The sequence below is a fragment of the Periplaneta americana genome, chromosome 2 (genome assembly GCF_040183065.1).
Source record: "Periplaneta americana isolate PAMFEO1 chromosome 2, P.americana_PAMFEO1_priV1, whole genome shotgun sequence".
In the NCBI taxonomy this organism is placed as follows: Eukaryota; Metazoa; Arthropoda; class Insecta; order Blattodea; family Blattidae; genus Periplaneta; species Periplaneta americana.
The window spans coordinates 174,819,332-174,958,644 of NC_091118.1; the positions used below are offsets into that span (position 1 = coordinate 174,819,332).

General features: G+C 35.6%; 5 protein-coding genes and 1 long non-coding RNA gene across 9 annotated transcripts; 4 read left to right on the forward strand and 2 right to left on the reverse strand.

The window, feature by feature from the left end:
- Window positions 1-347: 347 nt before the first annotated feature.
- Window positions 348-5,907, reverse strand: Sf3b6 (splicing factor 3b subunit 6). Its single transcript, XM_069818966.1, has 4 exons — window positions 5,758-5,907; window positions 3,283-3,401; window positions 3,036-3,165; window positions 348-2,903 (listed from the first exon to the last, which is right to left on the reverse strand). The coding sequence occupies exons 1-4, from the start codon at window positions 5,782-5,784 to the stop codon at window positions 2,805-2,807; spliced, it is 375 nt and encodes a 124-aa protein (XP_069675067.1). The 5' UTR covers window positions 5,785-5,907; the 3' UTR covers window positions 348-2,804.
- Window positions 5,908-5,939: 32 nt separating this feature from the next.
- Ku80 lies at window positions 5,940-40,587 on the forward strand. Of its 3 annotated transcripts, none has more exons than XM_069818965.1 (15): window positions 5,940-6,245; window positions 15,448-15,564; window positions 19,348-19,568; window positions 20,365-20,487; window positions 21,028-21,178; window positions 22,624-22,764; window positions 26,360-26,528; window positions 28,003-28,142; window positions 30,278-30,415; window positions 31,077-31,222; window positions 34,658-34,921; window positions 35,003-35,160; window positions 36,473-36,679; window positions 39,246-39,385; window positions 40,426-40,587. In XM_069818965.1, the coding sequence occupies exons 1-15, from the start codon at window positions 6,228-6,230 to the stop codon at window positions 40,438-40,440; spliced, it is 2,148 nt and encodes a 715-aa protein (XP_069675066.1). In that variant the 5' UTR covers window positions 5,940-6,227; the 3' UTR covers window positions 40,441-40,587. The 3 variants fall into 3 exon arrangements, with proteins under 3 accessions (XP_069675066.1, XP_069675064.1, XP_069675065.1); XM_069818963.1 differs by lacking the exon at window positions 5,940-6,245 and adding an exon at window positions 7,336-7,572; XM_069818964.1 differs by lacking the exon at window positions 5,940-6,245 and adding an exon at window positions 7,557-7,694.
- An 8,016-nt stretch (window positions 40,588-48,603) lies between these two features.
- Window positions 48,604-82,769, forward strand: LOC138694846 (probable elongation factor 1-delta). Its single transcript, XM_069818968.1, has 10 exons — window positions 48,604-48,760; window positions 49,239-49,346; window positions 50,171-50,566; window positions 67,102-67,185; window positions 69,573-69,666; window positions 72,353-72,573; window positions 73,427-73,496; window positions 73,719-73,844; window positions 75,887-76,002; window positions 82,354-82,769. Exons 2-10 carry the CDS (start codon window positions 49,257-49,259, stop codon window positions 82,390-82,392), a joined length of 1,236 nt encoding a protein of 411 aa, XP_069675069.1. The 5' UTR covers window positions 48,604-48,760; window positions 49,239-49,256; the 3' UTR covers window positions 82,393-82,769.
- LOC138694847 (uncharacterized) lies at window positions 50,578-64,895 on the forward strand. Its single transcript, XR_011331019.1, has 2 exons — window positions 50,578-50,902; window positions 62,614-64,895. It is a non-coding gene; the product is annotated as an uncharacterized lncRNA (long non-coding RNA).
- Window positions 82,770-86,522: 3,753 nt separating the features above from the next.
- Tektin-A (Tektin A) lies at window positions 86,523-112,978 on the forward strand. Of its 2 annotated transcripts, XM_069818969.1 has the most exons (11): window positions 86,523-86,903; window positions 88,232-89,485; window positions 91,855-92,031; window positions 96,503-96,634; window positions 100,733-100,998; window positions 102,898-103,204; window positions 105,274-105,488; window positions 108,239-108,461; window positions 109,335-109,489; window positions 110,748-110,966; window positions 112,396-112,978. In XM_069818969.1, exons 1-10 carry the CDS (start codon window positions 86,832-86,834, stop codon window positions 110,959-110,961), a joined length of 3,015 nt encoding a protein of 1,004 aa, XP_069675070.1. In that variant the 5' UTR covers window positions 86,523-86,831; the 3' UTR covers window positions 110,962-110,966; window positions 112,396-112,978. The 2 variants fall into 2 exon arrangements, with proteins under 2 accessions (XP_069675070.1, XP_069675071.1); XM_069818970.1 differs by lacking the exon at window positions 88,232-89,485 and having other exon boundaries at window positions 86,533-86,903.
- A 4,224-nt stretch (window positions 112,979-117,202) lies between these two features.
- LOC138694849 (leucine-rich repeat-containing protein 15-like) lies at window positions 117,203-137,391 on the reverse strand. Its single transcript, XM_069818971.1, has 7 exons — window positions 137,272-137,391; window positions 132,817-133,186; window positions 131,469-131,692; window positions 128,715-128,853; window positions 124,049-124,296; window positions 120,325-120,503; window positions 117,203-117,751 (listed from the first exon to the last, which is right to left on the reverse strand). The coding sequence occupies exons 1-7, from the start codon at window positions 137,275-137,277 to the stop codon at window positions 117,463-117,465; spliced, it is 1,455 nt and encodes a 484-aa protein (XP_069675072.1). The 5' UTR covers window positions 137,278-137,391; the 3' UTR covers window positions 117,203-117,462.
- Window positions 137,392-139,313: the final 1,922 nt, after the last annotated feature.

Below are 139,313 nucleotides of genomic sequence, written 5' to 3' on the forward strand. Positions count from 1 at the left end.
AACTGTTTTGCAGCTCTTTCTCAGTCATGTCAACATAACTTAGGTGACATGATGAAAATTTCATCTTTGACCACACGTTTTCTTTTGGTAACGCTATTGTAAAGATTTATCAAAAAAGTCCGCAGACCATGTGATCGAAGTCTTCAAGTTAAGACTATTATTATTATTATTATTATTATTATTATTATTTAGGTTAGATTAGCTTAGAAGACGTCAAAGTCCTCTATCTACGTACCCTACGGGAAGCTGAAGGTGACAGCAATTGAGTGCAGGATTTTCAAGTGCTGTGCAAAGGCTGGTGATTTTTTGTTGGTGCCGATGTCAGTATTAGTCAATGAGGAACTACCATAATGGCGGATGTACCAACAAACTTGCATTACGAAATAGTGTTTTTTTTCCATTATTCGTTCTGTTTATCTATTTTTTAATGCTTATTTCATTAATTTAAGTTATGCGTTCTTCACATTACATTGTATTGTGTATTTCATATCCCTATGTTTCCTTCTTTCACTAGAAATCACAACATATTCATCCACATTACAATGCACCTCTCATTTAAAAGTAGGCCTAATTTGCTATATTTTCCAAGTATATCACTATCAAATCCTTACATTTTCAACTCAATAAAAAAACCTCATAAATTCAACAATTTTCACTTCCAAAATCATCAGAATTACCTTTTCGCTAATTTTGGCTTTCCTATAGCATGCGACACTGACACTTCCAATTTGCATTTTTCCAAGTTCTATGGTGCGAAAATTTGACAGGTTAGGTTAGTTTAGACTTTTCATGTGCCTTGGATATATGACTCTATGACAGGTTAGTTTAGGCTTCTGGTATGACTTGTACTGGGTGGACGAGACGAAACGCCACTGCTTAACCGAAATCTAGCAACCCCTGCACGCTATAGGAGTGGTCTTCCTACCGTCAAAGCGCGACAGTAATATGCGGTACGATAAAAACATAAAAGCTTATCTCATTCTTGTAAATGCTGGAAATGGTGGCCTTCTGCATTCAAACAAGCTTCACATCTTTTGAGCTCATTTCCTAACACTTTTTGAAGTTCATTTTTACTAATGTTCCGCATTTCTTGTTGGATATTTTCCTTAAGTTCATTCAAGGTGCAAGGGTTTTTCTTTATGCTACACTCTTTAATGTCCCCCAAAAATAAAAATCACAAGGATTTAGGTCGGGGGACCTGAGGGGCTACAAACCATGACTCACAATGCGATCGCCGAAAACATTAGATTGCTTGCATTGAAACATTTGCAGTATGCACCATCACATTGGCCTGAACAAGGTATGTGTATTCTTCTTCCTCATCTGTGAGCTCCGCGAAGAAAGGCTGCAGAATCAGTTACATATAATGTTATAGTGTCCTCAAAAAAGAAAGGGCCTATTATTTTCCTCCCTGATATGGCACATCATCATGAAGCAGCAATTCTAAGCTGTTATGGGGATTTTCAGTGCTCCAACATCTACTGTTCTGATCATTTACATAACCACTGAGGCGGAACCATACCTCATCACTGAAAAAAAAACCAACGTGGGGTCTACTAAGCCATATGGATGATTGAAAGTACAAATTACAAAAATGAATCCTAGCTGCGTCATCAGGGATCAAATGCTGGTGCACTACACGGGTTTTGTATGGTTTTAACTTTAATAGTTTAGTGGCGAGTTGAACAGAGTCTTAGACAGCCTTACTTGCTGTGCTAAACGGCGTAAAAATTTCTGGGGGCTTTGCTCTAACCTAAAACCTATTTCGTCCAATTTTTCCTCTGTTAATACACGTTTATTCACACGAGGCTTCTTATTTTGTACAGATCCTGTTGCTTTGAAATTCTTTACTAGCCGGTATATCGTTGTTTTATCTGGCACAGGGAAACTGACGACAGAACTTACGGCGATATCTTATCCACGAAGACTTTTTTTTACAAAAGTAATACGAAAGTATTAAGCTTACAAATAAAAGTGCATTGTTCTGTACTGTACCTCATTACACAACTTACACACTCGGCACAAAACTGAAAACTGCTTTCTGCAATATTTTCTTGCGCGGGATCTGGTAGTTCGAGAATATTCTCTCGATTATTGCACACGTCTGAGTAAATTGGCGAACTCATTATTACTGGGCACAAGAACGGTAAATAAAATTATGAATTATTGCTAGATTTCTGTTAATCATTCAATCAGACCTTGCGAGCTATTCATATGTACTTTGTGCGGGATCTAGTCCGAGAATAACGGAGCCATAAACCAGGTGGCAGGTAGTGGCACTCTGGCGACTAATTTTCTGCAGCTTTGGTGGCGTTTCGTCTCAACCCGGTAAGTATATACGAATCTGTGACAGGTTAAGTTAGTTTAGGTTTTTCAATTCTTTCCAATTTTTAGCTCCCTTCTAGTATATTTTCAAGTCAACTGTTGTCCTATATACATTTTTCACATTCCAAACTATCCCTTTTCTCGAAAATTAAACCATTGTTCCATTTTTTTTTATCAAAGAAAACCTTCAGTATCGCGTGCTATAAAAAATTCCTAATTTCTTCCAATATTACGTTGCTAAGTTGTTGGTGAATTTATAAAATGGCTACATATTTTGTATCGATTGTAACACCAATATATATTCAGTTCATTTCACGATCAGAAGGGTAGGCCCTATAATACATCTGTTAATATTTCGTAAAAACTGACATTCTCTTGCTATAAATACAAAATATAATATTAGTCGGAAACTGTAACATAATACAATGCCAGCCACTGGTCCCAGGTTACTTCACATAACACATTAGCACTAGATCACTTCACTTCTTGTCTTCTGCGTTGAGTCCATACTTCGTTTTCATCTTGTCTATTTCTTCCTTCTTTTTATCGATATCAATTCTCTTGAATGCCTTGTTAGACTGTAAAAACGAAATGAAATTCATCAGATAAAAAAAAAAAAATTCACCATTATGCTTCAGTCAGATGTCATGAAATCTTAAAAACTAGCCCCCACGTTCTACATCCAAACTGATGTTGTACTGAATTCTTACCTGATAGTACAAAACAACAAGGTACCGATTGCAAACATTGAAACCTGACAAGTGATCACATGCATTCTTCGCATCAAAAATATCTTCGTACACAACAAACGCTGTCCCTCGTGTTTCTGGAGTGTTGCCTCTGAAAGAACATAAACACATTGACATGTTTAAGACATTGTATGGTAATTTTGTGTTATGATTAGTAGCTGCAGAATGTGAAAATGTAACCATGTAGGACCTATACGGGCATACTCACACTCTTATCTGCCTTATTGCTCCATATTTTCCAAATATATCATACATTTCTTCTGCAGTGATCTTATAAGGTAGATTTCGAATGTATAAAATTCTGTTTACTTCAGGAGGAAGTCTTACCTGAAACAAAAGGAAATATATTTAAAATAAACATTCATAAAACTCAATATAATGCACAAAATATTGTTAGGTTATAACCAGGGAAAGGATTTATATGTAAATACATATTTACTTATAAAGCTAATATAATTTATATTTTGCATTATCTTTATGTTTCACAATGTGTAGGGTTGAAAAATCCTACTTTTATTTTCCATATTTTTCCATATTTTAGAGTTTAGTACATATTTTCGTTAATTTCCATATATTTTCCATATTTCATATAAAACAGTCCATATTATATTAGGTTTAACAATAAAACAAAACAAAATTCCATTAACTTTTAAAAATACATTTCAACAATAGAGATTTAAACACATGTTCAGTAATCCCTTTAACATCAGAGTTATTTGAAAATTAGCAGTCCTATCAACAATGGGAAAGTAAGTTACAAAACTGTATTAATTTAATTTAAAATTTTTAACAGACTTCAGTTGTGCAGCTCAACAGTTAAATGCCAGTCAGAGTACACATAGGTTCAGTTTTGTAAATCATACTATAAAGACGGTAAATATGCCAAAAGTACGTCATTCAGTCAATTTAAAATCAAAACTAACAAGTTACATTTCAGAATTTAAAGAAGATGGTTTATCAACTGACAATAAAATATTATTTTGTAATTTGTGTCAGTGTGCAGTATCATCTACACAAAAGTTCCTGGTGCAACAACACATTACAACTAGTAAACATCAGGCCAACAAACAACTAAATTCAAAGCAGAGACAATTGTTTTTAACACAACCAACAACATCGAATGTAAGATCTGAGTTTAACATCGACCTGTGCCGTTCTCTCATCTCTGCTGATATTCCTCTCTACAAACTAAAGAATAAGGTCTTCAGGGAATTCCTTGAAAAATATACTCAACATACAATCCCGGATGAGTCAACACTTAGGAAGACGTATGCTCCATCCATCTACGATGAGATAATACAGAAGATAAGAGATGAAATTAAAGATAGTTCAATTTGGGTTTCCATTGATGAGACTCCCGACAAAGAAGGTAGACTTGTTGGTAATGTAGTTATCGGTTTGTTAAGTGAACAATATTCTGAACGAATTCTTTTACATTGTGATGTTCTAGAAAAGTGCAATAACAAAACTATAGTTAAACTGTTCAACGAAGCTATGGGTATCCTGTGGCCAAAGGGTATTATGTACGATAATGTGTTATTCTTTATTAGCGATGCTGCCCCTTATATGGTCAAAGCTGGACAAGCATTATCTGTTGTATATCCTAAATTGACTCATTTTACTTGTGTGGCGCATGCATTTCATCGTGTGGCAGAAGTGGTCAGAGACAATTTCCCTAAAGTAGATTTGTTGATTTCATCAGTGAAAAAAGTATTTCTCAAAGCTCCCAGTAGAGTTAACGTGTTGAAAGAAATGTACCCTGAAATTCCATTGCCACCAAAGCCAATTTTAACTAGATGGGGTACATGGCTAGAAGCAGTTGAATATTATGCCGAACATATAGACTCTATTAACAATGTTCTCCTTGCATTGGACTCTGAAGATGCAGTCTCAATTGATACTGCGAAAACAGTTACCTGTGACATAAGTGTGAAGAATGACTTAGCTCACATTCAGCATACATTTTCATGCATCATAAAAACGCTCAAAAGTCTCCAAAATAGGCACCTTTCACTATCTGAAAGTTTTGAAATTATAAATAGTACTGTGGAACAACTGAATCGTGGTAGAGGTAAAGTTGCAGATGCAGTAAGAGCTAAGGTGGACACTGTACTTTCAAAAAACCCTGGATATGAAGAACTACAAAAGGTTGTTGCTGTGATGAGTGGTGAATCAACAGTGAAGATTAACTTGGACTTATCCCCAGCAGACATTGTGAAATTGAATTATGTACCAGTTACTTCTTGTGACGTCGAACGCTCTTTTAGTCAGTATAAATCTATCCTCAGAGACAATAGAAGAAGATTCACTTTTCAGCACTTGAAAGAAATGTTTGTAACCTATTGTTATGGTAACAGACAATAAAAATTGTGTTTTGTTGAAACTACATTGGAAGATAAGGTACGTCCATTATATTTTTTGTTTAGTTTGATTAAAATGTACCAATATTTAACGTACATAGTCATTTTTTTTATAATTTTAAGTCCATATTTAATTCCATATTTTGGTAAAAATCCATATTTAATTCCATATTTTGGTAAAAATAACTACATATATATTTACATATTTCATATATTTTTAGTCCATATAAATCCGTTCCCTGGTTATAACACTCATAACTAATTTAATCGATTAAAAATTGTATGAAAGTATTTGTATCAAGAATATTTCACTTAAAACTTACATTTGTTCTACGTTGCATCATTGCCATTTTGAAGAAAAATTAGTTTCTTGCAGTAATTTAAATTTATAAGAAATAATGTGTTCCTCACACAACGACGAAATTGTCAATACTCTAACGACGCACCCTGGTGATAGTTTTCTGAAGCGTTTCTCAGTACTACCAACCAATTGATACAAGTGACGTTCTGTCGTGTCTAAGAGCGTGGGAAGGTGTCGGTGGTACATTGTTCCTTTGATGTAGTGATGATTTGAGTACATTTCTGCCATGTGTGTGTGCTGATAAATTGGATTGTACCGTTTTGTTATACAGTACAATAACTAACACCTGTCATAAACCAGATGTGAAAAAACGAAAGAATTCTACATAATAGTGGCAGAGGCAGTGGCAGTTTGTAACTCTGTAAGGTTGCATCTACTTCAGAATTACACTACTTTGAATACTTCTCGAAGAAATTGTGGCATTGTGCGAAAATGGCAAGGACTCCCAAGGTTTGTATTTTTCTTTATATTGTCATATTGTAGCTACATTGTGAAAATACGCAGTTAATTTTTGTTCAAGACATGGAAACGCTTGTTTGTGCAGCAGTCTTGTTGTAACAAGTTCATATGACGTAATGCACTAATGTACTATATGCTTGTAAGGGCGCACTTTTACAAACTGGATACTTTAAAGATAGAATAAATCAGGAGGAGGAGGACTGAATATAACTTTAGCACTAATGTACCTCTCTATTAAAGCGCTTTCAAGCAATCGTATTCGAGTGCCGTGACTTTTAATGTGAAACGTTTTATGTGCTTGACATTCGAGAAATCGCAAAATTTCAGCAGTCCTAGTGATTTTTGGGGTGAACTTATTGAGTATATACAAACTCCTTCAAAGTATTGCAGAGTTCGCGCTATCAGTCCAAGGACGCCCACAGAGAGTTGCCAGTGGTTGCTACTGTACCACTGAGATTTTTTTTCTACGCGTATTCTTTTATTTTTTTTCTCTTGCTATTACCATTTCTGTCAACGTTAAATAGCCCAGTAGTTGTGTAGCGTTGATAAATAACAAAGTAAAAAAATAGTTATTATTATCCATCCCAAAACCGCTAAACTAATGCACTAGTTTAGCGGTTTTGGGATGGATAATAACTATTTTTTTACGTTGTTATTTATCAACGCTATACAACTACTGGGCTATTTAAAGTCGATAGAAATGGTAATAGCAAGATGAGACCGAGGTTTCGCCATAGATTACCTGACATTCGCCTTACTGTTGGAGAAAAATCTCAGAAAAACCCAACCAGGTAATCAGCCCAAGCGGGGTTAGAACCCATGCCCTAGTCTAGTGCAACCTCGAATCCACAGACACGCGCTACCGCCTAAGCTTCTCTGTGGTCTTTAATAATTATTCTACGATGATATCTTAACTGTGCATTACTTAACAATAAGGTAAAAAAAATTAATAGCTATAGAAACGAAAATCTAGTGAGTTTATCCCAGACCTAAGGTTTTATGCTATATTTGACGTGTTTTTTTTAAGCCTATAGTGGGGTTTTGCAAATTGGAGTTGACAACACTGATTGCAGAACATGATCAATTGTGTTTTAAAATGGAGGCTGTCAAGTCTAAGAAAGAACGTTGGCGTGACTACATGCGTGCTTACATGAAAAGAAAGAGACTATTATGTAGTGAAAATAAACCTAAAAAGCAACGTAAATCTGTGAACCAACGAAAGGCTGAGAGCCGTCAGCGTCAGAAGGAACGTCGAGCTCTGCAGAATATGGAATGCAACGCTGGGTCGTCTTCTGTGTCTCTTACAACCAATAATAATGTAAGCATTGTGTTACGAGTACAACAACGACCTTGTTAACAAGAGAACCTCAGGGAAACATTTCGAATGCGCTACAGTGGAATCTTTCGAAGTCCGATGAAATGACAGTGCACATGCACAAGGTGAGGCATGTAGAGAAATGTTTAGTGATGCAGTGCAGCCAACCGGTTGAAAAGAAGTCCATAGCCTGTGTTGCCAACTATTTCATGAACACCCGATACATCTGTGCTGCAGATGTGTAAAAGTACATTTTGAGAACAAGTAAGTTTGTTTAGTCAACTATCCGAAGACAAGTTTGGGGTTGCACCTCATAAGTGACACCAATAAGACATCACTCGTGAGGTTACTAAGTCAGAAGATAATGGGATAGGTTGGCCAGGTCTTTCACCAAATAAGTATGAGAAAAGTTATTTATAATATTTCGGTTCATGTTCCATTGTAATATTATGTGCTCGACGTGTAAACTGTTTTTTTTTTTCTATCCTGTTATAGCGTACATTTCATTCTGTAAAGCTAAGGAAATAAGTTGTGATTTTAATCTTTAGGAACAGCTGCAGTCAACTATGGTAATGTGGACTTGAACCATTTCATCACAAATTTTTTCCACGGAAAAATACCAATTTTTATTCCATTTGTATTGTAATTTTGGTCCAGGGTAAATAATTATATTTTACGGAAACACTACGTAGCCTTTTATTCACTGAGTTGTAATGGGTAGAATACTATTACTACCATGTAATAAGACGACCGCACATACCCGGAGTTTTGTTGCAGAAGAAAGAACGCGAAATAGACTCATTTTGTGTGTAGAGGCTAGTGACAATATTGGATTTTCTAGAACACTGTTGGCTGCATTGCATCATGTAATATGTCTACCGTATATTTTTAAAAATTTACAGAATATTAGAGGAGTTGTAATTTGGTTTGCAATGGCCTATAATGTATTTTTGGTAGTTAATTGTGCAATGTATGATATTGTGACTATTTCTCTTTTTTATTTACAACAACACCCGACAACAATGATTAATACACTCCACACACAGCAACAATGACTATTTACGACGTGTATAACTAAGTAGAACAACAATGTAATTCTAACTACAATTAATGTCCACAATGCACTATGTACAGAATGAATCTGTCAGTTCACAGTTCGCTTGTCTTGGCTAGGTCTTCTAGCCCACCGTTTAAATTCACTGCGCGTCGAACCCAGGTCTCCGAACTGCGGTTCACTGCACGTCGAACCCAGGTCTCCCAACTGCGGTTCACTGCACGTCGAACCCAAGTCTCCCGAACTGCGGTTCACTGCATGTCGAACCCAGGTCTCCCAACTGCGGTTCACTGCACATCGAACCCAGGTCTTCCAGCTGTGGTTCACTGCACGTCGAACCTAGGTCTCCCAGCTGCGGTTTACTGCACGTCGATCCCAAGTCTTCTGGCTACTGCTGCTCCTTGCTCGCTCGCAATCGAAGACTCACTCAAATTTACAGCACTCCAAACTGCGGTTCACTGCACGTCGAACCCAGGTCTCCCGAGCTGCGGTTCACTGCACGTCGAACCCAGGTCTCCCGAACTGCGTCGCACTCTGCTGCTGCTCGCTCGCTTGCTCTCTCCGGAAGACTGCATGACTCACAGTTCATGGCGTTATTTATATATCACACATTCCAGAGAATTCCATGTCGCTCGGGTTCTAGAAGTTTCGGGACAGTCCGCTTCTAGGTGTTTCCTTGCTTCACCCTCCCAAGTCACTGTAACCTTCTCCCCCTCACTTCATATTCCGCTACAGCTCCTACCGAAGCTCGCATTCCTTTTTCTCCGCGTTTCTCTTTAGCTAGATGAGCGCGCACACTCCCCGACGCAATCCAGAACGATCCAGGAGGTGCCATTCTTCACAATATAATATAGAGTGGCCCAAAAGTCCCACACCATAAGTGGTTTACGATAACCGTGAAATGTTTGGATTTGTCATAGGGGATACGTAGAATGGACTCCCTGATCCCCAGATTTGATTTGAATCGAATATATATTGTAGTGTTGGGCTACCTCAAAGCAAAACTGTACCTACACTGTGGAAATCAGGGACAAACAGCTTCTGCGTGAATTTATTGCTTCTGAGTGCTGTGCATCAGACTTGGTGACTCGCATCCTGCTAGACATGGATGAATGCCTGCAGTTGTGTTTTGATACTCGCAGCCTATGGTGTGGGACTTTTGGACTACCCTGTAGTTGAGAAAACTGGATCGCCATAACACGTTGGAAAGAAGAGTCAAGTTGCAATTATTTTAATAAACGTTTAGCTGAAAATAAGTTTGAAGTTACTTGCAATGTGGATTGTGGTATAGACAAGATTTAAAAGCAGCTCAAAGTTAATATTAGTAGGCCTACTACATTATTGAAAAAGTGAATTTACAAACGAAAATGTTAGCAGTTTTAAATTGTATATTACATGCTGAAATTCCTAAAGATTCCAACACTTTTCAGAAACTACAGTTTTGTGTAGGTCTATCCAAAATATCTTGGTCATCGTTCCCCATTGGATATAATATCTGCATGGCTTGTGTCGCCTCGAATATCGTTTATGCAGAGAGGAAGATTGAGACAATATAGGCAGTTTTGGTATTGTTGGTCAAGTTATTAATGTACCAGTTTGTGTCAACTACAGCTATCGCTGGTCGACAGCTATGCTTTCAACATACGGTACACAGTAAGAAATATCTTATATACATAAATCAGCTGTTCTCAAGTCCTGTGAAGAAGTGTTGGCCTACAGTGAAATCTTGGTTGCAGTTCTTAATCAACACTCCACTCTACAAGAAGTACAGATACGGAATTAAAACATGGGCCGAGTCTTAATAGTAGTTCTCCTCTATGTAGGCAACAAGCTTCACAAGACTGTCTACAAGTAGCATACATTTATGCGCTCTTGATTACTGTATATGCGCAATGCGTTGTACAGACCAGCAGTTCAGTTAAAGCCGGAGCCATACGTCGGCAACACTGTAATTAACTGTCAGAGGCCTACTATCCAGGACACGTGTTTGTGCTAATGCCGATTTTCAATGTAAATTAATGTTACGATATGTGTGTGTCGATGGAATTATGTTCGCGGTCGTACCAAACGTTAATTGTTTATGTATTATAAACCAAGTGCGTGTTGGCGATAAAAACAAGACAGTAAATGAAAATATGGCTGCAATCTTTGAAAATTTTTACGGTTATTGTTAATGACAAAATGATTGAACAATTCTTCTAAATATTATATTGTATAAACTACATTTTTATAGTCTTACTTGTGGTTTGTGGTGTATCAGAATTCTAGCCAAATTGTTGGGTCTCGCTATATCAATAAAGTTACGCCTCCATTCAGCGTTGCCAAACCTACCCATGCTCCGGCTTGTAACTGAAGATGGCCCTGGTACAGACAGTGTTGCCAACACACAAATTGTATTCCCGTCAGTCTAACACATGGAAATCGGTCAGAATCCGTCAAAACTAAAAAATAAAGAAAATAAGACTCACTCAATATATCTATATACAAATAAAAGTAAACCTTAATTAAAATAATAATAATTCATCTACATCATCTGCCTCTAGTTCTGCAGTTGATGTGCTTTGTTGGTCTACGCCCCCCCCCCCCAAAAAAAATTAAACAATTAAAAATGACAGCAGCTAAAAAGTAAAAAGACTATGTAAATCGTAATTCCCGCCAGAAAATCTGTCACCTGTCAAAGCCATTCTTTTCCCTTCAATCCGTCCAGTTGGCAACACTGGGTACAGACCGTTCGCCTACGGGTGGGGCCAGGAAAGCGGCATGTGCTGATACGCCGCTTTGTGCGCGCAGTTGCTGAGACACGCTCGACGATCAAGGTCGACAAGTTATCAGTTGTGAGCCAGCTGTTGCAGTGTTTTTACGTACAGTGCAGTTCCTTGACACAGTTGCTTAAATATTCAGCGTGTGTGTAAAATTTGTGAACAATGCAAAACGCAAAATTCACGCTTGAACAGAGAGTTTTTATGTATGATGCATATCTGAAAACAGAGTCATGTAGAGAGGTGCGTAGGCAATTTGAAATGAAATATCCGGGTAGAGAAACTGTTAGACGTCTTGTTAACAAATTAAGGACAACAGGGTCGCTAAATGCTACAATTCCTAAGCGAAAACGAAGAGTATTGACGGAAGAAAAAATTGATGAAATCAGTGCATCATTTACACGCTCTCCTAATAAATCTCTAAGACTTGTTTCACAGGAAGTTAGTGTTTCAAAAACATCAGTGTTTACTGCTGCTAAACTTTTAAAATTAAAACCTTACAGAGTGAGTATCACGCATGAATTACCGCCTAGAGACTATGAAAAACGAGTTCAGTTTTGTAATTGGATTTTACAAAGTATTGTGGACGGTATTGTGGATCTTCATTTAATAATTTTTTCTGATGCGTGATTTCATTTACGAGGTCATGTTACCTCACAGAACAATAGTTATTGGAGTACAGAGAATCCCCATTTAATTCAGGAGGTTCCTTTGCATGACGAAAAGATTGGCGTTTGCTGAGCTGTTACAGCGAAGCGAATTATTGGGCCCATTTTCTTTCAGGATACAGTAAATGCACAAAGATATCACACTCTAATACTCGCGCCATTTTTCCAAATGTTATCAGATGATGAGACACTCAATGGGTATTTCCAACAAGATTCAGCAACAGCCCTTGAATCCATGAACGATATAAGTGATGTTTTTGGAGAAATGATTATTTCTCAGGACTTATGCCCGACCTTACAGTGTGCGATTTTTATTTGTGGGGAACTCTAAAAAATAATGTCTATAGGAATAATCTTCACAGCATAGATGAATTGAAGGCGAATATAACAAGAGAAATTAGGAAAATTACCGAAGACGAACTTATTCATGTGAATGATAATTTAATTAAAAGATGCCAGAAATGTATAGATTCAGATGGACATCACTTCCAACATCGCCTATAACAAGGTACTATGTAGAAAAATTCTCGTATGCTATTAGTATAGAAAGCGGAAACTTACGGATAGACGATTCCTGCAAATGACGCTGCAGGCAGACTGCTTTCCTGGTCCCACCCATAGGCGATCACTCTGTATCTGGAACTTAGTCAATTATGTGGCCCAAATTTTGATTCTGGGGCTGCACAAAATAACTGTCAACAAAGACTTCGTTCAAAATATCACTCATGAAGAAATCGACAAGAATCAAATAACTCTTGATTTTTTTAATAATGTGCTCGACAGAGAGTTACTATTGAGCCAACAGCAAACTGTTGTGGGATGGACCTACTTGATTATCATTCATCATTCATTCAGTGTTCTGCCTAAGGTCTTTCACTGCAAACCCAGTTTTCTCCAGTCTTTCCTATTTTCTGCCTTTCTCTTTGTTTTCTCATTATATGATCCATATGTCTTAATATCGTCTGTCATCTGATATCTTCTACTCTGAACTCTTCTCCCGTTCACCATTCCTTCCAGTGCATCCTTCAGTACGCAGTTTCTTCTCAACCAGTAACCCAACTAATTCCTTTTCCTCTTCCTGATCAGTTTCAGCATCATTCTTTCTTCATCCATTCTTTCCAACACAGCTTCATTTCTTATTTGTCTGTCCATTTCACACGTTCCATTCTTCTCCATATCCACATTTCAAATGCTTCTATTCGCTTCTCTTCACTTCGTCGTAACGTCCATGTTTCTGCCCCATATATTGTCACACTCCATACAAAGCACTTCACTAGTATCTTCCTTAGTTCTTTTTCGAGAGATCCGCAGAAGATGCTCCTTTTTCTATTAAAAGCTTCCTTTGCCATTGCTATCCTCCTTTTGACTTCATGTTACTGCTTATAGGACACCCCAAGTATTTGACAACATTAATAAAAATAGTACACAAAAATAGTGAAATTGCAGTTTATATGAGACAGCCTTTCTTATTATTCATGAATGGTGTCATTGTTACAATCGATATATACAGCCAGTTATGTTTCATATTGTATTAACAAAAAATATGTATCAATTTTATTATAAATATAAATATAAAATTTTATTATAAATACAGATACAGAACTGAAAATTGAAACATTTAACTGCACATTTCTCCTTTGCTTGAAAAAAAAACTCTTTAGAAAATTCAGACCAGTTCAGATGTGTTTGTATAATTATTCTTGTACTAAATGAAGTCCTCTTAACATGATAATATTTCAAATTGATAACGACTTTGACTCCGCATTTCTTTTGCAGCCCATTGTACTGTACATGATGGAATTTTTACATCCAGAAATCGTGTTTCAAACTGCCTTCATATTTGGCTGGCAGACTGGGTTAACACATGAATAATAAATATATACACGTTGTTCAGTATTCAACATTTGATTAGCCATTGTACAGTTTACACTTATTCACATATTCACTTTAAATGCACAAGAAAACATTGTATAATACACCGTAGTATGCGTCTTGTCACTTGGAAACTGATTCATCAACTTTGACATGAGCCAGGACGAACACGTGCCTGCTTGCATCATCGCTTCTGCCAACCCACTGTTCCCTGCTGTGAGTGCGTCAGCAGCACACAGTGGAAACCCCATCGCTCTTGTCCACACTTCATGTGATCATTCTGTATAATACATACAGTGGTCCGAAGCAAGCCTAAATACAAGGGCCTAACCTGGGTCCAGTAATGAGTGGTAATCAGTATACCACATAACCTCAATGTTTTATATATATTTTTATAATTGAAAATTTTCACCAGAATGTAGTTGTAAGTAAACTTTGCCAAAACAGTAATTAAGTATGGCTATTGCAAGTATTTTCCTCAAAGAAGAGTTATTTTTCCCAGATCAAAAATAAAATACTAAAATAGCCATAATTATTTACCACTTCGTGAAGACGCCTAGATGTATTTGCTTAATGAAAGTCACATGAAGTTCATTACCTTAAAAAGTCTGATTTTATGAGCAAAGTGTAAAGAAGGAGACTTCAGGCATTAGGCTTATAGGTCAGTTGGACAAAATTTTCATCATAGTCTGTTACAGATTCGAAAAGAGGTACTAAATACATTTTCTCATAGTACATAGTTACTTTTTGTTTCTTTTCTTCTAGGTAGTAGGTAAATTATTAATGAATTTAAATACTATTATAGTCACAATCATGCCATGGTATGAAAGAAAAATTACATAACCTCGAGCGGGAATCGAACCTGCGACTTCCTGTTCTCCGGTCAGGCGCTCTACCACTGAGCTATCGAGTTCGTCTCACGCCAAAGGCTTGGAATTATCCTTTCATACTGGCGACTCTGTTAATAGAGTACTGTCCATAGCGTCTGATCTAGTCAGTACTGCTTATGGGTTGAAAGAAACTTTACAAATGTAATCTTCATCTTACAATGTTTGGTGACGTATACACGTCCGTTGATGTGACATATTAATGAATTTAAATACTATTACAGTCACAATCATGCCATGGTATGAAAGAAAAATTACACAACCTCGAGCGCTGACCAGATCAGACGCTATGGACAGTACTCTATAACAGAGTCGCCAGTATGAAAGGCCTTTGGCGTGAGACGAACTCGATAACTCAGTGGTAGAGCGCCTGACCGGAGAACAGGAAGTCGCAGGTTCGATTCCCGCTCGAGGTTGTGTAATTTTTCTTTCATACCATGGCATGATTGTGACTATAATAGTATTTAAATTAATTAATATGTCACATCAACGGACGTGTATACGTCACCAAACATCGTAAGATGAAGATTACATTTGTAAATTATTAATTATTACTATGTCGTCATATCACAGGCATTATCTTGAACTTGACAGTAATAATTATTAAAGATTTACTTGTGTTTGTTTTCATGTTTCAGGAAGCTATTGGCATCGTAATTGATATTGGTCATTCAGTCTCACAGCATACAGAAGATAACAAACCGGGTTTTCTTGAAAATGCCAAAAATTGTGTGTCCATGATACTGAAAAGAAAGGTAATACATTTTAAATCTGAACAATACGATAATTGAAAAAGACTGTATTACGGAATATTATAAAACTACTTTGTTAATGGTTATATGCAATCATATATGGCCTAACTTAAATGTGCATGTAACACTGTGGTGATGTCATGTTGAAAATTGCAATGAATACAACTTTACTGGATGGCTACTTTGATTGTCTCATTTCAATAACTTCAGGAACAGTATTAATATATTAATTGTGTGCTCTAGCATACGAGGGTCCTTGATGCTGAAGAAGTCGTTCTGAAATTGTTTATCCACAATAAAATTGTGTTACAGCAGGGAACCCACATTGAAATGTTGTCGGAACCTATGCTGCATAAGAACTGCTGAATCGTTTGTTTTGAGAAACATCTCCATGGCAAACGCCCAATATGATGCGTTCCATGGGTCCATTGCAATTGAAATGGCATCAATATTGGTGTTCATTCCCTCTCCTCCCACTGCTGCATGACTGTCTTGTCCACAGTTACTGCCAACTTAAAAAAGTCAGATCTTTTTGTCGGATCCTGTATGTAAATTATTTTGTGCTTTTATTCTACTTCGTACAAAACTAAACTTGTCATTTATCATAAGATAGTAACAGATGACATAAGCTGTCCTGCAAAGAAAAGTTTTGTGCACTTATCTTTATGAAGAAAAGCACTTTGAGGGTGTAGAGGTGTACATCTTATTACAAGTTTTAAACTATTTGTGTCAACAAATCATCAGATGTTTGCCTAATTTTTTAAGTTACAGTTCTTATTATTAATACCGTAGATTAGAATACAAAGACATACTCGCACCCATAAGAATAGGTAGAGATTTCAGCGTGAAATTTTTGTCCAAATAGAATTAGAATTAGAATTAAATTCTTATAATCTCTATATTACCTCTGATTGAGGTTCTGGCTGATATGTACATCTATTATCAGCCAGTATATCTCACTTAATGAATTGTTAGAGGAAGAACAATTGTTTGTTTATATCTGAAGTCTGATTAGTATAATATGTTACTATAGTCCCGTCGCTCTAATTTCCGGCAGCTAATCGCACTGCAATTCGGCTACATTTAAAAGTGTGCGTCTTGTGATTCGCTGATTCATTTCTTAAGGCTCGATAAATACTTAATATAACCGCCCGCCATTTTAGCTCTTTCGTTGGCGTTCGCAGAAAGCACACGAAGACGTAATTTGCCACTCAATTATTTGCTGAATTACATTGCGTTTGATTTATTATCATAGGAGCTATGACATGATAATGTTTAAGGGTGTGGCAAATAGATTCCTCGTATGGTAGCTCGGCAACTTAAGAACAAAAATGGCGAACGATAATACGTACCTAGACTTCATAGAGCCTTCACTTTCTAAGACATAAGCAAAGAGGCGGAGTCACGCTGGAAATAACAGCATCAGGACTATAGTCAGCGATGTATGCAATGGAGAGGGAAAGGACCTGGCCACCCAATTCCATTATCTCGTGAGTGATGTCTTATTGGTGTCACTTATGAGGTTCAAGCCTATCTTCGAACAGTTGACTAAACAACAATCTCTTTACATCAGTTGATTCACCAATACGAATTACAATATTTTCCCAAACATGTTACGATCAAATAATTATGAATGTCATAACAGTTTTCTAAACTAAAATAGAAATACGAGCTTTTCAGTTTTTTTTATTTTTGCACATAGAAATAATTCATGTTTGATGTAACATGGTCTGATAATGGATGAAACAAGTACCTAAAGAAATGCAAATAAAAAAGAATAAACTTTACTCAATTAATATTTTATTTGAAGATAAGTACAAAGCATTTAAAAGACGATATTTCAACAAAAATGGAAATGTTATATTTTATTAGTCACTTGGGCTTACCTCAAGGTGCAGTATTAAGCACAACACTATTCAACATATATATTAACGACCTACCACAAGAGCTGGAAAAACATGACACTAAAACAGCACTCGTTGATGATGATTTGGTTATTTGGACGTCACATAAAACCAACGCAGTAGAGAAACTTCAAAATTCCATCCAGTCATCGTTAGTGGCACTTGAAACCTGGTGTTCAAATAATATGATGTCAGTGAACACAGAAAAAACAAACTTTCAACTCTTCTCATTAAGAAAGAAACCAGTGAAAATAAATCTAAACTATAGAGATGATAAGTTACAAAGAACTGAAAATGCAAAATATCTGGGTATACATTTCGACAATAAGCTCACATGGAGAAATCACATTGAACAGATCAGCACAAAGACAACAAATCGTTTTAAATTACTAAAAAGACTGGCAGGAACGAAATGGGGTAGCTCAAGGAGTACACTCAACACAACCTGCAACACATACATGAAGCCTATCTTAACGTACTATGGTGAAGCACTAATAACCTCATCAACCACAAATAAACAGATATTAGAACGCACTCAAAACCAAGCTTTGCATCTCATCACTGGTGCAATCAAAACTACTCCAATTGAAGCCATGCAAATAATCACATCTAATAAACCAGTTGTAACAGATCTTGAAACAAAAGCCCTTTTAACCTATGAAAAATTAAGAAGGCTTCCAAATTGGGATAAATGGAGTAAATACAAAGATTCTAAATTTACATTGAGGACTCCAAATGGATACATACAAGAGGTAGAAAAGCTTAAGCAAATTCTAGAAATACCAAGTGAAAAGGAAAACTTGATGTCTCGATATAATCCACTTAATAACTTCAAAGTAGATTGCTGCCTTGATCTTGATGAAGTCTTCAACAAAAAAGATATAAATCCAGAAATAGCAAAAGCCATTGCCCTACAAACAATTAATAGAAAATATCCACAAAAGGACTGGTTGTACATTTACACTGATGGATCTCTCATGGATCAAAATGAAGGAGCTGGAGCAGGAGCTACTTGCCAATACTTTTCTCTTTATAAAAATGTTGGCAAGTACACAACAAATTTTGATGGTGAAGTTGAAGCCATTTATACATCACTTCAAAATGTATTTGTTTGGCTAAACCAGTGCAAAAACATAGTCATCCTGTCTGACTCCAAAGCTGCAATCCAGTCCATCAGCTCAACTACATCTCCTAAAATGGAAAAAGTAAAAGAAATTCATTGCATGGTAAAACAAATTCAAATGCTAAATAAAAAAGTGGTCTTCCAATGGATCCCGGCCCACTGCGGACTGAACGGTAATGAGAAAGCAGATATGTTAGCAAAGAAAGGAACTTATATCAACTTAAAAACAAATTTCAAGTTCCCATATGAATCAATAAAGCGAGTCATAAAAAGAATAAGTTACAGCGAACAGGCAAAACATCAAAATTCAAAATGGAAAGAATCATTCAAAGATCCAAAACTAATTCCTGATCTAGTCTACCTCGAAAATCTGCCGTGGCCGTGTTTAGATTGATTACTGGTCATGATTGCCTCAGTAAACACCTCCATCGTATTGGAGTACTGAATTCACCTAAATGCTTACTGTGCACCAGAAAAGAGAACATGGAGATGGAGCACCTGGCTAATTGTGAAACTCTTAGGACATTTGTGGACCTTCCATCAAAATATTGAGAAGCAAGAAGGATGATGACTTCATTGTTAAATCCAGAGCATTAGATACACACACATATATTTTATTAGTCCATTAGACTTATATGGACTGTTTAAATGTATTTTTTGTTTTGAAGAATAAGAATTACATTGTTATTTATTGTGTCGTAGATTATGTATTTATCATATGAAAACCATTGATATAAAATATTATATATATTATTTCAGATATTTGTCAATGCCAAGGACGAAATTGCATTGTTTCTGTTGGGCTCAAAAGAAACGGACAATAGCCTAGACTACAAGAACATAAAAACCGTTCATGAAAATCTAGTCATACCTGACTGGGACATGGTGGCCTTTGTAGAGAAGTTAGAAGGAACCAATGTCAATGCTGATTGGCTTAATGGTGTTATTGTAGCCATGGATTATTTGAGATCAGAGACTCAGTAAGTTTAATAGAAATAAATTGTATTTATTGTTAAGGTAGGAATATTCTAATTCTAACTAGAAAGATTATGATGCACAATTTTAGTAAGTGATGTATTGTCATGTTTGCTAATGTATTTATTTTGTATACTACCAGAATCACTGAGGAAAAAAACATTTCGATAACTTTTCTACTTTCATGTCTGAAATGTCTTATGATGAACAACTTTGTACAAAATATTTGTGCTGGTATGGTATAAGGGCTTATATTTTTCTACAGTAGCTATAATCATACTTCGGCAAAATTTACTTTCCAAATACATCAGCAAAACGCAACAAGCTCAGCATTCAAATGGACGGGCTGAAAGGGGGTGGGTACTCTTCTCCAAACCACATTATTCAATGTACAGTGCCGGACTGTAATCTTAGAAGTATTATTGATATGTTTTCATTTATTTTCTGCGTCACTTTTCACAGATTTCGTTTAACAATGACTAATAAAGTATAACAGAACAAAATGTGGTGGCGGTGGCGGAGATGTCGTCGTTATCGTGGTTGTTGTTTCTAATGGCAAACACTAAAGATTTGCCTAATTTGTCTTCTAGCATTCCATTAAAGTTCCACTAAGTTGTTAGTAGACTACTATAATTTTTCAGTTTTTCACATTCCTGTAGGTGATCTATGTTAATTACTGTATTTGATAGGTTACATATTACACGGTGGTTACTCTGATATAGTTTTTCTCTTACTATATTGTACATTTACACTGTATATTGTAAAGAGGTTAAACATAATTTTACAACTATACATTTACAGGGGAAAGAAGTTCTCGGAAAGGAAATTGGTACTGCTGTCAGACTTGAATTCTGTTGTATCAGAAGATCAAGTTGAAACTATTATTAAAGCCTTGAAAAGTGAAGAAATCACTCTTATTGCAATGTAAGTATTCTTTTCACTATCATCACAGCAAGCTAGCATGTTCATTTATCTAGGCAGTGTTGCATTAATCTCAGTTACTGTCACCATAGGACGACCACATAAATTCCCACCCTATGTCCATAGTTGATTTTCTCCTTCATCCCTTGTCAACGACCTCTTAGTCTCTAAGATGACATAGCTAGACATTGGTTATATGTTTATAAACATTTTCCTCTCTGCACACATGCTCCTTGTGAGATATCCATACTTACAGGCGCAGTGAAAACTGCTAAATGCTGAATCTTTTTTAGTTAAAAAAAAACACAAAATTTTAAAATTACACACTGAATAAATAAATAAATGATTTAGTTTGCAGTAATGAATGAATATTAATTTATTTTTCTTATTCTTTCTTTGCCCCCAAGTAGAGACCACCATTACTAGATTTATTTTTGAGATGTTTGGTTTCCATATTAACATGGCTTTCAATTTATCCATTAAATTGTAAGCACATATAAAACACTTCCTGTGATATATTATTTCTTTATTTCACATCTGCAGTGGCCCAGATGTAAACTTGGACGTTAAGGATGAACCAATGGATGACGATGATGATGAAATAAATGGTAAAAAGAATGGAGCCGTCGAAGGGAAGTTGAAAAATGTTCAACAGAAGGCAGGAGAAGCTCTTTTGAAACATATACTCGACAAGGTAATACTCCAAATTATGTTAAATAAAGTTACAGATTTGTTTAATCTTTTCTGTAATACTATTATATGCTGAAAGTGTAGTAGATATAACCATGTTGTTATTTGAATCTGTTCTCTACCCTGTTTGAATGTCTGGTTACATTTTTACGTTAATTTTTTTAATTTTAATGTTAACATTTGAAATTTTATTACAAACATTTTACAATAAAACTTTTTTATACGTTTTTCATACTTACTCCTTTTTGTCTGAGGTCCCAGCAAAATTCCTATACTACTTTCCATGTTAATTTATTTCGGATATACGTCTTTCGTTTATTGGTTTTTTAGACTTATACGATCGTATTTTAGACTCTAAAAGATACAAAATGTCATTTACATGCTCTAAATCAATTTATCATTAGGTTTCGTGAAAATTTAAGAAAGTGAACAGTTATCACAATTTCAGGACATGGTTTATTCCTTAGTGCCGCCCTCACATAAGCCCGCCATTGGTCCCTATCCTGAGCAAGATTAATCCAGTCTCTACCATCATATCCTACCGCCCTCAAATCCATTTTAATATTATCTTCCCAAAATAATAGCATTATTAAATTAAAATCATAGAGGAAGAACAAGGTATGTGCTGTTCATTAAATCAATTTCGTAAAACTTTATGGATTATATTTGAATTGTAATGTATCAGGAAGCTTTGACTCTAAGCTGCAAAGATTTCCTACAAATAATCTTACATTCTTCAAGAGAGAATAATGTGTTATAAATTTGAGTAGTATATTATAGACTCAAAGATGGGTCAGCTATGAAGTTCTTGTGAAAATTTTAGAAAGTTGACTCGTAGTTTTTCCCATATAATCTTCAAATGCTATTTCAGATGTTATTACATGCCATTTCAATTACACTTTTTTTTTTCACTTATGCGTTTTTTTTTCTTCAGACCCCCATAAAAACATATAAATGAAGTTTTACTGTACAATTTTTTACATTACAGTCTTACAAAAATACTTAATCCTATTAGATATATTTCTTTACTGTCATATTGTTTTTCCAGTAAAATTTGTGTAAATAATTCACATTCATTTGTTTATTTTACTATCTTATTTGACTCAAATTGGCTTGTGTTGCAAGGTATTTGAGATAACATTCAAAAGTACGCTAGCATAATGTATCTCAATACAATTTGTTTTAATATTTTAATTCTCATTCAAATTACTTCAAAATTGTGAAAGGTGTATCAGAGCTTATTACATCAAAATACATTTTTGCATTAGAAACTATCTTAAATCTTAAGAAATTCAAATTAATAAGTGTCCCAAAGTAGAACAGTTCCTCTTAACAATTTTGTCAGGAAATACCTGTAACGAGAGTAAAAGAATGACAATTCTAATCTCTTTATTTTCTCTCTAAACCTTCTTACCAAACAATTAAGTTTCTTATGAATATGTATTTTAGACTGGAGGAACTGTGTGCAACTTTGCTGATGCAATACCACAATTAATGTACTTTCAAAAGAAGAATGTCCGGCCCACACCATGGAATGTTGTGATGGATATTGGACCAGACATCAAAATAGCTGTATCAGGGTATCGAAAGGTAGGTAATCAATATTTGACCTTGGAATTATTTTCTTCTTCATTAAAGGAAATATAAATCTGATACTATGTAGAAAGAGAGGGGGAGAGAGATTTTGTTTCAAAAGTTGTACGAAAATGAGTATTTTCAGCATCATTGATTTACTTGCTGGTTGCTTAGAAGATAGAGTTAAGCAATGTGGATTAATAAACTTACAGTTAATAGTTGAAATAATAGAAATGTCAGATGCTGAGGTTGGCACTCTTTGTTGTTATTGTGTGTTGTAGATCTCTGGAGTATGAGTTAGAGCAGATAGAGGACAGACAGGCAAAAGGAATTTCATGACTGCAAATAAAAGAGAATTGTAAGAATATGATCGTGGATAATTAATTCGAATAACATTTTTTTAAATAGTATTATTTCAATTGCTATGTAACATGTACAATGAGAAGTATATATTTTCCAATGACACCTCCCCCCCCCCCCAATATCAAACCCTGCTTATATATTTTATGCATTAGTGTTTAATTTGTTAGTTCTGTGTATATTGACGTTAGAATTCACTATTGTTCAAACTTGATTGTTTTGTTTCAACTATCTGGCAATTCAGTGTTAGATGATCAGGATAAGACTGCAGTACTTTGTTTATCAGAGACTATCCAGAGTAGTGATGGGTCCAACCACCTCTTAGGCGCGGGCTAGCTCGTCAGCTCGCGCTCCCAAGAGAGAGTCATTCGAAAGAGTCAGTTCGTTCACGAGTTGGTTGACAGCTCCGTCGTTCACGAGCTGGTTGCCAGCTCCTTCGTTCACAAGCTGGCTGCCAGCTCGTTCGTTCACGACAGGCTAGACAGCTCGCGAACGACATCGTTCAAGAGCTGGTTGCGTAACATATCGAAACTGTCTATAATAGTCTAATCTATGACATTAGGAATCAGAAGGATAAAAGGGACAATCGTATTATGTTAAAATAGATGAAAAAACAAAGCCTGCAACATAAACGTTATAATGTAATATGTATATTTTTCTACACACACACATCAGCCGCGTAATATTAGTTCCACATCCGTTCGCTACTGGCATATGGCGCAGTCTCACCTTCTCTGTCTTTCTCAAAGTAACTACAGATCACAGTCATGTGATCATGCAGTGAATGCCATTGGTTATTCGAGAGCGGGAGTCGTGAAACGAGCTGTGAGCTGGTTGAGAGTCGTGAGCTGAAGGAGCTGGAAGTGCCTCGCGAACGACCAGCTCTCAACGGGCGAGCTAGCTCGAAAGAGAGAGTCGTTCAAAAGAGTCAGTTCGTTCGCAAACGACCTATCACTAATCCAGAGTGAACCACAGGCCATGGATCCACATTACATTCATATGAATGATGATGATCATGATGGAGAATTGTTGGGATGTCACAGGGGAACAGGAGTACTCAGAGAAAACCCTTGTATTGCCTGGATTACGGGCTTGCTCAGTAAAAGTTATCAATTCAGGGTTAATCATCCAGGATTTGAACTGGGCCCCTTGGCTTATGAACTCAGTGCACTAGCAGCATTGAACCATCATGGCAATTAGAATATGGGTGAAAGTTTACACAAATATTTTCAAGTAGAGAATGAATAATTTGTGCAGCCTCAGTTTCTCGCTGAAAGGTATTAAATTTAAGATATTTCCTGGAAGGTGTGCAATACCTGATTCTTGATGATTCATCAGCTGATTGCATTCCTGCTGTTGTTTAAGTAATTTGAAATGATTTAATTTATTAATGTGTATCCATTGATACAATATTCGTAAAAGCAGATTGCAACATTACAGCTTATGTTTTACATATGGTCTGAGATCAGGAAGATTAACAGAGTAACTGTTTGCAGTGACAATCCCCTGAGAGTGTACAGAAGTTGTAGTGGAATATCATGAAATCCCTGACTTAGGAGATAGTTAATAGCGAAAAGACAATTAAATTTGCTGGCATATTAAGTTAAAGTACAGGAAGTGTTATATGTTGATGTTATCTCTAATTCAGTGCCCATTTGTAAGAAATTGAGGATTTACTGATTACTTATTTCTTATCGCTGAATATCTTTTAAGTTACAGTTTATTTGTTAAAAGGATAGATATGAAAATTTTACTTGCGAAATTTACTCTTCATCAGCTGTGAGATATAAATCTCATGTCTTGTTCTGATGTCATGAGGTATTCGTAAGCAACCTAAAAACTGATCTTTCCATCATTCGTTTTATTTGCAAATATTGCATTTTTACTAATCTAAATATGTTGAGATTATTTGAACTTGAAAATAAGTTTTTTTTTAATAAGTCCTCTGCTGTCACTTGTTTTTCCTACTCCTTTCTACAGTTTTTTCTAATCTCATGATGAAATTATGTAATAACAGAAATTACGCAATATTGCTGATTTCTCAATTGTTTTATTTTATTTTCCAGGTATTTAGCAATTTCTACTGAAATTTTCTTTTGATGTTGATCATTATGTGATTGCATGGATGCAAAATATTAGGAAACGTAATGGGTGCGGCAAAACATCCTCCCTAATTTAAAGTTTAAATAAAAAACAGATGGATCAAAATAAGGAAACTTTATTAATATAAATGAATTCTTAACATTGGGAATTTAACATTAATGCAGTGAAGCGTTCATTTCAGCAGTCTCCAAAGAGATCTGCTCGAAAACACACTGGAGCTCTTCAGTTATCGGAGTGTGCATCGAATTTTGCACCACAACTTGCAGTTTCATCCCTACAAGATGGTCGTTGTTCAAGAATTGTTTGAACGTGATTATGAAAATCGTGTGAGGTCCTGTGCAAACATTCTTCAAAATGTGCATGAAGATGCTGTGGTTCTTTTTAGTGATGAAGCACATCTTCACTTATCAGGATGCGTGAATCATCAAAATTTCCGATATTGGAGTCAACAGAAGCCTCGTGAACTTCATCAAAAACCTCTACATAACGATCGTGTTACTGTATGGTGCGCAGTTGCAAGAGTCGAGATACTTGGTCATTTTTTTTAAGAGGATGGTGCTACTGTGACAGTAAACTCTCAGCGGTACACCTTTATGATCAACAATTTTTTGGCACCAAGACTCAATGCACTGCAGATTGACGAGGTATGGTTTCAGTAGGACGGAGCCACCTCTCACACAGCTCAGATTTCTCTCCAAGTCCTTAGACAGATGTTTCCCGGACACTTCATTTCTTCACGTGGCGACGTCCCCTGGCCAGCACGATCACCAGACCTTGCAATCTGTGATTTTTTTTCTATGGGGGCACCTTAAGGCTGAGGTGTTCAAACATAGGCCGAGGGCATTGCCAGACCTAAGAAATGCAATACAGGAAGAAATTGGTCTTATTCCTCAAGAAATGCTAGTTAGAGTGATGGAAAATTTCCGAAATCGCATTCAACAATGCATTGATAGTGAAGGACACCACTTGAGAGACACGTTATTCAAAAAATGAAAAATTCCCACTGTTAAGATACCATTCACATTAATAAAGTTTCCTTATTGTGATCCATCTGTTTTTTATTTAAACTTTAAATTAGGGAGGATGTTTTGCCGCACCCTTTACAATAATATTAAGTAGAATTATATTTCATTTTTTGCTTTGACAGATAAGTCCAGCTACCCTGCCTTCATGGAAAACATCGTCAGCCTTAGAGAGTTTTGCTCGTGTTGATTTTGAAAAGACTTACACTAGACAAGATGAAAATATGACTGTAGTTGAGAGGGATGATGTTATAGAAGGATATGCATTTGGAACCACGTTGGTTCCCTTTACAGGTTTGTAGAATTTCCTTGATGTAAATATAAATATATATCATTCATTCATAGTGCTGTCGACCTAGTTGGCAAGTTGGTATAGCACTGGCCTTCTATGCCCAAGGTTGTGGGTTCGATCCCGGGCCAGGTCGATGGCATGTAAAAGAACTCCTGCGGGACAAAATTCCGGCACATCCGGCGACACTGATATAACCTCTGCAGTTGCGAGCGTCGTTAAATGAAACATAACATTTAACATTTCATAGTGCTTTATCCAAGGGCATTACAATACAAACCCAGCATTCTTCAGTCTTTTCTATTTTCTACCGTTCTCTTTGTCTCATATGATCTATATATATTTATATTGCAGTTCTTTGCGTGTTAGTAATAACATTCAATAATTTAGTTATACAGTGAAGCTTCGATTATCGTCATTTCACAAGTATTAGGCTGTGAAGCTTATTACGAGCTTTCTAAAATGTTCACACCAATGCATTGCAGGTCGACTAAAAATTTTCGACCTCTAGATGTATGGCTATAAATGACTTTGGGGATCTCGGATAAGCTATCTTTGAAGATGACATTTACAGTTTGATTTATACTGGTCGATGTATTTTAGAACTGACTTAATTTTGAGTTCTTTTAAGATGTCGTGTTCCTTTTTAGATCCATTTGGTTTATCCCCCTGCTCTGCATTCGAATCACATTAGACAAGCTGTTATTCAGCTCTCATATTCTTTATTGCCCGTGCTTTCCTGCCATAGATTAGTATAGGTCATTCTAAAGTATTATGTAGACATTATATGGTATGCTTCTATACTAGGAATGGTTTCATGACTGTTAGTAATTCCTGTAGCTCTGATCTATCTGTTAATGCTTTCTGGTACTGTATGTCTATTTCTTGAAGAATAATAAATCTATAACCAAGGTAAGGGAAGTGGTTAGTTCTCCTCGAGTGTCTTATTATTAAGGCAAATTTTACTTTGTATTGGATTATTTCCATAAAACACCATGTAATTTTTGTTCACCATGTTGTTTGGTAATGGATGTAAATTTTATTATACTATGCATTAATTTGATCTAGTAATAGATATCAATAAAACTTGTTCGAATAACTGTTTATCTAAAATGATTATTGAAAAAATCGAGCTTCTATTGAGAGATTGGAAGTGGATATGTTGCAACAGTGCAATGCTTTGTTTACAGCTGCGGAAGTACAAAGCCTAATACTGTAGTAATAAGCAAAGGGTTCGCTTTCGCTTGCATCAGAAAGAGGGGCCTTCCAGTGAGGAGGTGATTGATAACACCTGATTTTTAGATTAGTGTGTTTTCTAAAGACGAAAATTCATACATACGCTGTTATTCTTATGAATAAATTAAACAGAACGGAATACTTAAAGATAACCTTGCAATTCGTGTTGTGTGTACGTGCGTGTTTTTGTGTGTGTGTGTGTGTTTTTTTTTTTTTTTCGTGATTGGCATTTCATTTTTTCAGATGTGGACAAGTCCATGCTGAGCTACAAGTCTGGAGACAAATGTCTTAGTGTCCTGGGTTTCACGAAGTCGACAAATGTGCCGAGACATCTTTTTATGGGGAAAGGTGTCCTTTATATAGTTCCTCAGAGAGATGATGAAGTGAGTGAGCAGATTTATTTGTAGACGTGAGAGAATGTTGATAAAAAAAATTAGGTGACACTCATGTGGGTACCTAGGTCAAAAAACTAAAACTCCTATAAACATCTTTGATTGTCAGATTTTTATTAGACTGTCTTTAGTAATGACACCACAAACATTGCAGTGATATTCACTTTCTTATCGCTTATTCTCAAGTATGACATTTGTAGCAGATATTTCAGCTCTCACAATTCTGTCTGTTAGCTCCTTGATATTTTGCACTTTATCTTTGTAAATAATTTCCTTAATGAATTCTCACCCCTGCCACTCAAAGGAATCCAAACCGATAAGGAATCTGAGTGTTAAGAATGTGCATACTTGACAGGAGAAACTAGGTGGCACACAATCTACCTGGGAAAAGTGTCCTGCTAAATTTGTATTCGTTTATTTTTTTAGTTTGTTATTTAGTGATGCTGCATCAACTGCTTTGTTACTTAGCATCGATGAAATTGTTGATAGCGAGATGGTATTTCGCGAGATGAGGCCGAGGATTCGCCATAGATTATCTGACATTCGCCTTACAGTTTGAGAAACCTCGGAAAAACCCAACCGGGTAATCAGGTCAAGGCGGAATCAAACCCACACCTAAGCGCAACTCTGGATTGGCAGGCAAGTGGCTTAGCGGACTAAGCTACGCCATTGGCCTGCTAGATTCTCATGCACTGCATATGTCTCGATCATTGTCAGAAATTTTCTCCAAAGAAATGGACAGGCGACTCTATCTTTGATGTTAAATGAAACAATAAATTAAATATAGTTTTATTTTAATGAATAATTTCAACGACGAAAAACAATTTCAGAGCTTTATACTTTGAATAATTCCAAACTTTAGCACATTGATATCAGAGCTTAAACCTACAGTTGCAATGTAGGTTATTTATAAATGGTTAGACTTACTTATATTTCATTAGTTAATATTGAAACTTTTTTTCTTAGAGATTGTCAGAAACAATGGCTTGCAAGTTTTATATTAATTGCATGTAAATCAAATACTGATATGATGTTACTAAACTTAGGACACATTTTTCTAAAGACAGGAAAGCTAAAATTTGAAAGCTGAGATATTTCGTATAGATTAAAGGGGCTTAAATGTTAAGAAACAACAAAGAAATATAACTCTATTAAATCATTATACAATATTAAGATTTTATTTACCATATTGTATAATATATTATATGCATATAATTTCAGTTTTTAATATTAACATTTTCTCACCATTTCTTTCTTTATTAATAACATTACTGTAATTTAAATTAATTTATTTTTAATTGATTGATTTATCATTGTGAAAAATTTCAAAGCATTAGCTTTTATAGCTTCTGAGAAATATTTACTGGGTACCCAAAGTTTTAAGAATGTAATTATCTTGGGGGGGAAAAAACCTTTAAAATGGTGGAATGTGCAATATATCAATAGATTCTGGAGTTGCATAAAAGCTTTAAAAGAAATTTTAATCATTTTAACATCCTGGTTTCCTAAAATAAAAGACTGACATTTTTGAAGTGCTGAATGAAGTAATTGTGAAAGGAACTTCGCTTAATATGTTTAAAAAATTTGTTTTGTTCTTAGGGGATCAATATATATATAAAATATCCTGATAAAAATTGACATGAAGGCTGCAGAATTGGGCCTTAGCTAAGTAGAAGGCATACATATCTTATTAATAATTGTGACTATTTAAAAATGATGCAAAAATATCATTCGTTCTTTCAGTAGATTATATTAATCTTTTTTAACAGATACTGTTAGGTTGCAAATACCGGCATTTAAGTCATTTGGACCTAAATACTCAGTGTATGGAATTCCCCCCCCCCTCCCCTAGGGATTAGTGAAAGAATGGCCAAGACATTAAGGAAGTCATGAACTCATTTTGGGAATTCTGGCTTAATATAACGGTCTTTGTTGTAGTTTACTACCTTATGTAAGGCTTTTCACCAGTAATTAGCCTTGGCCTTTGGTGATTAATTTCCTTATAAAGAGCTAACCATTCACTCACTGGCAAAAGACTTACATGTGATCACAGGAGAGTTACTTTGTTAATGAAACATTCCTTATTTGTTCTTTATTACCTCTGCAATTGTATATGATTTTTACAGTGTGCAGCAGTTGCACTTTCATCTCTCATACAAGCCATGCAAGATCTGGGACAGGTTGCTATAGCACGGAAGGTTTACCGAGCCAATACTGGCCCAGTCCTGGGTGCTCTCTTTCCAAGAATAACAAATCATTACCAGGTATGACATGTCAAAGAAATGTGTTTAAAAATTTAAGTTAAAATGAGATTCTGCAGAAAGGAAGCAATCTATACACTATTATTACTGAGAAAAACCTGTTTAATAAATAATCAGCTTAAATAAAAAATAATACATTGTTCTAATAATTTAGAAATCTTCTCACCATTCGTGAGCTGCCACGAGGGACAAAGAGTACTTAACCATATAAATGTTTACAAGTTCATTAAACCATTGATTTTGTTTTGACAATGAAACTCCTACAAGTACATAGCTGCAAATACATTTTACAGCCCTTTTACAAATTAATGTAGAGGAGAAGAGTTATGGTTAGTGTAAAAGTTTTAATGATTGAGTAAGCATCATTTTCATGACACACATTTTAATCTTTGTAGATTAATTTCTCTATTCTGAATGTCATCCAGTTAAATATATGAAAGGATCTGAGTGTATGTTGGTGTTGGTGTAATGATACTTCCAAGAATTAAAAGAATTTATGCATGTGCATGTGTGTGTTTATGTTTATTTTCTTTCATATGTTATTAAGAAATACTAATTCTATTGCAAGAAGGCTAGAATAGCTAGCCCTCTTGTTCTATTCTCAGAAATATTTTATGCATTATGTTAACACGTCTTCTTCTTTTCCTTCTTTCTTCTGTTGCAGTGTTTAGTATTTATTGAACTTCCTTATTCTGAGGATATGAGAGAATTTATATTTCCACCTGTGGCTACAGAGAAGAGCAAACCAGCAAAAGAGCAGCTCGATGCAATAGATGCTCTTATTGATAACATGGATCTTACTTCTGTGACGTTCGTATTTTATTTTCATTTCCTCTTTTAACAGTGTCATAAAGTTATATATATGTTCTGCACTGAATGAATAAGCTTACACTTGCATGATTTTAGCATTTCTGTCTTTGTGAAATAATAATAATGCCTAGAGTATTTCTGACCGGAATACTGATATGCCACATACGAAATATTCTTTACTTTACAACAAATAGTGTTTCTGTATGATACAGTTCTTAAAACTTAGTCAGTTGTTAGGGCAGTAAGATTGTTTCGAGGTGAATTTCCTGACACTAATGTTCTGACTAGAGAAACTGTTCAAAGACTCTTGAAAAATTTGAGAGAGTCGGGAACATTACTTGAAAATAAGCAAAATGTGAAATGATGGATTTTAACAGAGGAGAAACTAGCCGAGATATGTGAACAATTAGAAGACATGCCAGCAAAATCACTTAAAAATCTTGTCTTAGAGACTGGAGTGTCTAAATCGTCAGCACAAAATGCTACAAAATTGCTTAAAGCCATAGCTTATTGCTAGAAATAAAAGCAGTAGATATACCTGGTTTAAATTCCAAATCTCTCTGCAGTGCATATGTCACTGTTGATCAAGCCCCTACAGCCAAGGTAGTGCAGAAGTTTAGAATCGGTACAAACTGAAGCTTACTCCTACCACCATGTTTTGGGAAGAGCACCGGCTAGCAGGGTCTATACTATGGAGTGTTGAAGGCTTAATATCAAGCTCTTGCTTAATTTGGTGTATCTTACAAATCAATATAAATAGATAAATGAAAAAACAACCCTGTTAATATTTAAAATGACCACATTATGAACATTTGATTTATGCAGAGTGTTTTAGAATAACTATTACTAATTTTAAATATGATAGAGGACATGTAATAAAACATTTTCCGTAAAATAAGTAGTGTCCAGGAATGCTTCCATATTGAGATGTAACAGTATGAAAGAAATGAGAATTTTAAAGAACCTCTCAGCTTGAAAAGTAGGGGGCCCCCTTCAGACTAGGCCACTTAGCAGTGCCACTGTGAACACGAGTTAGTGGCACTGCAAACGCGTGTTTGAAACACTGCTTAACACACTAAATTTTTGTAGAGAACTTTTCAGTCTTCCAGTGAACATGGATATAGAGGGAGATTGCAACATTGCTCATACAGAGAAAGAATAGATGTAAAAATAGAAGAGTCTGGGTCCATCCATTGGTTTTGGAAAGACAGAATCAAGGACTATTTCACACTTTATTTGTTGATTTACATCAGGACTGTAATTTTTTTTTTTTCGCATGTTTAAGAAATCATTTCAAGAGCTTCTAGCAGGAATTACCAATGAAATTCGAAAAAAAGACGCTGTGGTACAATAGGCTGTATACTGCCGTGGTGGTGTAAGGAATTGGTGACCCAATAATAGTCCATTAGTAGCACCACTCAAGTGTCCCTAAAATAGTGGCATGGCTGTGGTCCTGTCTGAAATATACAATTTAATTCCATTTATAATATGATGGGAAGTGCCTCTTTCAATGGCCACCACCAGCGGCAAAGCCAACCACTCAGACCGTCTGCAGCACCTCTATTCTGTGGCTGTGGCTACATCTGAAGGCCCTCATTTATATCCATTATTCACAAGCAGCAGCACTTCTAAAAGGGACCTCGTCTGAAGGGACTCTAACTGGCCACTACTGAAGATGTTTCTCTAGCCTTGAAAATATTATACAGTGTAACAGGGAATATGACACTGAGGATGTTCTCCACATAAATTCATTATTCCTCATTATTTCCATAAGTTGCTCCATAAGCATGTCTGTTAATTCAATATTCTTTGTAAATGATTCATTTTTGATTGAAAATTTACAATTAGATCTAATAGAGGTTATTTTGTGATATACAAAAACTTATCAGATTACCAGGAAACAATTGGCATTCATACAGTCCTCTCTGTAGTTTGAAAACTCAAAAAAGTTTCATATTCATGGTTCAAGAATTAAAACAGAAAATCAATATCCCGAATTTAAAAGAAAACTTACAAATTAAACCAAACCCTTTAACTCTATTAAATATAGAATATAATCTAAATGTAACAGAAAAAATACTGAAATCAGAAGTAAACACTGAAATAATAAAACAATTGTCTTTAGAGACAATTAATATTAGGTACCCTCCACAAAACTGGCTTCATTTATACACCGACGGATCCTTGATCTCCAGAGAACAAGGTGCCGGTACAGGTTTTACGTGCTGTCTCTTCTCACTTATAGATCTCTTGGATATGGAACAACAAGTTTTGATGGTGAAATCATTGCAATAAGGGAAAGTCTCAGGAATCTTCTATGCCACATCAATAAATTTAGGAATGCAGTTATATTGTCAGACTCCAAAGCAGCTATTCTATCAATCGTCTCTAAACACACACCTTCATCTCAAACAGCAGAAATAACTAAAATCCTCTCTCAATTAATATCACTCAATAAAAGAATTATATTCCAATGGATACCATCCCACTGTGGAATCCTGGGAAACGAGAATGCGGATGCTTTAGCAAAGAAGGGCAGCACTGCTACTTACAGACCTGTTACTAAATCTACATATTACTCTGTGAAAAGATTTATTAAATCTACATACTTAGACTTCAACAAACAAAATTTGATAACACAATCCCAAGGGAAAAAATTGAACTCTCTGCATCATAATCCACAGTTAATTCCCGATTTACCACGAAAATCGTCTGTAGCTGCATTTAGATTGGCAACAGGCCATGATTGTTTGGCCAAACACCTGCATAGAATTGGAATATATCAGTCCCCTAACTGCCCATTGTGCAACTCAAACCAAGAAATGGATTCGGAACACCTCAAAATCTGTGCTTCAGTGGCTGACCATGATAATATCTTTGAAAAATATTGGAGTGCAAGAGGTCAAATGACTTTGTTGTCAAACGCCTGGCATTAGAAAACAACAACAATGAAAACGTCAACTTAAATTGTTTCCATGGTAACTAGATTGGTTGAAACACTAAGACAGCTATGGACGATAATAAGGTCAATGAAGAGTTTTTACTTTTACCATATTACTTCTATATGGAAGCATTTCTGGACACTACTTTATTTTTAAAAAATGTTAACTACTTGCCGTTCATCACATCTTAAAATTAGGTTTAGTAAGTTGTTCTGAAATACCTTGTATATGTGACCTTAATGTCATTCACAACATGAAAAATAACTTAAATTTCGTAAAATGTGTATACTCTATTCTGCAGAACTTAACAGCTTTCAGTTCCATATATACATGGGGGGAAAAAATATATATATATATATATATATATATATAATTTTTTTTTTCTTTTCTTTCCAATAAAATGAATAAGAATTATTAATGAACCTGCAATTACATCATCTCATTGCTGTTCTAATCTTGACCTATGAAAGTCATTTTAATGTGTCTGTTGCAGAAATGAATACGAAGAGGACACTGAGGCATTCAACCCAAAGAAGATGCTTAATCCTTATCATCAACATGTGTACTACAGCCTTGCACATAGAGCAATGAACCCAGATTCAGAATTACCACCTGTGAATGACAGAGTACTGGATATTTTGAAATCACCATGTGAAAATAGTCCATCATATAAGCTGGCACTAGAAGAAATCAAGAAGCAATTTCAGTTGGTTGAAGTTAAACCCAAGAAAAAAGAAGTAGCTGATGCTATTAAGAGGTAAATTATGAATTAAAATGTATATATATATTTTTAGATCCGACTCAGCTTCGTTTTTGATTACCACTTTCTCTTTTTCAGTGAAGTTAAAAAAGAACCAGAAGATGCGTCTAATAATGTAAATATAGAAGACGTGAAATTGGAGGATCTTGGTCTGGCTTCTATAGTTGAGGTTGGGTCTTTGACACCAGAACAGGACTTCAAAGCACTGCTAGATCAAGGTCAACAGTTTGATAAAGGTAAACTTATATATGGAACTTGAATCTGATTCTGTTTAAAATAATAGGGAAAGCCTATGCATTCCTCTGTATAATATTTACTTTGTTTATGTTACACATCGCCTGAATTTATTCCAAAAAGAACATTAAATATTCATAAACTCGAGAATATGGCAACACTAAATATTTTTTACTGATGTCTCAATGGTATAATACCCACTGGTATCCATGTTGTTGTTACTTTATGGTATCATTAATAAACCAAAAGAATTGCAATAAATGTTCAGTTCAGAATGTTTTTTACTTTTATGTTATTTGTAGGAATACCATAAAACAATGTATAAAATATATCAAAGTCGGTGAATAGAACTAGGCCTAGTGTAATTCATGAAAAAGTCGTTATTTGAGTATGTAAATCATGAAAAAATATTCGGTATTTAAACATGTAAGTCGTAAAGATAGGCTTGAATTTAAACGTGGAAATCACTTTTAAAAATAATTGATAATAAAACAGTCATTCTCCTACAGACTTCCTCGGTATTAATAAGGCTGGTTACACACTAGATGGAGGAAAATGTCGCGTGAATATAAAAAAAACCTTAGGCCTATGTTCATTTGCACACTGTGACAGGCCTCTTTACTGTCAAATTATCAAAATGCATTATTATTTTATTCCTTAGTCTACGTTGTGTACTCTTGCTGAAATCATTTATCTTCAATATTATCGTAACACACTGCTCTCTTAAATTGACAGAACATATTGAGAATTAAATCAATGGCTTTCCCACACTATGAAATGTTTCACATAAAACCATTTTTATCTCTTAAAGGAAGCAAAAACGAGCAAAATTGTATTAAACATTTTTGTTTGAAATATCTCAAAGAATAACCCCCTGAAATTAATGACATTACTTTCGGTTCAGCTTTTATATTGACCCAAACATAGTAGTCAACTAGTGGCTATTCTTTGAAGAGCTCTGGGTTCAATACTAACAATAAGAAATCTCGTTAGATTTGTGATTGCAGTACAGTTGTAGAAGGAATTTTCTCTGATTAGCTCAGTTTCCTCTGTCATTCTCAATCCATCATTGGTCCATCATTTTTTCAATTCTGAATAATCTCAACTCCTGTAACCTAAAATGATCGTTCAAACCAAAAGTACTCTTTGATATAAACATATCTTATAGAACAGCTTCCCTCTCCCTTTTCCTTTCCTTTACATTTATTTTTAAATCTGAATTGGCCACGTGAGTGTTTATAAGTACTTGATTTATTTACAGAAGTATTGCAATTTTGTCTTTCCAAAATTAAATTGGCTTTTTTCTGTGTGCAGTGTGTGATCAAATGCAGAAGGTGATTCTTAATCTTGTACTGCGATCTTTCGGTACCGACAACTTTGTCAAAGCAGAGACAGCGCTCAGAACGCTGAGGATTTCCTGTACAGAAAAGGATCCATCTGTGTATAATGATTGGATTGTACAATTTAAAGAGAGCCTTTTCCAAAGGGGCAAGGATGCTTTTTGGGACATAGTGATCAAAGGTAAGTGTCAAGTCCACCGTTGATTTTTTTTATTCTGTTATTTTACGATGTTTTATCAACTGCTATGATTATCTATGCATCTGAGTGAGATGAAGGTGATAATGCCAGTAAAATGAGTCCAGGGTCTAGTGCCGAAAGTTACACAGCATTTGCTGTCAGTGGGTTGAGAGAAAACCCCCTCAAAAAAAAACTCAACCAGGTAACTTGTCCCAACCAGGATTTGAACCCGGGCCCACTCAGACATGCTATTACTCCACATCAGCGGAATCCACTATTTATAAAGAATGTGGTGTGTCTAATATGTTTTTATTTCATGGTTAAGTTGACCAATATTGGGTGTGAGAAAGTTTTCTAAAAGAACATAGATGTCAAATTAGTTATAATTTACAAATAAAATACTAATCAAGATATACAAGGAAAACGAACTTCAATTTGCATACGATCATATCTCACATTTGTATTTGTCACTTCTAGACATAGTCTGCAACAAGATATTTAATTTTACATGCTTTTGAAAATATTTATGTGACTTAGAAAAATTGATTTAAATCAACATCTCTGCTATTGTTATATTGATCCATTTCAAAGTCCACACCTGTGGAGTAACGGTCAGCACGTCTGGCCGCGAAACCAGGTGGCCCGGGTTCGAATCCTGGTCGGGGCAAGTTACCTGGTTGAGGTTTTTCCGAGGTTTTCCCTCAATCCAATACGAGCAAATGCTGGGTAACTTTCGGTGCTGGACCCCAGACTCATTTCACCGTCATTATCACCTTCATCTCATTCAGATGCTAAATAACCTGAGATGTTGATACAGCGTCGTAAAATAACCTAATAAATAAAAAAATCCATTTCAAAGTAATTTGAGAAGTCACTCTTTCTAATATGCATTAGATATAGGACTATTTATGCCCACGAACATTCCTCGAACTAACCCACTGCTCTGCATGATGTCAGTTGGTTGCCATAGAAACACACTACTGACACCCTCCTGAGAAAAGTGCACGCATAGTAATATCAGATGACTAATATAAGTGCATCTGAAACAGATTTGCTTAAACAAGAATTGCTTTTTCAGCAAGACTTGGCACTTTATTGCCCATATCGTTAAATATTGTCACCCATTTGCTATCATTATCCAGAATCTTTGACAGTACAACATTCGTTGCAGAGCTCATTTATGTAGGCTAATATAAGACTTAAATTATTTTAATGGCAATACCGAACTACTTACATTATCAAAAGTAGGATGCTATTTATGTGCTACATGTAATATTATTTTAGAAATAGATCTAAATTAGATTCATTGAACCAAATGTAAAGGTACTTCATAGAAGTTAACAAGAAATTTGTTAAAATGTTCAATAAAACTGGTGTTTACCTTAACTGACATTTCTGAAAGTGTGCAAGTTTCAAAATACGAGACAATCAGTCTGTGAATAAATTATAAGGGACATGGAGTTTTTCTCTGAAATACAGGATAGTTACTTAAAATATTTGGGATGTCTAGTGTCTCTGCCTGCACACTAGTAAATTGTAGACAAGATTTTTCATTCAGCAAATTATTGCTAAAACAGTTGTAATGTAGAAGAGAAATGTGACTTAGTTTAGAATTCCTGTGAATTATTGAAGATGACACTCTTTCTTGTAATTGTGTGTTGAAAATTCCTAGGTTTGTGTCTAAAAATGAGTAGAATGTTGTGAGTTTTTGCAGAAGAAAGACTTTTTGCAGGATATCACTGTGGATAAATTGACTTCTTTTGCTTATAGTGGTATTTTAAGTTGCTAGAGTCGACGGCAATTCGGAAGGCAGTAGTCTGCTAGCGTTTGCATCGAGAGAGACAGATAGAGAGAACAAGGTAGCATACAACATTGCCACATCGTACTTCACGAGCACGTGCAATACAAATAGCGCAGGAGAAAATTTAAATTATCAAAAGACAATAATGATCTTAGCCATTGATTACTGTAAGCATGACACCAAACAAACCCTCTTTCCTTCACTAACAATATTCTTTGCACGGTTCTCAATCCCACACCACATGCTTCTGCAGTCATTTCTTGCACGTTGGCAACATTGCAGCAAGCATCAAGATGGCCAGCAGCATTCTGCTCGTCAACGTTTTTAAAATAATTATACACCTTAAACACTATTTTCTGCGCTTGCCTGTGCAATACTTGTCTTTTTACAGTCTCTTCTTTCATTTATTTATCTTACACACACACAGTAAATGTTAGTTTTACTTATTCAGTGTATTGAAACAGTCACACGTGAACAAACAAACTTAGGAAGTACTTGTTACAGACTGATTTCGATTGGTTCTACTGTACAAGCTTGTGACATCACATACCAGAAATGCTACAGCGCATATAGCAGCCGACCGCCTTCCAAACTGCCGTCTAGTCTACATATGTACAGTATCTATAAGGAGAAAGTGCCATTTAATGATTACGTTTATTTTCTCAATTTTTTTAATTCTAAAATTAAATTTTGTAAAACATAATTCCTCAATACTGTTCGGTGTAAATGTTGGTTCTTTAATGGATATTTTATCATCTTGCTTTACAGAACAACTTGGTTTGATTACTTCCCACGAGAGTACAAAGAGCTCTGTTACTGAAGAAGATGCTAAAACGTTTGTTGAACATGTAGAATCCACAAACAAGGAGGATGAAAACAATGATGAAGATATGGATGTAGACGATTTGGTATAAATATATTTACTCTTCTCTTTTATTATTTTTCAAGAGGCAAGACCTGGCATGTGAGCTGCACGAAAGGAAAAAGAATAGGAGATCAGAAAGAAAGTTTGTTTCGATTTGGTTAATATTAGACAAACTATCGATAAGGAAATTCAATTCCTTCTCCATCCCCAGTGATAATATAGCCACGGCACGTGATAAGGTCACAGGACATGTCTTGCCTCATCTACTGTAATGGTGGGCTTATACCAATACTGATACTATTTACAGACACTTGTCCATAAACCTCTTTTCTCAAACAAGATTTCACTGCTTCATATTTTTTGTTCATTTGATATAAGTTGTGGAATATGCAGTATGTGACATATCAGAAATTATGTGCCCATCTTTAAATGATTTCCACCACTTGGAGACTATCAAACAAAGTGAACAATTTTTCTGAAACTGTGCTGAAAGTGTTTTATGAATTTCAGCATCACTGAGAAACTTAATGGTAATTTGCTGTGCAAAGCATTTAAAAGACAGATATCTTCCATGTTTGTTTTCTTTTGCGAATTTATGACGGAAAGAAAAGATAGGTAATGGGAAAATAAAAGCTTGTATAATAAATTAAACCTAACTAGAATTATTATGAGTAAATATTATTCTAATCCAAGAAAAAAATTAAGTACAAATCAAATTTGAACCACCCAGAAGTTTATCAAAGGATTTTCGTAACCTTGTCGAAGTTTATTCTTGTTCCATTTATTGACATAACATTGGAGGGACTCATTATGGGACTTATGTAACTTGGAGAGAGAACGAGATGTCAGGCCTCTTTTAAGACAACACACAGGACATTGCATTCACAACAGACAAACATTCATCCCATAGGAAATATTTAAACACATGCTGTGTCTAGCATGCAGTGCCGGTACTGATTTGTGCACCTTCGGTATAGCATGCAGTGCAATGAGTAGAGTTTACACACTCACTCTCACACACGCATACAGATATAATTATATGTACTGCAACAGTGTGACTTTGATTTTGTTTCTTTGTTTCAGCTGAATCAAATGTGAAACCAACAAATCAAGAAAGCAGCAAGTTTATTTTCTGGAAAAATATGCAGCACGTCTTAAGTATTACTTCTTCATAGTGTAATGAATAATTTTGTGTAATTATTGCGCATATTTATATGAAAATAAAATTATGTTTGTTATATATAACATCTTAAATACATTTATTTTGAGTTTTCAATACTTTATAATGAATATAAAAACATCTTCCCTTGTTCCCTTGCTTTTCTTTATAGTGATTGACATTATATTACGACTTTGAATTTATAATAATAAGAAAGAATATATATATATATTTTTTTTTTTAATTTAGCAAACGACTAACATATTATCCCTCTGTAAAACAAGATGGCGATTATGAAATTTGTATTCATTTATGTCTAACAATTGCTGGTATATTATGAGGGTGCAGGGTTACACATTTTTTGTTTTTTCGAAGAATATTTTTACTTCCAATTTCACAGGCAAAAAGAGCAAAAAATTTAATAAAAAGCCTGATTATAAGTATAGTGCTGGCAGCTTAAAAGTCTCAAAATGTTGGTCAGCCTATCGATTGCCTGAGTCTCATGCAATTGCTGGCATTTCCCTCCATTAAAGCATGGTGCTCTTACTTCCTACAGTCAGTCATCAGTGAAATTTCATAGGAGTAGGGCAGTTTTGTTGTGCAGTCGTGAAAGAAATTTCATTAGAGACTACACTAATATTGTGCAATGGTAAGATATTCACTGTGCCATTGTATATTCATCTTGAAGCTGTACATTGCAGAAAGATGTGTGACAGAACAAGATAAGCATTTCGACGTAAATTTCCTTACAGCCCACTTCCAACACTGAAAACAATATTCAAGTTAGTGCATAAGTTTAATGAAACAGGTTCTGTGACTCACTGGAAAAGAAAACTAAGACGTCACGTGCTTACAGAAGAAAACTTTATGAAATAGAAACTGCCTTTAAACGTAGATGAAAATACGATGCAATGAATATCTCACCATCGCACAATACTACTGTATGTATGATTTGAGGCTTTCTCGGCGTTGGTTCGCTAATATGTTTTCGCGGGATATCAGCCGAGTTAAGATTTTGGAATGCTCCAAGCTTTCGACTGCTATCTCTGCAGCCATCTTCAGGGAAGTGATGTCCGAACAGAAAGTCGAAAGGTTATATAGATGTGGCTGTCTCAGATGAAACGGGATTGGTTGGCGGATCGGCCAATCCGGGGCCGGGAATTGTCATCGCTCGTAAGCTCCGCCCCTCCCGGGATTACTGCGTGAAGTTTGGCGGGCGGCGAGCCCTGTTCCGCCGGTTGGAATCGGTTGCCGTCCTTGGTCCGTGATCTTCATGACCTTGATTGTAAGAGGGCCTGAGTTGGTCTAAGGCCGGTGTCCATGCCTGACTGAGCTGGAGTCCACTGTCTCTGTTAAAGTTGTTTTTCTCCAGCTTGATCTCTATGGCCTCCTTGATTGTACGATCCCAGTAGTGGCTTGATTTGTTAATGACCTTGGTGTGGTCAAACAGTATTTTATGCTACTAGTGAGCTTCGATGTAATTTCACTCTTCACAAAGGTTCCGATAAAAGAGGCTCTTGAACTGGTAGCGGAACAATTCCCGGATGATATTCTACAACTCTTCCGACTGGCCTTGACTACTACTTACTTCACGTACAACAGTGAGTTCTACGAACAAACCGACGGCGTGGCAATGGGCTCCCCGCTGTCACCTGCTATTGCTAACTTTTACATGCAGCACTTCGAACACCAGGCCCTAGACTCAGCCACACACAAGCCGAGCCACTTCTTCCGCTACGTAGACGACACCTTCGTGGTCTGGCCGCACGGACAAGACAAGCTACAAGAGTTCCTACAACATCTCAACAGCATCCACGCGAATATCCAGTTCACCATGGAGGTGGAGTCAGAGGGCTCACTGCCGTTCCTGGATATCCACATACACAGGAAAGCAGATGGTACTCTCGGACATGGCGTGTATAGAAAGCCGACGCACACAGATCTGTACCTGAATGCACTCAGCCTCCACCACCCTTCGCAGAAGAAGTCCGTCCTGACTAGTCTACTACATCGCGCCATAGTCATTTCCGATATCAACAACTTGCCTGCAGAAATGGACCATCTTCGTAGAACACTACAACAAAACAACTACAGCCGGAGAGACATCAGCAAAGCCCTCAAACAAGTTACCACGAGATGTAACACAATAGACTTAGACAGCAAGCAAGAACCGACAAAGAAAGCTTTCATTCCATTCTGCGGGAGCGTGTCACACAAAATAAGCAGAATCCTCCAGAAGGTTAATATCAAAACCATCCATAAACCACAGAGCAAAATCCGGAGTCATCTACGTCAGGTTAAAGACAGTCAGGGCTTAAGGACTCCAGGGATTTACAAGATTCCATGCGAGTGTGGCGAAGTATACATAGGGCAGACTGGCCGCACAGTAGAAGACAGAATCAAAGAACATAAGAGGAACCTGAGGCTGTATTACCCGGAAAAATCTGCAGTGGCGCAACACAGCATAGAAAAGGAGCATAAAATACTGTTTGACCACACCAAGGTCATTAACAAATCAAGCCACTACTGGGATCGTACAATCAAGGAGGCCATAGAGATCAAGCTGGAGAAAAACAACTTTAACAGAGACAGTGGACTCCAGCTCAGTCAGGCATGGACACCGGCCTTAGACCAACTCAGGCCCTCTTACAATCAAGGTCATGAAGATCACGGACCGAGGACGGCAACCGATTCCAACCGGCGGAACAGGGCTCGCCGCCCGCCAAACTTCACGCAGTAATCCCGGGAGGGGCGGAGCTTACGAGCGATGACAATTCCCGGCCCCGGATTGGCCGATCCGCCAACCAATCCCGTTTCACCTGAGACAGCCACATCTATATAACCTTTCGACTTTCTGTTCGGACATCACTTCCCTGAAGATGGCTGCAGAGATAGCAGTCGAAAGCTTGGAGCATTCCAAAATCTTAACTCGGCTGATATCCCGCGAAAACATATTAGCGAATACTACTGTACTCTCTAAAGAAATTTCACTCATGACTGACTGCAGACAGGAGGTGCGATTATATGGGGCTCGGGCCACTAACCAGCCGAGCATTGTTTTGGAATATACATATTCGTATATGAGGTCTCGCCATCCTCATTGAATAATCATGACTATATGTAGTCAACATGTAGATACCTATTATTGGAGGAAAATTCGTTTCGGCACCGGGAATCGAACCCAGGACCTCTCAGCTATGCATGCTGAGTGCTCTTTCCATCTGAGCTATGCCGAGACCCATTCAAAATATATTTTTAAAATGTTAATGTGCATAAAAACTGCTGTTGCAATATGCAACCTTAACAGGCAGTCTCTAGAAAAGAAAGCATTATCTTCCCTTTTCCCTCTATGAATTGAATTTTGGTCTGTGTGACTGTCAGCTACGTCATCTGCTACTGAACAACTATTTACAACTAATTTCAGTTACTTGTGTGTTAAATTGTGTGTACGAAATTTTATTTGAAGCATTTTCTACATTTCTCTATTTTGTTTAGATTGGTACTGGCACCAGTATGTTTTTAAAGGAAACTGCAACAATCTAACATCGCATCTTTGTAACAATATGTTCGAACTTATGCTTTGACCATATTATTCTTTAAGGCAAATAATATTAACGAATATTAATCACGAAACAATTACGATTTCAACAAGTACAGTACATATTTGTCTGAATGCATTTTGCTTTTTTTCGTAATTGTATGCATTGCATTATGTCGTTGCATGATGAAATCTGCAGCCTAACCAGTTGATTGTTGTTGGCAAGGTTAACGTTCTCATTCATCCTCCTCCATTTGCTTGACATCACACTCCTTGTTTGTCTTCATTCATCTCTTCTAAGAGCAAACCACAGAAACCCAACACGTCAAATTTCCGCAAGTTACTATAACTTTATTGACAAGTATGATGTTAATCAATACTTCTATTTATGCAACGTTGTTGATTAATTTATAGGCCTACTGTATTTCGAAGATATTATAAGATGGCGGTAAGGTTTATTTATTTTTATTATTGCAAGTAATAATTTTTAAATATAATATTTGGCTTGCATTAAAAAGGTATTGATTATTCAGTCTATCTTAAATAAGAAGCAATTATTTAATTTTACTACATTGAAAATATGCTTTCAAAACTTTAATTCATTAAGTGAAAGGAATGAATGTACAAGGTGGTCCATATTGTGTCTATCAATTTCAGTTGGCAATTCTGGCAGACTAAACGTGCACATGCATGGTATGAATACATGCAGAGACAGCTGAAAGACTCGGAATTAATCTATCATTGGCCAATGCAGTCACAGATCGTGGCGGTGGAAGCATTTATCCTGACAGGCTCTGTTACATAGACCAGTGGACACTGCGGTGTAATAATGAAGATCACCATGCTCCTATGCCAGAGCAACACAGTATTCTGAAGTGGGTCCGACAATGGAGAGCTATAGGTAACGTTATGAACCAGAAGTCACCAGGTTGGAAGAGAAGTGTTCGAACTCCAGAGAATGCAGAGCATGTTCTTACAGCACTGTAACTCTTGAACCATCTGGAGTTTGTAGGTATGGAACTTCAAATCCTTCAGCAACCCGCCCAATGAGCCTCGCAATATGTTCAAGATTCTTGAATGACGCTGTGCTCAGTGGCGGGGACTCTGTTCCAGTGCTGCATGGAATGAGTTACACGACCCTGGGTATCTGCAATATAGGCCTACCAGGGCCGCTGACAGGATTTATGGGCCCCTGTGCAATATTGTGTTCGGGCCCTGTTGAAAAAAAAAGTTAAAAATGACAAGTTACCAATTATTCTGACCATAATAATTATTTGCAAAATAAATAAAAGATAACCCCATACACAGATCTAAAAATATACACTTTCATTACATTGAAAACTTTTAGCAAAACTTCACATTAGCACAATATATTATATTCATCACGCTTCTTTTTCAGTAGGGCCTACATAGTATGTTTCGTGACTAAACGTGATCCTGCGGCTTGGATTTGGGAGTCCACTAGCATATTTCGGTGGGCCTGTAGGGGTTGGTAGTTAAGAGGACAAGCCAATTGAACGTGTTCGGTACAAGCAACGGGAACATATTTCAGGCAAATCCCGGAGCCCTCAAGTGTCGTGTCGATGATTGTTAACATGGGAAACCGATATTCTATTATTTAAAAGTTAAACATTTACATAATGAAGTGATAATTTGTATTAATTCTACTATTGTTGGTTAATATGTCAGATTCATGTAACAAATGTTCTTACAAAATTTTATAGTATCGGTATGTATCTGTGAATAATTATTCGTGGTAATAAAAAGTAATCAGACTCACTTAATCTGACGGGCCCTTATTGCTCACGGGCCCATATGCATTTGCCCCCTTTGCCCCCCCTTCTCGGCGGCCCTGAGGCCTACTATGTATTGTTTACACCAACTTAGTCAAATCATTTCCTTTGTATGTACTGTGCACAGGAACCATGCTGTCAAGGCATCAAATAACGTTCTGTTTATTAGAATGAACCACTGTGATACTTTTTGGTCAAGTTTTTTTTTCTTTTTACTAGGTCATTCAACGACGCTGTATCAACTACGAGGTTATTTAGTGTCGAGTTTGGTGTTAGTGAGATGAGGCCGAGGATTCGCCATAGATTACCTGACATTTGCCGTATGGTTGGGGAAAACCTCGGAAAAAACCCAACCAGTAATCTGCCTAAGCGAGAATCGAACCCGCGCCTGAGTGAAACTCCGGATCCATAGGCAAGCACCTTAGCCAATAGAGCTACACCAGTGGCAGTCAGGTCTTGATAAGCTTAATTGAAATACTGAATAATAAATACATAGTGTCATTTGAAGAAACAATGTTAGTACTCGTATCTCACTAATAAATAACGCTACAAGGTGGCTTCTCCATCACTATTATTTCCCCCTTTCTGTTGTACACCTTTTGTATGAAACAATTTTTCATTTGGTGCTTGCGTACAAAGTTATTTTGGGTGGTCAAGATAAATGAGGTACTCTGTATTGTGACAGAACAACTACCCAATAGACGGGAAAATCTGTGTAATGAAGATGACTTAAGACAGCATACTGTTATTTATATTCCCATAATTGAAAGGGCATTTCAGAACCGAACAGAAGATTTACCTAAATAGCTCCAACCTTAGTGGAATAAGTGCTTTACATCCAGAAACTCCACCTTTCTTAGGATATGAAGTTCTAAAGCTTTTTGTCGAACGTTACCACTATGAAACAGATAGTGTTCAAGTGAACTGAAACTTCTTCTTAAGACAATAAGTCGCTATGAATCTAAAAGTGAGTGAAAATATTTTTTAAAATAATAATAAATGAAATATACAAACTAGCTGTATTACATTGACAATTCCATCTTCTAGTGCTTCGTGTGAACGTTTATTTTAGTATATGCGGAATATGAGAACATACCTCTGTAACCGAATGGTAGAGCCCTTAGGCAGCCAAGTAATTCTTCATAAGGGAATTAACCAAGAACCTCGACAAGGACACCAACTTGGACAAATTTGATGCTCTCTACAATAGAAGCATTAATATAACTTACACCAGCACTTCTACTGAGGCAAGTTATAATTTTTTCATTGCTGACATAAAATTAATAAATGTGGTAAACTGTAATCCCTCTATATAATATTAGGGTTACCATGAGAAGAAATTCTATAGGAGGACATGGAATCTAAAATAAGAGGACATTGCTGAAAAAGGAGGACTTTTTAAAAATTGGTATGAACAAAATTAAAGATAAAAACAATGGCTCACCTTAGTTAATTTTCTCACTAGTTGCTGGATCAGTATTACATCTGTACCCTACTTATAAGTGGAGCCCACTTTGTTCACAAGAGCCTGAAGAGACAAACTTATATCTTGTAACAAATAACTATGGAACTGTTCACAGGACATGTCCTTGAAATTATATTTCGCCATGATGATACCTCTGACTGTCTCCGTTAGTACGCGATTTCATTCTTTTGTCCATCGAGTAGATATTAGGGAAAATACTCTCTCAACACTTCAATTGTGACTTGGGATAAATAAATAGAATTGACTTATTTTTAAGAGTTCTAAGAAGTTTTCAGTGCTTGCAGAACTATTGGAATTGAAGAATTTGCACCATTGTTTGTCCAAATTAGCTTGATTGGCATATCTTTGTACACTGCAGAATAAAATTGACAAAATAGCTTAGCATCATGAATAGTGACATTTTTAAAGTGTAAGAATTCAATGCATGTCAATAGGTCATCATATTTTATGTTTTTATGTGCTCCAGTAAGCCGACCTGGGTGGCGCAAGCCATAGAGGCATGCAATGACTCTACGGCTTGGTCCGAAGGGTTGTGGGTTCGAGTCCCGCCTCGGGCATGGGTGTTGTGTTTGTGTTAGTTTAGTAAACAGAAATCAGAAAAACTGAAAACCTGAAAAAAAAAAAAAAAAAAGTTTCAACCATTGAAACCAGATAAATTCTTTCATAGGTTTTCACCATTTATTTAAGTATTCTATGCATAACATCGCACATTATTCAATATTCATATTAATTTCTAGTTGAAATGAAAAATGACAGACATTTCAAATTTTTTTTAAATGCCTGCCTGACAGGATAAAATGATTAAAAAAGAGGACCTGTCCTCCTTTTGTGCGGACGGATGGTAACCCAAAATATGTGTTTATTTATAAAAAAAAATATTAAATACGTATGTAAATGCATGGACATTTTCCAAGCAAGAATAGTTGCCTTATTACAACTTTAAAATACTTCACAATGACATTGTAACGTAGCTCCCCACCTCCCAAGCAAATGTCTCGCCCCACCTCTATCCCCCTCCCCCAGATTAAAAATCCTGGTTTGATGAGACGTGCTTATTATCTAACACTACTATGCAGGCCCAGTAATCGCAGTAGTTAAGATTAATGAAATAAAGTTTTACATTGATCACGTTGCCGATTTTTAAATTACCGCCATAACCCGCCTTGAATCCATAGAGGTCATACACAAGTTCAAGTTATGTTTATTTTTGTATTTACATTGGATAACAGCGAAATTTAAGCTTACAACGGTTAAGAATCTGTATATTTTATTAATGTAGTTCTATTAATTCAATATTTTTCAATATAATATAATTCACTTTTCTGTTTGAAGTTCATTGACTTGAATTATAACCACCTATAACCTTCCTTCTCTTCTTCCACATCGATCTCTTTCCGTCTAGCAAGGATATTGAACGGCAAGTTATTTCATATCCGTGAAAGGTATATATGATTTTCTTGTGATGTAAAGGAATTAAATATATATTATTTAAATCAGGGTATAAAATAAACATAGTTAATACGATTAGGAATAATTTGTAGTACTCATGAATAGTCCTTACAGTTAGAATATGTACACTAAATCATGTTGCCGAATTCTCAACAACAACGTGTATTCTGATTTCTGATCTTGTTAACGTGACAGGTAAATTGGAAGATGTGTACAGTATCCTGTTACGATATTATTGTATAGAGTTACGATATTACCGAAGCAGGAAGCAAAGTAGCGATATAATATCCAGAAAAACTTGAGATGCATGTTCCTTAAAAATCTACATTCACATCTTGTATGACAGAATGTGGAATAATGTTCACGTAGTAGAATCGTGGTTACTTCTGTAACTTCCATCATTAGACGAGACTTTCGGTGATCTTATTATTAAGGTAATTGTGTAATGTTTGGTGTACCTAATGTTTACAGCCTACAACCGGTGCCATAATGACATCCCCACTAGTTCATGAAAAAATCTGGTTCGAGAAAGCTAAATATGAAGAAGCAGAACGACAATATTTTGAAAATTTAGCAAAGGTAAGTATTAAATTTTAATTCATTTTATGGAAAGCAATTTTAAACTTTTCTAACATTTTCATTACAAAGTGTTTAACCTCAATTTTGTTACAAAATACAAAATAATAGTGGCTGGATTTCACATTCACTTCTTTTTTTATTATTTTTTTTTAAGTTATTGTAATATGGTGTAGGCAATTATAGACTAGGCCTGTAACTTTTTATTTACATCAGTTAAACCTATTGGTCATTCATAATAATTGGGATATTGACGGTTATGTAGGCTATTTCAAATTTTTCTAAAATCATTTTATGAAAAATAGCTTGCAACACTGACAGCTAGTATATATTTAGCAGGGAGTTTGACGATACCACAATACTGTATTTCCGTTAAATAAAATTACGACATTGTTTTTATTTTTATGAGTAAAAATATAGGCTAATTTTTTATTTATTTTCTGCTATATTTTTCATTTGTGGTAGGCCTATATAAAAATTATTAACAAGGTTACATGCAGAATTACCGAAAGTTGTATCAATTAATCAGTGAGGTGAGTTTTTCCTAAAATTAGTCATTAAAGAATTTGTAAATTTTGATGTCATTTTATAATTTCACTGTTAATTCTCGAAAAAAAAAATGAATTCGTATGGCATTGTTTGTATGCCTTAAGTTATATTTATTTTCGAGTTATGATTTGTTATTAATGACAGTGTTGGTAATTCAGTGACAGAAAACGAATTGTACGTAGTGTTGTCGCTCTCTAGTGTTTTGTTAAAATTTTTCACATAGTAACTATATCTCAATAAAATTATATTTCATAAATTTTGTTGTTACTTTTTGCAAGCTGCTTGGAATAAAGAACGATATTACGAGTAATCGAAAGTCGTCACAGCCTCTTTCTGTAGTTAATTCCCAAACAAAACCTGTTCCTAAACCTGTCAGAATTGTTTCTCCGCCACAGAAACGTTCACAATCACCAATGCTTGATGACGACATTCCACCTCCACCTCCTCCTCCTGCAGTCAACAGAAAAGACTTACCTGACCTGCCTCCTCTGCATCCTTGTTCACCTTCCTGTATTGTAAAAGAAATCATCCTCACGGGCTCAACCAATCCTCAGCCTCCTCAGTCACAATCCAAGGATGACAAACGATTTAAGCCAAAAGAGGCTAAGGAGAAACGTAATAAAGCTGATAAGAAAGGCCGCGAAAGGAGAAATGCTAGTAAAGATGAAAATAAGGTAAAAGAAAATTCAGCTTCTGTTTTACTATATTTTTATTGTGTATATGGAATGTTAGATATAGTAGTAGATTGTTGCTTTAGTTGTAAGATAACGGACATAAATTTATCTGCTGTTGCTGTGTTTGAAGTAAGCTTCCTTTTTTCTGATGTAACATTGTTAAAGGATAATTCCTGATATAAAGAAATGGGTGAAGAAGTTGTTTGTAAATACGTCATTATTGGTTGCAGGGCTGGACAAATTGGCCAAAATTTAGGAGCCAGGCAGAAAATAATTTTACAATTCACTTGCTTCCCTTTCCAGTGAAATCTGGTTGAATCTTGCTGCATTCAGCAGGTTACTAGTAGCCTATAGTTTCCTTCCTATTGGTTTCTTTTAATGTATTCCTTTGTTAGTTGTACTAATCGTATTGGATCAAAATATTCAAGCCTAAGACCATTTATATGTTAATCATTAACAAATTATTCATGCTATCTGTAATAAAGTTCTTAATTTATTTTTCAGTAGATTCATAACACTGAAACAATGTTGATGAGTTTCTTAGCAATGAAAACTTTCCACACACACACACACACACACACACACACACACACACACACACACACACACACACACACACACACACACACACACAGACAATTCATCAAGGAGATTATGAAGTGATCATATGCACAGTTACTCTAAATTCATACCATTCATCCACTGTGGCTTTCAACATTTCTTCCACTTCTTCAGAAAGTTATTTTTTCTTGAAGCATATAACCAATTTTTTTTGTGCTTTTATCACAGATATCCGAAGAAAATCAGCAAATTAATTTTTTTATTTATTTATTTGCTGTAAGTTTTTTTCAGTCCATTGAATTCTATATAGGTGATTCCGTAAGAGTTTTACCGACTCTTTAATTACGAGGAGGGCCAATTCATTTAGAAAAGATTTTGCAGCCCTACGGTCTTACAGAATTGTTACAATTGATTGCCATGGTTTTTGTTTGTTCGTTTACTTGTTTGTCAATTTTCCTGCTCTGTTCAGTTTTCATTATTTGTTAGTTTGTTTGTTTATTTGTTTGTTAATTTTCTTACTCTTTTATCTTCCATTGTCTGTTTGTTTGTTCCTTTTTTACTTTTGTATGCTTTGTCAGATGACATCCTCTGATTTGAGGAACCTCTGGTAAATAAATAAAACAAATTGTACATTTTATGTGGTAGATTCAATTTTTTTTTTCACCAGGATGACCTGGTGCCTGAGAATTGTCCAGCCCTGATTGGTTGAAAATATTATGCACTGTTGATGTATGGAACCATAGTAACAGTTGTAGTGTAGTGTAATAGAGAGGGACTTGTTTTGTGAAACGGTAGTGCTGTCTTTAATTACGAATATATTCAAGCTAGTTTCACAGTCACTAGGTATAATCAATTTATAATGTTTTCTTATTGTGAAAGGTAAGGTATTTATTTGGACAGTCATAATAAACCAATTAAACATGTTTTTTAATCTCTCTCCCTTCTCGAAGTACGGTATATTTGATGTACTCAGTGGCCTGTTAATCTATATTCTATGGCAATCTTTTTAAACATCTTTCCAGACTCTGTAGCTTTTCGGATGTGTGATAGATCAGATTTTTGCCCATTATTTAAATGCAATTGGTGAATGTTACTTATGTCCCGTCCACTATAGGAGACATAGGCCAGTTTTACACTAATCCTAAACATCTTGACGGGATAATAAAAGCCTAAACTAACCTAACCTAAGTGCGTCTGTGTCTATTCCAAAATTGGCAGAAGTCGCTCAATGCTTGTTTAACCAATATTCGTCCAGTGGGCGGTGGATATTCTACATTGACCATGCAATTTTTCATGTATAAGTACTTTTATAGTGAACAACAGGTTCTATTTTCAGTTTTTGTATGTCCTCAGTCCTTTTGGTGCTCTCAACTGCTTTCATCCAACACTTCTCATAAATTTAATATCACCTACTGTTAATAGACTGTCCCCTACTTTTTATATTGTCCATGTTTCACTACTAAAATCCAAACTGGACAAGCAAGGATTTTGTATTATGTGCTTTTGAAATTGTTTAAACATCATCGAAGTAAGATTTACTCAAACATAATATCATTTTGTTCAGAAAAAATTAGGGTTTATTTATGCATAAAATGCTTAATATAAAATTCAAATATGACTGCCATTGTATTCTATAATAGCTTTCGAAATGACAATCTCACATCTCAAACCATATAAGTTCTAAGAGCAAGACCGTCTTCAATACTCAGACCATAATACAGAAACAAAGATGACTGCAACTGCAGTACAACCATTTAAATATATTATAGACAGTCAAAAGAATTATATTTTTCTTATTATTAAGTTGAAGTACTAAATTATGTGCCCAGCATTAAATTAGAACAGTGTTAGGTTCAATTTCATAGGTGAGACAACAAGATAAGTACGAGTAGAAACACATTACTATAATATTATGAACTTAACCGTGCAAACGCAGCCTGAAAATAGTTTTCAATAAGTTGAAAATCATAACCTGAACTCTGTATAAGTTACTGCAGTAAATGCAGATGTTCACTAATATTTGTTTGGCATACAAAAGAATAACACACAACCAAAATCAATAACACAATTAAACAAGGTCAACCAATACAACTACTACTGCTGTTATTACTATTACTACAGTACCACTGCTACTACTACTGGTAGGCCTACTACTACTAATACTAAATCAGCTTATATTTTATCCTTTTAATAGTGTAGAGCCTGCTGCCCTGCCACTTGTATAGGTCTCTTGCAGATCTTTTGGTAATGTCCTCTCGAATTGTCTCATTAATAGATGAGGATAAAACATATAACCCGTCTGAAGAATCATTGCAGATGGCAGGTAGAGTAAGCTTGGACATAAACATGTGATCGATACTGCATTACGTCACCCTGTTCTGACGTACTATGCACAGCGCTGCAGTAAAGAAATGCCTCTGTTCGGTTCGTTCAGTCGGAAGTGTGTGTTGTACACAAGAGCAAATGGAAACTCCACCGAGACACTCGTCACGTGAAGTCTTACACTGGCAAAGCAGGAATATTATATACAGTGTGCTAAAATTTTGTAAAGAAGAGAAAAAGAAAGGTCTTACCATTCCATTAACGAACGCTGTGAAAAGAAGAGCAATGGCGGTGGGGTAGAGTGAAAGAAAAATACATATTATAGCTAAGGATGGTGAGGAAGCAAAGTGCATTGGAGGACAATTTTCAACTCCTGGTGAAAGCCGCCCACATCCAAAGAAAATTGTACTTGATGATTTTTAAAAAATGTGTCATCCGCAGAACTATTTTGGAGTTTTATGAGAAGAGAAAAGAAATTCCGACCCTACTCAAGCTTCTGAATGCTATTAAGAAAAAAGACACAGTTTAATGACGGAAAAGATACATTCTGGAGGCTGTCAGTTTTGAAACAAATGACCGCACAATCAATAAGCAAAATCAGCAAAGAAGTCTGGATAAAATGCTGCCAATCTGTTAAACATATCGAGGACGAATATTGGCGTCGTGACGCGTTAATGGAAGAGGAAGTAGAAAGGGTAGTAATAAACATAGGCATTGTGAGTAGTGATGAAGATGAGATGGATTATGATAGGCCAGGTAGCAGCACAGATACAGCAGACGAAGGCAGTTCAACTGATAGTGCAGATGAAATTGAGACCTCTGCCACGGGCATACATGTACTTCTGGAATAAAGTACGTTTATATACCGTACATGACAGAAAAAGTAAATTCAACTATGGTAGGCTTATTGGTAATTGTATTTGACTATGTTCATAACAGCTGTTGATGTTATTGTCAGACTGTACCAACATTTCTCCAGCTGACTCGCCACGCATCGAGACTGAGCGGATTGCATTCGCGACATACGAGCGCCCTCATCTGAAAACTGCAATGTTTCGTCAGCCGGATTATAACACTATTCACCATAAACAGAAAATTTAATTAACAATAATCAAATAAATAACACTTTATAAAACAATATTACAATACAACATAATATCTATTGGCCTCGACTAACTCTCTCTATCACACACATCATCCAGATTATGAAATACTCGATTATAAATATTACAGTTGGGCCTAGTGTTAATACTCTGATTAAGATCCATACTCTGCCTCTCCAAAGAGGAACACGCCAGCAACGTGCACTATACAACAGTTCCATACTGCTATGAAAAAGATAACCATTAATCTGCGTCATCACGCCCTGTCCTGAAATAACAGTCACCATTACGTTTTCCGATACACGGAGAAAATGACAGTAGAAGTCAGCAATGTTTCTAATATGGCTGATGGCAGGTTCACAAACCTAGTTGGCACATCACGGCACCATAAGAAGTAGAAAATCACTAGGTGTTACTCTCTTCCTAAACAACATAAGCATCATACAATACGACACAGGATGATCACGAAATGGCAGACCATAATCAGCTGTCTGGGACACAGCAGTCAACAACCTTTCTCGGTGGACGCGAGGCTGCCTGTGGTCTCGCAGCTAGCATAACATTGTAGCCCGTTAAGGTCTTCCTAGTGTTCTCTTTCCTCTTGGGCAGAAGGTAGGAATCTGCCATGGAATGCGAGTCCTTTCCATGCTGTAAACTTGTTGCTGCCAGTTAGTTCTGTAACTATAGATGTAATCCAAAATGGAAGATATTTCAAGCTCTTGAACAATATCTTCGTTCCTCTTGCAGTCTAATCTAGTATAGCCAGCTGTTCTTCGCAGGAATTTCATCTCGGCTACTATTAGGATTATGTCCCTTTCTCTCAAAGGCCAGCCTCACAATCATAAGTTAGTACTGGTCTTGCTTGCCGTTGTTTCATAAGCTTTAATCCTCGTATGTTTTTGTACTAAACATTTTGTTGATGACTGCCATTGCTTGGTTATAATTTAAAATTTTAGAAGATATGTCTATTTCATTTTCATAACTGACGTGAAATCGTAAATGAAGAAACTTGTTCAATAGGTTACCTCTGCGGTGGTTGACCTGTTACGCAGGCGGCCTAGGTTCGAGTCCCAGTCAGGTCTGGGATTTTTTATTGAAAAATTCATAGTGACACTTGTGGTGGTCAAGATCGCAGTTGGGTTTTTTTTTTCTCGGGTTCCTCCTGTTTTTCGCCATATTAGGCATTTACATCATTCCATCACCTTTTCTCCATTTCGTCATCATTCCATAGCATTCCCCGATTTCCGGCTGGCGACACACGGAGGGGACTGGCCTAGGGACGAGGGGAGTTGCCTGCTCGACACCTGGGTACGCAGCGAACCTTAGAGTAGTCAACCGATGTGGGTTTGGGAATGCGCCTAGCTTGAGGATTAGTGCAATAGACCGTAACAGGTCGCAGTGCTGGGCCATAGTGCCCCCTCCCGTAAATTCAATTCAATTGTTCAATAGGTTTATTATAAACACATATCTTGATACAAACAAGAATTCGTCCCTTAAACATTATAACTTTCGTTTTTTATGTTGAAATTATCATATTATATTTTTCAGTAAGGAGCTGAAGTTTGATTAATACAATTTTATTAAATTTGCTAAATGTTTATGGAACTTTTAACAGAAAAATTCAATAAACTTCCATTTACGTGTTTTCATGATGAATGCACAGTTTGAACCATAATGTTACTATGAGTTCTTACTTGAATTGTTTCAGGGCTCTTCATTTTGATCATTTTTTTTTTTTTAATGATTGTTCGAATCCTTGTGTGGAATTTTGTATGCACGTATTATATCCACAATTCGCTTACTACCTGCATCAAAATCGCTAATAATACTCGTATTTAATTTAACTTGTACATCTCTCTATTGTTTTCACACTTATAGCTCCTTTTGGAGCCATTTTGCATAAAGCAAGATCACTGTAACTGCAACAGTCTACGAACTTCACTTAGGCCTACTATGATTTAACTCCTCAATTATCAATAAAACTGTGAGGACTGTGAATCTCTGCAGTCCAAATCTGGCCGCATGACGAAATACTTAAGTGTGTGACTGGATTATTTAGAAATGTGTCAGTACATGATCCAGCATAAGTAAAAATTTTATTTTTAGAATTTTATTGTAATCGTATTTGATGGTAGCAGTAATGGTGTGTAGAAACAACTAAGACAATAATCGAAGCTGTATTCTATTGAGTTCTCTTTCACTATTTATAACAAAATTAAAGTTCGAAATATTGGGTTGTTGAGGAGTCAAGATGCTTTGGAAATGTTGAAATGTTGTTAAAAATAGGTTTATGTAAAAATAAACTACAAAAGGATGGAGCTGAATACTGTTTCTTATGCTTGTTTTCATTTGTTTCATTAATTTATTTAAATAATAGTTTTGTCTCAGTAGATGCGAATTGATTGTAATCAGTATTATGAATGCAATAGAGAATTTGTCCTCACCCTGAGAAAATTTAAAACTCTTGAGCCTTATGATCTGTCATTGTTTTAGAAGCATGTTTGAAAAATGAAAAAATTATGACTGAAAATCACTTTGTGCAGGATGTCACATCTAAGATATCAATCGGTAAAAGAATCACATAATCATTTGCAGTTTTCCTGTCATCTGTTAAACCCTGTAGAGTTGTTGTTGTGGGATTATTTAAAAGAAATAATTGTGTTTGTCATCCTTATAATACTGGAGAATCAAAGCAACCAATTACTCAGAAAATGTATTAATTTCTTCTCAATGTTGTGCAATGCTTGGAAAATGTAATGACTGAAGAACAACATGACAGTCATACTTGAATTTTGTAAATAACCTATTCTTTTGTAAATGAAATAGGCTAGTAATTTTTATCTTTAAGGCTATATGTACGTGGATGACCACAAATAATATCAGAAAATGCAGGCTCTAAATTTCTAAAATTTTACAAGAAAATGAACTCACAAGTGAACCAGAATTACATTGTACTACAACAAGACTTATTAGAACTTAAATAGCTGATAAAAGTATGAAAAAGTTACTAATAATAATTTTTAAAAGCCAGTTTTATGAGAGTATGGAAACAAATTATACAGTTATACCATTTGGTAACCATGACATTGCTAGGATTTCTCTGACAACTTTAATTTTTTTACTGCATGTAATAAACACTTACTTCTAAAAGCTGGACTACTCTCAGACATGTAGAGTTGCTAATATTAATACAATTAATTTTTTGTGTCCTATATAAAATATATTAAAATTTACATCATGTTTTGTGACCTAATTTTTTTATTCTCAAAGATATAGGCATTATTGTAGTCTTTCTGCATAAATGGATGTGAAATCAATGTACAAAATTTCAGAATTCTATGTAATTGTTCTGGAGTTATGAAATATTATGTGTGGAAAAATTGTAACTTTTGGGGAATTTAATTTAAAGTAAAAAGTTTATATCTTAGCTGGCCTGTATTGTGTTAAAACATGTCCATTTAAATAGCGCAAATAAATAAATAAACTATATATTATCACTGAATTTAGAAAAATCTTCATAATTTTTAATACAAAGGAAAGGCTTTTTCAAAAATATTCACTTACATATACTCTTAAGTAAACCTTATTTTTAAGAAAATTGAGCAACTGCAGAGTGTCCTAACTTTTTATTAACCTCGTATGTACATTCATACACTCATTTACACAAACACACAAACATAGCATTATATACTGGATCACATTACACATACCTGCGTAGAAGAGAGGTGCATGGTCGTGGGTAAAATTTAATAAAAACAAGGAACTGTTATGGGACCACTGCATTGTTAAACTGTGTTGCATTGTCTTGTGATGACATCTCGTTTTTTATGTGCATGTGAATGGTTTTTAACTAATACTGCCTGTTAATATTTTGTGTGTCAATGCATGGAAATTTGTTGTATGTGGTCACGTAATTGATAATTATATTTATATGTGTAATAATTATAGAGAAGACAGTGTAGTAGGACTAGTCAGAAGTAATATTCCCACAATCTTTTGCTTCCATTCATCACTTCTGCATAAAATCAAAACTATTTTCCCCATCTCTCCAATTTCCGCTCAGTACAGGTACGAGGCAAAGGGTCATGGGTTACTTTTCAGAAATCTTCTGTAGAGTTGTTATACTAAAAGCCAGGTTATGAACCGACTAAACAGGAAGTAGTTGGCAGTGCGAGAGGGAAGTGCGGCTTAGAGGTATAGCCTGTGCAGCGATGACACGTTGAGTATGGTGGGGCGGAGGGGGGAAGGATGAGCTGTGCCCACCACCACGGCCGTTCACCTAGTACGTCACTTCATCTGTCAGAGCGCTCTCAGACGTCACAGTATAGATAGCGCAATTAATCCCTTCATTTGTTCTTTCCAAATAACCCTATTGGCCGGTTCATTACGTCTCACGAGGATAGAGGGGGAGAGAGTTTACCTGTTTTAATGGAGATACACGGAGCGTCACTCAGGTTCCGGTACGCGGCAGGTACACCTAACAAGACTTAGGACGCGGGTGACATACGGAAACTGTTGGTTCAGATTCAAGCTCTCGTCCGCGGCAGAAACATTAACAAGACTTAGGATTTTGGTACGCGGCAGATATAGACAATGTGACTCGGGCTTTGTATGTGTTGGAGATAGATCAGTGGAGTAGTTATATTGCGTCGTGTGTGTTTGGGATTTTAATGGATCGTAGTTTGAAACATCGCTTGCTAGTGATACGTCTTGGGGGCAAGTTTTAGTATTTGCTTTGTGTAACATATTTGTGAGATATATATATATGTGTTTGAGGTAAATTGCTTTGGGGATTATGTAATGAGATTGGATTTGAAACGTGAGTTCATGTTCCGAGACGGTTAGAGTGATAGAGCAGTGGTTACGGTCTCACATATTGTTTTAGTGTAATCCCTGCTCCATTTGATTATTGGTTTCCTTCGCCGGTACTCTGTTATCATATGCGTCGAGTTTGTTGCTATTTAAATGATCGTTGAGATTGGAATTATCGTCCGTTTACTTATTACGTGTATCTGTCTCCATCCCTCTCTCTCTCCGTTGGGTGTTCATTTTGTAAAGTGCAGAGATTTGTGTTAGTGCAATTTGCACAGTTTATGTGATCAATATGTGCAATGGGTAATGTATAGTGCTCAGTCATGTAATGCCTTATGCTGGGTAGAGTTTCTCTCTTATTGAGTGTACATGTATTTATAGTTTGGTTACTCAGATTGAGTGGTATCTATGGTCATGTGGATCATGTATTAAGTTAAAGTGCTGGCTGGGTGTTGTGTTCAGATTCGTACTCAGATAGTTAATATATATATATATATATATATATATATATATATATATATATATATATATTTATTTATTTAGAGAGTGGTTCATGAACATATGCTTAATAGGTTAGTCACTGATTGTCGAGAGACGGCCATATTAGATTGTTTCATCACTTATAAGTGTGTTGGTCTCAGCCTTGTGATACTTACATGATTTACATATCCTGGGGAGATCATTTCAGATTAGTTTGTCCTATTTTCACTCACCTATTTCATATTTATTGTTATTTCATTTTCCATTTATGTACATTGTTACTTATTATCGTTAATTATATTTGTTTTACAAATTCACGCTATTCATTTCTAAAAGTCTTCCACTGCGCACATCCAATCTTTCCAATGTGCCGTCCACCTGGCGAAAGCAGCCAATATAAGAAAGATAAAGAGGAGGAGTGGATGATCGTACCGCCGCCTCCACAAGGAGAACGGAGCTTTTCATTGGACCTCACGTGAAAATGTCTGCTAACGAAAATCTGGCAACAGAATCACGGAGACAGTGTAGCCAAACTTCCCAATTCATTTGCAGTACCACATGTATTACGAGTCGCATTTCGTACCAGCGTCATTAGCTCTCGCTTTCTTAAAAACAGTAACTTTAATTGGTGTGTGGATAAGCTTCAGGGCTTCTACCGCGTTGTCTTGGTGTTATTGGCTGACGTTTCGACCGCTGTGTTGTGGTCATCTTCAGAGCAGTTGTTGGATAAGGAAATAGTCTGCCAGCTCTTATATATATATAGTAGTCTCGATGGGGGGAGTACTTGCTGTGATAGGTCGTAGGTTCTCCTTCTGGCATCTGATTGGTCCTACGTTGTCCAATCCGGTTGAGGTCTGTATGAAGGGGAGTATTCATATTAAATACTGGCCCTCATAAGGTCCGAAAGAGTGACCTTGATACCGTGCCCGATGTCCGGATGAAAGGGGGGGGGGGGGCGCCGCATACATGTGGAGACCTGGTTTCTCGTTCCTAAGTATAGGTCGTAGGTTCTCCTTCTGGCATCTGCTTGGTCCTACGTGGTCCAATCCGGTTGGAGTCTGTGTGAAGGGGAGTATTCATATTAAATACTGGCCCTCATAAGGTCCGAAAGAGTGACCTTGATACCGTGCCCGATGTCCGGATGAAGGGGGGCGCCGCATACATGTGGAGACCTGGCTTCTCATTCCTAAGTATGATCTTGGAATAGACTTCCCCATGAGTTGCTGAGTTGTAACCCCTCGTCCTTGTTGATGTTGTTGGGATGTTGTTTGATGTGGAAGGCTTTAACTTTAAGGAGTAATTTTAATTACTAATATTGTTGATAGTGTTATCAAGAACTATAGACAGTAGTTATTTTAAACATATCAGTGACAAATGCTGAACATGCTTTGAATCTCGCGCCACCATGTGGCAATAGAGCTCAGAAAGAGAGCAACAGAATGTTGCCTCTGGTTTAGTCTGTTCATAACCTGGCTTTTAGTATACCAGTGTCTATAAGGTCTGTAGGGCCCATTCCGACCACAAACAACTTTCCTGTTTGGCTATCATGTGAGAAATACGACATTCGTGTGCAGAGAATCATAAAAAATATGTAACAAACATTAGTGTACACTTCTTTTTTTCTCTCAGCCTGCTACTTCTGGTTAGTCCTGAAATAGATGGTAACATAGTTTTATTCTACTATTTCTAATTTATAATCAAGCATGCTTGGAGCCAAGTGTTTGCATGTTCAGGAATAGGTTTTCAGTTAGTAAGATCTTTTTGTGTAGAAAGATAAATTATTTATTTCCATTTATAGGTATGATATAGGATGTACAAATATTCATTATGCCTATATTTTAACAGTTTCAAGTTCTATGATAGAGAAATATATAGAAATACAATTTTGATGGAGATTTAATGTACAGAATTTTACCAAAGATTTGGTATAAATTGCAAGAATGTAATATAGGAGACTATACATGAAATATAAATAGGCATACACATATATTGATGCCAATTTGCGACTAGAATAATTCATAAGTTTGCAATTCAAACATGTCGATAAGGCGGCATTACTTACAAGCTTACATGTACATACAATGTTCCAGTAAAAATAATGCTTTAATAATCATGTTGTACTGAATAACACAAAGTTTTTGTACAAGTCTGAATAAAAAATGAGCCACAAAGATGGCACATACACAAGTTGTCCATATTGCGAGTAATATTAGTGTTCATAATTAATTTTTAGACAGCCATTCCTAAAAGTAGATCTTTTAACACTAGACAGTCGTGTTAAAAATTGATTATTATAATGTAGTATGTGAAAAGTATTCTTAATGCTAGTCCAAAAAGTTTTTTAACACTGACTTTCAACTGTTTGCTCCGATTGTTAATTGTTTCTCTCCATATGTTACATGGTAGCAGTCGTAACCGATCAGTAAAGCAGTTGAAACAATGCCAGGTCTCCATTTAAAATTGACTGCTGTTGGTTAAGAAATGTACACAAATTAAATACATTTCTTCTAGAATTAATTTATTGATAACTATATGAAACAATTAAGAATGTAGGTTTTAACCTGGTACCTCTCAGTCTGGAGTTCAATGCTCTACCACTATTCTATGCCATCTGCTATTTTTAATGCATTAAAGTTTGCCTATTGTAATGAGGGGAGATTATACCAGTGGACAAGTTGGTGCAATTATCTCTATACCAGCACAGACGAATGGCTGTCTAAAAAGTAGGGTATGACACACATGTTAAAAATAATTTTATTTTGTTTGTAGGTTTGCTCCACTTGGACATTCTTTATCATTCCGAAAGTAAGGTATTTTGTAAGCATTAAAGCAGTATCATCGGATATGTGATTAAGAATAGGACTGCACAAGAGTGTGTGAGTTTGTTAAAGGTTGCATCATTGAGTTTTGTATCACATGATCAATTCAAATAAGTAAAATGTTTAATATTGGGGGTGATATGATCTCTTTATTAAAAATTATTTTAATTGTAATCCTCTATAAGCTTCAGAATTTTTGACAATCTTTCGAGCCCTCATATAGGAATTGTATTTAGTTGGGTAAGTAGTTTGTTAGTATGAAACGTCATGTCTGTGACATTTTGTCGTGTTGCATACCAATATTTCTTTACGATATCCTCCGTAGTTACATTCACATAATAAATTATGTTCTGCATTCATTTCCCTGGTACATAGCCTATAATTATGATATATAATTCCGGAATGTTGAAGTTGTCAATCTATTGTGAAAATCTCTTATTTCCAAATAACATATTCGAATTATCTATTAGTTCAGAGTTTGACTTGGGTTTTTATATGCTTTTATGTTCAATTTGAAATCAGTTAATTTGTTCATTGTTGTTCCGCATTTAGTGCGGTGTTTTGTGTATTTTCACTTAATCTTATATGGTTCATTTATTTTTTTCACATTCAGTGTTTTTATTTTTTACTATTCTTTCAATGTTAGTTGGGAGGCCAGAGGGAAAAAGACCTTTGGAGAGGCCGAGATGCAGATGGGAAGATAATATTGAAATTGATTTGAGGGAGGTGGGATATGATTGTAGAGACTGGGTTAATCTTGCACAGGATAGGGACTGATGATGGGCTTATGTGAGGACAGTAATGAACCTCCGGGTTCCTTAAAAGCCATAAGTAAGTATTCTTATAGTCTATAATGTCTGAGAAGTAACGTAATATTTCACGGACAGTGAGTGAATCTGAAAGTGTTAAATGATTCCGAAAAGTTCTTTATTTCTTTATCTGCATTGCCTAATTACTTGAGAAATTGCGATGTCACAGAAACACACATCATACAAGGAGCAGAAGTGAAAGAAAAAAAGAAAGTGCATCAAGGATGCCAGACAGTGATCATGAAAACGATTTTGCAGATATGAATTGAAACAAAAATCAGTTGACTTCTTTTTTCAGTAGTAAACCTGCATCAAAAACTGAAAGCGTTTTTGGACTTTTTTTTTTTACTGTAAACTTTACTGCAAATTAAATTTGAACAGTGGCATTATTAATGTAATTTGGTACTGTTATAGAGCTCCTGTTGTTTATTAACACTTCTTTTTTATTATTTTTACCATCATCATACAGTTTGCTGATGTATAAGGTACCGAAATTTTGTTCTGGTTCCTTGACTTGACTTTCCCTTATTTTGATAGTGTGTTTGTAACTTAATTTCTATACATTCCATAATGTGCTAGTGCCCATCGCAAAATAGTTATCATAAAATATAACTAAATTGTTAAATATAATAGATCTCTAGAGAGACTTTATAGTGATGTGTAACATTAATTTCTTCATCAAAATTTGTGGTAAAAATAGCTGTACTTCCAAGATGTTTATTGCAGCATCCTTGAATAAATGGATATAATGTTGAAACTTCAGTCATAGACGTAATTTGAGAAAAAAAATTGTATGGGAATCGATTTGCATTGTGTACAATACTATAGTGCTTCAAAAACCACAAAATATGTACAATATGCTTGTTGTATTATAAATATTTTATAATATCTACCTCTGATAAATTCTGTGTACAATAGTGGCAAAAAAATCGGACTGACCCTTGTAGCTGATTTCAGAGCCTTGTTCACTCCAGAGCACAATAGACTAGTAACTAAGACTTTTCGTGGTTCGAATCCTGCCTGGGAAGGAAACTTTTTTTGTTCCTTATTCAAATTTATTCCCAATACTTTTCGATTGCTGGTAAAATTCATGGTCTGGGAATAATAAGTTAATTAAGTAGTAAAATATCGCTACAATCGAAAAGTATTGGGAATAAATTTGAATAAGGAACAAAAAAACGTTTCCTTCCCAGGCAGGATTCGGACCACGAAAGTCTTAGTTACCAGTCTATCGAGCTGTCACTGTGAACAAGGCTCTGAAATCAGCTACAAGGGCCGGTCCGGTTTTTTTTTTGCCACTACTGTACCTAGTGAAGCTGTACCACAGCAATAATACTGAAATTATGCAAATTGGACCATTACAACAGTGAAATGAAGCTAAATTTATAGTATAGTATTTTAATGTAATTTTTTTTTTTTTATTGACACACATTTTACTTTTCCCTCATTCATTATTACTTTCACCACTTTTATCATGGTCCACTTTCCCTACAGACGGAACTTTTTGTTGATTTTTACAAAATTATCATCCAAGGGATTCATATTTCATTTTAACATCGTTGTCTTACTTTTTGCTATTAGAAAACTTATACAAAAACGTCTTAACAAATAACACAAATTGAAAGGGGAAAAAGTCAGAGAAGGAAAGGAAAAACTGTGAAACAAAACATGTATATTACATTAAAAACCAGCCAGTGATGTTATTCAGCTGGTTCTCCCAAACTGCTTGCTAAATTTGTTGGAATTCGTAAAACTGGTGGTTAAATGTTTTGTATTAAGAAAATTAGCTTTTATTGCAGTAACATGATGCAAAAATAAATGACAATACAGTTGCCTGTTTAAGTGTGCAGACTGTCAGTACATGGGTATGATATGCTTGCAACCAGTGGCGTGGCCAGACTAATTATTTTAGGTGGGCTATATATACAGTGTTTAGAAAGTATCTGACCCATCTCTTGACAACACCACTGCCGTCAATTCTCTTGATACTCATTCTCGGAAGTCTTGTTTAATAACATGCAAAATTATGATAGGTCCTTCAACAAATCCCAACTTTTCTTTCTCTCTATGGATAAAATTGCTAGATTATAAAGCCTTGTGCTTGACATGGATGTCCTGGTGTAATTTTTCATTTGTCCTTTTAGATTATGCATTGTTGATAGTCATATATGGAAACTTTCATCTTGTAATCATAATATAACCAGAAAGAAATTTTTCCTACTATCATAATAGCTTTATAATAATAAGTCCACACCTGTGGAGTAATGGCTGCAAAACCAGGTGGCCCGTGTTCGAATCCTGGTTGGGGCAAGTTACCTGGTTGAGGTTTTTTCCGGGGTTTTCCCTCAACCCAATACGAGCAAATGCTGGGTAACTTTCGGTGCCGGACCCCGGACTCATTTCACCGGCATTATCACCTTCATTTCATTCAGACACTAAATAACCTAGATGTTGATACAGCGTCGTAAAATAACCCAATAAAATAAATAAAAAATATAATAATAAATTAATATTATCCATACCCAAATGGATCAGACTGTATTTATTGTATTTCCCCATAACTAAAAAAATAAAATGTGGTATTGCTACGGAGTGGCGGTGATGTGCTGAACATTCAATATTAATTTAACTTGGTACAGAGGACATAAATGCATGTGCAGATGCATCTTCAGACGTTTCAAACAATATGTTGGTGTGGTCCGGTAGTCAAAGTTGGTTAGTTGGTGTTACGAATATTCTGTATTCACCTTCTTTGTGATGCTAGTCAGCATTTGCGAGTTTTTAAATTACTTATTAAAAATTAGAATGATGCGACTGGTATTAGGCAAACACCAATGATATCAGTTTTGCATATCGCGTGGTAATTATTGTTATTGTCGACCAAAGTTGGTTATGTATTTCAAACAGCTGTGGATAGTTTACACTAAAATACGAATATATAGTGTAGATTTTGCAACACTGTCTGTATATGGTAATGCATTCCTCTAATACTTTTCTGAAATCTACATACTGTCTTAGAAATGATTTTCAAGAATATTGGTGCATGCGATTGTAGAAAATATAGTCTACATATTTATAATTAAAAAAGATATATTAAAATATTTACCACACAACCTTTTTTCATATTAAAATTAATTCACTCAGCAATACGTCCAGTAACTCATAGCGCAAAGACAAAAAGGAGGGGGGAGGGGAATAACTTCTGTCACTGCTCCCCTCACAAATTATGCCAATGACTCCAAAAACATTATATTCATATACCATTAAAATTTGAACGAAAGCTTTGAAATTTTCTGTAATGAGTAGTGTTATGTTTAAATATAATCCTAATATTTTATTATTCTACTTGACTTCTCCCCTCATTTTATGTATTATTATTGTTGGGAAAATGAAGCTGTCTCTTTTATAGATTCTTATAATAAGTTTAGTATAATGTGTACATATAATTTTTTTTTATTTTACTGTATGCTGTACATCCTATTTTCTCTCCATCTATTTTTTTTTGTAAGGTAGAAGATTCAATTTAATATAAAATTTAAATCTCGATCTCTTCTGATATGTTATGATATTAAAATGAAACGAATGCTGTACAACTTCTGTAACTGTTTTCTATGTTTCTTTTGGTGTAGGGATCTCCTAACACTCCCAACAAACATTCTTTGGCTGGAGAGGTTGCCAAGGCACGGCAGCATATTAAAAATTCCTTAGAATGTGTGAGTAATCATAGTCTTTATTATTCTCTGACCAGGAGTGTAGTCCTTCCGAAACTAGTTTCATGGAAATTATTACCAATTCACATACCTCTTTTACGTTTCTTAAATATATTTCACTTCATTATATGCATTTAATTTTAGGATGCTTTGATTTCAATGATTTCTAATTGTGTCTGAACCTTTTGAAGGTAAGATTGAAATGAAAAATCGTAAGTTTTTTCATAGCCACAGTATTGTTTTCTTTGCTTATTTAATTTGTACGTTTTTCTGTTATCTGTGTGGCAACATTGTCATAATTTCAATTTTTTAAATATAATTGTCCTTAATTATGTCATAATATATAAGAAATTATTTCATAATAATTTTTAAGAAAATGATAAGAAAACTATATGGACATTGTCCTGATGTGAATAAAAATTCCCAAAACTTTTTTGGCTTGACTATACTCCTATATGAGATAAAATGAGAAGATACAATAAAGCCAAGAGATACTGTATTTCACAATTAACGGGGAAATGCATGCTGTATAAGCTTATTTATTTATTTTTTGTTTGCATTCACATATTACCAAAACATTTTAATAATAAATTAGTGGTAAAACAACAAATAGTTACGATCTTTCTTATAATGTATTGGATATAAGGTATTTCTGAAAGTGGCAATATTTAATTAATATTCTAATGCAGAATAAACGGAACTTTAAATCAACATTATACCACAATCTACTATATACAGTCACGAAGCTTGAGTTTTGAAGGTGCTAGATACAATAGACTGTGACGGTACTATTTTGCATTGCCTGTAATGAGGCAATATTAGCGATCCTAGTGGTGAGCAACTACCTAATGTTTGCATATTTACTGCGTATTGAGCTTTGCGACTGTATATGCTAGACTGTGATTATACGTCTATGAATGCAGTTTTTATTCTTCTATTGATATTATCTAAACTTCGATAAATATAAATACAATGAAACTGAGGTATTGAAATTGAAAGTGTTAATAAAATATATTGAGAAAACCCTAAAATGTTTTTAAAATACTAAGAATACAGCTTTTTTTTTTTATTAAATCGTGTGTACATAGCATACAGGGATGTACAGCAAGGTCAGTCAGATTTGATCCCAGATGAAAGAAATCGCAATTGCAAAATATTGCAGTTAGTTTTTTTTTTTTTTTTTTCACCAGAAATCTCCGTTTTTTGGAAGCGGAAGGTTTAGACGCAGCTATTGCTCCACCACTGCTGCCACTTGCTTGTACACACATAAACTTAGTAATAGTACCAAGGGAGGGAGGTATGTTCTGCAGGTATGTTCTGCAGACAATATATCTACACTGCTTGAAGGTCAGGAATCACAGGGATTCACGAATCCTTCTTTGCCCAGCGATGGTGTAGTGGAATAAAAGTGTATTGACAGATGGAATAGTTTGACATAATAGAACTGATACTACAGTTGTCCACAAAATTAACAAGAAAGATGTTCTAACAATAAATTTCTAACATGGTAAATATAGTAGTCTACTGATTAGCAGTTGAAACTACAAGTCTGTGAAAAGTCACGAAAACCAATTAATAATAATAATAATAATAATAATAATAATCTTCTTCGTATTAACACCCATGTGGATGAACAATGTATAAAATTGTTTTGGTGTTCTAAAAATGAAAGAAACATTGACAGCAGTTTTGATGTGTTGTTTTCCTAAATATTAATTGAATAATAAACGAAGAATGTACAGATAATATGCGTCAAAATGTTGTGTAGAACAACGTAAATAATTTATTATGGCATAGACAAGCTCACACTGGAATGTAGAAAAGCAAAATCATCTGATATTGTTAAGAAATCAGAGGATGAAATTAAATTTTGTAGCAGGTTAGGGTTGCTGTTGAAATGCAAATACTGTAAAACAGTAGAAAATTGACAAAAGACAAAATTTTATTTATTGCTACACATACTTTACAGTAGCCTACAGAGATCAAATCTGACTGACCCAAGTTTAGTATGCTGACATTGGTCATTTCATTCATAATGTGACTTTCATTCTGCAATTACTGATAAAGTAATTTATCATGCAAAACTTTTTTTATATTTATTTAAATTAAATAGTAAGTTTGTGTTCATTTGATATATTTGTTTAAAGATTTATTGAATAAAGATTTTGGTTGTGTTAATATTACAAATGGTATTAGAGTGTCTATAATAAAAAAAAAAAAGTTTTAAAATTTGCTATGGTGATCTTACTGCAAGGAAGATTTAACTATGTAGTTTTTATCTTTGCACATTTGACCTCATAAGTTATGTTGGTTGTGGGTTTGAAAATTCAAATGTGACATTAAAATTATGTCTGTTATTCCAAACTGGCAATAATACTTCATTATTTTAGATGGATGGAATTGCTGCCCTTGCAACAACTGCAAATGTAGAAGTTGTTAACAGAATCAACACATTAGAAAAGGAAAACCTGGAATTGAAGAAACGTAAGTGTTGCCTTTTTTTTTTTTTTTTATTTATTTATTTTTTTATTTATCTGCATATTTCCATAGTGGATTCTAGAATGAAATCACTAATAATTCTTATAAAGAAGCTTCTTTTTCGATTTCGCATGAACAACCTGTTTTGAATTCATAGCAAATCTTTTCATCTCTTTTTGGTATCCTTATATCTCTCTCTATTGTCCTTGGTGATCTAGTGATCATATTTTTCTGCCATTGGCTCCAAGGTTTACAGTTCAAATCCAGCTGACAACAATGGATTTTTAAGGGCAATAAAATCCTTAATATAGCTCCCTTTAGAAGTAAATTGAAACTGGCAGGCTTTATGTAGATTTTCGTCACGTAATAGAACTGTCCCTGAATGAGGGGGCTCTAGTTTATATCCTGATCACATATATATCAGATTGACCATTTCCATGTTATCAAATGCCAACATAAGAAGAGAACAGTGACCAGTCGAAAATGAATTTTTTGGTAGTGACCGCTAGATGGAAGTACTGCTGCATGAAATTCCATAAGGCTTATAACGTGACTTCTTTTGCAGTTACCAGATGGCAGCATAGGGAAATTGATAAAAATTGTGTTGAAAGTCCATTGGGCTGGTCTATCTGTTATATATTATGATCAGGGGTTATATCTACTGGTCATTTTTCGCCCACATCATAATTCAGTGAGGAGGTAGCTCATACGGATGGCTTAATCTGTTAATTTGTGTTATGTGCTAGTTTCTAAAAATTATGGTACATAGACCATATGTGGTCTTTTAGATGTATTTTGATGGTCTGCGTTGTAAGACAATCCATTATTGTATAGTTTTGTTTTTACCTCGTCCAGTGATCTTTTCTAAGGTCTTCCTTTTTCCCTGTAACTTTTTTATTCATATTAAATTATGTTTTATTTAACAATGCTCGCAACTGAGATCTACTGACATGAGCCTGTCACATTTAAACATATTTAAATGCCATCGACTTGGGCCAGGATCGAACTCGAAACCTCGAACACAGGAGGACAGCACTCTACTGACTGCCACCCAGGCCGACTTTGATTCATATTCCTGTTATTTTAGACATTCTGTTTTTATTCACTATAAAACATATTTTTTATCGCTCGTTTTACTTTCTGAAATTGAAAGCATCAAAGAATTTTTCTGATAAATGCTACATAAGTATGATCATGGTTATAAACGTAGAATTGTAGTTACTTATTACAGTTCAGGTTTTGTACATAGATTCAATACTCTTTGCAAAGGATTTAGCTCTTTTGGCACTCAGAAGATGACCTTCAAAGATCCATTTATAATTTGCAACATAGTAAATAAGTGTAATATGGAAATATCAACAGAAAAACAAACATTATGGAATTTTGTGAAAAAGAATTAGTGCAAAGTAAAAATTTGTGTTTATACTTGAGAGAATAATTTTTCTTACCTCAGATATAATTTCTCTATTCTGGAAGAAAAAAGGACATGTGGAGAACCAGACCCTTTACATCCAGAAATTACTTGTTGATCTAGAGATTTGTTTCTGCTGGTATTTGCTTTATAATTTGCTAATTTTTATGATTTCTAACGAATTAGCTTGTTATTAATTGCATTTGTGTACATAGTGGTGATGGCAGTGGTGGCTGTTACATGTTTTAGGATTCTTTTTCCGTCATTTTGTATTTGTATTCCATAAATACGATATTACAAAGACATCTGAGCTCTTACAGGGAACAAATACCACAGTTCAATACAGAATTGCAAGAATTTTGTCTCTGCCATCTCTTTCCTGACATCATGATTAGTTTTCATTATTATTACTTTTTTGTAAACTAAGTTTGAAACAAACCCAAAATAATGTGATAAATGAATCTGTAAAGATGCTGGGTATGTATTTGGATCCTAAACTAAGATGGAATAGCCATGTCAGTTATGTATGTAACAGAATTTCTAGAGTAATTTATCTCTTGAGAAGTATCATGTACAAGATTTCCAAACATTATTTAAAACAAGTTTACTATGCACTATTTGAAAGTGTTATTAGATATGGATTACTTTTATATGGAAATAGTTCTGACCTTCCAAACATTCTGTTACTGCAGAAAAGGCAGTTCGTATTATAACAATGTCACCACCCAGACTATCATGTAGATCTCTTTTCAAAAATGAAAAGATTATGACAGTCTACAATCTATATATTTTTGAACTTTTAATGTATGTAAACAAGAAATAATGATCAATTAAATGTACCACATGTCAGGTTGCAAAAAACACAATCAAGCTGTGTAATTACTGCAATAAAAGTATATAATAAGATACCTACAAATATAAAGGCACTTAATGAAACACAATTTAAGTTTCAGATTAAGAGATGGCTACAAAATAATCCCTTTTATAATATGAATGAATTTTTTGAAAATGATGTAGTATTTTAGTTAAATTTTATTATTTTTTATTATTTTAATATTTTAAATATTGACACATTGTTTTTTATATTATCACATTGACGAGGCCTCTTGTATTCTTGTACCTTCAGGCAAATAAAGAATATGAATATATGAATATGAATATATGAATATGAGGTCAGAATGAAAAAAAGAATATACGACTCTTAATTGAAATTAGACTGTCATAAGAATTTTGTTTCGTTAACAGTGTTATTAATCAATAAAACTTGTTTCTTTTGTGCAGATGTTGATGACTTGAAAACAGTAATTAGCAAAATAGAATCGAGAGTTGGTAAACTAGAATCACATATTAAGACATTGGAAAATAAATCTGGGGCCAGTCCTGCTGTGCCCTCTAGTGCGCCTGTAGCAAAGACTGCTCCTGTTGCTGCTGCACCCACAGCAGACAAAGCCAAGGAGGAAGTAGATGATGATGGCGTGGATTTATTTGGCTCCGATTCTGAGGTACTGTACTTATATGTGAATTTGTTACAGTTTAAATTATTGTTTAACATTAGTACTATTGGAATACCAATTTTCATTTTAAAATCAATATACTGTTATTTTCTTTGCTGTAAGGACATTCTTTTTATTCTCTGTTGTTTCTCTAAATCTGTCTTAAAAATATGTTAATTGTTACTGACAATAATCCAGATGGTTTATGGTAAATGTTACAGTTACATGTAATGTTAGAGATGAGTAGAATCGTTACAATGATATTTTATCTCTTATGGCAAGCCGTAAATAATGTATTCGTTTTATCGATGGAAACAACTCAGAATGTAAGTTTTGAGGAACCTGAATTTTAAAGCTTCATGTTGCTGTGAAAAATCCATTTAACACATTCTAATTTGAAACTTGTAGTATATATAAAACATCATTAACAGAATTTGGAGTAATGTCAACAATTCTTTGATTTTTCACAGCAACATAAAGGTTTAAAATGAAGGTTTCACAGAACTTTAAATTTTGAGTTGTTTCCCTTTTTTAAATAGGCCTTTAATATGACCGTTACCATATATACTCACTTGTTTTTCGCATTTTTAGGGAGGAAAATCGTCTTGAAAATGGGGGTGCGTGAATTATGCTAGAAATAGAAAATACACGGTACACTGTATATTAAAGTAATCCATTTATCTTTGGTCCAGAGACAAGCACAATAGCCACTACACCACCAAGGAAGACTTGAATCAGACTTAATGTACTCGTATTTAAGTGAAGCAGAATTCTACTGCTATTGTTTTATTCTCTGACATTCTAATAGAGTTGTAATCATTTTTATGTGATTAGTACTCATATTATGGTGCTTTTTTTATAGGAAGAAAGTGAGGATGCCAAGAAGTTGAGAGAAGCTCGGTTAGCAGCTTATTCAGCCAAAAAATCAAAGAGTATGTAATTGAAAATGTTGCACGTTATTTATATGACTAAAGTGACACTTCAGAATCTCTGTACATTAAGACAGGAAAGAAATCAATCTAGATGAAAGGCAATCAATATTTTAACAGAATTCAATAAAATAAAGTAAATAAAATAATTTTACGACATATTTGGTACTTTAAGCGCCTACTTGCTGATTTTATTACATTACTATAATTAATTTCTTGTTACAGAACCTGCACTTATTGCCAAATCTAATATAATATTAGATGTTAAACCTTGGGACGATGAAACGGATATGAAACTTATGGAGGTAGCAGTACGAGCTGTCTCTACAGATGGACTTCTGTGGGGAGCTTGTAAGTGTGAGATGTTTTTGTTACAAAAATGACTTAATGCCATTGCTAATGTCATGTAAAAAATAGAGCATGTGCAGAAAATGTAATTCAAATCTTTCGCTCCATATTCTTCTCTAAGAAGGTTTAATGAAGATGGTGATGATAATTTTTTTTGCTATTTTAAGAAAAAATTACTGAAGGCAGTTTTATGTCTCAAGTGACTGTTTGACTTTGTTTCCTCGTGCTTTTTCACTTTCCTTGTTTAAACTTGTATGTTTCAATGAAGGTTGCCTATGTCTTTATTTTTTTAACGGATATTAAAGTTCAGTATAATATGTTAACCATTAACTGAAAGGCTAAATTATTTGTTTTATTTGGTGGATATTCAGTTTCAAGTCCCAGTGAGCCCAAATTGAATTTATCGTGCATAAATACAGGATGTCCCAAAAGTTTCCATACATAGGGAGTATCAGTTCAAAATAGAAATGTAACATAATGTGCTCAATATAGTGGCTTTCGATAGTCAAGCATAGGTTGGTGAATGTGTTCCAACCTGTTCCAATGCAAAAGCTATTATATGTCCCTCGTCACATGACAGGCATCGACTATAAGGGCTTGCAGATGAAGGGTGTTGAGGGAAATCAAGAAATGTCAATTTTTAACGATTTTATGGTATACAGCGCATTCTGTAGGTGGCAACTAGGACTACAGAACTACCCAATCTCAGAAAAAAATTGAAAGTGGAAATGTTTGTGTAAGGTAACATTGGACATTTGGTATACTGATTAAAAACCAGAAATGTTCAGATCTTAAACTTGTTTTTCTCGATAATGATGTTTCGTAACATTTCCTGTCTTCTCCTGACACTTTTCAGATGTTGAGAATCCCAGATTTTCTCCTGGTAGATCTATGACTTAAGATGACCCCAGAAGTAAAAATCAAGGGGTGTGAGAGCTGGGGAGCTGGTTGGTCACATTGGGCACACTATGTGACATTTTTAATTTGAACATACATTTCCTCTGTATGGAGATTTTGGGTCACCCTGTATAGTACTTAGTTAAGTTTTTACGAATATTGATAGTCCCCTGTTATTACCCCATTAATCATTAACTTTAGTGTACTATAGATCCTCCCTACCCCTCCGCCCAATACTGCAAAGTTATCTACAACTTTGGCATATTACTCTAGATATGATGTAGTAATGTGCTCAACTGTCCAATCTTATGTAAATTTTTAATTATTTCCTTTGAGACATTAAAAGCTCTTCTATCAGTATCTCTATTGTTTAATGTTTTCTTGCTTTTCTTTATTTTTTTTCTGATTAGAGACAATTGGCAATGGTGCAAAGAATTGATTTAAAGCTTTTCACGGAAATACGTATTTTCAGCATCCCTGATGCACTACTGCACCCAGTGTTATCTTTTACAAATAATTATAACTAATTATATTCTCATCCCTCCTGTGTCATTTTCCATTACACATGCCATGAAATTAGTTCATACCTGCATCTACTACAGACAAAACCATTTTTACCATCTTTTGTGAAATTGGTGTATGTAGCATATTGCATCCATTTTTAAACACACTGTATATATTTATATTATCTTTCTTCTAGTAAATTTTGTTCTTCCTTTGGACAGTTTTGGATAGTGTGGAATCCAGCATAAAAATTGTTCTTTCTTTAATATTTCTGAAGTCCTTGTAATTTTTTAACTTTCAGAAATAGATTGTTTGTTGTGTTATTAGATATGAAAGCTTTATTTCTTCTATAATACCATTGAAAATATTAATTATTTGGAAAGATCTGAAGATCTTTTCTAATAATAATAATAATTGTTATTATTATTATTATTATTATTATTATTATTATTATTATTCCTACAATGAAAACTCTTTTGCTTTTATTATCGAGACTGCAATCAGTAATTTTCTGCAGAGAACATCGGCTTCAGTACTATGGAAAACTAATTTTTTTGTGCTCCTTTTTTATTATTATTATTATTATTATTATTATTATTATTATTATTATTATTATTATTATTATTATTATTATTATTTTACAGCGAAGCTTGTTCCATTGGCATATGGAATACATAAACTTCAAATATCCTGTGTTGTCGAGGATGATAAAGTTTCAGTGGACTGGTTACAGGAACAACTAGAGCAAATTGAAGATTATGTAAGTACAGTTAATGATTAATGCTTATGTTGTTGCACCACTGCACTCAGTCTGCATGTTTCCACACTAGACAAAATCCACACAATGTGAATGTCGTCACCAGACTTCACAAAGTGCTGTCATTGTGCAGTGCCATTATCCTACTTCTGTTATGATATTTACTTTCCTCCCCCATCAGTTTGGGTCAGACTCGGTGGTCTTGTGGTTACTATGCTGCAATGGATTTTTAAGGGTTGTTAAACCCTTAGCATGACTTCCTCCTGGGGAGATGTAAAGCTGCGTGTCCCATGTTATACATTTATGGCACTTATAGTAAAAGGACCTGTCCCTGATAGAGGACTCCTGTTTCTCACCCACGATTAATTTCGAGCTACAGTAAAACCCCGATAAGACGCTGTTCAAGGGACCGCGTGTAAACCACGTATTAACCGGAACCGCGTATTAGGCAGGTATACTAATTTTGACTTATATACAGTATCTATTAGCATTTTTCTTCATTGAAATTCATGATTCATGAAAGGTAATGCAGTATTACTCCATTATGTAATTACTGTACTGTACGTCAAAGACATTTACAATATGTACTGTATTTAATTCTTTGGAAAAAGTCATTTATAGTTGTTTGCCGTGTGCGTGTTCTCCAAGTGCTCATGTTTACCACACTTCAGTTTCCTGCGATTACATCCTCCTGACATCGCAGCTATAGTGATTGAGTCGCGATTTTTTATTATCATTCTTAATGCCGATGATGGAATTCCTAATGAATCAGAGAGTTGTTTCTGAGTAAGAGTACTGTTCTCATCGTACTTTTGTAAGATTTCCAATTTTTCCGACACAGAAAGCGCTTTTCATTTAACACTCATTGTAATCACATTCACAGACACTTCAATACACTAAAGGACAACAAACTGCCCAGCAAAAATTTCCAGAACTTTATTACGGCCGAGTGAGGAATGCTGTTTGAGAGAGAGGGTTAGCAAGAGGGTGAGGTATTGTAACTGTATGTAGGCTTTAACCGCGCAGGTAAGGAATCTAATAAGAGAGCATAACAAGAGGGTGAGATATGAAGTACGAAGGTTTAAATGCGCAGGTAAAGGGTCGAATACTAATACTTTTCAGGTCAATGGCACCAGTGAGTTCAATGACCAAGATGTTTCATTGCTGTTACAGTACATTGCTGAAAATTACATCGAAAATATTCCACAAAAACAGCATATTATGCGGGACTTGAGCATAACAGACGTATTTTATAAAGGCGTATTACACGGAATAGCATAAGCAGTCTTATCGAGGTTTGACTGTATATAATGTTTGTAGTTAAAAGCATTATTAAATAAAATAAAAGGTCTCCAATAAGTGTGTCACTTTTAAAATGAAATAAATTGTATAAACGAAAAAGGTTTATTTATTTAATTACTATTATTTTGAAGCACACTTAATGCCATTACATATGGAAGAGAATGTTAAATGGCTGCCGTGGCTTTGTTGGGTTGTGCGTATACGGGTCTTCCAATTTTCAGTAACAGACAAACATAAACCAGGCTCAATTTCACGAATAACGCACGTGATATTGTTCCTTAGGTCATTAACTGTTTCTGGCTTGTTGGCATAAACACGTTATTTAACATAACACCATAAGAAGTAATCCAGCGGTGTTAAATCACGTGATCTCGGGTGCCAATTAAATCATCACCATGCGAAATGATGAAGGCTTTGAACTGTTTCCTCAAAAGATCGACTGTTTTGTGAACAGTATGACACGTGGTGCCATCTTGCAGAAACAATATGTTTCTGAGATCCATACCTTCCAATTGATGCTAAAAATAATCCCTTATCATAGCCCAGTATCTTACACACACCATACACTTCACATAATGCAAAGAATGCTTGGCGAACAGGTGACTTTTTTTTTTAATAATAAATGTTAATGATTTCTACACACTGGAATGGTGTAACATTCCATGATTGTCAACAACAACTGTAACCATGGGAAAAGAATGACTCCTATAGCTTCATAAACACGGCAGCTGTTATATGTTAAAAGTAAGACACTCTTATTGGAAGATCCTTTACTATTCCTGCTGCATCATTTCGGTAAAAAGTATGTCCATGTTCAGGTAATATATCTTTATTTTATTTAGAATACTATTCAGAATGCTGAATATAAACAGAATCTTGAATATAAATCTAATACATTTAATTGATGATAAAGAAACTAATAAATTTATAACATTCATTCACCTGAATAAGAGAAAAAAAATTTTTGTAGACTATGTTTCTCATAAAAACTTTACAATCTTCTAAAAAAATGATCTGTTCCTCACTCTGTGTTCCATACACAGTATTTTTATAGTATCTTGTGATCGTATTCTTGATAGAGCCATATAGAATTGTCCATATATAAATCTGGTTTTGGAAAACAATTACAATTTTATTATGTATTACTAGAAAAAGTAGATCTTCATTAGTGTTCAACCATTTTAATCAGTGTGATTTATTCAGGAATCTTGAAAATGATAAGTTACATAATGTTAGTCACATTGAATGCTGTTACCATCAAAGCACCACTCCTTTCTCTCTATGGAGAAGTGCTTTGTGGATTCGTCGTACTTAATCTCAAAACTGCTGAGAGCACATGTAGCTAGTATGCCACCTCGAGAAAAGGATAGTTTTTTTTTTTTACTGTTAAGAGTCATGTGATGCCATAACCATGACATTTGTATCACCCAGCCAAATTTGACGTTTGCCTTATATAAAGTCAATATTCTTGTGAAAACTGATTTCTAGTATACTCTGATTTAAACATCTCGGAACTTCTTATACAGAATTGTCTGGAACATTTACTCCAACAAAATCACTTGAACGTTTTTATAAATAAAACTTGTTGACTACTTCATTTTCATTAATTTGGTCTTCAGAACATTTCTCAAGTCTGTCTAATAATGGCAGCACTGTAGTTAGTAAAGGTGAGATGCCAGCAAAGGGAGAAGAACCTCATGCAGGAACACATTTTTTCTGAGTTGTATTGTAAATAACTTACTGTATTTTAGAGATACCAGAACATGTTCTTATTCAGAGTTGAGCATAAGTCAGAGCCTTATTTCATTTGCGTAGTACGATGATGCTGTCTGATCATGTGCAGGTTTCGATTGTTACCTGGCTTTAGGAAGAATTGTCATTAGTAACCATGGTGTTATGGCGAACAGAACTTCGTCAATTTGCCGTTGAGACTTTTCTTTAAGAATGAGTCGCCCATCTCTGTGCAAAGGATATTTCGTCGCCACTTCGAGGTAGAATGTAATGACAAAGCCCCCGACCATCGGACGATTGTGAGGTGTGTGTAAAGGTACGGTCACACATCGCTACTTTTGCAGCGCAACTTTGTACTGCAGCTGCAAAAGTTGCATGTCGTGTTCACACGTAAGCCAAAAGTAGCGTGCTGCATGCTACTTTTCGTGCTGTGCAACCCGAGTGCTGCAAAAGTTGCAACTGGAGGTTGCGAGTCTGTTCACACACAAGGTGCTACTTTTGCAGCCGCAGTCATGCTGCAGGTTTCCATCTCTGTGTTGACTTCTCAATATACATTTTTGTGGTTATGTTCACATTATTAAGAAACTCATGCGAAAGCTTCCTTATCTATTATTTGCTTTTCTGTCGTATCTAGTATTCAGAAATTGACATTATTTTTACTATAAAGCTTTTAAAAACGCCTATATACTTAAATGATAACCAACAATATATTCACGTAATCAATGTTGGCAACCCTCCTGTTTGGAATTATGCTACGGAAAATTGAAAAAATTAATTATATCGTCAGCAGTTATGCTCAGACTGTGTTGTGTATTTAATAACTGTTACAAATAATTTATTTTCATCACATTTAACATTAAAATATATCCAAACAATAAAAGTATCATTGGAACATTTGGGTGGTAACACTGGTTGCAACTGCAGCAAAAGTTTCAACAAAAGCAATATCAAAAATGCTGCGGCTGCAACCCTGAGAACCCTGTTCACACGTCGCTACTTTTAAGCTGCGTGCAGCATGGAAAAGTAGCGGGAGGCAGGTTCGGCAGCCGCTACTTTTCGGGTTGCACCGTTGTTCACACGTCGCAGTACAAGAGTTGCGCAGTTTTTTGTACTGCAGCGCTGCAAAAGTAGCGACGTCTGACCGTACCTTAACAGTTAACAGTTTCGTACCACTGCATCATGCCATGACAAAAACCGCTCTGACTGCTCAAAGACAACAGACACTTGAGCATGTGCAAGAGGTCCAGAATGCACTACTCCGAAGTCTTCAGCGATCTGTTGTTAGACACACCTTGGCACTGGGAATGTCGGCACGTGAAGAGCATAGTGCTGCCTGTGTCTCACTTCCTGAGCTGCTGCTTTGCGATGCGAGACAGAGAGGAAGAGTAGAAGGTTCTATAATGCGTAACATATGTGCAGTTCCTGCATTCAATACATCGGTCTTTTCAGTATTCCTTTTGTTAGCTGTGGAACAAGCAGCCATTGACAAGTGAATGTATAGGCTATCCACTCACAAAACCAATTGTGTTCTCCTTATCAATTCCTGTAACTATACCTGGTAAGGTTTATCTTGTCTCAGTAGCAATAAAACCAAGTCCCTTCAAATGAGCGTGGAGATTATAGGAGGGTTGTAAATTTTCAGGATTCCTTTCAAAACCTTGTTATTGTACAGGCTACCGGAACTCAATTTCTTGAAAGACAAGCTCAGTGACAGAACTACACAGTACGAAGAGAGATATTTTGTAATTTTATTTTGCGCTACAGAATGTATCAACTAGTCCCTTCCGCCACTGGATGGATGGACAGCATCGCTCCACTCCCCCATCGCCATAACAATACAGACGAAGTAAGACATATCTCCTTTCTCTCTCTTTTCACAGTGAGACAAGATACATCACACAGACTTTAAACACTGATACCAGTGGTAGACTGCAATCTCTACTCGAGATTATCGACCTAATCATGATCACAGTTGTCGTTTGTACACATCCATAAACTCTTTCCTCTATGGCAGTGTTTCTCAAACTTTTCCCACCGTAAAACCCCTTTTAACCTAAAGTGTAACCGCGGAACACTTGTAATATTTTATTAGTAACTAATAATTAACAGACAAGTGAAAGCTAATATGTCAATAATTCTGTTCAGTGGATGAATGTGTTTGCTTTTTAAGCCTGCAATCTGGTTTTAAGACGGAAAGTTATACTCTCATTTCTACTTCTGCATTTTGTCTATTTCGGTATTTTGTTTTAATGGACACATTGGCAGAAAATCCAGTGATGAAAGTGATAAGTATTATTTTCCGTTTTATATGTTTAATAATAATAATATCGGTGATGTTTCATGTTATTATTGATTCATATTTTCGTAACTTATATATATTTATAACATTTAAAATCATATAGGGCTCACAGAACCCTGTCAACATACTTCCAGAAATGCTGCTTTATGATAATTCAGCAGTTTTCCAGACTGAATGAAGAGTGACCTAGTGTGTAGCCTATATACATTTTCGGAAATCGTCATCAGAGATAACAGCGATTACTGTCCACACCTGTGGAGTAACGGTCAGCGCTTCTGGCCGCGAAACCAGGTGGCCTGGGTTCGAATCCCGGTCGGGACAAGTTACCTGGTTGAGGTTTTTTCCGGGGTTTTCCCTCAACCCAGTACGAGCAAATGCTGGGTAACTTTCGGTGCTGGACCTCGGTCTCATTTTACCGGCATTATCACCTTCATATCATTCAGACACTAAATAACCTAGATGTTGATACAGCGTCGTAAAATAACCCAATAAAATAAAAAATAAAAATAGCGATTAGAGTCTTCAGTATATTATTAACAGTAAAGACCCCTGGAATGGCATAGAATAATGTTTTCAGCACATGTAATATGCTGTCACATGCTGCAGCCAGAACTAAGAGGTGTGGCTATAAGCACTAGGGAGTTCTCGGCTCAGGAAGTGACACACACACGGTATTCGTCGCATGTCCTCAAACATAGAGTGACCTCAAGGACTGGATAAGAAAGGCCGTGTAAACATTCCCATGAACATGTTGCATCGTGTGATGCATGCTTTTTTCGACGGTTGGAAGAATGTGTTGCCCTATCAGACATCATATTCAAAAAGTGAGATTTGTTGCCTGGCATAACAAAAAAGCCTATCTCTGTCTGTGTTATGTAATAATTTTTTAATATATTCTTCCATAACTTATGCCATACTGCATTTTTAATATCCTACTATGACTTATGCCCAACCCTGTACAAACTGTAGACTGTAATGGAGAATCATTTTAATACTAACGAACATCTCGTTTGTGATTTCAGGTACAAAGTGTGGACATTGCTGCTTTCAATAAAGTTTAACTGATCCATCTGATAAGACGTGGGCTGCGTATTTGTGTTACTTCATTCCATTACCTGCACTCTTGTGATAAGAACAGTCACCTGTCGTTTATTCAATTTCTCAATGGAACCTGCCAAACACCTGGTTGATTACCAGAATAGTCCTTATAGAGGTATAACATTGAGTACTGTAGTATAACAAATCATATGTGCAAATAACAAGACTCCCAGGAAATCACACCATTTCAATACAAATTTCGAAGTAGTTGAATCACATTTGCAGAAGTAATGATAACCATTTCAGAGACCTTCAATATTTTAATGCAGCTGTTAAATTGATGTGAATTGATGTTAATGTTGTTACAAACATGTTGTAATAAAGTGAAATACTCATTGCAGTGTACTTTATTTATTTGAAGGAACAGGTTACTGAATACACATTATTGCATTCTAATTTTGACAGCATTGATTTTTCAATGTGTTCAGGCATGTGGTTTCAAACTATTTTCCTTCCTGCATCTCACTATAAAAATTTGATTTTTTCGCATCTCTGGTTAAATTTTCACGTGTTCTTAGTTACGTTGGTTTTCTTACACTGTGTGCATTGATGTAGTGTGCAACAAGCAAATTTGTACATTCTTAAGGAATACAACACATAATCACAGCTGCTCAAAATTTGTACAGGCGACACTGAAAAACAAAAAAAAAACATTAACCCAATTGCCTCGTTTCACGAGCTGTGATCACACGAGATTTACCACACTGAAATATTTTAGTAAAACATCTTAATTAGTAAGACAGTACATACTTTCGACATGGCTTCTGATAAATTCTGCATTAAAATTCTTGTGTAGTTATTTTTATCAACTTTTTACAGCTCACTGCACATTCATCTGCAGATTGGACATTAAATCCGAATGCAGGGAATTTAAATAATTTAAATACGAGTTCATTGGGTTAACAATCTACTATTGTGTACTTGTATAGTTGTATGCTACTTGCGGACTACATGTGGTTCATCTAACATTTTCTAACAAACGACTCTTTGTTGTATCTTCGAGGCCTTTTCTTCTCTGGAAGAATCAAGAGAATCTTTCATTGCAAACTCAGCATTCTTCAATCTTTCCTATGTTTGCCTTCATCTTCGTTGCCACGTATGATCCATATATCTTATTGTGGATATGGAGAAGAATGGAACATATGAAGTGGACAGATAGAATAAGAACTGAAGCTGCGTTGGAAAGAGTGGGTGAAGAAAGAATGATGCTGAAACTGACCAGGAAGAGGAAAAGGAATTGGTTGGGTCACTGGCTGAGAAGAAACAGCCTACTGGAAGGAATGGTGAACAGGAGAAGAGTTCGGGATAGAAGAAGATATCAGATGATAAATGACATTAAGATATATGGATCATTTGAGGAAACAAAGAAGGCAGAAAATAGGAAAGATTGGAGGAAGCTGGGTTTGCAGTGAAAGACCTGCTCTTGGGTAGAACACTAAATGAATAGATTTTTCTTATATAATTCTTGTGTAATGCAATAACTGAAAGTAAAACCCAATGAAATATACATACTTCAGTTTCTCTGCTTCTTTCCTTTCTCTTTTCTCAACATAGCTTACCCAGATCCTACCAACTTTCCCACACTAAGGAATTGTAGATTTCATCTGTGACTGTTGATATGTATGTTCCATAGTAAATAGGTAAGTTTGGTAAGTCACCCAAGTATACAGTATATTTTGTATAAGTAGGTTTGTTAACCCAGCAGGTAAGTGAATGTCACTTCTCTCTCTCTCTCTCTCTCTCTCTCTCTCTATCTCTATTTATCTTTTGTCTGCTAAACACCAGTGCTGAACTCAAAATGACTACTGTCGATCTATATTATTATCATGGACCATTTCTCCTCTCGCCACCTGAGCTTTATCTTGTCTTACATTTCCTTATTTGTATTTCCCCCCCCCCTTTATTCTGCTGACTTTGCAGTTACATTATTTTGAAATCTTACCTGGGATAAGAGCTGCTGGAAGTACATGATTTTTATATCTGTCATGCTTATAGTGTGCCATCTACAACATAGAATAAAGTGGTAAGTTCATTTAATTTGGACAAATGTATAAATAAAACCAAAGCCATGGGTTTCATGTTAGGAGAAAATCTGCAAACTATTTGGGGGGGAAACACGGGAATTTTACTTGAAGCAAGTAATGAGATAGTTTAAAAATTTAAAACATATATAAAATTTTTTAACAATTTAGAAGAAAACACTGTTGGAACACGACTAGATTTAAACATGTCCAATGTAATGAGATAGGTTTGGAAGTAAATGCCGAAAAAACAAAATATATGAATATGTATCGTGACCAGAACATAGTAGGTATAAAAAAAAATTGGAAATTTATCCTTTGAAAAGGTGAAAAAAATTCAAATATCTTGGAGCAACAGTAACGAATGTGAATGACACTTGGAAGGAACAGAATAAATTACTAGTTGTGAAACTTGAACTTTCACTTTGAGGGAGGAACAGAGGCTAAGAGTATTTGAGAATAAGGTGCTCAAGAAAATATTTGGGGCTAAGAAGGACGAAGTTACAGGAGAATGAAGAAAGTTACACAATGCAGAACTGCACTCATTGTATTCTTCACCTAACATAGTTAGAAACATTAAATCCAGACATTTGAGATAAGACAGGACATGTAGCACATATGGAATCCAGAAATGCATATAGAATGTTAGTTGGAAGGTCTGAGAGAGAAAGACCTTTGGGGAGGTCGAGACATAGATGGGTAATATTTGAAGTGGATTTGAGGGAGGTAAGATGTGATGCTAGGGACTGAATTAATCTTGCTCAGCATAGGGACTGATGGGCTTATGTGAGGGAGACAATGAACCTCCGGGTTCTGTAAAATCCATTTGTAAGTTATGGCTTTCTCCAGAAACGACGAGAAGTAAAATTTGTGTGAAAAATTCAATTAAGTTAATTTTTTTTTTTTTTTTTCAATTATCTAGGCTGTGAAATGTTATACATGAAGAAAAATACATGTATGAAAATATACCAATTTGTAAATATTACAGAAATCAATTCAGTGTTTAAACCCTCTAGTGCAAAGGTACACTTGGCTCAAAATTTGTAAAACTTTGGCAAGACCATTACTGGTACCGGTATGTATATGGAAGTGAGGGTTGGGCCACAAAGAAATCTGATCAGCATCGATTTACAATGGCAGAGCAGGATGTTCACTTTTGGATCATAAAAGGATCTTGTGCAAGTTGAACGAATTACATATACAGCCAATTATGGAATTTATTCAGATGTAAAGAGGATAGATAATGGCAGGATACCAAAGAACTGCACTACCAACTTATAGGGAAGAGAAGTTTGGGAAGACCAAATAACTGACGAGCCACCAGATTTAAAACTGGATGATGATGATGATGATGATGAGGACGACGACGACGATACTGCTTACAATTTATACTATTTTTCTGAAATGTGTTTGGTGTTGAATGGCAGCTTTGGAATTTGTAGAAAAATACAGTGTTATTGATGAGATTTTAACAGCATCAGAAATCAATTCAGTAGTTTTATTTTGTTTTTATTCACGTATTTATTTATTCTGTTTATGTTAAGAACTTTATTGATGAAAATTATGTTTCTTTACAATTTATTCCTTCTGAAACCACATACACATTAGGCATTGCTCAGAGGTAGGGGTACTTGGCTTATGTTCCAAGACTATGATCAAATGTGGGTTCGAATCTACCTGGTAGAATTTTCTTTTCGAGAAACTTGTTACAATGGAATGCGTGAGCTGACTAACAAAGATTCAGTCTTAATGTATCAAAAGATAGGTACGAGAACGATTAAATTACCTATGAAAAGATGTTGCAATGAAAGCAAGTGGTAGGTATAGTTAGGTTAGAATTGCAGAGCTTCATTACCTATCATTTTCTTCCGAAGTGTACAGGATACTTTTTTTTTGTATGACCATCAGTATTCGGTAATTATGCACACATTCTATGCAAAAAAGATTATGAACTAATTAATGGACAAACCAGAGCCATCTAAACACAAAGTGATACATGTTTTAAATTGATAATGTTTTTCTTTTATTTTTTTTAATAGATTTAACTTTTTAAAAATAGATTCGATAAATTCATTGCCATATTACCACTTACTACAACCCTAGATCTAGGCTACAACTCATCGCATCAATAGCAATAAATTGTTAGTAAATTTAGTAACCACTAGAGGTAAATGTCAATTATTTGCAAATTTATTCATTAAGAGAGTCTAATTAGGTTGTATCTATGGTGATGTAATAACAGCGTCATTTGTTTTGTTGTCATAGCAACAGATGAAGAGCAAGCTTGTTTATAATAAATTGAGTTCGTATTGTTATGTATCTTTAAGATGATTTAATATTTTGAAATAATATTTAATACAGGTTAATAGATTGATTAAGCCATGGCAGATTGTGTACGCTCACCAGTGCAGCAAGTGCAGTCTCAGATGCCCACTTACGGAGGTTACATGGAGGTAATATAATTAAACTAATATTACAGAGAATTTTGTTTTGAGTATATAAATCCATGGGCGTGCACAGACCATTTGGTGCCTTCAAGGCAATTAATAAAGCATTAGTTTTAATCTTGAGTTCCAAACTAGCTTTTACTTGGTCAAGTTCACAAATATTTTTCAATAAAATCGTCATAAAGCTACTCTTTCCAATATATAGGCCTACTTACCCAAAACAGCAATAGATGAAACTATAGAAATAGATCTAATAGTATTTTATTACTTTCGCTGTTGACATTTTGTGTATACTTGCTTAAATCTACCATTCTGGGAATTGCAGAGAGATCAGATGAGGTGTGGACAGGAGCAACAGGGTTTTCACTGTGTGGTGCTGATGCACTCATGGCAGGGAACGGACAGTGTAGAATCGTGATGATACAACTATGCAAGTTTTCATAACTGTTTTAAAAAGTGTCTTACTTACAAACTCTATTGATGGAGGTGCTGAAACTAGCTGCCTTTGTTGTCACATATTTTTGGCACTTCTTTATGAAATGTTCCATACCGCAATCAGTGCTGTTAATTTCGTGACGGATATTATGTTATCCAGTTGTTCCAATAATGTTTTATGTGATTAATTACAGATTCTAGTTGTAATTCTTCCATTACATCTTTATTGTGTTTGTGATCCCATTTCGTATATCCCGCTGTATATCTCATAAATTTCATTTCATTAGCCATTATTCTGCTTTCGTCTTTCTTCCTCACTGTCCATGCCTCACTGCCGTAACAAAGGACAGGTCTCGCCAAGATCTTTTATAGGCAAATTCTAGTATGCTTTTTTACTAGGGAAGGTTTCATAATGTTAATTATTCCCATTGTTTTGGTGTATTTAGAAATTTTCTGCGAAATGTCTACTTCATCGAAAAAAGATATTGTGTATCCGAGATATGTAAAATAATTTGCTCTTTCTAATATTTTTTAATCTAAACAAATTTTGCTAGGCACAGGGTATTTTCCGCAGAAGGCCATAATTTTAGTTTTCTTCTTTATTGATTTTCATATCATATTTAAGGTAATTCCAATTTTGTTAAAACTAAAAATTGAATGTTGTAATTCATCTTCTGAGGCTGCCACCAGAGTTAAATCGTCTGCAAAAAGTAATGAATCTAGTTGTAAAGTTTCTATAACTAGTACTTAATCAAAAAGAGACGTACAGTATAATATGTTTAAGAAACATCTTCTGTTCTTAGACTTTCCTAGTTTTGACGTGTTGTTCTTGTAACTCACAATGTAAAATTTATCAGAATGGATTATATAAATCTAAAATTATTTCAAATTCCTCACAGGTTCCTCAGTTACCGCACCCTCCTGAGCGACCGTGCCTTTCCTCTCCACAAGGACCTCCTTTCTGTCCACCTTCAGCTCCACCCTGTTGTGGACCTTCCAAACTGAAGAAGTGTCCTCCAGAGATGCAATTACGAAATGAAATTCAGAACCGAAGTATGATGAGGAGTACATGCACTGATGAAGCAAAACTTGAAATTCCAAACTATTATCACTGTTCACCAATACTTCAAACAACTCCACAAACTGGAACAAATTTTCAGGTGACAATACCAAGGAAAGATGTTAACGATTATGTCCCATCAACATGTGTCTGTCCAGAGAGCATGTTACCAAAACCTCCTGATGTAGCAAAAGAGCCTGAAACCTACAAAGGCATGCCAAAATACTGTAGTTATCTAGAAAAAGAGGCTATTAAGACAAGTGATGTGCTTCCTGTCAAGGAACGAGAGCTTCTCCATACCAGCCGTTTGAACATGGAGAAGTACTGCAAGAAGCAGCCTTGTTCTTGTATTCCTCCATTACCAGGAAGACACTCTGAACTCTCCACTCTAGCAGACAAAACAGAACAGACACATCAAAATATAGTGGCTTCTAACCTAAAACATAGAATTCAAACAGAAGCCAAGAACAGTGACGTGGTTCCTTCAACAGATAGAATTCAGACTGAACAATGTGTTCCAGAATGCCAAGTGCTATGTAACAATCTCAAGAAAATTGCGACATGTGATCCTTATTTTGGCTCAGAAGAATGGGGAGTACAGAATCAAAATAGACCACAAGTTGTAAATTTAGATAAAGTACATGGTAATTATAGAACTGTGTCGTGGCAAACATCTCCAGTGCATTGTCCTGGCTATGATAAATCAGAAATGAAGTCACAAAACAATAGGTCCTCCCCTCAGTCCTGGATATGTCGGAAAGATTGTCCTGGCTATATGAAAGATCAAGCTAAGGTTCCAGATATTACACCAAAACAGTTAACTTCAAGATACAAGGATGCACCTACACATCAGCATTGTAGAATAATCAGTCGTGATCTCCCAGATAACTACCCTGCAGCCCTTTGCTATTGTCCAATAGACAAGAATAAGAAATCAGAATCTAAATCAGAGAGACTGTGTTCTCATGACAATCCTAATTGCAAATGTCGAACCTTCATACCAGGTTATGATCCTATTGAAGATAAAGATAAATCAAAACTGTGTCCAAAAGGAATACTGAAGTATAACTGTCCAACTTCTGAATTGTTAAAGGTTAGACATAGTTTAGACTAACAGCATCCCAATCTCAGATAAACAGGACTCGAATTAAATTTTGTAGGACTTGTATAATATGATCAATAACTTTGAAAATACTGGTACCGGTACTGTATATTTCTGCAGATAAAATGATACTATAGTGGAATCGTAAAAGATACCCACAATACTGTGGGTCGTCTTATATGACAGATACAAAAAGAAAAAAAAATGAGAGAGACCTTGTAAAATTCTACACTAAAACCACTATAAAATATAATGAATCACATTTGTACTTGTCAAGTACATTCTGACTGTCACTGTTGACAGTGTCTTTATATAGGTCCCATTCTGAATGTGGCGAGTCGTTTCTACTTTGTCAACAGTATTCTTTGTAACAAATCGCCATCTGTGCCATCCATAGCATAAGAAATTCCGTTTTTTTTAAGGATTTTATGACTGTTTCCACTTTCACTTTTTCTCACGACAGTTGATAATTTGGGGGTCATCTGAAAGGACAGATATAAGCTAAAACCATAATATCGTGATCGAAATTCATACTGTATCTCGTCTTATCTGAAAGTCATCTTATCTGCTGAAATATATGGCAATTACTGTCAGTAATGGAACATGTCAATATCAAATTATTTATTTAGTTATTTTATTTATTTATTTTATTTATTTATTTATTTCATTTTATTATTTTTATTTAATTTAATTAACTTATTTATTACTTTAAATTATTTTTTATTTATTGAATTAATTTATTCATTTATTCGTTCATTTATTTATTTATTTATTTATTTATTTATTTATTTATTCTGACAGGATTAAGGCTTTCTCTTCCATCCTACCAGATAGTGATACAAATACAAACAGTGATAGTAGCCTAAATAACGAAAATTACATTAAATTCGAGTAGAGGATCAACAGGATCACAAGGAAACACAGATTGATGTTGATGATGAACTCTTTTAAGCACTAGATGTTGTTAATGCAGGCAATCACTAAATTAAACAAAGAAATTTTCAATCTTAAACTCGTCTTATTTTTCACATGATTAATTTTTTTTAATGAGTAATGCATTCTCAAGTTAACTTCTTATTAAACTTTTGAATAAAAACAGTAAGTATAACAGCATAAAGAATATGTTTTTTTTAGTAGGTTATTTTACGACACTTTATCAACATCTTAGGTTATTTAGCGTCTGAATGAGATGAAGGTGATAATGCCGGCGAAATGACTCTGGGATCCAGCACTGAAAGTTACCCAGCATTTGCTAATATTGAGGTTGAGGGAAAACCCCGGAACAAACCTCAACCAGGTAACTTGCCCCGACCGGGAATCGAACCTGGGCCACCTGGTTTCGCGGCCGGATGTGCTAACCAATTACTCCACAGGTGTGGACCATAAAGAATATGTTTTATTATACTAATGATGGGTACTTGACTGTTCGTCATTCACCCATATGAAGTCATTTGCTGTGAGTATGCAGTAATCATGTTTTGTAATGTTGGCAGCATATTTATGTACATATATAAGAAATATTCACGATTTCATAATGGTATTGCTTCTGATTTAAGTCTATAAGCTTTCTTTATGTGTGAAAGTAAGAGGAGTAATAAGCTTTTACTGTGTATTGGGCAAGTAAAAGTGATTATTTTAAGGGAAGGCAGAGGTGCAATTTTCGAACAAAACTGAAGAAAAAATGAAATTTTTTTTTTTTTTTTTTTTCCATTTTTATTATCTTTATTTTCATATTCCGATGTTAGTTTTTGATTCTGGCCCTTTAAAAGTATGAAATTAAAACCAAGGTAACTGTATTACTAAATTATTCCCATAATAAACTAATGCTTATCATTATTTATATACCTTCTCTGAACATATATATAAAAAGAAATATTGAAAATTTCTTACAATATGGTGCATGGAGCATTTTATATCAAACGATATAAAGTTTTATAAAATTATTAACATTTACAGAACTATTGTACTTAGAAAATTGAAACTTAGTATGTCCATTACTAATAACATACTTAGTATCCATGATCAATTTCAAACAAATCGGATAAATTTTGTGGATTTTGAAATATTCACCTCTGCCTCCCCTTAATGGAAAATTGCAAAGAACACTTTCTACCGGTAATAGTTTTGTCCCAGCCTCGTTATTCTTCCATGAGTGAGTCAGTTCTTATTTCATCTCAGAACCGCTACTGATTCTAAGACTATCTTCAACCTGAGTAATTCACATCATATTCCATGACTCTTTGTAAGTATGCACGTTTATTCATTCATTCATTCATTCATGCATATATTGCCATTTTTACTGGAACCTATAATGCTGACAAACTTTAAAACATGTCTATATTTTTGTACTCCTTTTCTAGGAAGTTGATCCCTGTACTGGAGATGTGAAACAAGGGGAAAGAGAGAAGCCAAGATCACCTGCACTTGCTGTCAAAGACCCTTCCTGTTTTTTACCTGAAAGTGATCCTGATCCTCAGAAGAGATTTGCAAATGTTCAGACGCAAGGGCCTAATGGAGTTTCATGTTATTGCCCGGGGGTGAGTTCTAGAAGTAAAAAGGTTTTATTGACTGCAGACAATTAGCCTATATCTTCACAATTTTTGTTTCTCGGTTGTTTAATTTTATTTACTTTTGGAAATACTTCTGCTCCTTCATTGTTAATTTTGACCACCACCACTGCTGAAACAGCATTACAATAAAATTACACATATATTATCATCATTATATCATTGTACATAGAAAATAATTCTGGAGTTCTAATGATTATTACTACATAGAATATTAAATGTAAGTATAAAATGTTTTTCGATGTAATTAACAGCAGAAAATAAACTCAGACATTTAATTTTCAATATAGATTTGCTTTTTTTGAATTAAAAGTACTATATTATAATCAGTGGCGTAGCATGAAATTTTGAGCAGGGAGAGCTAATTCAAATTGTCTTTCATGGAATATGAGAAAACGTATTACAAAAATATAGTCTTAAAATAAATAGTAGTCAATGTCAAGTGAGCAGTCGAAGATTGGTTGGAACCTCGTAAGTAACACCAATAAGGCATGACCTCAATGGTACGTAGTAAAATATTATTTCACGGTTTACACATCAAATAGACACGTATAGTATAACACTAGTTCACTCCCTGTCATAGTTAGAGGAATCACAATATTAACGGTCAATAGATACAGTACGTAAGGATGCGTCTGTCTTTTGATTGTGTCCTTCATTGACAGCAAGGGAGTCGGCCATTTGTTTTTTAGATCGCACTTTTGCTCGTAAGTCAATCTTCATAATAGAATTGTCCTAAAAAATTCAAGTAAATTGGTGTCAGGAACTGTTATTTCACTCATTATTTATTATATCAGCCACAATGCACACTAACACTTCAACTGAATACAACTGACGAAAAGGGATAACTCGGAAACTACTTATTTTAAATGTTAAAGCTAGCTTCTTGCTAGCCTTGCGACCAGGGTAGTTTAGTTAGAAAGGGATGGAAAATCTGCGGGGCGGTTACACAGAAGAATGAGTGTAAGAAAGCAGTCTGCTTGGAAGCTGGTGTGTGCAGGCTTCTTGTTTACTGCTGCATCACAAATCATCCTGAGCTGCCGCATCACAATATTTAACGTGTAAATATAAGTTCTATTAAAATTAATAAATAATTTTGTCCATAGATTGCAGGTTTATTATGAAATTATTATTAGCTGGGGAAGCTGAGCTTTTAGCTTACATTGACGCTACGCCACTGATTATAATTAAAGATATTGCCCTTATGCAATGTCGGTTTTGAAGAAAAATTTTTGTTGGAATGTTTTGTGACAAGAAATCAATATAATCTTCAAAGTAAAGGTCATTAAATTCTCTGATCTTGAGTTACATTTCAGCGAGGTTTGTCATTCCACAATGGTTCCAGTTTCTGGTTTTCAATGCTAAGAATTTTGTGATACCCATTTCAACAGCTTCCAAGTTTTGGAAATTTCTACGCTGGAAGTGGACCATGGATCGAAACAGATGGTAATCTGAACATGCAAAATCAGAGCTATATGCCGAGTGTGGTAACACTCTTGTTCCTCCCAATTTCCAATTATTTCCATGGTTGTTCGAGCAGTATGGGGTCTCCATTGTCTTGTTGCAAGATAATTCTATTTAGATTAACTAATCCTAGATACCGTACCTCTCTTTAAAAATTCATGAACTCGTTCTAGCTGTTGAGAATAAAGATCTGCATCGACTTCACGTCCGTTTGGAACAAACTCCCAGTGATTCATATCTTCAAAATTCCACCATACATACCGGTACAGGGCTTTCATTTAAAAACTTCCCAGTCTAAATAACTAATTATTTAAATTGAATTTAATTTAAACAAAAAACACATCAGTTTAGATATTGAGGGGGAAGTATGAAACCAGGCTTATTTGCATTTTAGATTTCACCCCCCCACCCCTCAGCCACCACCATTTTGAAATTTCAAATGGCACCCCTATATTTTTATACTTAAATATGAACGAGCATTCAATTATTTATACACTTCATTTTTTTTCGCATCTTTTGTTTTCTATCGTCGCCTGGCAACCTGGATTGTTGTTATGGTTGATTAGAGCTGAAGAGAATAAAGCTACAAAAACTTATTGGGCATTTCATGTAATAGTTGTGTTTGTGTATTAAATTATTTTAAAATGGTGTGTACCTTTCAAGAGAGAATAGAAATCATTCTTATTCATTAAATTGTGGATATTACACAAAAAAAGCTGTGTTTTCATCCTACAATCAACTGATAATAACAAAAATACAAAATACAGGTTGTCAAGTGACAATAGAAAACAAAAGATGCGAAAACAAATATGAATGAGGTGTATAAACATTTGAATGCTCTTTCATATTTAAGTATAAAAGTATAGGGGTGCCATTTGAAATTTCAAAGTGGGGAGACTGGGGGTGGAGGGTGAAATCTAAAATACAATTAAGCCTGGTTTCAGACTCCGCCCTCAATATCTAAATTGACGTGTTTTTTGTTTAAATTGAATTCAATTTAAATAATTAGTTATTTAGACTGGGAAGTTTTGAAATGAAAGCCCTGGATAACATTTCGTTGGGGCCAAACTTTGGCAGACTGACGGGTATCAAGTCACTGTTTTGAGATGTCAGGATTGCAGTAATCAGTAGCGGCCGGTGATCGAAATCCTTGGTGAGGCCAGATGCATCTAGTTTAAGTGCCTCCGATAGGAAATGTTTGTTTATGATATTAATTATTATTGTTATTATATTATTAATATCATTATTACTGTATTATTATTATTATTATTATTATTATTATTATTATTATTATTATTATTATTATTATTATTAGTCTATTATTATTACTATTAATGAAAAATAATAATTTCACTCACCAAATAAGCTGTTATGCTCTGAATTTCAGTGATTGTTTCAGTGTGATGAAGCAACCCATATGTGTTGAAATTCCCCTTTCTTTCTTTTCTTTTTATTTTTTTCCTTTGACAGCAACAAACAAGGCCAAGAGAAGTTTATTTTGCATCACATTACCACTTAACCATTTATGTGGCCCATACCAGGATGCAATAGAAACTCGCGTTTTAAGATTATCTGTCAGAAAAATTGTCAGCAATGTCGTAGGTATTTAGGTAGTCTCTCTCTTTATTTAAAACTTCCTTTATTTCAGTATTATTTCTTCTCGAAAAAGGATACTTTAACAATGAATTAACTGCACCAGCATTATTTCTCTCATTTGTTTCTGTTTATATTTTCCCGAAATATATAACATTGGCCCAGATTCACTACTGTACTACGAAGTACAATAGTAGAACACCCTCGCTTATGTCATAAACTAAGACATAAGGGGAGAGAATAGAGTGGTCTCTGCCTGCCAAAGAGCTGGGATTTTGTTATTTATGGCCTATTTAGGAAGACAAGTCACCACTGCTATTCCCACCCCACTCTACCCTTGAGGCCGGCCCATGGATAGGAGAAGTGAAACCTGACCAGGCCAGACGAATCGTGCCTCAGCTACAACGTTTTAAGCGCAAACTCAAAGCCCGCGGAAGGACATGAACTGCATAAGCCAGACCCGGCACGAGCGATCCTGGCCTCAGGAACAAATTTTACAGCAAAACAGGTCTATATACATCACAAGCCAGATCCAGCACAAGCGATCCTGGCCTCAGGAACAAATTTTACTGCAAAACAGATCTATATACATCACAAAGTTTTCAAATGCTTCTACAGCGATATATGCTTCATTCAAATAACTAATACTTTATATAGAAACACAAAATTTGATTTCAGTTAAGCCAAGTGACTGAGGCCCGGCCTCACTTGCCTCAGTCAATCAGCCGCCACTGGCAGTAATATACCCATTTTTCATCACATGTAACAATTCTCCTTATAAATCTACCATCCATAGGATTAGTGATAAGCTGACAACAGATATCTACTCTGCGTTGAGCCTGTTCAGGTATCAATTCATGAGGTATAGATCTACATCTTCTGTACGATTTTCTAAGTGTCTTGATGTGGCGATGTATTGTATCTTTTGAGACACCAAGTTTTTCTGATGACCTACGAGTACTTTTTTGTAGATTTCCTTCCAAAACTCTCAGTATTCCATAACTTAGGTCTTCTAGGATGTTGTATATCTTTAATGTCTCCTTCTCCATTATTGAAATTCTAGAACCAACGTTGTGCTATACACTCATTAACGACATCTTCACCCTCGACTTCACATATTCTTCGAGCCCAGCAGCAGCTTTATAATCTTGTTTCCACTAGTGTTTTAGAAGGACTCTAATCTCAAACTTTATCACCTCCATTTTATATCCTTTGTATTAACAATTGACGACTGTCACATGCTCACAATATGCAATAATAACCATAGAATCCTGTAAATTGCATTGTCCAACTAAAGAAAATAATTTAAATCTTACAGAACACCAATCTTAAAGAACCGACATTGCTTATGGGACGACCTAATAATTATATTACTCTATTACAGTTGTCACCACATGCACATGCACAGGACCTAGATTACATTCCTCAGCCTGAAAACAGACCAGTTGAAGCTCTGGCAGCATGCCAACCAGCACCTTGTGTGTGCGATGCACCTCCCTGTCAGGAACAGCCACAGGTAATTGACATTTATACAGAATAATGTACAGTACTGGTACTTTAGTCACTGAATTTATAATGTGATACATTTCTCAAATCTTTATAGTTCTTATCTAATGCCATTATTGTGTTCCATCAAGTACTGGATTTTCTTATCACATAAATATTTTTAGCAAATGGAGTGTAGAATTTATTGTGCAGTTTTTATTTTTGGCATTATACGAGATGTTTCATAAGTAAATATAGAACACACTGCTGACGTCAAAATAAGAATAAAATCGATGGTGTTTGTGTAAAGGGAGATAAGTCTTAAAATGAGTTCTGACATAAATGAAAATTAAACTTCAGATCCTTGCTGCAAATAATTTTATACTTACGGCTTTTTTAGAGAACCCGGAGGTTCATTGCCGCCTTCACATGAGCCCACCATCGGTCCCTATCCTGAGCAAGATTAATCCGGTCCCTACCATCATATCCCACCTCCCTCAAATCCATTTTAATATAATCCTCCCATCTACGTTTCGGCCTCCCCAAAGGTCTTTTCTCCTCAGGTATCCTAACTAACACTCTATATGCATTTCTGGATTCACCCATATTTCTGCCCATCTCAAACATCTGGATTTAATGTCCCTAATTATGTCAGGTGAAGAATACAATGTGTGCAATTCTGCATTGTATAACTTTCTCCATTCTCCTGTAACTTCATCCCTCTTAGCCCCAAATAATTTTATACATGAATAAAATACATCAAATGCTAGTATTCTTTTATTTTTTTCTACACCAATCTCTAGAATTTAACGTGCGTTATCACCTGGGAACAAAACTCCACTTGCACAAAAAAATAACTTAACCTCCTTTACCCGAATACCATCGAAATGTCATAATTATGTTACTTTGCCTGAGAATGCTCATGTAATTAATTTTTTAAGTTCTAGCACAAAGAAACAGAAACAGTAACTGGTAACACTAATAAAATCTGAAAACCATTTTTTCTAAATAGATTCCTTACAATAATAATTCATACAGTTTTTATAATAAAATTTTCAAGTAATCAATGTGCCTGGACAATTATACTTACATACTCATACTCGTTGCCTCAGTTAGCTTCCAATGCTACTAAAACCATTCAACTCAGTTCACGTTCAATTTGTACTACTACAGACTTACTTCTTTTACTGTACAGTAGCTTTTTTGTTTCAATATTCACCATGTTCCTCCACAGATTGGTTGGAATGTATTTAATTTTATACTGATCTTTTAGAACGATATTCGATCATTTTAGGCAGTACGGTATAATTTGATTTATTTGATTTGATCTATTTGTATTGTCATCAACATTTATACTAGTTATGGTGTGCCACCACATTTCTGTATACGGTTTTCACCATAACTCTCTATTACATTTACCTAAAATTAGTATACAATCCTGACTAATAACTCTTTCTACTCCCGCTAATTAACTTAACTCCAAACAGTCATTTTCTCCTTATTGATCTTAAAAAATCTATCATCTATTAGTTTCACATTTCACTTACAATCCTCCAGCATTCTATTCTTACTACCGGTAACATAAATTTATATATAATTACGGTCTTTCTATATTCCTTCTTATTCATCCTACTTTACGATAATATTGTGACGCCCACGTGAGATTCGATCTCACGACCGACGGAGGAGAGGCTAAGTCGGCCTTGTGTTGGGCGGGGTGCGCGCGCATCTGCCTCCTGGGGCATGGCTACGCGCGGTGAAGGAGGGGAGTAGCAGCGTGCGAGATGATTCGAGAATGGAGACACGCGTCGAAATATCGCGATCTATCCAGAACTCGTACTTTCTCGCAACGATAGTTTAGCTATAAAAGAAGAAACGCGAACGAACTTGGGCAGTTTTCAGTTGATTAGTCAGCCAGTCAGTGAGTAAGCCAGAGCAAGCAAGCCAGTCTTGTGTACCGGAGTTCGGCTCGAGTGTGCATCCGCAACTGTGACAGCATCCGAAGGCCTGAGTTCGAATGCAGTGGACCGCAGTTGGAGGGACCTGAGTTCGAGTGCAGTGGACCGCAGTTGGAGGGACCTGAGTTCGAGTACAGTGAACTGTCTCTGAAGGTCTGTGGTTCGAGATACTGTGAACTCGAGTGACTGAGCTAGAAGAACTGTGAACTGAGAACTGATAGTTCTGATTTGTAAATAGTGCTTTGTAAATATTAGTTAAGATTAACAGTTCATTGTTGTTCGTAATAGTCCAAGTAAATTGACATTGCCGTCAGTGGAGTGCTATAACGAATACTGTGTTGAGTGAAAATCCTATTGTTGACGAGAGCTTTTAAGGTGAATTGTAGAAAGGAATTATTGTTGGAAGAATAAAATTCCATTGTTGAGTTGAAATAAATTTACAATATATTGTGTTGATCATTATTACTCTTTCAAAATATCGTTTTTAAATTTTAATTGCCTATCCTATTTAAAATCACTATACTAACATTTCCTATTTAACACTTTACACGGTTTTACTCATAGAAATCCTCTTCATTCTAATCCACATCATTGTAATAATCTTGCTAAATCTTGAAATGAGTGTGGTAGGTATAATATTAAAAGACAGGTTATTAGAATTTGATACTTTTATCTTTCTTTTTTCTTCTGTTTAACTCTTGGTATAGTACTTATCCTATAATAATATTAGTTAAAAGCTATTTTCTCTAAATGTTTTCCTTTTTAAGACGGTGAAATTTTAACACTAAGATTGTATACTTACTTACTTACTTACTTACTTACTTACTTACTGGCTTTTAAGGAGGTTCATTGCCGCCCTCACATAAGCCCGCCATTGGTCCCTATCCTGAGCAAGATTAATCCATTCTCTATCACCATATCCCACCTCCCTCAAATCCATTTTAATATTAACTTCCCATCTACGTCTCGGCCTCCCCAAAGCTCTTTTTCCCGCCGGCCTCCCAACTAACACTCTATATGCATTTCTGGATTCGCCCATACGTGCTACATGCCCTGCCCATCTCAAACGTCTGGATTTAATGTTCCTAATTATGTCAGGTGAAGAATACAATGCGTGAAGTTCTGTGTTGTGTAACTTTCTCTATTCTCCTGTAACTTCATCCCTCTTAGCCCCAAATATTTTCCTAAGCACCTATTCTCAAACACCCTTAACCTATGTTCCTCTCTCAAAGTGAGAGTCCAAGTTTCACAACCATAAAGAACAACCGGTAATATAACTGTTTTATAAATTCTAACTTTCAGATTTTTTGACAGCAGACTAGATGATAAAAGCTTCTCAACCGAATAATAACAGGCATTTCCCATATTTATTCTGTGTTTAATTTCCTCCCGAGTATCATTTATATTTGTTACTGTTGCTCCCAGATATTTGAACTTCTCCACCTCTTCAAAAGATAAATTTTCAATTTTTATATTTCCATTTCGTACAATATTCTCGTCACGAGACATAATCATGTACTTTGTCTTTTCGGGATTTACTTCCAAACCTATCTCTTTACTTGCTTCCAGTAAAATTCCCGTGTTTTCCCTAATCGTTGTGGATTTCCTCCTAACATATTCACGTCATCCGCATACACAAGCAGCTGATGTAACCCATTCAATTCCAAGCCCTCTCTGTTATCCTGGACTTTCCTAATGGCATACTCTAGAGCAAAGTTAAAAAGTAAAGGTGATAGTGCATCTCCTTGCTTTAGCCCACAGTGAATTGGAAACGCATCTGATTGTATACTACATTTATAAATATAATTTTATTTTTAGGAGATAATTTATATATACGGATATTCTACAGCTAGTGCTGTCTTCCTGTGCCAATCATCCAACGTCTTCTACCCTGTGTATCTTGTTCTCTTTGGTCTACCTCTCCTGCTGTTGTTAATGATAAATTTGCTTTGGCCATCTGTCTTCTCCCATTGCAGATAATTATTACTTACTTTAATTTGAGTTTATACTCTACTTCCGCGGGTTTATGTGCTTTTGTGTAAGCTATTTAGTGAGTGATTGTGTATTTATTACTTGTTTGTGCTTTTATTTATATGTGTAGTATACGTGCTTTGTGTGTGTGTGTGTGTTTTCATGTGTTATACCACAATGGATTGCTTTCGTTTTTACAGAAAGAGGTTCCATGCTATTTGCCAGAATTAAGAGACAAGTTCCCTCCACCTGAAGCTACCACAGCAGAAGGTCAAGAGTCACAGAAGATGGGAGTTATTGGACCATGGGCAACGGGACGCGTTGATTGGGGACCACTTGCAGGGCTGACTGGGACTAGACCGGTGGTGGATCGGTATTCAATAACTCGATACAGTGAGGGAGAGTGGCGCAAGCATAATGCAGATATGCTCATGAGTGCAGATAAAGAGAACCACCACGCCAAAATGTAAGAGTTTTTACTATTAGTTTAATATTTAGATGTATATGCAGTGTTCTAAAAGAGGGTTACTGACTTCGTAGGCAGATGATATCATCATCATCATCATCATCATCATCATCATCGTAATCATCATCTTCTTCTTCTTCTTCTTCTTCTTCTTCTTCACCATTACCATGTGGCTGTTATACAGGATGATTCATGAGGATTTATCGCCACTTACGGAGCTTATTTCCGAAGACATTCTGAGCAAGAATTGTCATATAAACAATTATATATTTATTCTTAGAATGTAGGCTTTCACGGCCGGTGTTGATAGAATGCGTATTTTCCGGACTAGAGGGCCGTGGTCTGTCGGTGTTACAACCAAACGTTTCGTCCACTACTCCGGTGGACATCTTCAGTGGCGTGGTACACGTGTGCGACGAGATCTATCGACATGCTACCAGTCTCAATGCCAGTTCCTGATACACACAGCAGATCTCTCTGCACACGTGTACCACGCCACTGAAGATGTCCACTGGAGTAGTGGACGAAACTTTTGGTTGTAACACCAACAGACCACGGCCCTCTAGCCTGGAAAATACGCATCCTATTAATATTTATTAATCTCAATATTATCAGAGTTACACTAATTTGAAGTTGTTAGTAAAATACCTTTTTTCTTTAGTTTTAAGGGTAAAAGAATAGACAATGAACTATTCAGAAGTATCATTTCTTTAATTAGCTGGTGTCCTGAAGCTAAAAATGTGTTGTTAATTGCTTTTTGTTTTCCAATTTTTAACTAAAAATTCTTACGTCCTTATTACAAAAATTGTTATAAATCATACGACTTTAGAAACTTGATTCTTTACAGTTTAATTATGCATCGTAATGTACATTCTTAAAGAATTTATAAGAGTGGCGTGATTTGTAACAATTGTTGTGATAAATGCGTAAGAAAAATATAATTTTTTAGTAAAAAATCTAAAAAAAAAAGATCTGTACGAAACAACTATGGAATTCATAACACATTTTTAGCTTCAGAATACTATCTAATTAAAGAGATTATAGGCTACACCTGAATAGTTCATTCTTTATCTGTAATATTTTTTACCCTTAAAACTAAAGAATGAGTATTTTACAAAAAACTTCAACTCTGAAAATTTTGAGATTAGGACACATGTTTATATGACATTTTTTGCTCAGAATGTCTTCGGAAATAAGCTCCGTAAGTGGCGGTAAATCCTCGTGAATCACCTTGTATTGTATTTTATTATCTCACTTGACGATATGTGTCAGGGAAGAACAATTGTTTGTATACATCTGAAGTCTGATTAGTGTACTATTTACGTAGCTAGTCGGCAATATATGTAATAGAGAGGGAAAGGAACTAGCCACCCTATCCCATTATCTTCTGGCTTAATTAGTACCTCATCAGTGATGCCTTATTGGTGTCACGAGGTTCCAACCAGTCTTCGAACTGTTGACTAAACATACAAGGTGCAATCAACATATTTCCGAACTGCAGTTGTATTTATTGTACCATTAGACATACATGTACATTACACTGAATATCATTGCTTCCATGCCTGTTGAGTTAGTCTGTCAAATAGCGCCAGATTGTCTTGAAGAACTGAGCTTCTACACGTGATTTTGTGCAAACATGTCAAGAACCTATTGCGATTTTTGCTGGAATCTCTCTATTTACGCCTTATGGCTAGTCATCTTCTCGCCTTTCAAGTGATGCATTTAGTATACCTATAGATTCCAGGAGTTTTCTTGGTTTTAGATAACTTTTCCGTTTCCTTTGCCCTGTGTGTTGCCTACATTCAGGATAATCCGGAAACTTATTGATTGGCCCTTGTACATATAAAATGTGTCAATTTTCATGAAATATATGTAAATCAGATGCTTTATATCACGCAGTGTTGATTTCAATGGACGGCAGTGTGCAAACTTCACTGCAACTGATACAGACAAGAAGCAGAGTGATAACACATTGCGCCTGTCACAGCGCGCACATGAAGTGCATCGATGGAAAGTGGAACTGGAGCATGCGATCAATGCCATGGCAGATGAAATTAATACACTAGCATTGCAGAGACAACGTCTCAGGACAGCAATGGGAGTGCTGCGAATGCCTGAGTCCATTGCAGGAGAATGCCTGGATCGGAGGACAGGAAGGCTTGAGCCTGATCTTGTGAGAGACAAGGCTGAAGAAGAGCTCATCAAGGTAATTGGTACTGCAGTAGTAGTAGTGGGCCTATTTTGTTTGTTTCAGCTGCAGAGGTTATTCAGCATTGAAAATCAATGGAGATGAGATGTGACTGAAGGATTTTGCCTGTAGCCCTCATCAGGGACAGTGATGATAGGTGTGGTTAGTAGCGTCGCTGTTAAGGCATAACATTACAAGGCAGAAGGTCGCGGATTCGATTTCCGATGGGGTCATGGATTTTCTCCATTCACACCTCAGCCCTGGGGTTTACTAAGCCTCTAACAGAAATGAGTACCCAGGAACATTTCTTTGTGGGTAAAGGTAGCGGGCACATGCGACTGACATCCCTACTGCCATTAATGCCAATTATTTGTACAGATGGGAATCTTAACCTCCCACTGCCCTTTGAGTCTGCTTGGCCTGTGTTGATTGACTTTGCCTGTACTTTAACAATGACGATCCATTGACAGAATATCTAATTCTTCTGTCATTCTGGAATGATTATATTAAAATGACAAAGCTTATGTTATTGTGCTTATCTCCTATGATAAGGGTGATTGTTTTAATTCCGTAGGATGCATTCCTGTGAGTATATGTTTCACTGTTTGATGGCATCTATTGATTCAGCTACACATCACCCAGTTCTGACAGAATCTGCCACGAAAGTCCCTTCATACCTTTGGGACTCCTGTAACCTCCTCAGATCGATGCCATTTGTATGTAAGTCACGGTACTACATCCTGCTGCATCATTTATTGACCTGAAGACAGCGCTCCTGTAGTGTTTGTAATTCACTACAGTATTTGGTGCCATCTATTGATTCAGCTACGCATCACTCAGTTCCGATGAAGTCTCCTACAGAAGCCCCATCAGAGTGCTATAGAAGCCTCTCTGTCCTCCTGGGACTTCTGCAGCTTCCTCAGATTGATACCATCTGTAGTACTGACTCTTCTGTCGACTTGAAGCTATTGGAAGATGATAGATGAAGTTGAAATTAGTGAAGGCGAAATGAATCAGAGGTCCAATTCCGAAAGTTATCCAGCAGTTCTATTTCAATTGGTTGAGGGGGGGAAAAACCTCAGATAAAACCTCAAGTCCACACCTGTGGAGTAACGGTCAGCGTGTCTGGCCGCGAAACCAGGTGGCCCGGGTTCGAATCCCGGTCGGGGCAAGTTATCTTGTTGAGGTTTTTTCCGGGGTTTTCCCTCAACCCAATACGAGCAAATGCTGGGTAACTTTCGGTGCTGGACCCCGGACTCATTTCACCTGCATTATCATCTTCATTTCATTCAGACGCTAAATAACCTAGATGTTGATACAGCGTCGTAAAATAACCCAATAAAATTAAAATTAAATTAAAACCTCAACCAGGTATAACTTGTCCCAACCAGAATTTGAATCCAGGTTCGTTTATTTCACAGTCAGACATGCGGTTATGCCACAGCAGTGGATAGTGAATATATTACTAATATTTTTTTAAATACCTGTACTACTATATTATAAGGAACATAAATATTTTAGTTTTTAATTCTCCATGTTAACATATTGAGTTGTGATCAAAGTGCACATGGTCTTGTCTCACCCTCGATCCTCTGCAAAGCAGTTCAGCCCAATCTTCTCATTATCATTGCGCTAGTCTACGAATTTTTAATAAAAGACCCACATATGTTTATGGAAATTGTGTAGTCACTCTATTCTAGCTCAGTCGACTGAGGCGCTTGCCTGTCAATCCGAAGTTGCGCTTGAGTGTGGGTTCGATTCCACTTGGGCTGATTACCTGGTTGGGGTTTTTCCGAGGTTTTCCCCAACTGTAAAGCGAATATCAGTTAATCTATGGTGAATGCTTCAGCCTCATCTTGCCAAATACCACCTCTCTATCACCAATCCTATTCACGCTAAATAACCGCGTAGTTGATACAGTGTCGCTAAATAACCAAGTATGAATGTTGAAACCACACTTCCTCTTTTCTCCACAACCACCATGAACCAACTTCTACCTGATTATTCTAACAGTCAGCCAAGCTCGGAGACTTTCTGCTAGAAGTATATTTATATTCAAATGTTTTAAAATATTATCTCTGTTATAGGAATCAGCACTGATATCAGAAGTGCGCGATCTGATGGAGCGTATGCTGAAGCAAATGGAAGAACAATTACGTCACAATAAAGCCATCAAACAGCGAGTAGAAATGGACTGGAGTGACAAGAAAGAAAATTACGACATTGAAGCAGTAAATGTTGGCCTTCGTAATACCAGCTCTACACTGCTTTTCAGACCTGGAGCTACACGCTTCCCTGATGGGTATGTAGCTTGTAGGACAAAAGCAAATTATTACTATAGTGTACAATTTTAGAAGTAACCTAGTGGTTGCATGCTTGCCACAAGGTCCGAAGTTCAGTCCCAATTTAGGCTGATAGAGTTTTATTAAAGGCTATAGAAATTAACATTCTGAATGGAAATAATGCTGCGAAGCCTGTGTTCTTGAAAAAGAAGGTTTCATGAAAATTCACCATACTTTTCTCCTTTGCATTAAGTAACTACAAATGTGGTTCATCGATGTCATCAGTGCCGAGAAGCAGACTGATTCTGAATGGAAATAAATCTGGGAAGCCTGTGTTCTTGAAAAAGAAGGTTTCATGAAAATTCACCATACTTTTCTCCTTAGCAATAAGTAACTACAAGTATGGTTAATCGATGTCATCAGTGCCGAGAAACAGACTGATTCTGAATGGAAATAAATCTGGGAAGCTCGTGTTCTTGAAAAAGAAGGTTTCATGAAAATTCAGCATACTTTTCTCCTTTGCATTAAGTAACTACAAATATGGTTAATCGATGTCACAGTGCCGAGAAGCAGACTGATTCTGAATGGAAATAAATCTGGGAAGCCTGTGTTCTTGAAAAAGAAGGTTTCATGAAAATTCACCATACTTTTCTCCTTAGCATTAAGTAACTACAGGTATGGTTAATCGATGTCATCAGTGCCGAGAAACAGACTGATTCTGAATGGAAATAAAACTGGGAAGCACGTGTTCTTGAAAAAGAAGGTTTCATGAAAATTCACCATACTTTTCTCCTTAGCATTAAGTAACTACAAGTATGGTTAATCGATGTCATCAATGCCGAGAAACAGACTGATTCTGAATGGAAATAAAACTGGGAAGCTCGTGTTCTTGAAAAAGAAGGTTTCATGAAAATTCACCATACTTTTCTCCTTAGCATTAAGTAACTACAAATATGGTTAATCGATGTCATCAGTGCCGAGAAACAGACTGATTATGAATGGAAATAAAACTGGGAAGCTCGTGTTCTTGAAAAAGAAGGTTTGATGAAAATTCACCATACTCTTCTCCTTAGCATTAAGTAACTACAAGTATGGTTAATCGATGTCATCAGTGCCGAGAAACAGACTGATTCTGAATGGAAATAAATCCGGGAAGCTCGTGTTCTTGAAAAAGAAGGTTTCATGAAAATTCACCATACTTTTCTCCTTAGCATTAAGTAACTACAACTATGGTTAATCGATGTCATCAGTGCCGAGAAACAGACTGATTCTGAATGGAAATAAATCCGGGAAGCTCGTGTTCTTGAAAAAGAAGGTTTCATGAAAATTCACCATACTTTTCCCCTTAGCATTAAGTAACTACAAGTATGGTTAATCGATGTCATCAGTGCCGAGAAACAGACTGATTCTGAATGGAAATAAATCTGGGAAGCTCGTGTTCTTGAAAAAGAAGGTTTCATGAAAATTCACCATACTTTTCTCCTTAGCATTAAGTAACTACAAGTATGGTTAATCGATGTCATCAGTGCCGAGAAACAGACTGATTCTGAATGGAAATAGATCTGGGAAGCTCGTGTTCTTGAAAAAGAAGGTTTCATGAAAATTCACCATACTTTTCTCCTTAGCATTAAGTAACTACAAGTATGGTTAATCGATGTCATCAGTGTTGAGAAGCAGACTGTTTCACAGGCAGTGTGACTACATTACGCCTACACTTGTAATGAATTATGATGATCACAGGAATTGTTGGGGTGTGAGAGGGGAATTGGAATACTCAGAGAAAACCCCTGTGCTTCCTGGACGTCATACTTGCCCAACACAATTTATAAATTCAGGGTGGAGTGACTAGGATTTGAACTTGGTCACTCTGGCTTGTAAGCCCAGCATGCTAGCACTGAGCCATTGTGGTGGTCTTTCCTGTTAAGTTAAATTGTGCTAATGATCATCTCCATCTATCATTCTAACACTTAAGGCAATGAATTTCAGAAATTGATTTCAGTTTTGTCAATCTAAGCAAATTTAAAAAAGAAATTACAGCTTTACTGTCGTTATCATCACTTCTAGTTTGTACTGGAGTGATTACTATATTACTAACTGACCGAAACTTAAGTAGGCTACATTATTCTGTGGTTCAGCTGAATTTGAAGATCGAAAAGCCCTAAACAACTGAAATTATACACACAAATTAAATCTTAATCTAAAATATGAGGAGGCATTGAAAACCTCCAGCCAATGAAAAAAAGAACTTATTATGTACATTATAAAAAGATGAGTGAAACTTTAAACAATCATAGGATTATTGGAAATTGTATTTATACACTATAGACTGTCTAAAATGGAGACATATTTCTGAATCTTTATATTATTAATAAATAAACATTGCCGCCATTGTGGCCTAGTGGTTAGGGCGCTGGACTTATAATCCTGTGGACCTGAGTTCAATCCTCGGTGTACCCCAGATTTATAACTTGCGTTGGGCAAGCCCGTGGTCCAAGTAGCACAGGGTTTTCTCCGGAAGCTCTGGTTCCCTTGTGGTATCCCAAAAAATCATCATCATCTCATCTCATTGTGGGTGTAGCATAGATCGGCCTCATATGGTGCATCCTGGGCAACGACTCTGTCGGTAAATTTGTCTACACAGCTGGCTTCATATGGGTGAATGACGAAAAGTCAAGTACCCACCCACCATTAGTTAAAAAATATATTAATAAATATGTTTTTATACAGAAAAATATCCATTTAATTTATGAATTTTCAACTTTTCTTGCAGGCAATCAACACCAGAAAGCTGGGAACATCACACAAAAGAAAACCTCAGTCTTTTGGAAGCAGAGCGTCAAAGATCCATTGAATTGCGTCATTTTCTAGACAGCTTCATGAATGATATTGCACGTGACTTGCGAATGCAAGCTGACCGTGTAGACACAGCATTAGCTATGAGGATTTCTGAGACCGATGAAGCTAGGCAACGACTAGAAAATGAACTGCTCAAGGTTTGTCAGCAAGATTTTGAATCCTTAGAGATTATTAATATATTATTGTGAATTAATAAAACGAAAAACGCATAACTGAAATAAATTAACGTGAAAAGTACAGGAATTTTGACGGGACTTCAGAAAAAATGTATTAGTGCGAACGTATAGTGCATTATGCAACGAGCTTATAATGGTAGTAATTAAGACGCGAGTATGTTTATGAAATGAGCACAAGCGAGTTTCATAATTTTCATACGAGCGCCTTAATTACCATTATAGTCAAGTTTCATACGACTTTTTATGCTCGACCATATTTCGAACATGAAATTATTCATAAATATTCATGTTATTCTTATCTGACTGAGGAGCGGAACTGACCTTGTGCAATGCCTCGTAAATTGTGAGATGTGCGCAGATGCGAAAGTATTGATTTTTTCCGAGAAACAGATGTCGACATTGACCTTGACATTGAAAAACGAGATGACAAATTGAATTTATTTGAATATTATTTACAATTAACGCTAATTATTATAGTAACAGAACTGACTTTATTTCAAATATAGGTGATTTATTGATTTATTGTTGTCTTTCGATTGCATATCCAAGAATAATCGATACTTGCGCTTTCATATTGCTACAATGGTATTTTCTGATTGGTGGAACACCTGAACTTTAATGAATAGGTGTACTTTAATGAGATCCATTAAAGGGCTGCTACCAGGTTATAACATTTCGGCATGGTCGAGCATAAAAGAAGTTTCACTATATTTTACTGTATCTAGGTTTTAGAGAAGATATAAAATAAGTATTGAAGTATAATATGTTAATTACTTGACCTTATAATATCAGTACGGTATGTAGTTAAAAGCATATTTTTACCTTCTGTCACAGATCTTGCGTCGTATAGCTGACACAGAGAAATTGATAGCAGACTTAAAACAAGCCATTAGGAATCAAGACGCTGGCATGAAGAAGGCACAGACTCGCTTGCACAACCGCCTATTGAGACCTCGCCAAGAAAGCTGTAGAGATGTCCCTCAGTATGGGTACGTACACTGTGATTGTCATTCATTATTTATTAAAAGCTTTCGCACATTTATTTATCCCATCAGATCTCAGGCTACAGAGTCATATCATGACTGAAAGATTGAGCTTATTGATAGTGGAAGTTTAACACACATCACCTCTTTTCTTCATTTCCCCCTTACTCTTTCCCTTTTGTTTTTTCGCTTTCTCTTTCTCCCAATCACTCTCTTTCCTTTTCATCTTTTTTCTTCCATTTCTTATCTTTCTTTCGCTTCTATTTTCTTCTTCTTCTCCTAGTTTTCTTCTGTGCTTTTTCTTGTTATTCTTTTTACCCTGCATCTCATATCCCTTCACTGATGTACTGTTAAGTTATTTCAGTAAATACGTAAATAACGACTTCACCTTGTTAACATATACATTTTTGGTGTTATGTTATCTGATTGAGTAGTTTCGATGTTGTTTGCGTCATCCTCTGAATCCTAGTGAGTTCCAGCACTATCTTCCTGTTTCTTTATATCAAGTTTATTTTTCAGTCTTATAACTTACCTTTTTGTTAATAAGATACTAGCAGTAATTTATTTCCAATTCGACCACTGATACTCAGATTATAATGATTTATAAATTATTTTAATTATTTCAAATTGAACTATTTTGCCTCATTGTGTGAATTTGTATTTGTAAGATGTTATTTAGGGGTTGGAAGGATCCGATTGGTATGGTGTTCACATCTTTACGTTTAAAGATGCCATATGGTAACCATACTAGCTATAACCCTAGATCATATATGTAACAGATAACTCATTGCTATGTTAAAATCGGCAGCACTTTGAAGAGAACAACCGCCAGGATCACAACCCGTCTGCCATAAACGAACACGAGATGGCAGTACAGTCGCTAATGCAATTCAAATGGAAATTATGACGTGACTCCTTATGTAACAACTAGATGGCAGTGTAGTAAACCTGACAAAAGTTGTCAACGTCAAAGCCTATAAAGCCGACCTATCTGTTACATGATCTAGGCTATAACTAATACTATGTAAAACTTGAAGTGTTCTGTTAATTAACACGAGTAAGACCGCCATTTAACCAATTATTTATATTCAAATGTTAAAAGTAGTGTACGAAAGATTCAACATGGATGTTCTGTTACATTCTGACACTTCAAAGTTGTAATGTCCTTTCAGATAACGGTAGGCCTATATAACTGACATAGTGTATTGTTTTAGCTATTGCCTTGTTTACTATGGCAAGCAATGAAAATAAAATCTTGTTCCAGGTTGGTGGATGAGGTTAAATCCATAGGAGAAAGTGTTTCAGCCCTGAAAGCCCAGCTGCAACAAGCTGAAGAATCTTTGTATGGTCTTACAACGATTCGTGGAGACTTGGAACGTGAAATAATAGTGAAGAGAAAAACACTTTATATAGACAAAGATCGCTGCCGAGAAATTCGCTCACATTATCCATCTACTGTTGCTCTTACTGGATATTAAAGAAGGTAGATACATACTTACTTACTTACAAATGACTTTTAAGGAACCTGCAGGTTTATTGCCGCCCTCACATAAGCCCGCCATCGGTCCCTATCCTGTGCAAGATTAATCCACTCTCTATCATCATATCCCATCTCCCTCAAATCCATTTTAATATTATCCTCCCATCTACGTCTCGGCCTCCCCAAAGGTCTTTTTCCCTCCGGCCTCCCAACTAACACTCCATATGCATTTCTGGATTCGCCCATACGTGCTACATGCCCTGCCCATCTCAAACGTCTGGATTTAATGTTCCTAATTATGTCAGGTGAAGAATACAATGCGTGAAGTTCTGCATTGTGTAACTTTCTCCATTCTCCTGTAACTTCATCCCTCTTAGCCCCAAATATTTTCCTAAGAACCTTATTCTCAAACACCCTTAATCTCTGTTCCTCTCTCAAAGTAAGAGTCCACGTTTCACAACCATATAGAACAACCGGTAATATAACTGTTTTATAAATTCTAACTTTCAGATTTTTTGACAGCAGATTAGATGACAAAAGCTTCTCAACCGAATAATAACACGCATTTCCCATATTTATTCTGCGTTTAATTTCCTCCCAAGTGTCATTTATATTTGTTACTGTTGCTCCAAGATATTTGAATTTTTCCACCTCTTCGAAAGATAAATTTCCAATTTTTATATTTCCATTTCGACCAGAAATTTCGAAAGACAACCTGGTGGCATTGGATAAAAAAAAATATTTCCATTTCGTACAATATTCTGGTCACGAGACATAATCATATACTTTGTCTTTTCGGGATTTACTTCCAAACCTATTGCTTTACTTGCTTCAAGTAAAATTTCCGTGTTTTCCCTAATCGTTTGTGGATTTTCTCCTAACATATTCATGTCATCCGCATAGACAAGAAGCTGATGTAACCCGTTCAATTCCAAACCCTGTCTGTTATCCTGAACTTTCCTAATGGCATATTCTAGAGCGAAGTTAAAAAGTAAAGGTGATAGTGCATCTCCTTGCTTTAGCCCACAGTGAATTGGAAACGCATCAGATAGAAATTGGCCTATATGGATTCTGCTGTACGTTTTACTGAGACACATTTTAATTAATCGAACTAGTTTCTTGGGAATATCAAATTCAATAAGAATATCATATAATACTTCTCTCCTAATCGAGTCATACGCCTTTTTGAAATCTATGAATAGCTGATGTACTGTACCCTTATACTCCTATTTTTTCTCCAATATCTGTCGAATACTAAAAATCTGATCAATAGTCGATCTATTACGCCTAAAACCACAGAAGGTAGATACTAATATAAAAAAATCTTCATTGCTGGTAAGTATTTCTATAATGCACCTATGTTCATATAAATGTTGTCAATATTGAAGTAATTCATATGAAAATAATTTTTAATCACTCTTTTTTCTTTCAGGTGAAAGAAGTATATACCGGTACCAAAATTGAATGTTTATAATTGTAATCATAAAAATTTTGATCAAATGCAGGGACTTGGCAAGCACTCCATTCAAAAAGCATATTGTTTCGTGTGTTGTCAGCTGTTAATCGTCGTCGTTTTTCTGTTTTGTGATGTTGATAAAAATACCTCATGGTTGAGAAAGCCTGAAATCTTGTCTGTGCATTGTATTTATATGCTATATGTAAATTCCTCCAAAAATATGTTATTGCTTTTATTAAAAATCTATTTTCAAAAATAGATGCATTTACAGATATCCTGTATACATATAATGCCTTAAATCGAGTTCCTTGCTGTCTGAGGAAACATATATCATGATAACTAGAATCTGTTTTTCACTTATATTATAACAGTTTTTGGAGGACTTGAGACCAATGGATTTATATATCATATAGAGGTTCTAAAAACTTTATACTTCTCTGTGTTTTGCTATCAATTTACAAGCCTTTTGGATACATTTATTGAATATGTAATTTGGAAACCAGATGTTTCATAGATGTGTATGTAAATGTGTTGTTAATTCCAATGTGCTGTAAAATAAACTTCCCTCTCCAACTCAGGAAAGATAATAATAATAATTGTAATGATCTTATTAAAACTTTTATCTGAAATATTTTGACAGCTTTGCTGTTCAGTACGAGTATGTGCTGCAAGCACACGGCTTGTGAACTTGTGGATTGGGAGAGCTGCAGTAGATTTCGGTACATATAAATTTCACTTCTTGATACCATTACTAATAAGTATAGGACAAAAATAAATGCACTACATATCGAAAAACCAAAACTTCCTGACTTAGTTGGGAGATGTCTGTGGGACCATTTGCTAATCCTTAAGAAAAACTAATACCATCGATTTCAGTCTGAATTTCAGATCGGCAGACACTCAACTTACAATCTACCAGTTCATTCTGAATTGTCTTAGAATAACCTTAAACAGTGGCATGTTCCAAATGATTTTTGAGAGGCTCGTTTAGATTACTCACGAACTGTAGCAATCCACGAAACACGTCAGGGTTCTTCGAGTCGTTTTTTCATCATGTCCCCTAAGGGGAAGTTCATATTGGCCACAAAATTTGATACAATCAATATTTTTTTTTTAAATAATTTCACGATTTTTTCTCACTTCTTGATTATGTTTGAGAATGTTTGTTCTGTTCGTTTCACTTAATTGCACAGCAGTAAGAGTTGCGTAACATAGCCAATGAAACAACATTTTTCAGGTGAGACTGCGAAGATTCTTGCATTTTGCTTTTTAGGAGCAAATGTCCTAAATCTGTCACACCACTCCTAGTCCATGCAGCATCACCACCGAAGAGGAGGCAAGGAAAACAAAATCAGATTTTTTTTGTTCACATCCACGTAACCACAAATGCTTAGCGTAAATTTCATTGTTATACTTCCTTACATATATGCACTATTTCGGCTAGATGAAGCTTAAGTAAGATTTAAGTAGGGTAACGGACGACCCTTTAATTTCACTTCATTACATCAATCTTCTCCGCAAGGGAAAGTTGAGAAAAATAAAATTAATATTCTGTAATTCACACACACTCATGCTTGCACATTTGCACTGGTTAAGTTATGGTATTAAGACGTCACACCAAAGCAACACTCAGATATACTGATGGTCAACAATTGTCTAAAACTGGAAAAGAAGTCTCTTTCGTATTTTACGTGCTATATCAAAAGGATTCTACTCGTGCAATCATTTTGATTTAAGGCAAATATTAGGTTCTGCTGGAGGCTGGATATATACGTAATAATAAGGCAAAAGAGAATATTAATTTCGTTATATTAACTCGATAAGATTCTACAACAATAAGTATGTGAAAAGAAGATAAAAATTTTGTCATTAAATTTCAAGGGAATAGAGAATCCATTTGATGCAGCATTATAATAGCAGTGTGGGAGGAGAGGAAAGATCCCTTGTGGCCTGGCTCTGCAAGCCACTGCAGCGAGATATGGGTTTTAAACAGCGGCAGTTTCCCTCTGCTTTCCTTCACCTCTCTACCCCCTGACCATGCAAGACACAGTCTCTATGAGCTGACCACCCTGCAGATCCCAGGACGACTTTGAATGCAGTGTCAATTCCAATACAGTCGACACGCAAAAAGATTATGCATAAGATAATAGTACATATTCCCGCCCAGATGAAATAAAAAGCAATTTACCAATAAAAGCTGTAACAATTCTTCTAAAAATTAAAATAAATATTATTTTTATTTTCCTGTCAAAGCAGGAAGTGCTGGAGCTCCGCAGCTCTTATGGACGAGCCACCCCTGGCTGCAATTTCGTAGTTGTATCTTCTTCTCTGCAGAGAACACATTTTGGTGATGCATAAGTTCAAATTCTGAAGAGATGTACTGCCAAACAGTAAAGTCCAGGAGCGTACACAAGAGGAGAGAGGTTATGCGATTTGAACCCCCCCCCCCCATGAACTGTTTGAAAAAATGACATATTTAGATTTGAGTATTTTTTTTATTCATAATCGTTTTCCTTTCTCTCATTTTTCACTGTCAGAGTAACAAAATCTATATCGACATAAGGCATAGTCCTCCTACCCCTCCTTCAGTATAATCTCTGCGCTTAGTACTGTGCCGTGTTTGAATTACAACAATGCTGTCTTTAGTATAGAGAGACCTACCGTCTAGTACCGACCTTGTAATAAAATGAAGCCAACACAATATGAAATTTAACTAGTTGTGAAACATATTGAAAAGGTTGTTTTGACAGTTCTGCAGTATAGATGTTAAATATTGTGCATTGTCGATTTTAAACTCATTATAAGTGCGGTATTCACGCGTTTGTTAGTTAGAATTCTGACTTTATTATGAAATGTTCATTTAACATTTTGTACATTTGACAGTTCATATTTTAAATATAAACTTCACATTATCGTTCTGGGTTCTTTGATATGCCTGAATGACTGCAAAGCTCAGTTTTACAATTTTTTTAGCAAAGTTTTTTTAAGTCACTGAAAGTTTTTAAAATGCGGAATTTTTACTAATCTGAGTGTAACATATTTTTCTGTTACTAAAACTCGGAAAAACAGAGCATTCCTGTTTTCCAGCTTGTATGGCATCCCTGTATTGAAGGCATGAGTTTTTTACCGTACTATTTGACTTCTTTGCGACTACATTTTGTCTCGTCTTGTCTGCATCGATCCTAATGTCATCAGTCCCAGGATGGTACCTGGTGCAGGCATGGCTGCCCTGAGACAGAAACTCTTGCTCACATCTTGGGGCATTGTGATCGTGGAGCTCTTGTAAGAAACGTTCGTCATCACATTATATGTTTGAATATAGCTGCTGCATTGAAAGGAAAGGATAGTATTGTGCAAGAAGTTCATAATGCATTACAGAGGCACGATCTACTAGGTGAGTGGTTGAGGTTTTTTCCGGGGTCTTCCCTCAACCCAATGTGAGCAAATGCTGGGTAACTTTCGGTGCTGGATCCCGGACTCATTTCACCAACATTATCACCTTCATCACATTCAGACGCTAAATAACCTTAGATGTTGATAAAGCGTCGTAAAATAACCTACTAAAATAAAAAAATCTACTAGGTGAGACGATATTTTAGCTTATTGTAATGACTCCAGGACTTCTTATATAATATATCTTACCATTCGATTTCAAACAGATAATGGTCAATCAACAATGGTGAATGAGAAAAGAAAGGTGCATATACATCCCCATAATTTCATATATTATGGATAAATAATCTCAACAAAGTAGAAGTTTTGAAGCTTGAGTAGCAATTAGAACTGAACTTCGAAAAATTTAGGCGACATTTCGACCTTTCCATAACTCTTAGTGATTATATTGTGTTATCGATGATAAGAAAACCTTGCTAGATTTTAAATCATTATTTTACTCACCAATAATAAAAGTGATAACCTCTATGGCATAATTATTTCAATTTTTTTTTTCTTTCTGTTAATTGTTATTTTCATAAGTGTTTGTAAATTGACTAAGGTAGGTATACTGAGTTCTTTGAGACTATCTTCATTGGAAGGCAGTTATAAATAAATAAATTTACTTACTGATATTGAATTTTAGGTCGTTGTGATCAAAGAACTATGAGTATGGTACCTAGTGATTTCTTTCATAGATATTTACCAACTATTTTTCACATTTTGTTTTAATAAAACAGTCGAAAATTCTAACAACTTTTTCTCCTTTTCTGTTTAAGCTTGTCTGAAGGTTAATTCTTCCGTAGTCTTTGCAGGAAACAAAGTAATGAATTAATTACTAGTATTGAAGAAATTGCAAAAATATTTTGCGAGAACTTTAGTCTCCAGATCGCCTATTCATGGCTCCAGACTCATGTCATTCATTACTTATATACAGAGTGCTTCAAAATTATTGATCCAAACTGCAAGGGTGACGAGAGGACAGTGAAACAAGGCAAAAAGTCCTAATGAATATTGGTCTGGAAACCAACCATTTCTGAGATATGATGTCATCGCTGGTCACCAACCAAATACATTTCGTACATATGCAACCTCATTTCTTAGTGCGTACATTATTTTTATGAGTTACGTGACCTTTTGGATAATGTGGCTCTTTGGAAAGGCACCTGCTGGGGTACATGTGTAACAGAGCATTGGCTCACTTTCATTTGAACATTCGAGAGTTCTTACGCACAGGCTTCCACAATAAGAGTATCAGCCATGGCTTACCAACATCATGGCCTCCCAGGTCCCCCAACTTAAATCCTTTGGTTTTTTTTTGGGGGGGGGGATATTTGAAATGTTCTCGAACTTGTATAGTTGCATATCAGGAAGTGTGTTGATGCCTGCCTTATCATGGACTGTGATCATACTGATCACATATTATAACGCTCTCTTCATCCAGTGCATATCGAATGTTATGTTACCTTAGAGCACCTATACTGACGAGAATAATAAAATCCCATAGATTTCGGAAATGGCTGGTTTCTGGACCTGTGTTTATTAGGACTTTTTCCTTGTTTCATTATCCTTTACTCACCCCTAAGTTTGTACCTATAATTCGGAATATGATCACACCTCGTTGCGAGTTTTTATATACCTCACATTAGGATTAATCAACATCTGAATGGTGATTCTGACATTTGTTCCACGTTTCAAGTAGAATAAGACTATGAATCCTACAGTAGTACTGATCACTAACACAATGCTTGCAGCTTGGAATGCCGTGTACAGCCCCGTAGACCTGTGTGTTACTTTTGCCGAATGTGACTTGTGGGTATGTGCGCACAGGGTTGGTGAATTGGCGCCATTCCTGAATGTCTGAATATTCACTCCACTTAACCAAAGTGGCTCTGAGCAACTGAAAAGAAAAGAAGCATTAATAACAGTACATATGAACCTTATTCACACAATAAAAATCTAAAGAGGTTTCTTATCCTTACTGTAATTCGACCACAAAGTTAACTTACAGGCATAGTGTGGTCTATTTTTTTGCAGAGGGAAAGTTGTGCTGTCAACATAAAATAAATGCTGTTGTTGTTTTCTAATGCCAGGCATTTGACAATAAAGTCATTTGACCTCTTGCACTCCAATTTTTTTCAAAGATATTATCATGGCCAGCCACTGAAGTACAGATTTTGAGGTTTTCCGAATCCATTTCTTGGTTTGAGTTGCACAATGGACAGTTAGGGGACTGATATATTCCAATTCTATGCAGGTGTTTGGCCAAACATTCATGCATGGCCTGTTGCCAATCCAAATGCAGCTACAGACGATTTGCGTGGTAAATCGGGAATTAACAGTGGATTTTGATGCAGAGAGTTCCATTTTTTTCCTTGGGATTGTGTTATCAAATTTTGTTTGTTAAAGTCTAAGTATGTAGTTTTAATAAATCTTTTCACAGAGTAAAATGTAGATTTAGTAACAGGTCTGTAAGTAGCAGTGCTGCCCTTCTTTGCTAAAGCATCTGCATTCTCGTTTCCCAGGATTCCACAATGGGATGGTATCCATTGGAATACAATTCTTTTATTGAGTGTTATTAGTTGAGAGAGCATTTTATTTAATTCTGCTGTTTGAGATGAAGGTGTGTGTTTAGAGACTATTGATAGAATAGCTGCTTTGGAGTCTGACAATATAACTGCATTTTTAAATTTATTGATGTGGCATAGAAGATTCCTGAGACTTTCACTTATTGCAATGATTTCACCATCAAAACTTGATAAAATACAATGTAATACAGTAAATAATTACTTGTTAAATAATTTTTTTAATATTTTCCGTGTTAATAATGAAACTATTAGAATAATTTTGGCTTAGGAGTGGAGAAATGCAATATGTGAAAGAGGAGGGAAAGACAGTGAATTTTCCTACGATCTTCTAAACGGAACCAGGACAACATTTCAAGGGATAGTGTTAAGTGATCAGCCTGGCGAATATTGCAGACGAAACGGACGCACATATTATGAACACGTTGCAGTCTCTGTGCCGAAGTAACGCTTAGGTCAGTAAACAGAATATTACAGTAATCGAAGTGGGGCATCATGAGTGTTTGCACTAAAATCTTTTTCAGGGAAAAGGGTAGAAACTTCTTCAATTGCCTAAACGAGTGGATTAGTGAGAATACTTTTTTGCAGGTTTCTGCAACTTGAATGTTCCAATTTAAACTTTTATTCGCATAAATACCTAGGTTCTTTACTGATTCACTGAACGGAATTTCGGTGCCATCTATTTTAATCAGAGACAAATTTGGTTTGTTAATAGTACGAGGGGGGTCCAGGAAATAACGACCGTTTTGTTGTAATAATTAAAAAAATATATATTTATTTGAAAAAACAAAGTCTGTTACATAACTGAAGCTTCCTTTACTTCTCTACATAATCACCACCTACATTTAAACATTTGTCGTATCTGTTCACTAGCTTTAGAATTCCCGTGTTATACTCCTCTGCCGCCAGTTCATTAAGCCAGGTGTTCACTGTCTTCTTCAACTCTTCATTACTTCCAAAACGCGTACCACCCAGAAAGTCTTTCAGCTTAGTGAAAAGGTGAAAATCGCTAGGAGCAAGGTCTGGACTATAGGGCGAATGATCAAAGATTTCCCAACCGAATTGATCCAGCAATTCTCGAGTTGAAGCAGCAGTGTGCGGGCGGGCACAGCTTTTTGGTAGCCAAGATGTTGCGACACAATTTCACCAAGCAAAGAACGAGAAATGTCAGGAAAGGCAATATGCAATTCGTCGAGTGATGTGCGCCTGTCTTGCAAGATTCTGTCGTTCACTTTAGTCTTCAGGTCTTCTGTGATGAGTGATGGGCGTCCAGGTCGAGTTTCATCGTGGACATTTGTTCGCCCATTGTTGAACATTTCACACCATTTTCTCACATTTCTTTCATTCATTACAGTATCACCATACACTTCTTTCAATTGCCGGTAAATTTCTGTAGGTTTCAAATGTCAGGCATTCAAAAATCGAATCACACTCCTCACGTCACAGTCGGCGGGATTATCAATCACGTCGTTCATTTTGAAGTAACACAAAATGCACAATGGCGACTTGTTGCAACCAGTATTCACAACATTATGAGAACACATGTTAAGGAAGCCAGTTGACCTTCAAACAAGGAAGGGGAGTCAGCTGCGCGGCGGGTATGCGCGAACGGTTGTTATTTCCTGGATCCCCCTCGTACTTACCAAACGTGAATGGCCCACAATTATTGACTGTATTATGTTGGTGCAATACAAAATTATGAAAAGTAAACCTCAGAGACCAGGGGCTGGAATAAATGAGGTTGCGGGCTGGATGCAGTTGGCCATTGCTGTATTAGGAGGACCAATCTCAGTTGTTACAAAAAAAGCTTAACCTTCACTCCAAGACTTATGAAAGCAATAAAGGACACAGTATAGTTTCTGAGGAGAATTGGGGTTCTGCTACTTACTGGAGATCCAGCACGAGATCAGGGTTGTTGTTCTGAATGATGGGTACCAAGTCATTGACAAGCCATTCTATATCGCAGTCACATCGCCATGGGTTGTTCTGCACGTCGACAACGACAAGATCTGTCCACTGAACCAGATGCTGAGGCAGTGAGTGCAGGGCATTGCTTCGAAGGTGCAGCTGCAAGACAATCACACAGTTCATTTAATTCTGTTGCTTCAACTATGTCACTTCGCATATTTTAGAATAATAGAACAGGAGAAAGGCAGACCAATGGCTCACATGTTTGTGAGTTGAACACAGATTTGTAACAATTTATTACATTAGGAATACAATACATGTTGATTACTTTCACGTGTTGGTATTTTTTGGTGAAAAGTGAGTAAATTAAAAAAAAAATCTTTAAAATACTCTGTGATATGTGTGGAATGCATAGCATAACATTTGTGGATATTTGTGCCCTTATCGGATGTTGAGTCGCCATTTTTAAACTTCCTGCATTATGGATTTTTAAATGACTCGCCAACTTTGATTGTTGTTTCCGGTAAATTACATTTTCAAAAAAAAAATTTTTTTTCTTTAAAATACTCTTTGATATGTATGGAATGCATTGCATAACATTTTGTGAGTATTTGTGCCCTTATCGGATGTTGAGACTCATTTTTAAACTTCCTGCGGTATGGATTTTTAAATCACACGCCCACTTTTATCGGTTTTGGATATAATTTCTGAACTATTAAAGATACATGCATGAAATTTAGAACACACATTCTTTAGACTATTAGGAAAAGTTTCTTTGTAACAGAATTTTATTAATTGACTCGCTGTACCCGTGCGCTCCGCTGCACCCGTTAGAAATAAATATAAAGTAATTACATAATTAAAATAGGACATTTGATCCAGGTAACATTCGTGTTCGATAGAAGGATAAATCGTTTAATATGTTACTTAATTTAAATTGTATTTAAAATATTAAAATGCGATCATTTTGATCCAGAGACCACTCATTTGGTGCAATGACAATTCCTTTAACATGTTTCTTAATTGTTATTACCAATTATTTTTGGAAAAGCGAAAATTAACAGAAAAATTTTGGCTACAGATTTATTATTATGTTTATATTATATTATATTATGAAAAAGTGTGTTGATAACGGATGTACTCGAATTAGAAAGTTTTTAATTTGTTGTGGGAGCTCTTGAATCTCAGGAGGAACAACTTTTACAACAGCGCAACATAATCTGCTTGGCTCATTACCCAATTTTTTTGCATTGCATTTATTGCATATGTATTTTAACACGATTCAATTGAGCATAGTTAAAATTTGAATTATAAAATAATGGATTGCTAAGCTAACGTACTATTACTGCATACTAAATCAATACATTCTCGTTGTTCGTTAATTCTCTGAGATAAAAATGAATATGTTCATAAACATTATTATAAGAAATGCAGGAAATTAATATACAGAATAACCTATCAAGTTTTCTGTGCATAAGAAGCTATTTTAATCTTACCTGTCCTCAATTCACTCAAAAGTTACTGTAATAACATTATAGCATTATGTCCATCCAGAGAAACTACACTTTCCAATGATGAAATAATAATTAATTATACAAATCGGTTAATTTAGCTTCATACAAACACAGAAACATTGTCTGTAGGCTATGTTTCATAGCTTTCGATTGTTGTGTCCAAGGCCCCTTATAGACGAAGTCATTTGTTTTTTATTTCAATACACCGCCTTAGATGGCAGTTATTTTAATTTTAAAACTCATTTATCTCATTAAATATCAGTCCTATCAAAATTTTTCAGAGAATAAAACTTATCAGAAATCATTTTTAAAGAAACTTTTGTTATGTAACATTTTTCACAAAAATCAATAATAAGCGATATATTTCGATTTATTTAATTCAGGCCCCCCTTATAACCCCCCTTTTAAATAAAGTATTTTGAATGCCATATAGCCTATAATCTAAGTTACAACTAACTTAATTTATATTCCAATTTTCATCGAAATCCGTTCAGCCATTATCGCGTGAAAAGGTAACAAACATACAGAGAGACAGACAGACAGACATACAAACAAAAATTTCAAAAAAGCGATTTTCGGTTTCAGGGTGATTAATTATATATGTTAGGACCAATTATTTTTGGAAAATCGAAAATTACCAGAAAAATTTCGGCTACAGATTTATTATTAGTATAGATTTCATTTAAAAAATACGTCCTTTTGTTTGCAAGAAAGGAAATCAGAAAATTGTTATTACATTTTAATTGTTTGTTTTACAAACTTAGGGACTAATATCAAAATTCTGTTACAGACAGTTTGTAGAACATGCTTTTGCAAATACATTGCAAAAAAAAGTTTGAATCTGTCTTTAAAAATGGTATAGATATATTGGTTTTAATACAATCCTGCATTGGGTATATTTTTTTTTCAAATTTGGGCCCCCAAATAATTTTTTTTTGTTCAAAATATTTATATTTGGTTGAGTTCCTACAGCTATGAGCTCTCTACATACAAAAAATTAATATTTTACACCAAATAGGAAAAAAGTTAAAAAAAATACCATCCTCTCCCCTTAATTTGAACTAAATTTATAAATATCTAGTTGACTAGTTTTGGCTTGGGAGCCATCTTCAGAACTGCTGGGTCCTTGCGTCTTCCGGTGTCTTTGTGTTGTTGTGTAGTGTGTAGTGGTGAAGACACTGGAAGACACAAGGACCTCGCAGTTCTGAAGATGGCTCCCAAGCCGAAACGAGTCAACTAGATATTTATAAACTTAATTCAGATTAACATGTGAAAGTAATCAACTTATAATGTATTCCTAAGTGATATAGTGTTAAAAGTTATATAATCAAGTTGTGTAATCATTCCATCCATTCATGGTGTTGCAATTTCCATTTTGACTAGTGTAATAATAATAATAATAATAATAATAATGGGCGTAGGTTCGATTTCCGTTTGGGCTGATTACATGGTTGGCTTTTTTCCGAGGTTTTCCCCAAACCGTAAGGCGAATGTCAGGTAACCTATGGCGAATCGATCTCATCGCACCAAATACTACCCCGCTATCACCAAATACAATAACTCAGTAGTTGATTTTTTTTTAAATTTTAGTTATTATTTAATGACGCTGTATCAACTACTAGGCTATTTAGCGTCGATGAGATTGGTGATAGCGAGATGATATTTGGCGAGATGAGGCCGAGGATTCGCCACAGATTACCTTGCATTCACATTGCGGTTGGGGAAAACCTCGGAAAAAACCCAACCAGGTAATCAGCCCAAGCGGGGATCGAACCCGCGCCTGAATGCAACTTCAGACCGGCAGGCAAGCACCTTAACCGACTGAGCCACGCCGGTGGCTTCTCAGTAATTGATATAATGCCGTTAAATTAATAACCAAGTATAGGCATAATAATAATAATAATAATAATAATAATAATAATAATAATAATAATAATGATAATAACAACCATCACGTCATCTATTATAACTACCATCAGCACAGCCGCAATAACAGTGACAACAATGATGATTATAATCATGATAATAGTAATGATGATAATCATAGTCATTTATTGAGGCTTTCTTCTATACTAATGCTCTAGCCGTGATGATTATATTGTAATAGCTAATGACAATAATAATTGTAATGATCATCAACTTTTGAATGCCTATTCTGTTCATCATTAAAAAAGTTGAAATTATCCCTACCTCTTTTAGAGTCAATGAATTATTCTCAAAACCGAAAGCTTCTTCATCCAGGTCAGTTAACTTGAGGTTATATGAAGAATATAAAATCTCGAGGCTTTTCAGATGAGCGAAGGTCTGGGGCCCAATTCGCTTGAGGTGAGTCATTGCACTGATATTGAGCTCTCTCAGCACAAGAAGACCACGAAATGAGTCCTCATCCAGCTCCAGTATTGGGTTGTCATTGAGGTTGAGTTTCTCTAGAGAGTCACCTATGTTTAAACAATTCAGAATAAATTGTGTAAATATTACCCCTAGACTTAGGCACTTTTTAAGTCTTGCTTCATTTTTAAATACATAAGGAAAGTGCACATTATGAAGAACATTTAACATTTTGTAAAACAAAATTATAAATACTGGTACCGTATATGAAAATGTTACATTTGCAGAATCCCAAGAAAATTCAGTTCACATTCCGACTATATCACTCATTTCGTTGGTACTTCATTTATCCACGTATATATACGTATAAATATGAATCACTTTTTACAAGTAGCCTACAGTAATTGAGAAAATTATTAGGAACACATGGGTCTATACTTCGTTCTATAATGTCTGACAGGAGAAGTAAACATTTCCGGCAGAGGAGGAGAGAAGTATAATAAATTTCTATTCAACCAATGGCAGAGGTCTCATTCCACGGTTGTCTTGAAGTTGGGCGGGCGTAGAATGCTTCAAACTGCCGAACTTCAAGTGCCGGAAATGTTTACTTCTGATGTCAGACATTATGGAATTAAATATAGGTATACAATTCTGAAGATTTTCTTTCTTTCATTCATCCCGTCTTTTCTGTCCTGTTTTTGTTTTATCTCCTTTCTTTCTTTCTTTCATTTTCTGCCTCTTTTCTCCCAATTTTTTTGTTTTCTTTTCCTTTCCTTCCTCTCTCTCCCTGTCTCCCATCTCTTTATTCTCTTTTTTCCTTCTGTTTTATTTCCTTTCTCTTGTTCTCTGTCTGCCCTTTTCGTTAGTTTATTTTTCTTTATCCCTCTTGCAAGTTGCAACCCATTTTGTTTAGTACTTGTTTATATATTTATTCTCTTTACACCTTTTTCAAAAATAAAAATAAAATTGAAGCGAGAATCCATTAATGCCTAATCGTGCTTGTTAGGGTGTATGCTATTCGTCCCGTATTTTGCGAGATCGTACAGAAATTTAGCTCAGTGTTATGAAAATATATTTTGGAACGCATAAATACCGCTACCTAGATTTTTCGAGAGGTAAATTAATTCATGATTTCATCGATTTCATTTGATTCAGACGTCCAATGCTATCAAAAATAATTCCGACTATAATTAATCGGTAAAATACGAGTTCGTATTTTCATTTCTCCGTTGCATAGTAGGTTTTTTTTAAATGCATAATTGAAAAAGAAGTAGTGTCAAAACCATTAGGTTTACATAGTAGGTACCGGTACTGTATTCAGTTACTGGTACAATTTCGGTAACGAGCCGGTACTACAATTTACACGCTAGATTGCATGGCAATAATTTATTATGATGTAAAACATATGGTTAAATGGTTGTCGACGAATTGCACTAAGGGTAAAATTTGCCAGAGTAAAATTGACAACCGTGTGTTCAGGTGCGAGTGTTTTCATTTGTGAAATCATTATGGGGACGAACGAGAGGTACTCATTAGGAATTGATACTATTAAAGCATGTAGGATGCTGAAGAACAGTTTTAGTTTTACAAGCAAATACATAAAGATAAAATATTACTTGGACAAAACGATGACTGAAGCAAGTATCCATTCTTTAAATAATAAAAAAAGGACAGTTTACATAAAGGAAACTAAGGAACCAGGGACATCAAATGCATTGTGAGTACCGATACGTATGCATTATTTATATACTAACCGTACTTATTTTTTAGTAACATGTTATGAAAACAGTACCGGTAGCAGCAAATGAGTTGGTAGCAGAAGAAGCACGTTTGCATTTCATAATTCATAATTATGCGTATATTAAAGCATAAGGGGACAAATTCTGTAGTTGCTGTTTATACGGGTATTACAATTTTTGTTACGAAACTATTCTCATTTAATAGGCCTATGTAGTAAATGTTAAATTGGTATTTCTAAAATATGGCAATCCTATAGGCCTACATGGTTGTATGTGTTGTCTATAGTAGCCAATAAATTATTTCTTGTCAGTACGGTATTATAATTTGCTAGGTTATGTTTCAATTTATTTCATATTCATAATATCACGAGCAGGGCAGCCCATATGAATATTGTGCCCTTTTTCAACCACGAACATTTGTCAGGGCCCTCTTTCGCCAGTACCGGTATTTTAATGAATGTTGAAATTGTATTACGGTATTTAAATACAGTACTAAGTTAATAAGCTAAGGAAATTTCATTACCTTGTCCCCACAAAAGAGGAAAAAGTCCTTCAATAGCAACCTACTTCTTAAAACATGTTGAAAACATTATTAGGTAGGCTACGTTATAATAATACGTGATTTAACAGAATTCTTCTTTCGTGTAAGAAAATGTTTTGTGGATATTTTGTGTTTTATTGTCCCTAAAAATAGGTTCGGACCCTCCTGGCGCCCAGCCTTCCCTTCACTCGAATGATTTACGTCCCCCTCAATGGGTACCTACGTATAAGACGAAGCCCGAAGCCTGGCTGGTAACTGGTAGCTATCTGGTTACCTTCTTTCTCTCTCTTGTACGGAGGAGGGACCTGAAGGCTTGCACTGCAGCCTGAGGCTTATTGTACTTACCACTAATATTCTGTGAATGATTGGGTGGTTGAACGACCGCACTCTTGTACAAGTACAGCATGCTGCACCGTAAACTTAACTTGGGCTATGGTATGGATGATGGTGATGATATGTGAATTAATGATCGATGGCAAAATGGGTCCGAGGTCCAACGCCGAAAGTTATCCAGCAATTATGCTTCAATTGGTTGAGGGAAAATTCCAACCAGGTAACTAGTCCCAACCAGGATTTGAACCTGGGTCCGCTGGTTGCATTGTCAGAAGCGCTGACTGTTACTCCACAGCGATGGATTTATATATTTATTTACTTTATTTTATTGGGTTATTTTACGACGCTGTATCAGCATCTCAGGTCATTTAGCATCTGAATGAAATGAAGGTGATAGTGCCGGTGAAATGAGTCTGGGGTCCAGCACTGAAAGTTACCCAGCATTTGCTCATGTTGGGTTGAGGGAAAACTTCGGAAAAAACCTCAACCAGGTAACTTGCCCTGACCAGGATTCGAACCCGGGCCACCTGGTTTCGCAGCCAGACACGCTGACCATTACTCCACAGGTGTGGACCACAGTGATGGACAGCTGATGGTACCTTGCTGGAAGGAATGCCTAAATGTTACTCAATGGAGACGTGCAAAACGAAGACTGTTTTGGCGATTGCTACCTAGCCTGTAAGCCCTTTGGTAACTGGTAGAATGGATCTAATTTTTTCGACCTACCAGCGACCTAAATGTCTTTACTGTGCATGCGTCCTGAGAGTCCGTGCATGCTTCCCCATATTTTACAGGCCTACTGCTATTCATTTTGACACATATAATGGATCGTGAAAGATTAATTTCAGTGTTTACAACAGATCTGTTCTTTGGAATCAGGCTCATCCCGACCACCAAAACCAATATACCTATTATTGGAGAAAAATTCGTTTCGGCACAGGGAATCGAACCTAGGATCCTCAGATTAGCACACTGAGTGCTCAACAAATCAATATGTTACTGTGAAATTGTGGGATGAAGTAGGTAGGAGTTGAAATGGATACCAATAGTAAGTAAATTTGTAAATGAAAAATTGATATTTTACAATAAGTGACGATTTTAGAATCTTGAGATAATTATCAATACTCACCTTTTGGCAGTTAATACATATTATTTTATCAATGTTCTATTTGCATTAGTCAGAACTATTTGGGATTTAATGAAAGAGTTTTATTATGATAGAAGACGCTGTCCAGGAAAAGTGGAAATATTTACGTGGTTATTTCTGTATTGAAAGTGCCAAAATATCTAAGGTACTCTCAGGAGATCCTGGAGACCAATGCAGTTCATCCTGACAGTTTTACAAATTATTATTGTTTTTAAAATACAATTGGACCGCATTCTGTAATAAGGAACCAACCCATAAATAAATGTAACATCTCAATAATTAAATAATTCCAAGGATCCATATTTTGATCGAAGATATGTCCTAAAACATAAGTATGTTGTTATATTTAATTGTGAGTTTATTACTTACTTACATTTAACTTTAAAGTGTATTTTCTCAATTTAAGTATAATAGGCCCTATGTTCCTTCCTGCAAAATGTGGTACCTACAATATGAAAAGCAGAGTGAGTCAGCTGCACTAACTGGAATACGCAAACAAGCTGTTTTGATCACTGACTTTCTACCCAGCGACCAGCTAGGCTACGAGCAACGAACTCAGTAATCAGCCAGGCTTCATCTTATACATACCCTATGGGCGGCCATGTTGGGATTGCTAAGATAAATGATACTGATTTAAGAACCTGAGTACGGGTACTCTATTATTACTGTTACACTCCTTTAGACCTCCTTACATATTTTATGCCTTCGAAATTGTAAAAAAATGACTAATTTAGTCACTATCATAGACTATAAGAAGATGTTTCTTACCTAGAGCTGCAATAGATTCAGGTACTTGGGTAAATTTATTACCGTTGAGGTATAACAATTGTAGCTTATGTCTTAGCGAGGACAGATGAACAAAGCTTTCTGGAAGATCAGATAGACCTGTGTATGCCAAATCCAACACCTGCAATGTATATCATGTAATAAGATACCATTTAGTTCCACTACAAAATAATAAATTATTAAAAGCGTTTCATCTCTTGAAAAATAAATCTATCTTTTGCAGTTGATCATGTCCATAAATCATATAGTAATTAAATTAAACTAGAATGTAAATAATCCCTTTCAATATAAAATCCATAGGTCAGCAGTTCTTTGGTGTGATACTGGTACGGTTCCTTTAAAATGACAGTCTGTCCAGCATGTTGATAATGTAACAATTGTATGAGGCAATGACAGAGGAAAATTTAGCATTTGAAGGAAACAACTTTTTCTCACAACGTTTTTTTGCCCCCCCCCCTTCCAGTCGTGCCAAGGAAAAAAATTGATGTAAACCAATGAGGACAAGTAATGGAAATCATGCGTAATAGTATAATATTTGACAATGTTAACAGTTATCACACCATATAGGTACCGTGCCATAATGAGAATTGGAACACAGGAAATGTAATATTATAAAGTCAGTCTGGAAATTGAGCCATGTATGCCGGCCCAGTCAGCGAGGTTGGCTCACATCCATCAACTCCATTTTCATCAATGGGCATTCCTTTCATATCCATTACTTCGTAGCAGGACAGGTACGTACGTAAGTGAGGGGAAGGGAAAACAGTCTTCTTGGATAGCTAAATTTTAAGTTACAGTCACTTGGAAGTTCGACAGCAAGGGGGATCAAGTTCGTCTGTAATGTATAGACCAGGGATGCAAAACTGTGCTACAATTGAGGCACACGTCACAAGCCGGAACACGTGACTCATCTCTTCCTTTCACTCCCACACATCATTGGATATGGTAGAGGGAGAGGAAATATGTATTCATTGTGCTTGCGGACGTCACAGATACGTAATTCAAGGCTGGAGGATTGTGGAGGGGAACAAACTCTTTCTCCATGCTTCCACCCCTCTCTTCCTCAGCTCTGCATCCCTGGTATTGACATTTGTACTATAATTTGATAGGAACACTTCTTCTCTCGTTTACCTATTCAGTATCTAAAGTATTGTAATACTATACAGGATTAGGCCTATATATTATTTCTTGATCACGAGCCAGTAGTAGATTTTGTATTGTATGTGGCACAGTTAAATGTACTTCAGGAAAGTTGTGTGCAGATCGGTCATTGTCACGTTTTGTTATTTATATTCAGTTTCCTCATTTATAGTTTCTCTAATTATTACTATAACATTATTATATATTATATTTATACTTATTTGTATTTTCTGTTTAATTATATAGGCCTACTAAATCATATCCAGCCTTGATTTATTTCTGTTTGCCTTCATTGCGCCATGTTGGTAAAATCCCTATTCACCTTCAACATCTCACTCAGCACACATACATACTCAATATGGTGTGGAGTGTTTCAAAATAATGAAATGATAAACCTTCACCACAAATCAGGAGACAGGATGATTAACAGGTGGGAACTCGCGAACATAGACCATTCAGGGAATGCCCCCTTTACCCTTGACAGCTACAGATGCCTTTGACTCAGGAGGAATTTGGTCATATTTGTCATAGTAAATGCAGTGGACACATAACAAGAAAGACCTAGAAGGAAACCCCATTACTTTGGTTAACAAGAAGTAAAGGATCCTTAACCTTCTAAGTAAGTATAGTAATAATATAAAAGGTTTGGAATATGTATGATAAGAACTTTCTTGTGTTAAATATTAACGTACCTTGTTAACATGTTTGACCTATTTTCGGTCATCTTCGGAACTGGTCGTTGTTGGTCTTGGCGCCTCTTGTTTCCTGTGTGGGTGCGTTCGTAGTGTAGAGTCAAAGAGTGTATGTGTTTTGAAATTGATTTGTGTGTTGAGAACACCTCCACATATGCAGAACACATCACAAATGCCAACCACACCTACAGAGACAACAACACAGACATGGAAATACTGCACATCCAACCAAAAAGCCAGAAACTCAACACACTAGAACAATATGAAATATACAGACACACGAAAACACACCCCAACGATATTCTCAACACACAAATCAATTTAAAAACACATACACTCTTTGACTCTACACTACGAACGCACCCACACAGGAAACAAGAGGCGCCAAGACCAACAACGATCAGTTCCGAAGATGACCGAAAATAGGTCGAAACATGTTAACAAGGTACGTTATCATACATATTCCGAAGTGATATAGTGTTAAAAGTTGTGTAATCAAGATGTATAAAAGGTTTGATAAAGGCATAAGAAGAGTCTTATTGAATTAATTAAATGGAAGACAACAAGGAAAAGAAGAGAAAAAGAGGCAGTGAAGGAGAGGAAAATGAAAATGGGGAGAAGAAACAAAATAAGAAGAAAGGCGAGGATAACGGAAAAATGGGAGAAAAAGAAGAAGAAGAAGAAGAAAGAATGGAGTGATGGGAAAGAAGATTGAGAAGAAAAATAAGAAATGGAATAAGAAGATAAAGGATAAGTATATAAGAGAAGAGAAGGAATGAAGGTAGAGGAGAGAAGGATATGAGGAAGAGGGAAGGAAAAGATAAAAAATAAGAAGAAAGACACGAGGATATGATATACTGACACTGTTATATTATTACAGTCGTAGAAAGAGTATGGTACTAACCTGTAATGTTTCTGGATATCTCAGTGCCTCAATTGTAGAAGGTTCAAGTTCCTTCAAAGGATTGTTGTTGAGTCTTAATTCCTTCAGATTAGGCAGATGCTCAAAAGTAAAGGAGCTCAGTGAAGTGATCTGGTTATTTCCTAGGTTTAGAACAACGATTCCTAGTGGATCATAATCCTTTGGTGAGTAGGGGCCTCTGAATACATCAGCTTCCAGTCCTTCAGCTGAATTAAAAAAATGAACATTATTGAGAACCATCAAATGTTCTTTGAACGTAGAAGATAGTTTATAAAGTACGGTACCAGCATGTTCTCAATATATGTAAATATAGTAGAACATTTATTTATGGTCCTTTCAATTTTCTTATGTTCATAATTCATAATGTTATGTATACCCCGCATTGAAGTTAGTATCTAATGAAAGTTTTCTTGCATTAACATTCGAAAACTAATAGCAGAGGCCCTTAGAAAAGGATCCTTTGAGGTGCATGAAGAGGTGCACTGCATTGCATCTGAAGGCAGTGGAATTAGAAGAACGAACATCGTGGCTCTAGACAAGACTAATAGTAAAGGCTTTACACTGGATCAAACTGTTAGAGTTGAGATGAGTCTGAGGTCAACAAAGAAAAACAACAAATTTATGAGCCTATTATTCTGTATTTTCGAGAAAAATGTCAAATGGAAGGCTCCTGGGAAGTGCATGGTTTAATGATCGGAGCGAGGGACATCATCCCATAATTGTTAACACTCATTGAAACTTGGAATCCATGACATCATTCCTAAAATAATCACTTTAACCATTAAAGAGTCTGTGGCAATCCTGAAAAATCATTTATATCGAATATATTAGAGTCCCCCCCCCCTTTTCTTTTCGTTAATGTGTGACTGTAATAAATATATGTATAATTTATATTATTTCTAAAATTCATGTTCTATGTTCACGTAAATTTGACTCATCTATTTACTGTAATCAGTTATTATTCTTGTATGCATAACATTATTCTGTGTTCTTGGAAACGTAGGCTGCCTGGGCAGACGATTTTTTGAAAATAAATTATAGGCCTATAATATTATATCTTGCATACCGTACTTATCACTACCCATTCATGGACGGGTATGCTCTGCATGGCCACAAAACTGTGCTGCTGAAAGCGAGTCAAGGTAAAATTGTGGCTCTATATAATTGAAGGACTACATAAAGAGAAAATATCTATTGTATATTTTTGCAAGCAGGTTGTCATAACCTCTAATATCATTATCTGCTAAAGTATAAAATTATGGTGACATGTTAAAATCCGAACCCTGGTAGGAATTAATTCTTTTTAACTATAAAACTTCTGGATTATTACCTGTAAGCATGTTATGACTGAGATCAAGTGTTTTCAAATTATCCAATTGCAAAAAAGCCTTTGGATCAATTTTAACCATCTTATTATGTCGCAGAGATAAACTAACAATCCCTGGGAGAGCAGGAAACTTCTCCAGGTGATGTATTTCATTCCAGTCGAAGTTGACAGCCATTCTGGTCTGCTGTTGTATGGCATATTCTGGCCATTGCTCCACTTCAGGAAAAGTATCGTGCAGCTCTAGGTGTGAGCAGTTGATATTGTACAAGGCCTGGATAACCGCTTTCTTGTAGCACGTGCATTTTGAACATAATTCACTATCACCCAAATTGGCAGCTACCAGGCATAACAGAATCAGGAATTCCACCAACCTCTGGAAAAAATAAAATTTACAATTACTCCGTTTGTTGGCATACGTATTGTGGGTCCCTATCACCACAGCATGGCACATCCTCAGATTGCAGATAGAGGAGACGGCCTCTAGATATGGAGAGTAGTTGCAAATATATTGAATAAGCAGTCGTGGACAGTCGATAAGGGGTGATTCTCCAGCTTGGGGGTTGGGCAAAGGGCTAACAATCCATCATTATAAAAACAGCTTGTAATGAAATCCCAACCGCAGAACTGCACACATTGTATTCTTCACCTGACATAATTAGGAACATTCAATCCAGATGTTTGAGATGGGCAAAGCATGTAGCATGTATGGGCAAATCCAGGAATGCATATAGAGTGTTAGTTGAGAGGCCTGAGGGAGAAAGACCTTTGGGAAGGCCAAAATGTAGGTGGGAGGATAATATTAAAGTGGATTTGAGGGAGGTGTGATATGATGATAGGGACTGGATTAATCTTGCTCAGGAAGCAACCGATGGCAGACTTATGTGAGGGCGGTAATGAACCTCTGGGTTCTCTAAAAGCCATTTGTAATTAAGTGAGTTGGCATTTTCTACACTCAACAAGATACTGGTCTCACCCTTATGGATGACTCCATACTGAGGGAACCGATTTTTATTTTGTTGTAACTCCTATTTTTGCGTTTTGCAAAGTATAGAATAGTAATTGATGGTACAAGAAAGTAAAATAGGATTTTTTTCATTACCGGAAAGTTTAGCTTCCAAGGCATAGCCGAGAGTGATAATTTCCATAAGAGAATGAAATGCATTTACTCTCACATTGCAGATAATATTTTATGCATTACTGGTATCTATAAACCAGAGTGTATATAAGACAATGTTATTTTTAAATTGTAGACCTGTTCTTGGTAATGTATTGGTTGTGAAGAAGTGATAATAGTAATTAGATCAGATTTTGTCTGTGAGTGGAAAGTTTAGAAGCCGAAGCTTATAATTTCCATGAGCACATTAAATTTATTCATTGTCGTGTGGTATACAATATTTTTTCCACTACTAAGTGTCAAAACCAAACCAGAGTATATAAAAAAATTTTAATTTTAAATTACAGACCTTTTCTTGGTAATGTGTTGATAGTGAAGAAGTGATAAATGAATGAATGTGTGAATTTTATTGTTGATAATGTGTTGGTTGTCTAGGAGAGAGTAATTTGAAATTTTACTAGGAACTCCACTACTAGGGACTCCACCGCTATGAAGTAAGGTTTAACATGTCTGAGAATTGGGCCCAGGTTCAAATCCTGGTCGGGACAAGTTATCTGGTTGAGTTTTTTTTTTTTTTTTTTTTTTTTTTTTTTTTTTTTTTTTTTTTTTTTTCGCTCAACCAATTGAAGCAGAATTGCTGGGTAACTTTCGGCGTTGGATCTCGGACTCATTTCATCAACATTTATTCACATATTATTATTATTATTATTATTATTATTATTATTATTATTATTATTGGTAAGTACAATAAGCCTCAGGCTGCAGTGTAAGCCTTTGAGACTCTCCTGCGTAAGAGGAAAAAGAAAAGGGGGGGGGGACCTACCATTATTGTATATGTACTACACATTCTTCCAGCACTGGCGAAAGTAATTCTAATTTCTTCACTGTTTAGTAATAAGGTATGAAACATAATGATTTGGACGCAAATGTTTTTTTTTTTTTTTTTTTCCCCACTATTGCTTTCTGCTGAAAATTATTCAGTGACATTTTTCGATTCTTTCTGCTCTCTAGATTGAAAAATAAAAGCTCAAGGGACTTGCCAAAGTGTTCGGGATGTTTTGTTTCGAGATGTGTCCGAAATGTAGCCGGTTTCATGCTTTCATTTGAGAGAGATCGAAGCACAAAACACTAAGGTTTCTGTTCCTTGTTTGCTCTTGGACTCATAAATCTATACTGAAGATATGAATCAAGTTTTCTTTTACTACAGCACCCTAAGAAGTTGTTGAACTAGAAGACGCATTGTGCTGAATGTGACTGATTAAAATCATTTTTGTCATTACTACTTTGGCATTTGAGCTAGAGACCAGGGTTGTAGTCTCAAACTTTACAGTGCCGGAGCTCTTTATGTTTTTTAACTTTTGGAGAAGGGGAAGATTTGTATACAAAAAAAAAAAACAAGACAAAGAAAGAGATGCCATAAAGTAAGACTGTAAGGGGAATGCAAGGCAACACCAATCAATATCTACTCCATTTAGCTTCTGAAGCTCAAGTAAACCGAAATGGTCACTGTAAGGGTGATCATTCTGTGCAATGTAATAAGCTGATCTAAATTTCGCATTTGTTGCTTCACGGTGGGCTGCACTTGTTTATTCGCCAATATTTTCAGTTGATTGCTTTTCAGACATATGAATAATTTTTTGTGCTATATTACGAGCATTAGATTTCTTGTGTTCAATGATTTTTTTTCGTAGTGACTTAAGCTGATCTGATTTGATCTGTTCGATCCGTAGTAATTTACTGAATATGGGCGCCATTCATTAGGTACAGAAATACACTCTTTTTTAAATGCACCTAATATAGTTACTTCATGACACACTTTACAGCCTAGCTTACATTGCTTACACTCAATCAACGGATAAGCTTCTTTTTTTTCTTGACCACACATTTTTTTCATTCCATATATTCGGCCACTCACTTTGCAGGCCGGCTTTTTGGCTTTCACTATTTTGAACATTATGACGTTGAATATTCTTCGCAGTCATACTGGAACTGTCTGTATCTTTCATAACAATATATCTGATTGAATTACTAGGTTCATCAAGTAGAAGCGATGGGCTTGAGATTTCAACAATATCAGGAGAGGAAGCTTTTGTAACTCCACTAGTAACAGCAATGGCACGAGAAAAGAAAGAAGTTAATGTTTTTTGTCTATGTTTATTTTGTTTCATATTTACTGAAGGGCAATAGATAAAAACAAAAGTTTGAAGCAGTCTTTTAGTCACGTTATAGGCAGTAAATTAACTGTTTAAAATTCACTTCGTAAAATAACTGGGAAACAAACAACACATTTCAGTAAGTAACACCAAAGACAATCTCCTGTATCATACAAAGACGCGAAAACTAACGAAATACGTTACGAAACGAAAGTGAATTAGGAATGTGGTCATTTCACGCAGGCGCACTATAAAGTTTAGTTTGGTGGTTGTCCTGTCACTTATAGTGGTCTCGCGACCCTCTACTTCCGAACTTGTTCCGATTTTCTAAAGGAAGCACAGAAAATATAATCACTAAATATTCTGACATTAACTAAGATATCGCTAGCTGGGAAAGTACTGTGATAAACAGATTTTAAAATTCCAAATCAGTGCCGGAGCTCCGCTCCACCTTCGAACACAGTACCGGAGCAATGCTCCGCTCCACTCCACCTCCACTACATCCCTGCTAGAGACCCATACTTAAACATTATTTTAGTAATAATTATTAACAATGACAAAAATCCTCTGCTCATGAAGTCTTGTGAAGACTGTGAGTAGAATTGCAAATATAGGTAACAGATAGGGCACACGCATACTAAATTGAGTTAATCTCAATAACAATCGAAGCTACCAACTGTCATTGCGATTATGATTATGTAATCTATTTATTTGTTTTGCGAACCCACGGAAATGGATTTTATAAATGCCAGTTTAAGAGTCATTGCAGTACTGTACTTCGTCTTTTCCCTATCAGTTTTATTTCACTGTAATCATCTCAGCTTTGTAGCATATTTTAGGTAACGTACTGTACAGCTGCAGTAGCTGAGCTATGCTAAAACAAATGAACAAACCAAAGAGCTATATTGTAGTCCTTATTTATTGCTGAAACTTAAGTCTGTTTGCCAATACTACCAACTTTAACAATAAACATATTTATTAAATGTATGTTACATTCGTCAACTACTTTATACATAGTAGCAGTAGAATAGAGTGTAATTTGTAAAGCAATTTAAAAATTCCTCTCCTGCATTTATATGTCTAGTAATGTTTTTATAGTAGGCCTTAAAATGTATTTACAGTAGGCCTATTATTTCACAATAATGTAAATTATAATGTCTAAGCCTATGTGAAACGAAAGTTTCTACCCACCTGCATTATCGCCTCTTCCTAGTGTTGCTGCATTTACGTTACTTCCATTGAACTTGTAAACTGATGTGACACACACATAAAAATGATAAGATAAGAGAAGAGTTATTACACATAGACTCATTGCATTTCTAGCTAAACAAACAAGAACAGAGATAAGATTGCACGGCAGAGTCTTCATCATATGATAATATCTTTTAATCTGAACCTAATATTAGTTTTTCCTGTAACTTATTTGATCACAATTATTTTAAGACTTGTAGCAGATATTTCGTACAGTTGTTGTATACCTTATATGTGGTACACTATTCGGGACATCTTTGGGTCTTATATATTGGAAATCAACGAGAATCAAGAGCAAATAAAAATATACTTTTTTAATTAACATTTTTACGTTGCCCTATTTCTATGCACAAATAGGAAAGAACCAGCCAGGTGTAAAATTAGTATAAATGTTAGAATAAGCAAAAATGTGAGATTAATTTATTTAGATCGTGATTTGTTATGTGAAAATGGAAAAAAAAAATCATAAGGGATAAAAAAAATATGAAAACAACAGGGTTCATAATCAAGCTTTCAAACTTTCATTACCTAGTAAAATAATATACAAGATACAGGATACTAGCAAGACCAGTGTTAATTTATGAAAGAGATACCTGAACAATAAAAAAACACAGAAAAAAAAGAAAGACTTCAAATAGAAGAAATTATATTCATGCTGTGTTTTATGTACTGGTATTTGGGCCATAGAAGAAATGAGGAAACTTCAGACAAACCAAGAGACGACCCAACTCAAAAATTGATACTGATACCAGTACCAAATTATCAGAAAAAAAATTGAGAAGACATTAGTAGAGTAATCATGCCAAACAGAATTCTAAAGCAGATTGTAAAATATTAACTGAAGGTAAAGAAGCCCATAAAGACTGTCAAAAAAGATGGAACAGTAACAGTCCACATGGCCAAATAAATGAAGGGATAGTGATAATGGTACAAATAGGAAAACATTACGAGTTTTACTGAATGAAAATAAACGTAAAACCATGAAAAATGTAATTTATACAGTTCTAATCTTTACCACTATATGACAGCATGCTTAACAAGTGCTGTATAACTGCTTCTTTTGATTAATAATGCGTCTAAATAACAAAGTTAGTAGAGTATGCAGTGAATATTGTGTAACATTTAAAATATTGCAATGTATTAATAAAACAGCGATGCCAACTCATCTTAGCTGTCAAAATGCATTAACATCCAAGAAATTCATCTGGGTTGTCAGATTCAGGAGAAAGTGATATTAACGGCCAGGAGCTCTACGATGAACTAATAGTGAATAATGACAACATAAAAACACTCATTGCCAACATATTTTGGATATGTCAGGATTTTGTTGTCTGTGCCTATCTTAATGGCAAGTATAGCTTCAGTAAGTTAAAATTAATATAAACATATAGTGCTCTACAATGAGCCAGGACTGTTTGTGAGCTTGAGTTGTCAAAACTTGGATTTCTCTAAAATGATTAATACTTTCGCAGAAAACAAAGCCAGACGCGGAAAATTTGTGTGAGAATATAGGGTACTAGTTTAACTTTCTGTAGTGTGGCGAAAGTGTCTTCTTAAAAAAATTCTTGACATTTTAGTGTGAATTAAAAAGCTAATACGAAGTTCAAGAATACCCTTTATCACCTACCCTGTTCAACGTCTTCCTGGAGGATTTGATGAAGAACTGTTTTCAAAACATGAGAGGGGTTGTAGTAGGAGGAAGAAGAATAAATTGCATAAAATTTGCTGATTATATGACTTTGTTAGCAGGAGAAGAGACGATACTAAGGGATATGCTACTGGAGTTAAATGTCAGCTGCGAGCAGTATAGAATGAAAATAAATGCAAACAAGATAAAGACCATGGTTGTCGGAAGAAAACTTGCGAATATTAAATGAGGCAGTAGAGCAAGTGAACAGCTTTGGGTTGTACTATAAGCAGTAACAAGAGCTGCTGCCAGGAAGTCGAAAGGAGGATACCAATGGTAAAGGAAGGTTTTAATA

What these genes read in the sequence shown, in the direction of transcription:
- Ku80 (XM_069818963.1), top strand. Translation starts at nt 7,351, where the DNA reads ATGGAGGCTGTCAAGTCTAAGAAAGAACGTTGGCGTGACTACATGCGT. An exon ending in TTCCTCAGAGAGATGATGAA is followed by an intron (nt 28,143 to 30,277) that starts GTGAGTGAGCAG and finishes TGATTTTTACAG; the next exon opens with TGTGCAGCAGTTGCACTTTC. An exon ending in GTAGCTGATGCTATTAAGAG is followed by an intron (nt 34,922 to 35,002) that starts GTAAATTATGAA and finishes TCTCTTTTTCAG; the next exon opens with TGAAGTTAAAAAAGAACCAG.
- Sf3b6 (XM_069818966.1), bottom strand. Translation starts at nt 5,784, where the DNA reads ATGGCAATGATGCAACGTAGAACAAAT. An exon ending in TGATGCAACGTAGAACAAAT is followed by an intron (nt 3,402 to 5,757) that starts GTAAGTTTTAAG and finishes CTTTTGTTTCAG; the next exon opens with GTAAGACTTCCTCCTGAAGT. An exon ending in TTGTTGTTTTGTACTATCAG is followed by an intron (nt 2,904 to 3,035) that starts GTAAGAATTCAG and finishes TCGTTTTTACAG; the next exon opens with TCTAACAAGGCATTCAAGAG.
- LOC138694849 (XM_069818971.1), bottom strand. An exon ending in TGAATCTATTGCAGCTCTAG is followed by an intron (nt 124,297 to 128,714) that starts GTAAGAAACATC and finishes GTTTAAACATAG; the next exon opens with GTGACTCTCTAGAGAAACTC. An exon ending in ATTCATTGACTCTAAAAGAG is followed by an intron (nt 120,504 to 124,048) that starts GTAGGGATAATT and finishes ATTGTCTTGCAG; the next exon opens with CTGCACCTTCGAAGCAATGC.
- Tektin-A (XM_069818969.1), top strand. Translation starts at nt 86,832, where the DNA reads ATGGCAGATTGTGTACGCTCACCAGTGCAGCAAGTGCAGTCTCAGATG. An exon ending in GAGAACCACCACGCCAAAAT is followed by an intron (nt 100,999 to 102,897) that starts GTAAGAGTTTTT and finishes TATATCACGCAG; the next exon opens with TGTTGATTTCAATGGACGGC. An exon ending in TAGAAAATGAACTGCTCAAG is followed by an intron (nt 108,462 to 109,334) that starts GTTTGTCAGCAA and finishes CTTCTGTCACAG; the next exon opens with ATCTTGCGTCGTATAGCTGA.
- LOC138694846 (XM_069818968.1), top strand. Translation starts at nt 49,257, where the DNA reads ATGACATCCCCACTAGTTCATGAAAAAATCTGGTTCGAGAAAGCTAAA. An exon ending in ATTTTGAAAATTTAGCAAAG is followed by an intron (nt 49,347 to 50,170) that starts GTAAGTATTAAA and finishes ACTTTTTGCAAG; the next exon opens with CTGCTTGGAATAAAGAACGA. An exon ending in CTAGTAAAGATGAAAATAAG is followed by an intron (nt 50,567 to 67,101) that starts GTAAAAGAAAAT and finishes CTTTTGGTGTAG; the next exon opens with GGATCTCCTAACACTCCCAA.